A 130,000-nucleotide genomic window follows, 5' to 3' on the forward strand; every position below is an offset into this window, starting at 1 on the left:
CCTGGTCGCAGGGGTTGCTGTCGGGTGGACAGTCACTCAGCAAGCTGTCCTGGAGCCCCGTGTCCCCTGCACGTGCAACATGAAGAAAGGAGGGAAGAAATGGATGACATGGATACTTATATATAGCGCATATATCCTCCTCGGTCGGAGACCAAGCTCTAAGCGCTTTACAAACACGAAGTATTTCATACTTATATAGCGCCTATATGCTCATTCGGAGATCAGGCTGTAAGCGCTTTACAAACATGGAGTATTTCATACTTATATAGCGCCCATATCCTCGGTCGGAGACCAAGCTCTAAGCGCTTTACAAACACAGGAGCATTTCATACTTATATAGTGCCTATCCTCGGTCCTAGACCAAGCTCTAAGCGCTTTACAAACAAGTAGGATTTCCTACTTATATAGCGCCTATCCTTGGTCGGAGACCAAGCTCTAGGCGCTTTGTAAACACGGAGTATTTCACACTTATATAGCGCCTATTCTCGGTCGGAGACCAAGCTCTAGGCGCTTTGTAAACACGGAGTATTTCACACTTATATAGCGCCTATTCTCGGTCGGAGACCAAGCTCTAAGCGCTTTACAAACAAGTAGGATTTCCTACTTATATAGCGCCTATCCTTGGTCGGAGACCAAGCTCTAGGCGCTTTGTAAACACGGAGTATTTCACACTTATATAGCGCCTATTCTCGGTCGGAGACCAAGCTCTAAGCGCTTTATAAACATGGAGTATTTCATACTTACACAACGCCTATTCTCGGTCGGAGACCAAGCTCTAAGCGCTTTACAAACAGGGCGTCGTTTGCACAACAGGCTATTCCTACCTGGGTAGAGCCGACTGACGGCTGCCATTGGGCGCTCATCTTTCGTTTCCTGTGTCACTCAGTCAGGTTTAAGTCACGCACGCATACACACTCCTAACATTTTAGGGTTCGAATCTCGGTGACGGAGCCTGGTGGGTAAAGGGTGGAGATTTTTCCGATCTCCCAGGTCAACATATGTGCAGACCTGCTTAGTGCCTGAACCCCCTTCGTGTGTATACGCAAGCAGAAGATCAAATACGCACGTAAAATATGTCAGCGTTCGGTGGGTTATGGAAGCAAGAACATACCCAGCATGCACAACCCCGAAAACGGAGTATGGCTGCCAACATGGCGGGTAAAAAATAAAAAATAAAAAGAAAAAGAAACGGTCACACACCTAAAACTGAAGCCCACTCGTTTACAAGGAGTGAACGTGGGAGTTGCAGCCCACAAACGCAGAAGAAGAAGAAGTAAAGAGCCTGGAGCTTGGTCTCTGAACGAGAATAGGCGCTGTATAAATATCGATAATCAGTTGAGATCATAAATAGATGAAAAATTTCGCGGCCGGACGTTCAGTAGTACTGGCTGCAAAATCAGTTCCACCTCGTTCACTCACATCAAGGTCTATAGGAGCTCGTCACTTCGTTTCCCATGACATCTAGTCAGGGTTAAGTAACATCAAAAGAAAGAAAAGAAAAGGAAAAAAGGGGAGAGAGAAAAAACACACAAAAAAAAAACCGGTATTACCTGGGTCTTCTTCTGGCCCCTCCCATTCCTCGTCAGAGTCCGGCCAAAAGACGAAAGCTCCGGGAAAGTTAGGGATGTTGTCCAAGGAGTCCAGTTCGGTCAAATAGAAGGGCGACCCTTCAGTGTTCTGCGGTATACGTCCGTTCATCATGATAAACACAACTGTGCCAGCATTTATAAATGCGCGTGTCGTGTGGTGTCATGTCATGTGTGTGTGTGTGTGTGTGTGTGTGTGTGTGTGTGTCTGCCGTCTGTCTACTATCTGTCTCAGTGTCTGTGTGTCTGCCTATGTGTCTCAGTGTGTGTCTGTTCGTGTGTCTGTGTCTAGTGACAAACCGCGTTAGGTTATGCTGCTGGTCAGGCATCTGCCTAGAAGATGTATTGCAGCATGATACATGGCCGGATTTGTCCCGGGAACGCAGTGATGCCGCGTCCGTGAAAAACTGAAACTGAGACTGTGTGTGTGTGTGTGTGTGTGTGTGTGTGTGTGTGTGTGTGTGTGTGTGTGTGTGTGTGTGTGTGTGTGTGTGTTTCAGTCTCTGTCTCACGGTCTGTGTCTCTGTACAGTATGCGTATGTGCTTGTGTGCCAGTGTGCCAACTTCGGTTTGTGTGTGTGTGTGTGTGTATGTGTGTGTATGTGTACGTGTACGTGTACGTGTGTGTGTGATTGTGTGCACATGCATGCTTCCGTGGCATCTACGTGTGTATGTGGGAAAGTAACCTACGTGAGTTTTCACATGCATCATTTTTTGTTTGAATAATAATTACACAATACATTTTTTCCTCAGCTTTTCGTCGTCAACTCACGTTGATGTTCGGCCTAGCAAGCGGCGCCTCCCCAACGTTGAAGTTGCCATTGTCACGGTCGTTGTCATTGTTGGGCTGAGCTCTCCCGGTGACGACGAAAGCACAGATGACCACCACCACATGTACAAACATCTTCACTGGTCTTTAGTCTTGACCACTAATGACCCCCACCCACTCCCGACACACCTTCCCTCAAGTCCGGCAGTTGGTCCAGTCAACTGGACACTGGAGCAGGTTCCTAGATACTCAATTAAATCAAAACATTAAACCAAATTAAAGAAAGAACTAATGAATACCAAGAACCGATGAAGAAACTGCGTTGTTCTCGAACTCGGTAAGTAAACACTCCTCAGGGAAAAGGAGCCACAGGCTAAGTCTGAACCACGTTCCCTACAACTGATGAAAAACAGAAGCCCACTGAAAGTCAGGTATACCTACCGACGAATAACAAACTGCGTTCTGCTTTTCAAGCCTGGATACTTTACACCCATCAGTCAGAACTCCAGTCGGAAAAGGTGCCAGAGGCGAACTCTTATCTTCCTAACTGTTGCTGTTGTTGTAGTTTCTGTTTGCTGAAAGCGTGGATGCAAAAGGTCAGTGGAGATGGAGAGAACTGTTTGAAGCAAAACGAAACTGACCATTCACTTGTGGTCACTCAGTGCCTTTTCCTTTCACTGACAAGCCAACGTGGCCTGCAGTGCAGCTCAAGCTGGGGTGATATGAGCTTCCTTGACCTTTCGGCAGCCCCAGAACAACAACACGGCAGATTTCGGACTGAGGCTTTATACAACTGGTGTTTTCAGTGCTTCGCATCTCAGACTGACGGCGTTGAGTGCAACACTTTTCAGAGAGCGAGTAGTGGGGAAATTATACACAGAGGTACATCTCTGCACAAAGAACGAGTGGTATAGAACTATACACAGACAGACCGAATAGTGGCAGAATGGTTAAGACACTCATAGTCTGCTAATACCGTGTCCGTCGTGGGTCTGGGTTCGAATCCCGCTCTCGTTCTTTCTCCGCCCAAATTTGACTGGAAAATCAAACTGAACGTCTAGTCATTCGGGTGAGACTATAAACCGAGGCCCCGTGTGCAACACGCACTTCAGTGGCGTACTGGAAAACAACCCATGGCAACGAGAGTGTTGTCCTCTGGCCAAATTTATGTAGAAGAAATCCACTGACTCTGACAGGTACATAAACATATGTGCGTGTTCCCTAGTAGACCTGACTAAGTGCGTTGGGTAATTCTGCTGGTCAGGCATCTGCCTAGCAGATGTGATATGACGTATGTGATTTGTCCCGGAACGCAGTGACGCCTCATTCAGAAACTGAAACTGAACCCGAATAGAACGGTTCTCGGAAGCACTACGGACACAGACCGAGTGATATCCACAGACCAAATTGCACATAGAGCGAGTTAGACAAAACTGTACACCCAGTCGAATGACACACAGAAAGAGAGTGGTTCAGAGCTGTACACCAATCGAACTGCGCACTATTGCACACAGAGTGGTACTACAAGTACAGCACTCTACACAAACCGAAATGTACAATACCGTTCAAAGAGCGAGTGGCAGGCCTACAGACGTGGACGTACGCACACCCGCCGCACACACAACATACAAGACGAAATGGGAGAAAGATAGCTGATGAAAAGTTGGCGTTGCACGCGGTCAGTTTGCTTACATTGGATTAATTAACTGACCTCTCTCTCTCTCTCTCTCTCTCTCTCTCTCTCTCTCTCTCTCTCTCTCTCTCCCTCTCTCTCTCTCTTTCCGCTGGTCGCAAGGTTGGCTGGCACTGGCTCATCACCTGAGCCCCTGCACACTCACACTTATGTCTGGCATCGCCTCCCTGCCCACACTTCTGCGGATATCGGTGTTACGTTTCTGGTTCTTTTTTTTTTTCTGCCTGTTCCCTACATACAGGGTTATTTAGACACGGCACTCATTCAAAGTCCGTTTTAGCTCGTGCAGACACACACACACACACACACACACACACACACACACACACAAACAAGCATACAAACACACACACACACACACACACACACACACACACACACACACACACACACACACACTCACTCACTCACTCACTCTCACAGACAGTGTGGGAGCTGTAGTCGTCGAACGCAAGAAGGAGAAGAAGAAGGAGGAGGAGGAGGAACAAAAGGAGAAGAAGATGATGATGATGATGATGATGATGATGATGACAATGATGATTGAATGAAAGAAAGATGTCCACCAAAGTGCACCAACAACACGGCAAGGTCAGCCAAGCCAACCGAGCACAAAGTCTCAGACTTTATCTGCCTCCCTGAGCGATAGAGCAGTATCCTGTGTCTCCTCAACACCTTGCCCATTTCGCCTGGACCCCCTGTGTCAGGGCTGTAGTATTACTTGCTGGTCTAGCATGGAGCTTCGCTGCCCAGCATCAGTGGAGGGGGGGAGACGTTTTGTTATAATAGACTCTTCTTCTTCTTCTTCTTCATTGAAGAGAGAAACGTTTTCTTATAGACTCTTCCTCTTCTTCTTCTTCTTCTTCTTCTTCTTCTTCTTCTTCTTCTTCTTCTTCTTCTTCTTCTTCACTGAAGAGAGAAACGTTTTCTTATAGACTGCATGTCTTTCTTCATTGAAGAGAGAAACGTTTTCCTATAGACTATTCTTCTTCGTTGAAGAGAGAAACATTTTCTTTATAGACTATTCTTCTTCATTGAAGAGAGAAACGCTTTCTTGTAGACTATTCTTCTTCACTGAAGAGAGAAACGTTCTCTTGTAGACTCTTTTTCTTGTTTTTTGTTTGTTTGTTTTATAGACTCTTCTTCGTTGAAAAGAGAATCGTTTTCTTATAGACTCTTCTTGTATTTTGTTTGTTTGTTTGTTTTATGGACTCTGATTCTTCTTCGTTGAAAAGAAAAACTGTGACGTTTTCTTATAGACTATTCTTCTTCAATGAAGAGAGAAACGTTTTCTCATAGTCTATTTTTCTTCTTCTTCTTCAAGTTCTTCTTCTTCGTCGTCGTCGTTCTTGAACTGCGACTCGCACGTTCAGTTCACTCGTAGTCATATGACCGTTTTTACCCCCGCCTTGTAGGCAGTCATACTCCGTTTTCGGGAACTGATGAGGAGGGGGTGTGCACTGATGCCCGGGCCCGGGTATCACGGTTCTTGTTTCCCACCTCCGAACCATAACGTTGGTATGAATTACTACTGACGGGATCTTTAACGTGTGTATTTGATCTTCTGAAGCATACGCCGTATACACACGAAGGAAGTTCAGACTCTAGCAGGTCTGCACATCTGTTCAAGTTTGACATACTTTATTTCTAATGCAAGTAGTCATAATACTCGCTTGTAGGATTTTTAGTATTTCGCACCAGTCCGGTATTCAGTTTTATTTTGTGAATTTGTCGACGAAGGATTTTTGGTCACGAGGCCCAACCCACCCACCCCCCTCACCCCCCGTCCCCCACCCCACCCCACCCCACCCCCACCCACGCCCCCCGGCCCTCTCCCCCTAGCCCCCTCTCCGCCGCCCCCTAGGCGTGCCCTCCCTTCACCGCCCCTCCCTCCCCTCACGCCCACACCCGTCCCCACACCGTACGTCAGTGACACACCCCCTTTCCTGATAAAGGGTGGAATTCCAATTATAAATTGAATAATATATCATGGTGGTGGTGATGGTGATAGTGGTGGTCAGTGGTGATGGTGGTGGTGTCAACTGAGTGCGCATACGAGTGTGTGTGTGTGCTAGTGTGTGTGTGTGTCACAGTGTCGGCCGTGTGTGTGTCACAATGTCACGCAGTGTGTGTGTGTGTGTGTGCCCGCGGGTGCCGCGTGTGTGTGTGTATGTGTGTGTGTCAGTGTGTGTGTGTGTGTGTGTGTGTGCGCGCGCGTGTGTGAGTGAGTGTGTGTGTGTGTGTGTGTGTACCGGCTCAGTAACACTGGTGCGCGCGCCGGCCGAGTATATGTCAGCCGCCGTGTGCCGGTACAGTGTGTGCGTGTGCCTCAGTGTGTGTGTACCTGTGTGTGTGTGTGTGTGTGTGTGTGTGTGTGTGTGTGTGTGTGTGTGTGTGTGTGTGTGGTGTCAGTGTGTGTAGTGTGTCAGTGTGTGTGGTGTGTCAGTCACAGTGTGTCATGCCGCGCGGCCGCCGGGTGTCGCGGCATCAAGTTGACTCGGACGGAGCCCTACTGACCGGCTGAGGTGCCCCTGTAGTTTAAAGGAATCAATTCCACACCTGTGCTTCTGATTCAGTGTTTTCTTAGGGGGAAATCTGCTTCATTACGAACAAATTTAAAGGAAACAAATTCTGCTGTGCCCCCGTACAAAATCACTATCCTCAACAAACGCTGCTTTTTATCGTGTTTTGAGTAAAAAGACTATTTGTGACCAAGGGAAGACACTCTTAACTTTCATCTCGAAGCACCAAAAACAATGTGGCGACAGTTTCTGTCTAGCACTGTGCTTCCAGTTGCCAACTGCCACCTTGAACGTTTAGCTGCCAATGCTTTCCGTTCAAGAACTGAGCTGAGAAGATGGAACTCCAGCATCAAGATGACTAAGCAGCTGAAGAGAATGTTTGACAGAGGTTCAGGGTCAAAGTAAGAGAATAAGGTCACCCTCATAACATCTATAACTAAGAACTTCGTTTTACAGATGATACAGAGTAACAATAGTTACGGTGAATGGAAATGTAGAACCTAGTGTATATCGTATACTAACCTAGTAACGGGCCCCACTGTCATTAGCTAAGCGGATGCCCTCTCTGCTGTCAGTCTCAGTGTGTGTGTGTGTTGTTGGACTCGCTGTGGGTGGGTGGATGTATGTATACATGTGTATGTGTGTACATTATGTGTTCACATGTGTGATCCTCCTGAAATATTCAGACCCTTGAAAAAAAAAAAGTCAGTCAGTCCATGAACTGATGTAGATGTTTGAGGCCTTAGTGGACAGAACTTAACAGGAGAGAGAATGTTTATAATAATAATAATAATAATAATAATTCATAACTTTTCCATGGTGCAATATCCAGTACTAATGCTGCTCAGAGTGCCTTACATCATCAAGCCAGATATAAACGTAACATAAAACATTACAACAGCTCAATCCAATGCATTCACAGAATGAATAAAAAAGCATGATCCACCAAACCATAAAAATATCAAGTAAATAATGCTTAGATTAAAAAGAAATACATTCTTTGAAAACACACATTTTTTAGACACACACATACATGTGCGCACGCACACACACACACACACACACACATGCACGCGCACGCACCTGGACACAAAGTGTTACAATGTGATCTTTTGGTTGAGAGGCTGATGGAATGAGAACTAATTACTTCATTTTATCTTTATGGGTATGTTGCAGAATCCAGTTGACTGACGTAAGTTGCGGTTGGGGGGGGGGGGGGGGGAGAGTTCTGAAGGTCTATTGGCCGGAGGTGGCCAGTCTGCTGTTGTTTATTTCATGTCAGTAGTCCCAAATACAGACTAAGAACATTGAAAAGATGTCTCCGAATCTGTGGCTAACACCTGAACATTTCTGTTTGTTATTTTCAGGAGAAAGAAAATATTCCCTGGACCAGTGAACATAGGAATTGTGAGTTGAATTTTTGTTGTTATTTTTACCTATTATCCTCCTCCCTTCCCACCACGGCCAAGATTATGATCATCTATTATAATGTTTAATCTACTAAACTGTTCACTGTTTAAATCATAATTTTCATATACATATAGCAACCACTGAACCAGACTTTGGTAGACATTCTGCCAAATTGTTTTAGGAATCTGGAGTTCAAATCAGACATTAAGTGATTAACTACTATATTTATGAGTATGATTATTACACAGTGAAGCATCCAGCATGAATTTTGTTTTAAAGTGCAAACATTTGCTTGCAAGTGTGTGTGCATATTTTCCATGAATGAAGAGAACCATTGTTTAGAACATTACTAATACAGTTATAGTTGCCCATTTTTTGTATGAATGTATACAGAACACAGATACAAGCATGAATGCATGCAGTCACACACAGTCATGCACACACTGCTGGGAACAAGCAGGCACAAAGGCAACACAAATGTTCTCTTCCTCTCCAACTGAAGTCGATGATTGTAATGGAAAGACTGAATATATATATACTTTATTGCTGTGAATACATTATGTGGACTGATCTCTGATTGAACAGATTAGTGTACAGAGGTTTGACATTAGTGCAAATTCAAATGAAGGCTTCAGAGTCAGAATGGTAGAAACTGTACCACCTGATAAAAAAAGCAAATGACAGTGAAGACATTCTAATAGAGTAACAGAGTTGAGTTGATGAGCAGTCGGAATGACGGGCGCAATAGCCGAGTGGTTAAAGCGTTGGACTGTCAATCTGAGGGTCCCGGGTTCGAATCACGGTGACGGCGCCTGGTGGGTAAAGGGTGGAGATTTTTACGATCTCCCAGGTCAACATATGTGCAGACCTGCTAGTGCCTGAACCCCCTTCGTGTGTATATGCGAGCAGAAGATCAAATACGCACGTTAAAGATCCTGTAATCCATGTCAGCGTTCGGTGGGTTATGGAAGCAAGAACATACCCAGCATGCACACCCCGGAAAGCGGAGTATGGCTGCTTACATGGCGGGGTAAAAACGGTCATACACGTAAAAGCCCACTCGTGTGCATACGAGTGAACGCAGAAGAAGAAGCAGTCGAAAGCAACTCAGAATGCCATCCAGTTTTCAGTCATAACTTAGAAAAGAACATCCAGGGTCTGACTATAGAACTATTCTGCAACAGACAATATGGAGGACATTGACTTAATCTGGATGTTTGGCAGATGCAGCTTCTCAAATGTGTATGCCTTGTATGTGTACAAAATGGAGTGGAATGATGGCCTAGAGGTAACGCGTCCGCCTAGGACGTGAGAGAATCTGAGCGCGCTGGTTCGAATCAAGGCTCAGCCGCCGATATTTTCTCCCCCTCCACTAGACCTTGAGTGGTGGTCTGGATGCTAGTCATTCGGATGAGATGATAAACCGAGGTTCCATGTGCAGCATGCACTTAGCACATGTAAAAGAACCCACAGCAACAAAAGGGTTGTTCCTGGCAAAATTCTGTAGAAAAATCCACTTCGATAGGAAAAACAAATAAAACTGCATGCAGCCCAAATTTCACACAGAGAAATCTGTTGTGATAAAAAGAAATACAAATACAAAATAACTGGTTTCCATGTATTCCAAGGGTGCACTTTCTGCACTGTGTCGCCATATTGGCTGGAAATTACAGTACTATCAGTTGAAAAGGGTCAAAAGATCCATAGCATTTTACGGCCACCATGGGGTGAGGAAAATCTGAGTAAAGTACCTTTCCTAAGGACACAAATTATCCTCCAACATGGCCTAGAAGTTGTTGTTGTCTCGTCCGTCATTTATCAGATGGATTCCCCCATCTCCTCGACGAAGGCGGCAGTACGTCGCAGGTCCTCCAGTCCTCCGTAGAGCTTCCGGGTTTGGGTCGGGCGAGGGTTTCTCTCAGAGCGCTTGGTGGAGGGGGCAGGACTGCAGCAGATGTTCTGTTGTCTGGCTGCCTGTTCTGCAGGGGCACTGCTCTGTGTCACCAATACGGAGTTTCGTGTATAGGCCTAGAAGTAAAACCATGGTCACTGGTGAACACTGCATCAGAAGTCCAACACCAAACCGATTCATCACAATCACTACCTGCACAATTTTTCAGACATCATCAGAGGGGGGTGAGGTGAAGCTGCAGAGAAAGCCGGTGTACACACAGAGACAAAAGCGCCTTTCCTAAGGACGCAACTCTATGCTGTAATTGGGGCCTAGAACCCTGCTCACTGGTGAACGCTGGATCAGATAGATTAAAAGTATACTGCCCATTGTCATACAAGGAAATAAGCAATATACTAGAAAGCGACTTTTATAGGTGCTTGAATTCAAGTCTAAAACCTCGTCAGTTGACTCTCTCAGACTTAGGTCCGATTCGCAGACCAGTTCTGAGTTTAGCTCTCAGACTATTATCAAATTCATTACGGACCAAGTATTGTTCTAATGTCAAGTGCATATGTTATAGTAACCTGGCAATTAAGCATATAATTTTTGACTGTAGCTTGATGAAGCCTTATGTACACGAAAGTGTGTCTTCACAAGTGACTCAGAACATTGATGTTTTTGTCTTTTTGCATTCATTATCAGTTGTTTCGCTTGTCAGTTTAACGACTTCTCTTTTACGAAGTCCTTTAAGTAATTTCCTGTAATTGTATTTAGAAATCTTTTTCAGATTTCACCCTCACTTCACCCTCATTTGCCCAGTTTCCCCCAACCCTCCATTCATTCACATCTCCCACCCCTTCTGACCGATAATACTCAAATGTATTCATAAATACTTCAACAAAATGTCTTCAATCACCGATATGTGTGACGGGACATTAAACAAAATTCCTCCTCCTCCTCCTCCTCCTCCTCCTCCACTGGATCAGAAGTCCAATGCCTGACTGATTCATCACAGTCACTACCTGCACAATTTTTCAGACATCATCAGAGGGGGGTGAGGTCAAGCCGCAGAGAAAGCCGGTGTACACACAGAGACAAAAGCGCCTTTCCTAAGGACGCAAATCCATGCTGTAATGGGGGCCTAGAACCCTGCTCACTGGTGAACGCTGGATCAGATAGATTAAAAGTATATTTAATTACACATACTTAACCGTGACCCAACTAGTGCAGACTCCGGCAGGGGTCTGACATTCCTGTCCTGTGTAAACTACTAACTGCCTATGCGGAGAAAACAAAACTACGGCCGATAACCTCCCGGAAGTAGGTAACCTCCCCTTTGTCCCGCTGGCTAGCGCCCTCTTTTTCCGGCAGCCATCATGACTCCTGTACCTTTGCTCTTCATACAGCTAAGTTTTTTTCGTATTTTCTGCCTGCCTGTTGATTCTCTGGCGAAAGTATATTGCCCATTGTCATAAAGGAAATAAGCAATATACTAAAAAGAGACTTTTATAGGTGTACACAGAGAGACAAAAGCGCCTTTCCGAAAGGACGCAACTCTATGCTGTGATGGGGGCCTTGAACCCAGCTCACTGGTGAACGCTGGATCAGAAGTCCAACGCCTGACAGATTCATCTATCACATTGATGGGCGCAATAGCCGAATGGTTAAAGCGTTGGACTTTCAATCTGAGGGTCCCGGGTTCGAATCATGGTGACGGCACCTGGTGGGTAAAGGGTGAAGATTTTTACGATCTCCCAGGTCAACATATGTGCAGACCTGCTTAGTGCCTGAACCCCCTTCGTGTGTATACGCAAGCAGAAGATCAAATACGCGCATTAAAGATCCTGTAATCCATGTCAGCGTTCGGTGGGTTATGGAAACAAGAACATACCCAGCATGCACACCCCCAAAAGCAGAGTATAGCTGCCAGCATGGCGGGGTAAAAACAGTCATACACGTAAAAGCCCACTCACGTATATATACAAGTGAACGTGGGAGTTGCAGCCCACAAACGCAGAAGAAGAAGAAGAAGATCACTATCACAACCTGCACAATTTTTGCAGACATCATCAGAGGGAGTTGAGGTCAAGCCGCGGAGAAAGCCGGTGTACACAGAGGGGCAGAGGCGTCGAGCGCACCAGGTGGGCCGAGTGCTCTACGACAACATCGTGCACCTGGTCAACTCGGGACAGCTGTCAGAGCGGTTGGCTGCCCTGTCTGTGGACCTTGTCAGGGTATGTGCCATGTGCTTTATCTGTGGACAGTTTTGTGGGGTTTTTTTACACTTGTTTTTATTCAGTTCACATTTACAAGACGGTAAGCAATCACAATTCATTTGTTTTGTTTGGGGTTTTTTTTGTCTTTTTTCTTCTTTTTTTTTTTTTAAGAAAAACAAATAATTACAGGATCGACTTAGAGGCAGAAAAAATCGAACGAATCGAGGGTGCCGAGTCGAATCGAGTACACAGAATGTAAGAATACAATAAACACAAGCCGCATGCAACAAAATAAGGCCAAAAGGATACGCTGAACAGCCGAAAAAAGCGTAAGACGAGACAGAGCGTAAACCTGACAAGATGGCGTGGAGAGCCTTGGCCACGGAATGATTAAGCGCTTATAGTTTATAATACAAACTCCTCCTATTAAATATCTGTGGACATTTCTTTTCTTTTAGTGTGTGTGTGGGTGACATTGTATGTGCCATGTGCTTTATCTGTGGAAAGTTTTGTGGGGTTTTTTTTAGACTTGTTTTTATTCAGTTCACATTTACAAGACGGTAAGCAATCACAATTCATTTGTTTTGTTTGGGGGTTTTTGTTTTGTCTTTTTTCTTCTTCTTTTTTTTTTTAAGAAAAACAAATAATTAAATATCTGTGGACATTTCTTTTCTTTTAGTGTGTGTGTGTGGGTGACATTGTCAGGGTATGTGCCCTGTGCTTTATCTGTGGAAAGTTTTGTGGGTTTTTTTTTTAACTTGTTTTTATTCAGTTCACATTTACAAGACGGTAAGCAATCACAATTCATTTGTTTTGTTTGGGTGTTTTTTTGTCTTTTTTCTTCTTTTTTTTTTTTTTAAGAAAAACAAATAATTAAATATCTGTGGACATTTCTTTTCTTTTAGTGTGTGTGTGTGGGTGACATTGTATGTGCCATGTGCTTTATCTGTGGAAAGTTTTGTGGGGTTTTTTTAAAACTTGTTTTTATTCAGTTCACATTTACAAGGCGGTAAGCAATCACAATTCATTTGTTTTGTTTGGGGGGTTTTGTTTTGTCTTTTTTCTTCTTTTTTTTTTTTAAGAAAAACAAATAATTAAATATCTTTGGACATTTCTTTTCTTTTAGTGTGTGTGTGTGGGTGACATTGTATGTGCCATGTGCTTTATCTGTGGAAAGTTTTGTGGGGGTTTTTTAAACTTGTTTTTATTCAGTTCACATTTACAAGACGGTAAGCAATCACAATTCATTTGTTTTGTTTTGTTTTGGGTTTTTTTTGTCTTTTTTCTTCTTCTTTTTTTTTAAGAAAAACAAATAACTAAAGATCTGTGGACATTTCTTTTCTTTTAGTGTGTGTGTGGGTGACATTGTATGTGCCATGTGCTTTATCTGTGGAAAGTTTTGTGTTTTTTTTTAACTTGTTTTTATTCAGTTCACATTTACAAGGCGGTAAGCAATCACAATTCATTTGTTTTGTTTTGTTTTGGGGTTTTTTTGTCTTTTTTCTTCTTCTTTTTTTTTTTAAGAAAAACAAATAATTACAGGATCGACTTAGAGGCAGAAAAAATCGAACGAATCGAGGGTGCCGAGTCGAATCGAGTACACAGAATGTAAGAATACAATAAACACAAGCCGCATGCAACAAAATAAGGCCAAAAGGATACGCTGAACAGCCGAAAAAAGCGTAAGACGAGACAGAGCGTAAACCTGACAAGATGGCGTGGAGAGCCTTGGCCACGGAATGATTAAGCGCTTATAGTTTATAATACAAACTCCTCCTATTAAATATCTGTGGACATTTCTTTTCTTTTAGTGTGTGTGTGTGGGTGACATTGTATGTGCCATGTGCTTTATCTGTGGAAAGTTTTGTGGGTTTTTTTTTAAACTTGTTTTTATTCAGTTCACATTTACAAGACGGTAAGCAATCACAATTCATTTGTTTTGTTTGGGGGTTTTTTTGTCTTTTTTCTTCTTCTTTTTTTTTTTTAAGAAAAACAAATAATTAAATATCTGTGGACATTTCTTTTCTTTTAGTGTGTGTGTGTGGGTGACATTGTATGTGCCATGTGCTTTATCTGTGGAAAGTTTTGTTGTTGTTTTTAAAACTTGTTTTTATTCAGTTCACATTTACAAGGTGGTAAGTAATCACATTCATTTGTCTCTTTTTTTTCTTTTCTTTTTTTTCCTTTTTTTTTTAAGAAAAACAAATAACTAAAGATCTGTGGACATTTCTTTTCTTTTAGTGTGTGTGTGTGAGTGACATTGTATGTGCCATGTGCTTTATCTGTGGAAAGTTTTGTTGTTTTGTTTAACTTGTTTTTATTCAGTTCACATTTACAAGACGGTAAGCAATCACAATTCATTTGTTTTGTTTGGGGGTTTTTGTTTTGTCTTTTTTCTTCTTTTTTTTTAAGAAAAACCAATAACTAAAGATCTGTGGACATTTCTTTTCTTTTAGTGTGTGTGTGTGTGGGTGACATTGTCAGGGTATGTGCCATGTGCTTTATCTGTGGAAAGTTTTGTGGGTTTTTTTAAAAACTTGTTTTTATCAGTTCACATTTACAAGGTGGTAAGTAATCACATTCATTTGTCTCTTTTTTTTCTTTTCTTTTTTTTCCTTTTTTTTTTAAGAAAAACAAATAACTAAAGATCTCTGGACATTTCTTTTCTTTTAGTGTGTGTGTGTGGGTGACATTGTCAGGGTAGTGCCATGTGCTTTATTCTGTGGACAGTTTTGTGGGGTTTTTTTTTAGACTTGTTTTTTATTCAGTTCACATTTACAAGACGGTAAGCAATCGCAATTCATTTGTTTTGTTTGGGGGTTTTTTTGTCTTTTTTCTTCTTCTTTTTTTTTTTTTTAAGAAAAACAAATAATTAAATATCTGTGGACATTTCTTTTCTTTTAGTATGTGTGTGTGGGTGACATTGTATGTGCCATGTGCTTTATCTGTGGAAAGTTTTGTGGGGTTTTTTTTAAACTTTTTTTATTCAGTTCACATTTACAAACTGGTAAGCAATCACATTTATTTGTCTCTTTTTTTTGTCTTTTTTTTCTTTTCTTTTTTTTTAAGAAAAACCAAATAACTAATATCTGTGGACATTTCTTTTCTTTAGTGTGTGTGTGTGGGTGACATTGTCAGGGTATGTGCCATGTTGAATTTATCTGTGAAAGTTTGTTGTTGTTTTTTTAAACTTGTTTTTATTCAGTTCACATTTACAAGCGGTAAGCAATCACAATTCATTGTTTTGTTTGGGTTTTTTTTTGTCTTTTTTTCTTCTTTTTTTTTTTTAAGAAAAACAAATAATTAAATATCTGTGGGACATTTCTTTTCTTTTAGTGTGTGTGTGGGTGACATTGTATGTGCCATGTGCTTTTATCTGTGGGAAGTTTTGGTTGTTTTGTTTAACTTGTTTTTATTCAGTTCACATTTACAAGACGGTAAGCAATCACAATTCATTTGTTTTGTTTGGGGTTTTTTTTGTCTTTTTTCTTCTTCTTTTTTTTTTTAAGAAAAACAAATATTAAATATCTGTGGACATTTCTTTTCTTTTAGTGTGTGTGTGGGTGGACATTGTATGTGCCATGTGCTTTATCTGTGGAAAGTTTTGTGGGGGTTTTTTAAACTTGTTTTTATTCAGTTCACATTTACAAGACGGTAAGCAATCACAATTCATTTGTTTTGTTTGGGTTTTTTTTTTGTCTTTTTTCTTCTTCTTTTTTTTTTAAGAAAAACAATAATTAAATATCTGTGGACATTTCTTTTCTTTAGTGTGTGTGTGGGTGACATTGTATGTGCCATGTGCTTTATCTGTGGAAAGTTTTGTTGTTTTTTTAAAACTTGTTTTTATTCAGTTCACATTTACAAGGCGGTAAGCAATCACAATTCATTTGTTTTGCTTTGGTTTTGGGTTTTTTTTGTCTTTTTTCTTCTTTTTTTTTTTTTTTAAGAAAAACAAATAACTAAAGATCTGTGGACATTTCTTTTCTTTTAGTGTGTGTGGGGGGGGGGTGACATTGTCAGGGTATGTGCCATGTGATTTATCTGTGGAAAGTTTTGTTGTTGTTTTTTTAAACTTGTTTTTATTCAGTTCACATTTACAAGACGGTAAGCAATCACAATTCATTTGTTTTGTTTGGGGGTTTTTGTTTTGTCTTTTTTCTTCTTTTTTTTTTTTTAAGAAAAACAAATAATTAAATATCTTTGGACATTTCTTTTCTTTTAGTATGTGTGTGGGTGACATTGTATGTGCCATGTGCTTTATCTGTGGAAAGTTTTGTTGTTTTTTTAAAACTTGTTTTTATTCAGTTCACATTTACAAGGTGGTAAGTAATCACATTCATTTGTCTCTTTTTTTTCTTTTCTTTTTTTTCCTTTTTTTTTTAAGAAAAACAAATAACTAAAGATCTGTGGACATTTCTTTTCTTTTAGTGTGTGTGTGGGGGTGACATTGTCAGGGTATGTGCCATGTGCTTTATCTGTGGACAGTTTTGTGGGTTTTTTTTAGACTTGTTTTTATTCAGTTCACATTTACAAGACGGTAAGCAATCACAATTCATTTGTTTTGTTTGGGGGTTTTTGTTTTGTCTTTTTTCTTCTTTTTTTTTAAGAAAAACCAATAACTAAAGATCTGTGGACATTTCTTTTCTTTTAGTGTGTGTGTGGGTGACATTGTATGTGCCATGTGCTTTATCTGTGGAAAGTTTTGTGGGGTTTTTTTAAACTTGTTTTTATTCAGTTCACATTTACAAGACGGTAAGCAATCACAATTCATTTGTTTTGTTTGGGGGTTTTTGTTTTGTCTTTTTTCTTCTTTTTTTTTAAGAAAAACCAATAACTAAAGATTTGTGGACATTTCTTTTCTTTTAGTGTGTGTGTGTGGGTGACATTGTCAGGGTATGTGCCATGTGCTTTATCTGTGGAAAGTTTTGTGTGGGTTTTTTTTACACTTGTTTTTATTCAGTTCACATTTACAAGACGGTAAGCAATCACAATTCATTTGTTTTGTTTGGGGGTTTTTGTTTTGTCTTTTTTCTTCTTTTTTTTTTAAGAAAAACAAATAACTAAAGATCTGTGGACATTTCTTTTCTTTTAGTGTGTGTGTGGGTGACATTGTATGTGCCATGTGCTTTATCTGTGGAAAGTTTTGTGTTTTTTTTTAACTTGTTTTTATTCAGTTCACATTTACAAGGCGGTAAGCAATCACAATTCATTTGTTTTGTTTTGTTTTGGGGTTTTTTTTTGTCTTTCTTCTTCTTTTTTTTTTTTTTTAAGAAAAACAAATAACTAAAGATCTGTGGACATTTCTTTTCTTTTAGTGTGTGTGTGTGGGTGACATTGTATGTGCCATGTGCTTTATCTGTGGAAAGTTTTGTGGGGTTTTTTTTAGACTTGTTTTTATTCAGTTCACATTTACAAGACGGTAAGCAATCACAATTCATTTGTTTTGTTTGGGGTTTTTTTTGTCTTTTTTCTTCTTTTTTTTTTTTTTAAGAAAAACAAATAATTAAATATCTGTGGACATTTCTTTTCTTTTAGTATGTGTGTGTGGGTGACATTGTATGTGCCATGTGCTTTATCTGTGGAAAGTTTTGTGGGTTTTTTTTTAAACTTGTTTTTATTCAGTTCACATTTACAAGACGGTAAGCAATCACATTCATTTGTCCTTGTCTTTTTTCTTCTTTTTTTTTTTTAAGAAAAACCAATAACTAAAGATCTGTGGACATTTCTTTTCTTTTAGTGTGTGTGTGTGGGTGACATTGTCAGGGTATGTGCCATGTGCTTTATCTGTGGAAAGTTTTGTTGTTTTTTTTAACTTGTTTTTATTCAGTTCACATTTACAAGACGGTAAGCAATCACAATTCATTTGTTTTGTTTGGGGTTTTTTTTGTCTTTTTTCTTCTTCTTTTTTTTTAAGAAAAACAAATAATTAAATATCTGTGGACATTTCTTTTCTTTTAGTGTGTGTGTGGGTGACATTGTATGTGCCATGTGCTTTATCTGTGGAAAGTTTTGTTGTTTTGTTTAACTTGTTTTTATTCAGTTCACATTTACAAGACGGTAAGCAATCACAATTCATTTGTTTTGTTTGGGGGTTTTTTTGTCTTTTTTCTTCTTCTTTTTTTTTTTAAGAAAAACAAATAATTAAATATCTGTGGACATTTCTTTTCTTTTAGTGTGTGTGTGGGTGACATTGTATGTGCCATGTGCTTTATCTGTGGAAAGTTTTGTGGGGGTTTTTTAGACTTGTTTTTATTCAGTTCACATTTACAAGACGGTAAGCAATCACAATTCATTTGTTTTGTTTGGGGTTTTTTTTGTCTTTTTTCTTCTTCTTTTTTTTTTAAGAAAAACAAATAATTAAATATCTGTGGACATTTCTTTTCTTTTAGTGTGTGTGTGGGTGACATTGTATGTGCCATGTGCTTTATCTGTGGAAAGTTTTGTTGTTTTTTTAAAACTTGTTTTTATTCAGTTCACATTTACAAGGCGGTAAGCAATCACAATTCATTTGTTTTGTTTTGGTTTGGGGTTTTTTTTGTCTTTTTTCTTCTTCTTTTTTTTTTTTAAGAAAAACAAATAATTAAATATCTGTGGACATTTCTTTTCTTTTAGTGTGTGTCTGGGTGACATTGTCAGGGTATGTGCCATGTGCTTTATCTGTGGAAAGTTTTGTGGGGTTTTTTTTTTAAACTTGTTTTTATTCAGTTCACATTTACAAGGTGGTAAGTAATCACATTCATTTGTCTCTTTTTTTTCTTTTCTTTTTTTTCCTTTTTTTTTAAGAAAAACAAATAACTAAAGATCTGTGGACATTTCTTTTCTTTTAGTGTGTGTGTGTGGGTGACATTGTCAGGGTATGTGCCATGTGCTTTATCTGTGGAAAGTTTTGTGGGTTTTTTTTTTAAACTTGTTTTTATTCAGTTCACATTTACAAGACGGTAAGCAATCACAATTCATTTGTTTTGTTTGGGGTTTTTTTTGTCTTTTTTCTTCTTTTTTTTTTTTTAAGAAAAACAAATAATTAAATATCTGTGGACATTTCTTTTCTTTTAGTGTGTGTGTGTGGGTGACATTGTATGTGCCATGTGCTTTATCTGTGGAAAGTTTTGTGGGGTTTTTTTTAGACTTGTTTTTATTCAGTTCACATTTACAAGGCGGTAAGCAATCACAATTCATTTGTTTTGTTTTGTTTTGGGTTTTTTTTGTCTTTTTTCTTCTTTTTTTTTTTTTAAGAAAAACAAATAACTAAAGATCTGTGGACATTTCTTTTCTTTTAGTGTGTGTGTGTGGGTGACATTGTATGTGCCATGTGCTTTATCTGTGGAAAGTTTTGTTGTTGTTTTTAAAACTTGTTTTTATTCAGTTCACATTTACAAGGCGGTAAGCAATCACAATTCATTTGTTTTGTTTTGTTTTGGGGTTTTTTTTTGTCTTTTTTCTTCTTTTTTTTTTTAAGAAAAACAAATAACTAAAGATCTGTGGACATTTCTTTTCTTTTAGTGTGTGTGTGTGGGTGACATTGTCAGGGTATGTGCCATGTGATTTATCTGTGGAAAGTTTTGTTGTTGTTTTTTTAAACTTGTTTTTATTCAGTTCACATTTACGAGGTGGTAAGCAGTCACATTCATTTGTCTTTTTTTTTTCTCTTTGTCTTTTTTCTTCTTTTTTTTAAGAAAAACAAATAACTAAAGGTCTGTGGACATTTCTTTTCTTTTAGTGTGTGTGTGTGGGTGTGCACAGTATACATGTGTGTCAGTGTGTGTGTGCATGTTTGTGTTTGAGTATGTGTGTATTTTTTAGTGTGTATACATGTGTGAGTGTGTTTGTGTGATTATGTGTCTGCGTGTGTGTGAATGAGTGTTTGTATATATTATGGGTTGTCATTCTGTTAGTTAATATTTCACACAACGTATCAGCCATAATATCACCACCATTATTGATGCAGATGAATCAAAAGGTGCAGTGAAGAACAGTCACTCGACCTTTTGACTAAAGTACCGCACCACAACAGCTTCTTAACTCAGTCCGGACGAAGGGAACTGATCGGGGGCATAGATAGTTTTTCTTCTTCTCTTCTCATTCGGATGAGACGATAAACCGAGGTCCCGTGTGCAGTATGCACTTAGCGCACATAAAAGAACCCATGGCAACAAAAGAGTTGTTCCTGGCAAAATTCTGTAGAAAAATCCACTTCGCTAGGAAAAACAAATAAATCTCTGCACGCAGGAAAAATGAAAAACAGAAATGGGTGGCGCTGTAGTGTAGCGACGCGCTCTCCCTGGGGAGAGCAGCCCAAATTTCGCACAGAGAAATCTGTTGTGATAAAAAGAAATACAAATACAGTTACAAATACAAATTCTTCTAGTGGGCTTTTACATGTATGACCGTTTTTACCCCCACCATGTAGGCAGCCATACTCCGTTTTCAGGGGTGTGCATGCTGGGTATGTTCCTGTTTCCATAACACACGGAACGCTGTCATGGATTACAGGATCTTTAACATGCGTATTTGATCTTCTGCATGCGTTCACACACGAACAGGGTTCAGGCACAAGCAGGTCTGCACATATGTTAACCTCAGAGATCGTAAAAATCTCCACCCTTTACCCACCAGGCGCCGTTACCGAGATTCGAACCTGGGACCCTCAGACTGAAAGTCCAACTCTTTAACCACTCGGCTATTGCACCTTTCAGATAGTTTTTGATTTTTGGAGTGGCACCTAATTTACATTATGACGTTATTAGCTAGGAATATCTTCACTGACCTGTCCACTCTCCTTGTGACCAGTGAATGCAGTGTGTGTTGCTGTGCTCGTGAGCAGGACAGTTATTTTCATGGTGACTGGTTCACATGAATAGTGTGTGTCAGCAATGGCGTCTGACCCAGTTTCGTCTCAGTTGCAAAGCAGACCATAGAGTTAGATGAAGGGGCCCTGTCGTGGCTATATAATGTTCTGAATTTAATCTGCTTCAAACTCTTTGTCCTTTCCTGGGCCCGTTTACAAGTCATCAGTGTGTGCAAATTTCAAACAAAAATTATGGATACTTTCAGTTTCATCATCTCTCTGTATGATAGCATAAGAAGATTACTGTTTTGTCCCTGCTAACTGGTTATGTCACTGATCAATTTGGAAGTTTTCAGTTCATAAATTCTAACTCCTTCTTGACTCACTTGTGTAAACAAAGTGAGTCTATGTTTTAACCCAGTGTTCAGTTGTCTGTGTGTGTGTGTCTGTGTGTCCGTGGTAAACTTTAACATTGACATTTTCTCTGCAAATACTTTGTCAGTTGACACCAAATTAGGTATAAAAATAGGAAATATTCAGGTCTTTCCAGTCATCTTGTTTAAAACAATATTGCACCTCTGGGATGGGCACAAAAAAATAAAAAATGAAGCCTAATTATATGCAAACTGCATTTACTGTTATATTTATATTTTTTGTATTCTGTAAACTTGGCACTTTGATCTGATATTCTGACCCAACAACAAGAGCAGTCATTATTATCATTTTTTGTTCAAACAGGAACTTCTTTTGCTAAGCATGGAAGTTTTACTTATTTTGCAAACATTTTGGTGCAGATAGTAAAAAAGGGAAATGACTCTGTAATTAATGCTAGGGGACTTAATTTGCCAGAAGTGAGTCTTGAAGGCCTTGCCTCTCTTGTTTTAAATTTTTTTTGCAATTTTATTTGTATTTGTATTTCTTTTTATCACAACTGCTCTCCCCAGGGAGAACGTGTCGCTATAGTATACTGCAGTGCCACCCATTTTCTTTATTTTTTCCTGCGTGCAGTTTTATATGTTTTTCCTGTCGAAGTGGATTTTTCTACAGAATTTTGCCAGGAACAGCCCTTTTGTTGCCGTGGGTTCTTTTACGTGCGCGAAGTGCATGCTGCACACGGGACCTCGGTTTATCGTTTCATCTGAATTTTCTCACCCATACAGATCAGTCGTCTGTGAGGAAAGTCAGGAGAGCTAACTGGCAGTAGTGGGTGGATTAAATTTTCTTCTTTTACTAAAAAAAAAAAAAAAAAATTCAAGCACCCTTGGATGGAACATAACTAATCGTCACAATTCATATTATGATGTCCAGAGCAGGCAAAATGGTCGTCACAATTTCATAATATGCCCAGAGCAGCCTGTGACACTGTGCTTAATCCTGCAGGTGAAGGTGGTTCCAGACTTCAGTGTTGCCAACGTGTACTGGCTGAGCTCAGGAACCAAAGAGGATGCCACGGTGCAGACGCTGCTCAATGAGAATGCCGGGCAGCTCAGGTAGGTGTGCTGCGGTGCAGACGCTGCTCAATGAGAATGCCGGGCAGCTCAGGTAGGTGTACTGGCTGAGCTCAGGAACCGAAGAGGATGCCACGGACGGTGCAGACGCTGCTCAATGAGAATGCCGGGCAGCTCATGTAGGTGCTGTTTGATGGGCACAACAGGCGAACGGTTCAGGCATTGGACTTTCAGTGACGGGTGCAATAGCCGAGTGGTTAACCCCTAGGCTGCCTGCATGACGAGATAACTCGTCATGGCAAGCATGTATGCTTCGCTGCCTGCATGACAAGATAACTCGTCATCGAAATATTCTGACTTTTCCCTGGTTTGCATTCACTTCCTTGGCAAAAATAGTGGTAGCTTTAGCCTGGGGAATCTCTCTAGATTCTATTCATAGCTAGAAACCCCATCTACGTCATGAAGCAGTCCTTTATTTGAACGTTTTGGTTGGGTCACTGTCCAAGTGTTTGCCTGACTTCTCTCCTCGCTCGCTCAACAAAATTTCGGACTGACGCCGTGCTCAAGACATGCGATCGTGACGAACTAAATCAACCATGATTTCTTTCTTTAGCTGATGCTCAGAAATAATTGAAGCGTAAATTCGAAGGAGAAGATAGAGATGAACATTTATAGGACGATCTGATAGAAAATAAATGAATAATGAAGAGAGTGGCCACGATGCGACTGTCAGTGAGTGATGCCGGCTGTACAGATCTTAGCAGACGACAGATGACCGAATTAGCAGCAGAGCGATAGTCTTGGCACGCAGCCAACGCGGTCTGATGAAAACTGAATCAAGTGACCGTGTGAGAGGGGTGAGGAGGAGGGGGGTGGAGACTGAGGGGGCGTGGCCTCACATCCGTCTTATCACTTGGAGAAGTCACAATGTATTGTGAATCTATCTCTTAAAAAATATATATATATATTGTGGTTGTTCTAGTATGATTTTGGGTTTGCAGATATCCATTTGTCCAGAAAATATTATGTTTTTGTGCAAATTACCTGACTAATGTTTGTAATGAACAAGTTGAAAATGTGACAAAAAACAAAACACTGATTTCAAAACAACAGCATGTCACTAAAAATATATAAAATGGGAAAAAAGCATGTGTTTTGTATTCTTTATTCATTTACCTTTCAGAAAATATATACTTTTATGGGTCTTTCTCCAATAACAAAGAGCACAGAATTTTTTGAAAATTTATACCCGTTTTTTGTGAAAAAACCCTGGCAAATAGATTTCACTTAAATCTTATTTTCCTGGCAGCGAAAGGGTTAAAGCGTTGAACTGTCAATCTGAGGGTCCCAGGTTCGAATCACGGTGACAGCACCTGGTGGGTAAAGGGTGGAGATTTTTACGATCTCCCAGGTCAACATATGTGCATACCTGCTAGTGCCTGAACCCCCTTCGTGTGTATACGCAAGCAGAAGGTCAAATACGCACATTAAAGATCCTGTAATCCATGTCAGCGTTCGGTGGGTTATGGAAACAAGAACATACCCAGCATGCATATCCCCGAAAACAGAGTATGGCTGCCTACATAGTGAGGTAAAAACGGTCATACACGTAAAAGCCCACTCGTGTGCATACGAGTGAACGCAGAAGAAGAAGGACTTTCAGTCTGAGGGCCCCGGGGTTTGAATCCCAGTCACACCGCCTAGTGGGAAAAGGGTGGAGATTTTTCTCAATCTCCCAGGTCAACAGATGTGCAGACCTGCTCATGCCCTGAACCCCCTTTGTGTGTATTTGTATTTCTCTTTTTATCACAACAGATTTCTCTGCGTGAAATTCGGGCTGCTCTCCCCACGGAGAGCGCATCGCTACACTACAGTGCCATCCACATTTTTTGTATTTTTTCCTGCATGCAGTTTTGTTTGGGGTTTTTTTTCCCTACCGAAGTTGATTTTTCTACAGAATTTTACCAGGAACAACCTTTTTGTTGCCGTGGGTTCTTTTACATGCGCTAAGTGCATGCTGCACATGGGACCTCGGTTTATCGTCTCATCCGAATGACTAGCGTCCAGACCACCACTCAAGGTCTAGTGGAGGGGGAGAAAATATCGGCGGCTGAGACGTGATTTGAACCAGCGCGCTCAGATTCTCTCGCTTCCTAGGCGGACGCGTTACCTCTAGGCTATCACTCCACGCATGCAGAAGATCAAATACGCACGTTAAAGATCCCATAATCATGTCAACGTTCAGTGGGTTATGGAAACAGGAACATACCCTACATACACCCCCCACCTCCTGAAAACGGACTACGGCTGCCTACATGGCAGAAGTAAAAACATTTACACACGTAAAAGCCCACTCGCGTATACCAGTGAATGTGGGAGTCACAGCCCACTAACAAAAAAGAAGAAGAAGAGTGTAGGTGTTGTCTGATTTGGAATACCTGACTCGACAACCTGAAAAGAGAGACCCAAGTTCTTCAGGCTGTGTACAGATCATTCTGTGCAGACACGTTCCTATTTCTTTAGAGGTGAAGAAGAATAGCCGAGTGGTTAAAGCGTTGGACTGTCAATCTGAGGGTCCCGGGTTCGAATCACAGTGACAGCGCCTGGTGGGTAAAGGGTGAAGATTTTTACAACCTCCCAGGTCAACATATGTGCAGAACTGCTAGTGCCTGAACCCCCTTCGTGTGTATATGCAAGCAGAAGATCAAATACGCACGTTAAAGATCCTGTAATCCATGTCAGGGTTCGGTGGGTTATGGAAACAAGAACATACCCAGCATGCACACCCCCGAAAACGAAGTATGGCTGCCTACATGGCGGGGTAAAAACGGTCACACACGTAAAAGCCCACTCGTGTGCATACGAGTGAACGCAGAAGAAGAAGAATCTGCATGGTGTGTACTGTGCAGCCATCCTCCCAGTAACATCAGCTGATTGACTGCTGGGATCTACATGGTATCGGAAAGGTGCAGGAGGTCTGGAGTCGACCGGAGGGAGCGGAGGAAGTGGAGGAGGCGGCGGATTGGCACTGCTGAGAGGGCCAGAAGTAGAGGGCCCAGAGTGTCCGCGAATCGTTTGCGATCCCGCCTTAATTTTAGCACGATCTCCCATTCGAACCATATAATTATGTGACCTGGTTGAAGACATAATTTGACAAAAAACAAGAACACCAGAGAATTGACAGACAGACAGAAAATACAGAAAAAAAACTTAGCCGTATGAAGAGCACAGGAACAGGAGACATGATGGCTGCCGGAAAAAGAGGGCGCTAGTCAGGGGGGCAAAGGGGAGGTTACCTACTTCTGGGACGTTATCGGCCGTTGCTACTTTCGTTTTCTCCGCATAGTAGTTTGCACAGGACAGGAATCAGACCCCTGCCGGAGTCTGCACTAGTGGGTCACGGTAATTATGTTACTGAAACGTAATTTTAAGTAGAAAATTTCCTTTTACAGCTACTTCCAGGAAGATCTTGTTCCGAGATGTTCCTCCAGCCAAAAACTGTTTTTCCGTTCTTGAAAGAAATGATTTTTTTTTTTAACTTGATTTAAATGTTATGTGGACTTAAGACATGTGTGGAGTGGTCTTTTGGGTGCTATTTTGATTGACCTTTAAACAGTATTTTGGGTTGGTTTGTTTTTTTCAATTATTTAACGAAAGAAGGTATTCAGTTTGGAACTGGCCACTTTGCGATCTGCTGGGCAATGATCATATTATCTGAATTGATTCCCATGTGTTGCAAGTTGGGTTACAAGCAGGATGATTTGATTGCATTCTCATTTGTTGCAGACTTGATGATTTGAGTTGATTCCCGTGTGTGATAGGAAAACCAATAAAATTGCAGGTAGGAAAAAATACAAGAAAATGGGTGGCGCTCTCAGTCAGTGTAGCGACGTGCTTTCCCTTGGGAGAGCAGCCCGAATTTCACACGGAGAAATCTGTGGTGACAAAAATGAGTAATACAATGCAGGCAGGAAAATATACAAAAAAAATCGGTGGAGCTCTGAGTGTAGCGACGTGCTCTCCCTTGGGAGAGCAGCCCGAATTTCACACACAGAAATCGGTGGTGACAAAAAAGAGTAATACAATACAATACTACTATAGTGCAGTACAATGTAATACAGTGCAGTACAATACAACACAGTACAACACAATACAATACATTACAATACAGTGCAATAACATAAGTTTTACAACACAAGACAAAACAATACAACACAATACATTACAATACAGTGCAATAACATAAGTTTTACAACACAACACAATACAACACAATACATTACAATACAGTGCAATAACATAACAAGTTTTACAACACAACACAAAACAATACAACACAATACATTACAATACAGTGCAATAACATAACAAGTTTTACAACACAACACAAAACAATACAACACAATACATTACAATACAGTGCAATAACATAACAAGTTTTACAAAGCAACACAACACAACACAACACAACACAATCCAATACATTTGTTGCAGGCACCTGCTGACCTCACTGCACGTGCTGGGCACCATCCCACGCATCTGCTTCGTGCGGGACGACAGCCAGGCTCGCTACCTGGAGGTCGAGTCCCTCCTCCGCTTAGCGGACTTCGGCCCGGACTTTGTTCCCACGCGACTGGACTCCGCCATCCGGAGCGTGGTGACGGTGGGCGGGGCAGAGGTCGGCGACTCATCCCCTGAGGACAGACTGCAGGCGCAGTTCAACTTGCTGAACGTCGAAGCTGCCAGGGACAGTGTGGGTGCTGCGCAGAAGGGGGGAGAGTCTGTGGAGTCAGGTTTTCGGAGAGGGTCAGAGCTGAAGGATGAGGAGGAATTAGATGGTGGCGGTGTTGGGAAGTTACACACTTGGTATGAAAATTCAGATGGTGCTTCTGTCAGCGTCGAGTCAGAAACTTCATACAGAGAGGTTGGTCAGCATGGTTTGGCCTCGACTTCACCGAGACAGCCGTCATCGTTGGAAGTCGAACAGTTGGGTCACCAGTACCTGCCCACCACTGACCACCACAGCGCCACCAAGCCACACGAACCCAGCCCATCATCACCATTGCTGCTGGACGAAACGGCAGCATCGCTGGGTGCAGCGTTCCGCGACGATGTGTACAAGGTGCCTCATTCTGATTTGCTCAACAAAATCCTGATAAAGAAGCAGAAGGCGGGGCTTCGGCCTTCCGTGCCAGCCGACGCAGACACTCGGGAAACAGTGAAGACGACAGTAGAAGCAAGCAACCTGAAGTCACTGCTGAAGAGGAAAGCCAAGCCCAAAGGCCGGCTGAAGAGTCAGTCTGATTACTACGGTGGTGAAGATCTCGTGCAGTACAGAGAGGATGGTTATGCTGATGACTTTGATGCGTCTGATGAGGAAGTGGAACATGATGAGCATTCGGCTGATGATGACTGGTCCAGGACAAGGTGACATGTCACTGTAAAGAAGACAAGCCTCCCCACCCCAACCACCTCATTTTCCACACACACCAGGTAATAGAGACGAACTACAGTCAGCATTATAAGAGCACTTAAACAAGTGTTGATAATTAATATATGCTTTGAAATATTTGAAACGTGTACTACACGTTTCATCTGAGCGTTGGACATCGTAAGCTGGACCAGTAGCTATTGAAAATGACTGAAACGTTTTCAATCAGATCAGCACCTGGACTGATCTTTTTTTTCTTTTTTTTTTGCGAAATTAGACATGGTAATCAATGTTTATGACCAAGAGGCAGCCACTTACCTGCTTATTAAGGATTTCCAAGCACCACTGAAATGATTTCAAGCAGTTTATTGCCCATTCTGACAGTCTTTACTTTAGCACTGTGACAGCGATGATGGTGTTTCGTTTGGTTTTGGCTTTGCTTTTTGGTGCTGGTGGAAGTTGCTTTTCAGTTTGTTTGGTTTTGGGGGGGGGTTTGTTGTTGTTTTTTGTCCAAATGAAAGTGTATATGAAAAAAAAATCTAAGCGTTCACACACTTTGTCCTATCCTAGAATTTACAAAGTCCTACTGACTTTCCTTCAGCTAGGACATTTGTCCAAAACTTTTGAATTTTCAGGTAAGACCCTACAAATGTTTGAAACATGTCACCCCCACCCTAAAACAATATGATCTATCTATCTATTTAGATAGGTAGATAGATGATCTCACTGTAATTCCTGAACACAGTTTTGTTTTATCAAGATTTGAATTGGATAAGATGAATTGTTGAAAATTATCTGCATTTTCTGCAAGTTTCTAATCGGGGGATGATGTATTGAGCGGAAGGGCTGGCATCCTCAATACAGTCAAATCATAATAATAATAATAATGGTATTTATATAGCGCTGGATCTTGAGCAGAGACAAATCAAAGCGCTTTCGCACCAGTCATTCACACGCATGCATAACTCTAATACTGTAGAAACTAAAGACAAGGAAGGGCAGGCAAGGGAGGCTATTTTGGGAAGAGGTGGGTTTTAAGGCCAGACTTGAAAGAGCTGAGTGTGGAGACTTGACGAAGCGAAAAAGGAAGTTCATTCCAATCGCAAGGTCCAGAAACAGACAAAGAACGGCGGCCAACAGTCGAGTGTTTGAATCTGGGTATGCGTAAACAGAGTGGATCATATTTGCCTCAAGGAATTCAAGTGGTTAAGGCAATGTGTCATGAACTGTGTTGTCTTGTAGTGTTGTTTTTCTGTTGTTGTGTGTTTTTTTTTACTCAGATGTGACACAAATTTTGTTGTTTAATGCCGCTGTATTTTGTATTTAGTTGACCAGTCCTGATATGACCCTATTCCGTCGGCTGGAACATTACATTACTAGCAACGTCAAATTTTTAGCATGGTCTTTAGGTAATGCACATGAAGAGATGACACAACCTCAGCAGATGTGTGCTTTGATATTGTGATGGTGTTGAGACCACAGGGGGGGGGTGTGAGATGACTTTTTTTTTCCCCCTTTTTTTTTTCTTTTTGGGATGGAATTCGTCATTCTTCTGTAATCAGTGAACGAGTGATGTGATACTAATAGAAACTGGGCTGTCTCTGTGAATACATTCATAATTTGTGATCAGTCTTGCATGATGTTGTTTGTGTGCATGCCTTTACTGTCTTTATTTGTTACACATCTGTCACCTGTTATATCACACTTTACGACACTACACACATCTGAATTCGTTCAAACATGTTATTTTAATGTGTAGCATCTCAATTCGTTCAAACACGTTATTTTAATGTTTACGTAATCAATCAAAAAGGTCAGCAGAACATCAAAAATGAACCTGCGTCAGCAAGATGAAAACAACAATAAGCAAACAGACACATCACTTTTTTTTTCTTTTTTTTTTTTTTTACAAGCAGGAGAAACAGAAATTAATAAAATCAAAAACAAAAAAAAACAAAAAATCCTGATAATTCAACAGTGTTAATCATCAGTCAGCTTTACCTCCATTAGCACCATAACTGCTGTCATATCAGTTCTCTCCCGATTTATTCACATAATTAAGTTGCATTTTTTGTCTGTTTTTCACTATGTACAACAATCCTTTAAGTACATGACACATGTATCTAACAAGGTATTCATCATGCACAATCCTTTGGATACAGGTCTAACATCAACGAGTTGTGTACAATCCTTTATACATTACATTTATAGGTCTCACAATATCCGTTGGGCACAATTCTGATCCTTTCAATACATTACATGACGAATAGAGTATTCGTTCTTCACAATCTTTTAGATATATATATTACATTATACATCATACAGTAAATTATTAGTATTCATTGTGTACAAATCTGCAACGAGAAAAACTCACAAATTTCAAGAACAAACAGACATTGCTGACACCAGAAACCAGAGCTTCATGTGCTTTACTATCATCTCTGATTCTTCCATAAATGAGCAAACAAGAGAGGCAAGGCCTTCAAGACACACTTGTGATAAATTAAGTCCCCTAGCATTAATTACAGAGTAATTTCCCTTTTTTTACTATCTGCACCAAAACGTTTGCAAAATAAATAAAACTTCCATGCTGAGCAAAAGAAGTTCCTGTTTGAACAGAAAATGATAATAATGACTGCTCTTGTTGTCGGGTCAGAATATCAGATCAAAGTGCCAAGTTTAGAGAATACAAAAAATATAAATATAACAGTAAATGCAGTTTGCATATAATTAGGCTTCTTTTTTTTTTTTTTTTTTTTTTTTTTTGCCCTACCCAGAGGTGCTTCTTCTTCTGCGTTCGATGTTTTGGCTGCGTCAGACGGTCACCCCTGTCGCCACGATGTAACCCACGGTCTTCTCCAGGTCGTGGCGGTCTCCCCAAAGCTGCGCCTGTAGCTCTGTGCCCCCTGGCCAGGTTTGACGCCGTAGAGCTTCATGGGTTGGGCAGTGTTGGAGGATGTGTTCAGGGGTCTGGGGTCCAGTGCCACATGGACACTCATCAGTGTGGGCGATCTTCATACGGTGAAGGTGACTCAGTAGTCGGCAGTGGCCAGTTCTCAGTCTGAAGAGGACTGTCTGCTGGTGTCTCTGGAGCTGGTGGATTGGATCGACACCACTGTTTGCACCCAGCCTTCTCTTCCACTGGTTCTGGTAACGGTTGTGGATGATGGTCCTGGCCTCTCTGTAGGTCACGGGGTGGCTGAACTGCTTCATTTTGCTGCCTGCCTTGGAGACAGCATCGGCCTTTTCGTTCCCCGTGACCCCACAGTGAGAAGGAACCCACTGAACAGTGACAGTCGACCGTTTTGAAAGGTCATGAAGGGCTGCTTTGATGTTTGTCAGCTGCTGTTCGTTTCTGGTTGACTGGAGTCCCTGCAGGAGAGATCTGCAGTCAGTGAAGAAGGCTATCTTTGGTGGTGGGTTGACTGACGTCCTGAGGCCTTGTGCAGCATGGAGTAGTGCTGCTGTCTCCGCTCTGTAGTTCGAGGAGATTCTTCCTGTGGGGAAGGCTCCAGGGGTCAGTCTTCCATCTGTGTGCCTGATGAAGATGCCTGCTCCCAGATTCTTCACCGCTCCCTCCGAGGATCCGTCTGTGAAGACGTGCGTCCATTCGCTGGGGTTGTACCGAGTCTCAATCATCTCCAATGTCAGAGCTTTCAGCAGGGGAGGGGCTTGGCAGTCCTTTTGGTCGATGCCAGGGACTTTTGTGATGATTGAGACTCCTTCCAGTTGGTCGGCCGGTTCCTCGAAGTCGGGGAGTGTTTCCATCTCGGCAGGGGACGAGGGCAGCAGGTCTTCATGTTGGCGGTGCAGGGCCTTGGAGAGGTGGTTGAAGCTGGTCCTCTTCAGTCTGTTCTTTGTTGGGTGCTTCAGTTTTTCGTGCATTGGGTGAGTTGGCATGCGCAGGAGCTTCTCGCTGTGGATGAAGACTTTTTCCTCTCGTCTATCTTCGAGTGGGTGGAGGCCTGTGTGTTTCTCCATCGCCTGAACTGGAGTCGTCTTTATCCCGCCAGTGATCAGCCGTAGGCCTGCGTTCTGAACTTTGCTCAGGCGGCTTGTGTTGGTTGCTGATGCCGTGGCCCAGGCAGTGCTGCCATACTCCAGGGTTGGCCTGACAGTTCCAGTGTACACCCTCTGCAGTATGCTGCTGTTGGCACCCCAAGAGGTCCCGGCGAGTTTTTTCAGGATGGCCAGTTTTCTGGTTGCTCGTCTCTCGATGTCCTTGAGATGGGGGTTCCATGTCAATCGCTTGTCGAGCTTCACACCCAGGTACATTGGCGTGTCATCCTGTTTCAACTGCTTTCCGTTCAGTGCCCATCCCAGAGGTGCAATATTGTTTTAAACAAGATGACTGGAAAGAACTGAATTTTTCCTATTTTTATGCCTAATTTGGTGTCAACTGACAAAGTATTTGCAGAAAAAATGTCAATGTTAAAGTTTACCACGGACACACACACACACACACAGACAACCAAACACCGGGTTAAAACATAGACTCACTTTGTTTACACAAGTGAGTCAAAAAACAGGTAGACTCATGCACACACACACACACACACACACACACAATGTATATATATATACATGTGAACTTGAGAGTCCCAGCCCACAAACAAGGAAGAAGAACCCTGTGAGAGGCACAGCACACTCTGGGTTTGCTCCCCTGCCCTTCTGGCTCTGCTCAGTGCAAAGCAGGCCACTGCAGGCTTCATACAGCCATGGAAGGCCTGAACTTCCAAAAAGTCTTGGGAAAATGAGACAACAATTACCAGGCCTGGAAAAGTCTTGGAAAAATATGTTTCACACTTCAGAATTGGAAACATCTTGGAATTTTCTGTAAAAGCCCTTGATCAAAAACTTTCATCAAAAAGCTTTAAAACATGTAGAAAAAGAAAAAAAAAGCACAAACTGACAAGGAAGAGATTGATAATCATTTTAATAAAAGGTATTAAAACCATGACAAAGCTTACCCACAAGTGCGGAATTACTTATATTTAATAATGTGTACCTGACATCTGTGAGAGTATCCATAAGCAGTCAGGAGTTGAGTTTTGAAGGAGCAAACAGCAAAGACTGAAACTCAACAGCTTTACCATCAACAATCAGCATAAACACTCAATCACCAATGTGAAAACTCTTACAACTTTAAAGCATGTTACATCAATCACTGGTGATTTACACTGAATGTACATGAACGCCTTTAACGAAACCCATTAATTTCACGAGTAAATAACAGTCACACAGCAGTGAGTTTTTACAACTGTTGAAGCCCTAAGTCTTTGGTTCCAACTTGTTCCCTGAGCGAGCAATGGGAATCAGCTCTTGCCGCAGTTCTAAGGGCAGGTACTTGGCAATCAGAGTGTTCAGTGAGCAGGTGTCCGTGATGAAACCTTGCCTGCAAAATAAAATAAAAAACAACCCATGTCACCTTTCACTGCCAAAAAAAAACTAAATCACTAATCAGTTTACGGTTTCTGTTTTCTTTCTGGTGTCAAAATTCTACAGACTTTCTGCTTGCCTATTCGTCAAAATTCTAGACTTTCTGCTAACCTATATGTCAAAATTCTACAGACTCTCTACTAACCTATGTGTCAAAATTCTACAGACTTTCTGCTAAACTATGTGTCAAAATTCTACAGACTTTGCTAACTATGTGCCAAAATTCTACAGACTTTCTGCAAACCTATGCTTCGAAATTCTAGACTTTCTGCTTACCTATGTGTCAAAATTCTAGACTTTCTGCTTACCTATGTGTCAAAATTCTAGACTTTCTGCTTACCTACCTCAAAATTCTACAGACTTTCTGCTAACCTATGCATCCAAATTCTACAGACTTTCTTCTTACCTGTCTCAAAATTCTACAGACTTTCTGCTAACCTATGCATCAAAATTCTACAGACTTTCTTCTTACCTACCTCAAAATTCTACAGACTTTCTGCTAACCTATGCATCCAAATTCTACAGACTTTCTTCTTACCTGTCTCAAAATTCTACAGACTTTCTGCTTACCTATGTGTCAAAATTCTACAAATTGTCCTATAAATGTTCATCACTGTCTTCTCCTTCGAATTTACAGTTCAATTCTTTCTGAGCATCAGCTAAAGAAAGCAATCTTGGTTGATTTAGTTTGCCACGATCGCATGTCTTGAGCAAGGTGTCAGTCCGACATTTTGTTGCGCAAGCGAGGAGAGGAGTCAGGCAAACACTGCGGCCAGTAACCCAACCAAAACGTTCAAATAAAGGACTGCCTGATGACATTGATGGTGTTTCTAGTTGTGAATAGAATCTAGAGAGATTCCCCAAGCTAAAGCTACCAGCATTTTTGTCAACGAACTGAACACAAAGCAGGGAAAAGGCAGAATATTTCGATGACGAGTTATCTCATCATTGTGGCAGCGAAGCGTATATGCTTGCGATGACGAGTTATCTCGTTGTATAGGCAGCCTTGGGGTTAAGAGTTGTTGTTTCTTTAACTCTCTGGAGATGCGCCGGTGCTCTACCCGCTCAGAATGATGTGCCATAGTGTAGGATTCGGCAAATCGCGGAATTTTTTTTCATACACTCAGCAGTGTTCAATTAAAGGGAAACTAATCAGGCTGTCTTGAGGGTCAGTCTAGGGAAAAAAACTGCGTGAAAGGCTTTTTTTCTAGACTGGGTGTGAGGTCGATCTTTACATAACCAACCAGTGTTGTGATCTGCTATTTTTTTTTTTTTTTAACAGTTTGTTGTGCAACATTTGACTTCAAACTGATTCATGAGAATCAGGAAACCTTACTGTGTGAGAAAATCATCTTTAGCTGCCTTGTGGATTAGCTGATGGATATTTAAAATATTTTTTTTTAAATATTTAGCAGCATTTAATGAGAAAACTGTTTTAAAATGTTAAAGGAAGAGATGGTAAACTTTCTAGTGATATATAATTTGTATGACTTTGTGTGAAAGTGTGTTGAATTTTTCAAATATGTCCATATTTGCCCGTCACAGTAAAACTACATGCACTATTTAACTACGTCTCCATAGAGTTAAATGTCTAATTAAAACGCAAATGTGGTGTAATGTAATTATGTATATGTATATACATGTATCAGTCCACATGCTTCAACCGAGCCACATCAGCAAACGGGCACAGACTCTGTTTGTCCGAGACTCAACTTCATTTTGCCATGATCTGTCTTGTTTGGGCAAACGATTAACTCACTCAGTACGACCAGTCCTCTCTTCTCCTCTACACAGACCCCTCGGATGTCCAGTGGGTGTCTCAATGACCCAACCTTTAGCTTCCGTCGTCAGAATTGTGGTATTCTTTGTCAACATTCACCTCTTCAGTATAAGAGCCTTCCGCTTGCAATATTTTGATGATGGTAACTGGGGTGAAACGCTGTTAACGTCGTCTCTTTCACCGTTCGTATGGAGAGAGTTAAGGTGATTGGTCCACTCAGTGCAGTTTCAATGTAAACACGCACTCAATTAGCTGGGCATCATCACGTGAGACCGAAGTTAGCAGTGACTGCCCTGGCCTCGTGAGCGATAAGTAAAGAGTGTCTGGGTTATGTTACGAAAGGAAAGCATGTGACCATGCTATGTATTCGAAAACGAACTTGTCGAAACAATTTTGACGTTGGCATAACGTCGGAACAAACTGCGATCGAGCGTAACAAAATACGGTGAAATTGTTGGCATCTCCACACCTCCTTGAAACTGAAACAGATACAGAAGCTGACAAAAAAACAAAAAAAAAAAAAAAAACAAGTGCAGTACCTTTTCATCAGCAGTTCCACATCGGCCTCAGTGATGGTCTGTCTGTGGGCGTGTCTGGCGTTGGCCTCCAGGTCTTCCGCCAAGTTCTGCCAGTACTGCTCCGACCTGCAGGTCACAGGTCACAGGTCACCGCAAAACCAGACTCTGAGAACTGTGTCGTTGTTGTATGGAAGTCATTTACAGCTTAGTCTTTTGTCATGGACTGTGACTTTCAAACTAGGACTAAGGAGGCAAGATTGCACTGGCTCTTAGTGCTGCAGCCTTGTAGGCTAGCTGGCCTTTGGGAATCATCCCAACTCCCAACTGTCCTAAAACCCTCTTGGCCGAGAGAGTGGGGATGTAACTTGGGCAAGACACTCTCCACCATAATCAAATTCTAGCCCAAATAGTCGGGACAGCAGCTGCCTCCTCTGCTGTTCTGATGGTCATAGCTGGACACGAATGACTATCAGACATACAAACAAACATACATACATACATACATACATACAAGGTTCGTTCATGACATCCAAAGAGAACATATAATAAAATAATACAAAAGAACAATGCAAGAAAATTACATAACACTAACAGACTTTCTGAAAGGTGAGTCGTTAAGAGAAACAGCTGATTGTGAATGTAAAAAGTAAAAAGCATCAACATTTCCAGAAACAATAGATGACACACTTTTATAAAAGGCAGACGACAAGAGATGACAGAAGCCATAAAAGAACTGGCAGCAGTGGACATATATATATATATATATAATCACAGCAACAACCACCACCACCACCACCATCACAGCTCACAGCTACAGTGAAAAGATCTACTCACCACAAGCTGAAACACTTACAATTTTTCTACTTCCTATATACAATCACAGCAACAACCACCACCACCACCACCACCATCACAGCTCCAGCTACAGTCAAAGATTAACCCTGAAACACTTACAGTTTCTCCACTTCCTCAATCGCTTCCTTGGTCACCCGCATGCGGCAGAAGTGGCTGAACGTCGCCTTGACAACGCTGGAGGGCAGGCCTGTCCGAGGTTTCTTTCTGGAACGGGAAGAAGCGCCAGCCTTTCTCCTGACACCCGACGTCGATGCCTGCTGTGTGTCCCCCTCACTCTGGGTCCTGCAACACACCATGACATCGTAATAATAAGAATACTGCACCCCCAAAAACGGAGTATGGCTGCCTACATGGTGGGGAAAAAAACAGTCGTACACGTAAAAGCCCACTCGTGTACATGAGTGAAAGTGGGAGTTGCAGCCCACAAATGAAGAAGAAGAATATAGTACCTCAACCTCACCCTCACCTCAGGCCCATAACTACAAAGTGGTCGTTGGGGGAAGCCTGAGGACCGCAGACGCAACCTCCCTTCTCCATCTGTCTCTGTCGGCAGCCGCTGGCAGCAGCTCACGTGTGTGGAGTCCGGTCCATTGTTTGATGTTCTCATGCCAGTTCTTCCACTGTCTTCCTCTTCTTCTCCTGCCCTCAATGGTGCCTTGCATGATTGTTTTGGACAAGCTGGTGTGTCGAGTGTTGTGTCCAAACCATATCAGCTTGCATCTCTTCACAGTTGAAAGGAGAGGTTCCTGAGGTCCAGCAAGGTTCTCAATTCTGCTCCATACATGTTCATTGGTCCTGTGTTCGATCCAGGGAATTTGAAGGAGCTTCCTCAGGCATTTGTTCTCGAAGGCCTGGATCTTCCTTTCAGTTTCGGCCGTCAGTGTCCATATATTGTGAAAAGTTTCCATTCTTACTTCTTCAACACACCATTACATAATAATTAGGATAATAATAATAACCATGATGATGATGATAAGAGGGAGAAGAAGAAGAAGAATGATAATAATGGAAATAACTTATACAGTATTTATATGGCACAAATTCACCATATTAGGGTTCTAAGTGCATCAAGAAATAACACATATACAATAGTGCATAATGACATACAACAGATCAATTTCAGAAAAATAAATAAAAATTAAACAAGAAAGCCAAGGCCTTCAAGACTCACTTGTGATGCACACTTAAAGAAAAAAGACCAACAAAATTATAAAAATCAAAAATTAGTTGGCTGAAGTGTGTTCTCTATTCTTTATCATAATTATATACAGTTTCGCGCGTGGGGGGGAGAGGCTTCAATGCAGATTCTTCTTCTTCTTCTGCATTCATGGGCTGCAACTCCCACGTTCACTCGTATGGACATGAGTGGGATTTTACGTGTATGGCCGTTTTTACCCCGCCATGTAGGCAGCCATATTCCGCTTTCGGGGGTGTGCATGCTGGGTATGTTCTTGTTTCCATAACCCACCGAACGCTGACATGGATTACAGGATCTTTAACGTGCGTATTTGATCTTCTGCTTGCATATGCACACGAAGGGGGTTCAGGCACTAGCAGGTCTGCACATATGTTGACCTGGGAGATCGTAAAAATCTCCACCCTTAACCCACCAGGCGCCGTCACCGTGATTCGAACCTGGGACCCTCAGATTGAAAGTCCAACGCTTTAACCACTCGGCTATTGCGCCCGTCAATGCAGATTCAAACCCAGGATATTCAGATTAAGAATGAGTGGTTTTGTGCACTGCGCTAACATGGCATTCAACGATGACGTTCAAAATTATCATTTAAGCATATACATTCAGCGAAATAAATCGAGAATGGTAATCAGAGTGAAAACGCCGTTTAAATTATGTTCCTTTGGTATATCTCAGACATTTAAGAATTTCTTTCAAGTCTGAGGTAAAGGAAACGTTCCCATCGCCTGAAACACACTGCAATATGTGTCTGACATTTATAGATCTGCAGAAATCTGTGTTCAACAAGCATCAAAAGTACAAGACCGTCCATTCAATTTCTCTTTTCTATTCATTCTAGTTAATTCACTATCCACTTTAAAACATTTATATCCAGTAAACACGTCAATGATTATTCAAGAAATTCTTTTAATTTGGCGGTAAAAGAAACATTGCCATCGTGTCAGGCTTTTCTACATGTTTTGTCAAGATCTGCACTGACCAGTGTCCTGCAGACGAGGCAGTGAAACAGTAAACTCAGATTTTCTTTTCTGTTCATTCTAGTTAATTCAGTGTCCACTTTAGAATATTCATATGCAGTGAACACATCAATATTGTGATTAGTTTCACTGTATGCATTCTGTCCAGAATTTATATTTCTTTGCTATTAATTGCAAACAAGAAAAACGTGGTCATGGCGTCTCATTACAAGACGTTCAGGCAGCTGCAAAGGGATAACAGCATTTTCGGAATTCAGAACCAGCATCAACGAAATAAACTGTTAATGATTCGGATAATACTGTTAAAATCGGGAGACGACGGGCACAATAGCTGAGTGGTTAAAGCATTGGACTTTCAATCTGAGGGTCCTGGGTTCGAATCACGGTGACGGCGCCTGGTGGGTAAAGGGTGGAGATTTTTACGATCTCCCAGGTCAACATATGTGCAGACCTGCTAGTGCCTGAACCCCCTTCATGCGTACACACAAGCAGAAGATAAAATACGCATATTAAAGATCCTGTAATCCATGTCAGCGTTCAGTGGGTTATGGAAACAAGAACATACCCAGCATACACATCCCTGAAAGCAGAGTATGGCTGCCTACATGGCGGGGTAAAAATGGTCATCCACATAAAAGCCCACTTGCATATATATGAGTGAATGTGGGAGTTGCAACCCACGAATGCAGAAGAAGAAGAAGAAGATCGGAAGACGTACAACCTATTAGTATGACGGTGAAGATTTTTTCCAACTATGTTTAAGCCAAATTTGGTATTGGCAGACAAAGTATTTTCAGAGAAAATGGCAATGTTAAGTTTAACACACACACACACACACAACCAAACACCAGGTTATAACACAGACTCACTTTGTTTAGACAAGTGAGTCAAAAATTAGTAAATGAATAAATAAATGAATCATAAACAGTAAGTAAATAAATAGTTGGAAAATAGATTATTTTAAATATAACAAATTCAAAAAGAGAAACGTCCATTTACACCAAGATATTACTACAAACTGCATATATGAACAATCACACACACACACACACACACACACACACACACACACACACACACACACACACACACATATATATTTCACATGACCTAACACACCACAACACGACACATCGCAATGATATCAAACTAAAAAAAAATAACACCAACAGGTCACCCCTCAATTTCCTTTCCCCCATGCAGTGTCTACAAAGAACTGTGCCCAGAGGTGCGAGAGCGGTGGTCACAGCGTTCCACTTGCCTGCCTCCTGGTCTGGAGAACGGCGTGTTGGGCGTACCCTGCTTCTCGGGCAGGTGGGGAGTCTTCAGGGGAGAGTACCCTTCCTCTTCACTGCGCCCACACAAAAGTCACAACACCCCGCATCAGTATCAGTATCAGTATCAGTACCTCAAGGAGGCGTCACTGCGTTCGGACCAAATCCATATACGCTACACCACATCTGCTAAGCAGATGCCTGACCAGCAGCGTAACCCAACGCGCTTAGTCAGGCCTTGAGAAGAAAAAAATTAAAATAAAATAAAATAGATAGATAAATAAATAAATTAAAAAAATAAATGTATAAAAAATAAAATAAACATAAAATAAAATAACAAAACAAACAAAAATATATAAAATAATTTTTTTTTTTTAAATGAAACAAAATAAATAAATAAATGAATAAAATAAGAAGAAATAAGTAAATAAATAAATAAATAATAGATAAATACATTAAAAAAAAAAACTACTACTAATAAGTATAACTATATAATACTAACAGTATTACGTCATCAGGTGAATAGCAGTAACTGAAGTGTTTCGACTGCACTGGGAACTGACTGTATACCATGCTTACCAATTCGAGAAAAATTCAATAACTCATCATCAATGAAAACGTAAAATAGCAAGGAGCTTCGCAAACGACCCTGTTTTATAAATTATGGGTGTCAAAAGATGAGAGAGACAAGAGACAGAGAGAGACAGAAAGAGAGAGAGACACGGACAGAGCAAGATTTTTTTTTTTTTTTTTTTTAACCCTATGTAGTGATTTTAAAGTGAACCTCTTTTTCCATATCGTATATACTCTTTTCTGCTTTGTTCTGTGTTTCTGTTTCTGTTTAATTTAACTTAACAATTTTAGCACCCACACCCACACCCCCACCATACGCACACACACACAGACCAAAAAACAAAAAACAGATTAAACACTGGACCTGATTACCTTACTGGATTAATACTTTGTAAACAAATCCTGAAATAATAAAGATAAACTTAACATAAATGCAATCCTAATCGACCTGAAATACTGATATATACCTGAAATAATGATTATAATAAAAGAAATGACTGACTCATTGAGTCCTGTGCCTGAGCAATGCTCTGGCATCAGAACTCGTCAAAACATATTTTGCGTTCCTACATACGCATAAAACCTAAGCAAATGGAACTAACTTCTACAGTATTTCCACATGTGTCCACAAGCAATTTGGAGGAAAAAATAGTATATATATATAGATATAATATATATATATATATATAATATGGCATGAAAGCCTGCCATGGCTGCAAGACCCCAGGGTTGAATAGGTTAACAGTACCTGTCCTCCTCTTCCTGGTCTGACGGCCCATGGATTAAATCAGGCATCTGTTGAACACAGCAATATTATTATTATTATTATTATTGCTATCATCATTATCATCATTATTATCATTATCACTATTATCATCATTATTATTATGAGCGTTTACGCCTAATCTTGAAAATAAGCCCTAGACGTTTACAAAAAGAAAAAAAAACGGAACACAAGATACGAGACATTACTAAATTATTCATCCCCCTCCCACACACACACACACACCCAAACACACACACACACACACACACACACAAGTCAAAGTACACAATCAAAAATACAATCTATAAATACTGAAACCCTCAAACTCACTCACTCCCTGACAGTCCCTTTAGTTCATACTGGAAAGGGGTAAGCTGTTGAGAATTATTCAGGAGGGGAAAAGGTGGGTCATTGGACTGAGTGGATCTGAAAGAGCGTGTACAGTGTAAAACTGTAAGCCGAAAGGTGATGTGGGCACAAAGTGAACACAAATGCAAATCCATTGAAACATTTCCTTTTTAACACTTCAACCATACACAGATAAACATTAAAAAAATCAAATCATTCAGTCTTCAGCTTTTCTAGACATCCACGTGTACCCTTTCCATTAGGCCTACTGTTCTCCTACACGCACACACACACACACACACACACACACACACACACACTGCACACACACACCACTCGCACCCTCCATTGTACCATTGTTCTCAAACTCCCTTTTTTCCTTTTTTTTCTTCCAAGTCCAATATTACCAGTTTCATCAGTTGTGGAAACAAGAACATACCTAGCATGCACACAACCAAACACCGAGTAAGGCTGCCAACTGCCAACATGGCGGGATAAAAATGGTCATATAAGCGTAAAAGCCCATGAAATACCCTTTCATTCCTCTACCTATCTTTGATGTTGCCGCTTGCTTTTCATGCTTCTCTTCCAGTGATAATCAAACTCATTTTAGAGAAGTATAAAACTCAAGGACTGTAGTGCCAAACAAGATGGTGAACTGAAGTGCATGTCTTAACTCTTTCCATACGAACGGCGAAAGAGACGACGTTAACAGCGTTTCACCCCAATTACCATCATCAAAATACTGCAAGCGGAAGGCTCTTATACTGAAGACGTGAATGTTGACAAATACCACAGTTCTGATGACAGAAGCTAAAGGTTGGGTCATACAGACACCCACTGGACATCCGAGGGGCCTATGTAGAGGAGAAGAGAGGACTGGCCGTACTGAGTGAGTTAACACCAAAACAAAGATAATGAAAAGAAAAGAAAAAAACCTAAACTACCATTACCAATAGGGAACACTTTCTTGTGTTTTAAAATGCTTATTGTTTTACTGGATATTCTCCTTTTACATTATGACTGATGTGTGAGAGTGGTGATCTGGTAAACATGTGCCAGTTACTCATCTGTTTCTTTTCATTTTGCTTTCTTGCTTCTTGACATGCATTTTCATTAACCAAGACTCTGCAAGAGAAAAAAATCTGTTTTAATTTATTGAACTAAAATTGAAAGCAGACAAGAAAGTCTTCTGAACTGAAATGAATTGAACTGAATTGAACTGAGACAGAAAATACGAAGAAAAAAAAAACACAGAGCACAGGAGCTGCAGTTAAGATGGCTGCCGGAAAAAGAGGGCACTAGTCAGGGATGCACAGGGGAGGTAACCTACTTCGGGAGGTTATCGGCCGTAGGTACTTTCGTTTTCTCCGCATAGGCGGGCAGTAGTTTGCACAGGACAGGAATCAGACCCCTGCCGGAGTCTGCACTAGTGGGTCACGGTTAACTCACTCAGTACGGCCAGTCCTCTCTTCTCCTCTACACAGACCCCTCGGATGTCCAGTGGGTGTCTGAATGACCCAACCTTTAGCTTCCGTCGTCAGAATTGAGGTATTCTTTGTCAGCATTCACCTCTTCAGTATAAGAGCCTTCCGCTTGCAATATTTTGATGATGGTAATTGGGGTGAAACGCTGTTAACGTCGTCTCTTTCGCCGTTCGTATGGAGAGAGTTAAGTATGTGTAATTAAAATATATTTTCCTGCATATGCTACCTTGTCTTCAAAACCTACCAGTGCTGTTTCTGCAGAAACACTGGCTCCTGCGTTGTTGTCTTCCTCTGTGTGGGCGTCTTCCGCTCCCTCATCTTCTGCTTCTTCTTCTCCTCTCACAGGGGACTGGGTCGATTCTGAACACGTACGCATGAATGCATGCACGCACACACACACAGTGCACACATGTGTACAAAAGACACACACACACACACACAACAAAACACACACACACAGTACACTAGATTACTTACATGGCATAATGCATCCTAAAGACAGAAATTAAAGTGACAAACTGGAAGAAACAATACAAAAAAAGAAAGTAATATATCCAAACAGAACTGAACTGAAACAATGACTCGGCTTATATTACAGATAAACATTATGGCAAGACACTGCATCAAAAGCACACGAAACAAAATATCCATAGTGAACCCCCCATTCCCCACCCTCCTCACAAAAAACAAACAAACAATTCAAACAACTTAAACCAATCCCGTATATAACAACGCCCAAATAACACCAAACCCAACCACCACAACACCCCACTAAAATCAGTCCCTCTCTTCCTGAGTTCCTCCCCACACTCCCCTCCACACAACACCACCTCAACAACACCCACTGAAAACAGAAAAAAAAGGACACACCCACACTGTCACCGTACTCATCCAAACAAAGCAAAACCCAAACACAACACCCCACTAAAATCAGTCCCACCCTTCCTCCCTCCGTCCCTCCCCTCCACACAACAACACCTCAACAAGATTCAAGACTCAAATGGTTTAATGACTTAAGCTCATATCACTAAGTAGAAAACATGCTTCCTCCCCCCCCCCCCCACCCCACCCCCCCCCCCCCCCAACCCCCTCTCACCCTCACCCTCGTTCCTTCCCTCCCTCCTACACATTTACGCTTTTCACGACATTGTTCTACTCTTCAAAAGAAATACAAAACAATATCTAATGGTATGTATACGCACAATCTTCATGGTCTACTGATGTGGTTCATATTTAAATAACACGTGGCCATCGACCCGATTTCATAGTGAGAGAGAGAGAGAGAATAACAACACCTCAACAACACCCACTGAAAACAAAACGAAAAAAAAGCACAAACCCGCACTGTTGCCAAACTTAAAGATAAACAAACAAAGCAAAACCCAAACACAGCACCCCACTAAAATCTCTCCTCCTCCCCCCACTCCCCTCCGCACAACACCACCTCAACAACACCCACTGAAAACAAAACAAAAAAAAGGACACACCCACACTGTTGCCAAACTTACCCAAACAAAGCAAAACCCAAACACAGCACCCCACAAAAATCATAGTCCCACCCTTCCTCTGTTCATCCCTCACCTCCGCACAACACCACCTCAACAACACCCACTGAAAACAAAACAAAAAAAAGCACACACCCACACTGTTGCCAAACTTACCCAAACAAAGCAAAACCCAAACACAGCACCCCACAAAAATCATAGTCCCACCCTTCCTCTGTCCATCCCTCACCTCCACACAACACCACCTCAACAACACCCACTTAAAACAGAAAAGAAAGCACACACCCACCAAACCCTGCCGTACTCACCAGGTCTCTCCAGACGACTGGACAGCCTTTCAACCGCTGATGAAAGAGACGGCATCTGAGAGGAGGCACCATCGTCCCCTCCATCCCCAAGCACCTGTTCCCCAATCCGGCTCCCATCCGCCAGCCCGCTCTCTTTTCCCGACAGTGACCCAGACGCGTCAACCACCGCCTCCCCAGGGGCCGACAAACTCAGTGCAGTTCTGCGCCGACTGGAGGAGTGCAGAGTGGAGCGGCTGTTGGAAACGGGAGTGCTGGCCCTTGGCGTTTTCTTTCGGGAGCCGGGGTTTGCCGTGGGGTCCCCGGCAACGCCAGAGGGCGTTGCCACTCGGGACAGAGACTGCGTGAACTGGGTCAGTGTGGTCTGAGACAGGGCTTGCCTCCCTTCACCGCTGCCGTCCTGATGTGGTTTTTCAGTGGGGGACTGAGCGCTGCTGCTGTCGCTTCTTCTGCTTCTTCTTCTTCTTCCTGCGCTTGAAGGTGGTGCCGTTGACGGTGTCTGTGCTTTGCTGTTTCTTGTTCTGCTCGACGGTGTCTGTGTTTTGTCATTTCTTCTTCCGCTTGGTGGTGTTTCTGTTTCTGCTTCGCCATTTCTTCTTCCGCTTGGCAGTGTTTCTGCTCTGTCACTTCTTCTTCTGCTTGACCGTGTTTCTGCTCTGTCACTTTTTCTTCCACTTGACGGTGTCTCTGCTGTCTCTGCTATGTCACTTCTTCTTCTGCTTGACCGTGTTTCTGCTTTCTCACTTTTTCTTCCACTTGAAGGTGTCTCTGCTGTCTCTGCTTGGTCATTTCCTCTTCCACTTGACGGTGTCTCATCTGTTTCTGCTTCGTCACTTCTTCTTCTGCTTGACCGTGTTTCTGCTTTGTCACTTTTTCTTCCACTTGAAGGGGTGTCTTCTGTTTCTGCTTCGTCATTTCTTCTTCCACTTGACGGTGTCTCTGCTATTTCAGCTTCTTCATTTCTTCTTCCACTTAATAGTGTTTCTGCTTCATCATTTCTTCTTCCACTTAACAATGTTTCTGCTTCGTCATCGCACGAAGATAACACTACAGACAGTGTTTGTGCTTTATACCCACCCTGCACCCGCTCTGTTTCCAGCCGAGAGCTTTGCGTGTGCATTTCCACCTCCTCTTCCACCTCCACGGCGTTCTCGTTGTCAGCGGTTGCATCCCTGACATCAATTTCCCCAAAGACGTCATAGAAGACGTTCCTTTCGCTGCCTTTGCTTCGGTCTCTTTCTGACGTCCCGGATCTATCCAGACCATGCTCTGAGGAATCGGCACCATCAGTTTCACCAGCGACGCCCACATCCTGCTCATCCTTGTCCGCACCCGACAGGGGGGAGGCGGGCGGCACAGGGTCAGGGGTTGCTGTGTTGTTAGCGTTGTCATCGGTCGTTGCTGTGACGTCTTTGATGGGAGTGCTGGTTCTTGAGTCCCTTGAGTACTCTGGGGTCTGCTGCACCTGGGTGACAGCGGTAATGTCAGCCTTAGAAATGTTTTCAGCGTCCTAAACGATATGGATATTAATGCAAAGCCTATCTCTGGTCAGAGACCAGACTCTTAAGCGCTTCACAAACACGGAGTCATTTTGCACAACAGGCTGCCAGCCTGGGTCGAGGCAACTGACGGCTGCCACTGAGCAATCATCATTCGCTTCCTGTGTCATTCAATCTGGTTTCAGTCATGCACACACACACTCACACAGACATGTAACATTTTACGTGTATGATTGTTTTGTTTATGTACCCCGCCATGTATGCAGCCATACTCCGTTTTCTGGGGTGTGCATGATGGACATTTTCTTGTTTCAGTAACCCACCAAACGCTGACAAGGATTAAAGGATATCTAACATGTGTATTTGATCTAAATACCATTGCAAAGGCTTGTCAAAACTGTAAAACTAAAAATGTATTCCTAGTGCAAATGCTTTGACAACAGTTTATCAAACTGTGCAAGTGTATTCATTCATTGTCCTAACACCACCACAAAGGTTTATCAAAACTGTTGAAATGTATTCATTGTCCTAATACAATTACAAAGCTTTATCAAAACTGTTGAAATGCATTCACTGTCCTAATACAATTACAAAGCTTTATCAAAACTGTTGAAATGCATTCACTGTCCCAGTAACACTACAAAAGTTTATCAAAACTGTGCAAAATATCCATTGCCACCCCATGCCTCCCAGTTCACCCTGCATGTGAGAGGAATGAGATATGGACAGAGGAAGGGGGTCGAGGTGAAAGAGAGAGAGTGGTCAAGAAAGTCTAAGGGTGCTATACAAATGTACAATATGAATAATTATTATTATTATCATTATAAAATATTAATTGCCCAAATACTGTTACAATAGTTTATCAAAACTGTGCAAATGTATTCATCACCGAAATACCAGCAAAAAGGCTTGTCAAAAAAGTAGGAAAGTATTCACTGTCTAAATACTGTTACAACATTTTATCCAAGCTGTGCTAATGTATTCATTGTCTTAACACCTTTACAAAGGTTTATAAAAACTGCAGAAATGTATTCATTCCCTAAATACTATTAGAAACAGCATGTAGAATTCAACAGAGACAAGCACACAAAATATAAACCCCAGAAATTATTTGCAACCCAAACCTCCATATAAATGGGTGAATATTAATGATTTCTCATCGAACTCTGCCTAACCTTTTCTATTTTATCCTTTCCAATCCTAACTTTCAGAGAAACAAGAACATTCCTATTCTGATTCCGTCATCTCTCTTTCAACCACTGTTGTGTCCCTTCCAGACCTAACAAAATCACAAATAGTAGGAGTTTTAAATATACTCCTATTTTGGTGATAAATACTTACCATGTCAAACTGATGCAAAACTTGGCCTATTGGTTTGCTCTGGTTAGCCAAATTTTGTGCAACTAACAGTGAAAAGACGCCTGGCCCTGCCTGGTCCGCTCTTAGCCAAACACCTCTCAAATCTACAAGCCCTGAATCATTCCTTTGGCCAAGGCTGTGGACACAAATCTTGTCAGGTTTATGCTCTGTCTCGTCTTTGGCTTTTTTTTTGCAACGAAGTGTGTTCAGTTGGCCTTTTTTGCAGTATGCCGCTTGATATTATTATCTTTGGAGGCAAAATTGCACTGGCTCTTAGTGCTACAGCCTTGTGGGCTAGTTGGCCTTTGGGAACCACCCCAACACTGGCTGTCTTGAAACCCTCTTGGCCGAGAGAGTGGGGATGTAACTTGGGCGAGACACTCTCCACTATAATCAAATTCTAGCCCAAATAGTTGGAACAGCAGTTGCCTCCTCTGCTGTTCTGATGGTCATAGTCAGACACGACAGTTTCAGTTTCAGTTTCAGTAGCTCAAGGAGGCGTCACTGTGTTCGGACAAATCCACACACGCTACACCACATCTGCCAAGCAGATGCCTGACCAGCAAAAGTTGCATCGACCGGGAATCGAACCCGGGTCACCCGCGTGGCAGGCGAGTATTCTACCACTAGACCACTACAGACTATCATATATGTACCTTCTGGTTTCAGTTTCCTCAGTCTCTAGACTAGGACGTCCCAGCACAATTCCATTGTAAGTCACTTATTGAATCAATGCAGTCAAATGACAGCCAGGTACACTCCCAAACCACCACCCCCACCTCGACAAACCCCCATCTCCCTGCTTTTCCGTACCTGTGAAGGAGAGGCAGCAGGAGAAATCTGTGGCAGCGTAATGTTGAACTTTCTCTTCTTCCCTCGGAAGCGACCTCCACTTGCAGGCTCCTTCACCGCTGTGTTGTTGCCAGAAGCAGACCTGAAACAGAGAGAGAAAATCTGAAGATAGGGGGGGGGAGTGAGGGGGTGGAGCGAGCAGAAAATAACTTACTTTCTCACTTTAATGAACCTTCTGCAGGCTTGGGACAACAAGAAATCTGAACAAGAAGCAATGGTACCCTAAAGACATACAAGTGGAGAAAAAAAGAAGAAAAAAAAAACGGAATAAAAAGATCAGAAACATCAGAGTTATTGTTTCCACACTGACACATTTTATTCCCAGTCTAACACACCGTGTCTCAGTGAAAAGAGGGAAGAGGAAATTGCGACTGCTCTGCACAGACACTGACTGCCCAATGACCACTCCACTGACACTGTCACAAACAGGTTGCCCAAAGGACACGTGGAGAGAGCACTTCCACTAGTCCGGCAGAAGGTTTAGCTGTCCCGGACAATCAGACTGATGGATATCTAGAGCCCTCGTTCTGATAAACTATCATTCTGAGGTGCTCCATGTACATATATACATCTACTGCACATACATTGTAAGAGAACACACACTACAAAGGAATAGTCCCCAGAAAAAGTCTTTCGGAAAATCCATTTCAAGATATCAAACACAAGTTGCATCTTTGGAAAAGTCAATTAGATTTCAGGAACAGAAAACTGCCATGACAAGAAAACTATCAACAGTAACGATGCACACTGCAATGTGACACAATAACAATACAACACAATATCATGTAAACTCAAACACAACAATATCGAATTTGAATTAGAATTTTATTCAGTAAGGCCGAAGCCCCATTTGAAGGGGTTGTGAACTATAATAAGTACACCATATTTTGCAACAAAAAGAAATCGCAAAATATAAATATATGCAAATCTTATCTCCCATATGCACACACACTCATGTTATGAGGAAATGGCAAAAAAACAAAAACAAAAACAAACACAAACACACACACACACACTGTATATAATGCACACATACATATAAGCATACACCTAAACTCACGTACTTGTATACAGGAACCAATATACAAATACTCACAACCATATACACATGCATACAAATGCACACATAAACATGCATATATGTATACAAGATACAGCAATTTCTCTTATTTTAGATGCTTTCTGTATGTAAACAGCAAATTGTGTGTTCATTTCTCGAAGCTGTGAGAAGATAAAGTCAAAAATCAGAAGGATTTCTATAATATTTAGGATGTATGAACTGGTGTCTTAAGTCCTCAAAAGCAGGGCAATCAAGTATGAAATGGACTTCATCATCAGTTGCATTCATGCACACTGGACATTTCATTGTATTTACAGTACATTTCTTATAACGAAGACGATGCACACCTAATGCAGAAGTACGAAAACGAAATTTTGTGAGAGCATATCTTATAAATCTATTTAAATCCATCATCAAGTAAGCTTCTAACTCATGAGATACACAACAATATAGCACCTGAGAAAGACAAATTCTCTGACTTGGTAGAAACAATAGTAATATAAAAAAAATATACACAAAAATAATGGGTACCGCACACAACATATGACAATCAATGAAACTCATCAGACCTGTCATTTGTGGGCCCTTGTGCACTGTCAACACACACGACAGCCTACCTGTTCTCCAGCAAAGACACGCCCACTTCGTTGATCATGAGGCTGCTGACGTTGTGCGTTGTGGAGAGAGCGTCAGTGGCTGTGCTGCTCTTCCGAACAGCAGGCGTCTCTTCAGGGGCTAGGATAACGAATGATTGACAAATGTCATTTCACACAATTCTGTGAAGCACAGAAATGTGTTACACACTCAGTCACACAAGTATATTTTGATATTACATCATAAATCATGTTTGTGTGTGTGTGTGTGTGTGTGTCTGTGTGCACGTGTGCCTGCGTGTGCGTGTGCATGTGTGTGCTCTTTTGGTTGTGGAAAATCAGAATCAACAGAAACTGATCATTCATGTATGGAAATATTTAGCATACTGTTTGTGTAGGGGAGGGATGGGGGTGGGGAAGTGCATATGGACAGGACTGGTTAAAAGCTAGTTAAGCATGTGTAAGCATGCCCATGTACCAGAATCTGTGCATGTGTGTGCGCATGTTTTACAACACAACTGTAAGCATTTATGTGAATTTATGCAAGTTTGTGCAATCGCAATTCTTCATCACAGATTTTAAGACACACACAAAGACAGACTATATCTTAGCGCAAATCTGTGAACACATGCACAAGCGTCTGTTTGTAATTACACATATCGCTATGTCAGTGCTTCAAAATATGAACAAAGTTCACAAAAACAAAAAAAAACAAGCACATAAAAGCATGACCTTAGTACTGACCCCGAGAACATTTCTGACAAAACCCTTGGCACCAAAAAGATTACAACTCAGTACAGTAAGAATACCCATATATCAATTCTGGAAAAAGAAAAAAAAATCAAGGCCTTCTACGGGGGAAAAATCCAATGAATGGACAAGCAAGGTAGAAAATAAGAAGAAAAAAAAAGGACCACAGAAAGAAAAAAGGAAAGCGATAGAAAAGAGGAAATTTCTGGCACAAAATTTCAAGACAGTGGGACTACAATCCACACTGAAAGACCCCCCTGACATCCGCAAAGGGATTCACAGTCACACTGATGCTTCCGGCACCAGACAATCCCTGCAGCACTTCCCCCACTGCTTACCTCACTGACAGGCGCAACAGCCCCCAGTGGTTAAAGCCTTGGACTTTCCATCTGAGGGTCCCGAGTTCGAATCGCGCTAACGGCGCCTGGTGGGTAAAGGGTGGAGATTTTTCCCATCTCCCAGGTCAGCATATATGCAGACCTGCTTAGTGCCAGAACCCCCTCCGTGTGTATATATATGCAAGCAGAAGATCAAATACGCACGTTAAAGATCCTGTAATCCATGCCAGAGTTCGGTGGGTTATGGAAACAAGAACATACCCAGCATGCATACCCCTAAAAACAGAGTACAGTGGGTTATGGAAACAAGAACATACCCAGCATGCACACCCCTAAAAACAGAGTACAGTGGGTTATGGAAACAAGAACATACCCAGCATGCACACCCCCCAAAAAGGAATATGGCTGCCTACATGGCGGGGTAAAAATGGTCAAACACATAAAAGCCCATTCATGTACATGTATACAAGTGAAAGTGGGAGCTGCAGCCCACGAACGAAGAAGCAGCAGCAGCAGCAGCTTGCTCCACCCACCTTGCTCCAGGAAACCAACGATGTTTGTGCGAGGCGTGAAGCGCCGTGTGACATCATCAAGGTCGACGGCCGAGACAGAGGAGCGACGTCTGGCAGTCTTGCGGCCTCTGGACGATGATGGGGGCGGCATGCCAACATCCGACATTCGCTTCCTCTTGCGGGTGACCGGCTGGGCTGTACCTTGCATGGTCAGCATGTTCTGAATCTGCACACACATCATGTTTATTATTATCATCATTATTGTTGCTGCTTATAGTCCAGCTGACCAAACAGGGCCTTATCACCTCTGCCCTACTACACCAATGTTCAACAGTGTAAAACACAAAACAATTACATATATATTCATCATGAAGATAAACCTACACATTTCAACAAGATATAAATTATAATATCTTAACCATTTAGCCCCTTGGGGCAAACAAAAAGATTTGGCCTTGCTGAGGACATCAGCCATTCTAAAACATTTGTCATCCCCAGATGACGGGCGCAATAGCCAAGTGGTTAAAGCGCTGGACTGTCAATCTGAGGGTCCCGGGTTCGAATCACGGTGACGGCGCCTGGTGGGTAAAGGGTGGAGATTTTTACGATCTCCCAGGTCAACATATGTGCAGACCTGCTAGTGCCTGAACCCCCTTCGTGTGTATATGCAAGCAGAAGATCAAATACGCACGTTAAAGATCCTGTAATCCATGTCAGCGTTTGGTGGGTTATGGAAACAAGAACATACCCAGCATGCACACCCCCGAAAACGGAGTATGGCTGCCTACATGGCAGGGTAAAAACGGTCATACACGTAAAAGCCCACTCGTGTGCATACAAGTGAACGCAGAAGAAGAAGTCATCCCCAGATTACAAAAAATCATTTAAAAAAAGTTTATGAAAACACAATACTTCAAAGCCAAACAAAACAAACGAAAAAAAACACATAAAAAGGCCATACTGGTAAATAATACTGCAGAATGGACAGTTAGTGTCTTTGTGGTGTTCACAATTTTACTACCTAATCGCCAGAACAAAACAGCAAAGATAGAACATCATAGACTGTGGAAAAGAGAAAAAGTATCAAGGCTTGCTCAAATTAAGAAAGGGGAATGGACTGGGAAGGCAGAAAATGAAGACAACAGTAAGGAAAGAAAAAAGGCAGAAATAAAGAGAGCATTAGGAAAGGGCAAAATTCTAGCACTGAATTTCCAGAAGGCGGGGATCCTATTTATACCGAAAGACCCCCAACATCCGCATGGGGAAACACATCTTGTTCAGCTATCATCAGAAATATCACACACTCGTAAACGTAAACATGTGTGATGAATAATTCATGTGAAACCTCAACAAGCTACAGTTTGTTAAAGATACTCTTTGTCCAAGCATCACTTTGTCCAAGCTACACTTAGTCTAAGCTACACTTGGTTTAAACAGCATTTTATTTTGAACATGTCATGACTCATAGTACAACACACTTATAGATGAACAGGACAAAACAAGAATACCTTAAATACAAAGTCCTGGCCTGATACATATACATGTACTAATTTAAATATATATATGACGGATGTCTTCACAGCTATAAGTTTAGTAACTAACCCTACATGGATTTTAACAAAGCTACACTTTGTCCAAGCGGCATGCTGTCCAAGCTACACTTTGTCCAAGCTAAACTTTGTCCATGCTGCATTTTGTCCAAGCAAAACTTTATCTAAGCTACATTTTGTCAAGTACACTTTATCTAAGCTACATTTTGTCCAAGCTAAACTTTGTCCATGCTACACTTTATCCAAGCTACATTTTGTCCAAGCTACACTTTTTCCAATCTACACTTTGTCCAAAGAAAGTCGGTTGATTGCTTGGTGTGTGGGTCGTCACGCTAAATGTCAGCAAGGCATGAAAAATACAGCTCAATACTAGTATGATGCACACATCAGATGTATACAGAAGCCAATACTTACAATAAAACTCTATATAAAATAAATACATAAACATTTTCAAAATATATAAGAATAGTAAAACATTTTTTTTTAATACAATAATAATAATTATAACAAATTAAGCTATAAACAGCCACGCAAAAAAATCCTTAAAAGAAAGAAATAAATCAGTCATTACAATGTGTCTTGGGGTAACTTCCTCCTCGCTCCTGCCAGCAGCTCTCACACTGTTCCTCGTACGTGGTGACTGGGCTTCCATACGTTTCCTCTGCTGCTTGCTGGCAGACTCTGGCACCGAGTCACCCCCTTCTGAATCTCCAGCCACTGAACGACGACGCTTAGCTCTGTGAACTTCATTCTCAGTGTTCACACTCTGCAAATAGTCCTTCACAGTGGTCTGAGGTGTTCTGGTAGCCATCTCTTTCAGTTCACCGGCTGTACAAAATTGTAAAAGCAACTTCAGAACTTGTTCAGGTTAAGTGTAAGCTAGAAGAAAATATGATTATCATTGCACTTGTGGCAAATACTCCCCCAACAAATCTTATAACCAGACTGTTTCCCTCTTCAAACTTGATATCAAAATTCTTTTTTTCTCTCTTCAATCAATGTAAGTTTGTAACTCTCACTACTCACTAGTCTCAGTCTCAAGCAATAAAGCTGCAATCAAATATCACCTCTCCCTCACTCTGTACTTAAGTAAAATTTACAAATTACTATTCGGTATCAAGGAAAACAATATATAGTCAGCAGTAACTCTCTCTCTCTCTCTCTCTCTGTTTCTCTCTCTGTACTTTTCTTCCTCTTTAGCGACCACAATCATTATTGTAATTAATCTGTCGCTCAAAAATGGGGCAGTCTGGAGAAAAAAGTTCACACACACACAGTGACATAATATCTCTGCAAACACAGAGTTTCACACACACACACACACTGACAAGCAAAACCACACAAATATTTGTTGAAGACCCACCGCAAGCAGTCTCTTCAATGAAGCACGTCTACACTGAGCTGTAGTACTTACTTGTCTGTTGAACTTGTCGAAACTGAAACGTATTTTCAACTCGATCTATGCTGTTGGTTACAAATTCCCCGCCATCTTTGATTTACGATCCAGTATTTTTAATAACTGTAAAAAAAAAAAAAATCGAAAATGTAAAATGACAGATAACTTATTACACGATACTAACATGTTTTCAATCTTTGAATTGACGAGCTCAGTAAGCTCTGAACAAACAAAACCGTATTGTCGTTTTGTAAGCAAACAGACTTTGTATGGAAAGCTTGTTATGCCAACTCATACAAACAAACACATTTATTCCCAAACAAAGAAATCTGGGCCTTTCTGAACGCTCCGGCGAATGATTCGAGGGGTACAGGGTTTCAATACAACACGCATAGGGCTTGAGCAGCACAGGAGGCGGTGTTTACGAGACATTAGTCAAGTTAAACTGACATAGATCTCCACATACCGACGGTGGAACTGTCATCAAAGATCGGTCCTGAGTCAGCCGACACGGTCTTCTTCTTCGTTCGTGGGCTGCAACTCCCACATTAACTCGTGTGTATTTTTGCTTTTCAAAAAAGTATTAACTGGTATGTACACGAGTGGGCTTTTATATGTATGACCTTTTGTATCCCGCCATATATGCAGCCATGACTCCGTTTTCGGGAGTGTGCATGCACGGCTGGCCAACTTGAGTTTGGCGGCTGTGTTCTCAGTTGTTTCCCGGCCGAACCCACTGAACGCTGACATGGATTACAGGATCTTAACGTGCGTATTTGGTCTTCTGCTTGGGTATACACACGAAAGGGGTTCAGGCAGTAGAAGGTCTGCACATATGTAGACCTGGGAGATCGGAACCCTTTACCCACCAGGCGCCGTTACCAAGATTCCGGAACCTGGGACCCTCAGGTTGAAAGTCCAACGCTTTAACCGGCACACGGCCATTGCCCCCGTCATCCTGCATATGTGTATAGGGTCTCTGGTCTCATCACATTTTACCGTAAGGGGCCTTAGGGGTGCCAGCAAAGTCGTTAAACACCAAGCCCTTTCGGCACCACCACAGTCACTATGTAATTAGCTAGTAAAAGTCTAACGACATACTAGCTGATGTCCTTAAGGTCAAGTTGTTCGAGGCTGTGATCTTGCTCCATGGAAAGTAGTACGGTTCGAGGCGTAGGGTCCTGGCTGGCTGTCTTTCCGGGTTCAGTTGGGAGGTTCATCTGCACTGAGAGTCCTGTAGGGGAGTCCAGGCTCTTCGCGGCTGGGACGGGTGGGTGAAGCCGCCGGTCCTGTGGCTGGTTGTCTGACTGAGGATGGGTCCTCGCTGGTTCGTGGCTGTCGGCCGCCTGGGGTTGAAGTCAGTCAGTCTTAGCCCGGGTACCGACGGGCGCAATAGCCGAGTGGTTAAAGCGTTGGACTGTCAATCTGAGGGTCCCGGGTTCGAATCACGGTGACGGCGCCTGGTGGGTGAAGGGTGGAGATTTTTACGATCTCCCAGGTCAACATATGTGCAGACCTGTTAGTGCCTGAACCCCCTTCGTGTGTATATGCAAGCAGAAGATCAACTGAATACGCACGTTAAAGATCCTGTAATCCATGTCAGCGTTCGATGGGTTATGGAAACAAGAACATACCCAGCATGCACACCCCCGAAAACGGAGTATGGCTGCCTACATGGCGGGGTAAAAACGGTCATACACGTAAAAGCCCACTCGTGTGCATACGAGTGAACACAGAAGAAGAAGAAGAAGCCCGAGTGCCATTATATAAATGTCCCACTGGTCAGTCATATCGTCCGTGTCAGTCCAGCTAGGCAGCCCCCAGTCAGTTATATAAATCCCTTCCACCGCCAAACTCACATTAATTAATGCACCAGCTAGTTAGAACCGGGACCCATCAGTGTCACTGACTGAAAGGTGACCAGATCACTGATGGGTCTGTTATCCGGCCATGAATTTACTGCTCTTTACTGTGTTCGGTGGTGGTAGGATAAGCCAAAACGAAATCTGATCATGTTACACCTCTGCTGAATCGATTACACAGGCTTCCAACTGAGTCCCACATTCACTATAAGTTAGCAACACTCGCCTTCAAACATTTTGACAAGTCTCTTCCATTGTATCTCTCCTCTGTATTGGAAACATATGAACCGCACAGAACCGTGACATTAAGATCCAGTTCTGAAAAGCTGCTTAAAGTTCCAAGGACTAATCTGAAATGCGCTGGAAATAGGTCTTTCAGTGCCCAGGTTTCCCAAGTGTGGAACTCTCTACCTTCATCTCCAAGAAATTCCTCTAATCTACATTCCTTTAAGTCAGATCTGAAAACTTACCTTTTCCGTAAGCATTTTTGTTCTGGGCGGAATGGTTAAACCAAGGTATGCTTGTTGGCAAGTATCTTCGTGCTAGTATTTTTGCAGTCATATTTTAATGGATTGTGTAGTTTATGTAGTTTCGGTCTTAGATGTAATGTTATTTTTTCTGCCGTCTGGTTATTTTTAATGGGCGTGTGTGTGTGTGTGTGTGTGTGTGTGTGTGTGTGTGTGTGTGTGTGTGTGTGTGTGTGTGTGTGTGTGTGTGTGTGTGTGTGTGTGTGTGTGTGTGCGTGTGTGCGTGTGTGCGCCGTGCGTCCGTCACTAAGTGCGTGCGTGCGTGCGTGTCAGTGTGCGTGCATGCATGTGTTTGTCACAGTGTCACAGAGGTTACAGTGCTCTGGTACGCGTGTGTGAGTGTGTAGGCATGTTAGTGTGTCCAAACAGAATTCTATGTTAGAAAAAAGAACCATTTTAATGCTTATGCAATTAGTTGTTTTTAGTGCAGTTGATATTTAATGTCAGTGTGTGTGTGTGTGTGTGTGTGTGTGTGTGTGTGTGTGTGTGTGTGTGTGTGTGTGTGTGTGTGTGTGTGTACGTGTACATGTACGTCTACGTTCGCGGTTGATCAGTATGTTTTTTTAAGGCATGTTTATAGTCAACTATGATGTAAGGCGCTTTGAGCAGCATTGGTGCTGGATATCGCGCCATTAGAAAACTATGTATTATTGTTATTATTATTATTATCATTATTATTATAGGCCATATACTTCTGCACACCACAGGGGAAATCACCAGCTGTACTAAGACACCATCTTTTCTGTGTTTACAGCACAAAGGAATCTCAGTTTTGTTCAGTCTCTAAACTGACTGGCGGTGAAAGGGATTTATATAGGTGCTGAGCACACACACACACACACACACACACACACACACACACACACACACACTGACACAGTCACACACACACCGCGACGGTGACACACACACACACACACACACACACACACACACACACACACACTGACACAGTCACACACACACCGTGACACAGTCACACACACACACACACACACTGACACAGTCACACACACACCGTGACACACACACACACCGTGACACACACACACCGTGACACACACACACACACACACACACACACACACACACACACACACACACACACACACACACACACACACACACACACACACACACACACACACACACCGCACGCTATCTGTCTGTCTGTCTGTCTCTGTGTGTGTGTGTCTCTCTGTCTCTGTCTCTCATTTCAAACACATCACCGAAGTTACAAGATGGTTTTTTGTTTGTTTGTTTTTGTTGTTGTTGTTTTTTCAGTGACGGTTTTGCTTTTTTGTCTTGACTGTCTATTCTGTACCATGTAGGTATAATTATCAAGTTCTGAAATCAAGACCGCGTCTCATCAAGTCTTTGAATAATTGTTTTTGTTGCTGTCCATTTGATGTAGGGTCTAGCCGTTAACTTGAGACTTAAAGTTGAAATCGATATGTTTCAGTTTCAAGGAGGTGCCAGTTTCAGTTTCAGTAGCTCAAGGAGGCGTCACTGCGTTCGGACAAAACCATATACGCTACACCACATCTGCCAAGCAGATGCCTGACCAGCAGCGTAACCCAACGCGCTTAGTCAGGCCTTGAAAGAGGTGCCAACTCACGCGGACTGATCCATATTCGCCGCTACACTGACGACATCTGCTGAAAGAAGAAGAAGAATGCCAAGGACATTAAAGCAGAACAAGGAGAAGAGGCTGACAAATAAACAAAGACACTTTGCATTGAACGAAGAAACTAACGACTGAAAGAAAGACAGAAGGTGTGAAAAATGAATTCATCCTTTTCTTCAAGGTTCGGTGCCAACCAAAAGTTAATTCAGATTGTTATGGTTTTACATTGTTTTGATATTGTTTAACTTTCTATTTTTTTTTAGGTATGAATAAGGAACAGTTCTATTTCATGACTTGTTTGCATTATGAGAAAAGAAAACTACCCCAAACTTCGGAATTGCAATTGTGATTTGTATAAAATCACAGTAAAGAGATAAATCGTTTTCTTCTCGTTGAATCGCGCGGCGAATCGCATGCCGTTGATGGACTTCCTGTGACTGCCAAGTGCAAACTTTGTGGAACAGAAAACGAAAAGGACATTCATCAAAAACCAAAAATGAATCCTGATTTTCAGAAAATCGGAGAATCCTTCGTCAGTTATTATTACAATATATTTGATCAACGAGAAACAAGGGAAAATATCCTCGCATGTTACCACGTGAGCACTCCTTTTCACCTCCGTGAGATCGAGATGATCATGTTATTGTGAATCATACTTTTGTTCCACAAGATTTTAAAGTATATATACTGGGTTTTTCTTCGCAGTCATATGTATAAAATGTAAACAAAGTTAGACCATGTAATGGTTCACTGTCTTCTGCTGTTTGTCTGGATTTCATGTTTTCTTCCCCGGTCCCTTCCCCTCCCCCCAACTCGCAGTTTCAAAAAACAAGAATTTTGGCACCCTACTTTTGGTTTACAAGTTCCAAATGAAAAGTTGCTTACAAAGTCACCTAGAGTGAAACTTGTAAGAAACAATAATGGATTCAGTCTATAAGTAATGTGGATAAGATGATATCAAGCATATCAAATCTTGATGAAATATAATGGCTATTACTTGCTAAACACATTTTTTGTGATCATGAATAATGTATATTTTTTCACATGGAAGTTATAGCCATTTTCCGCACATTTCTATTTAACAAAGTTATGCACCAAAACATTTCAATGTAAAGAGGATAATAAATCACAGCTGCATTTTTTTTCCACCACAAGCAGTTAAGTATTTACCAACACTTTAACATTATGTAATCAGACAGTAAGACAGACAACAAAGGTTTCTGTCAGTTTTAATCTATATATATATATTAGAGAGAAAAAAATCAGAAATCCCCCTGCTGTAGATGATTTTGCTGCGTGAGTTTTCGTACATGATGGCCATAATGAAAATATAAAATGGCTGAATAATGATTGACCGTTGATTAACATGCATGTCACAACCAAAATACATAAATTGATTTGACAAATGGCACATGCCTTGTTATGAACACTGTTCATTCTGACTTGAAGGGGAAAATTGTGGATGTTACTGACAAATATCTTGGATATTTAGCATTTGTAAAACGAACATTTCAACCATCAATTGTTTTATCGTCGTCTGTCACAAGATGACCTTTATCGACAAGGTGTGTGTGATGCTGTGGGCACAAACTAAATGAAACAAGTGAAAATAAGGAGAGAAGGGGATTGGGAATTTAAGAAAAAAAGCAAGTTAAATAAGTTTTCACGGCTCCATCCAGGCCTATCCGGCTAACATAGCGGTGCCCAGGGCAAGGCCCCAACCGGCACAGCCCAAGACTTCATCAGCCCTACTTTGGTTAAATCTGGGACATCAGTTTACTCCAAAAGATAAATTCTTCAGCTCCCCCTTGAAGAATGCCATGGTGGGGGCCAGTCAGGGCCTCTGCTGTGTTACTGATAGCAGGGAATTCTGGTAAGAAAGTTATAGTTTTGGACAGATGCTATTAGTTCTAGCTGAGAATTGCCTAAACTTTTGTGAATGACTGGAACATGTTCTAGATTTGGCAAGGGGTTAGGTAAGAGTCAGGTGGTATGTATCACATGTATTGTAGATAAATTTGTATCAGAGTAGAAGCTGAAGCTTGATGCGCCTCGACTCCATTGACTCCCAGTTCAGGTCCTGGATTAATGCTGTAATGGTTTGAGTTTTCTTGTACTAGTTGGCAACCTGTCTTGCAGCTGTTTTTGGTACTGCTTCTAATTCTTTTGCTTGGTCATCTGTGTGGGGGTTTTGAAAAGTGCCTCAAATTTCAATACTCCAGATGGGGCCGCACAAAAGTGTTGTAAGCATTGGTCTTAGTGCTTTACATATCCTGTTCCTCACTTTCAGACTTCTCCAAAGAAAGCTCAGCATGACATTGGCTTTCTTTGTGACTGTCAGTGTGCTAGTTTCATCCTAAATTTAATGTTATGTTTACACCAAGGTATTTTGAGCTGGTTGAATGCTCAAGAGTGCGTCCTTTCAGGATGTGGTTAAAGTGATGGACTTTTTAGATTTTGTGCAAGTTAGAACATTACATTTTTGGGGATTAAACTCCATGCCCTAGTTTTTGCTTCCAGGCTGTGGTGTGATGTCTTCCTGGAGTAGTTTGCAGTCGTACTTTCTCTTGATAGTTTGATAGACAATACAGTCGTAAGTGAGCAGGAGAGTTTTTGCATGAAGTTGGTCTGGTAGGTCATTAGTGAAAAGCAAGAAGAGGAGAGGACTCAGAACTGTCCTTTGCAGAACTCCGCTAATGACAGACACTGAGTCTAACAGTGATCCATCCATCACTACTTGCTATGCGTTCAGTTTGATAAAACAGTGTGAATCCAGTAAAGGGTTGCTCCTCATGTACCATAATGTCATACTCACACTTACAGAGGACGTGTTATGCGGGACCTTATTGAAGACCTTTGCAAAACTGAGTATGATTAGGTCACTCTCAGTTTCATGGTATAAGTCAGCAACTATTTAGTATTTCATGCATTCAAGAAACCAGTTGGGTCTTACAAATTGTCCTTGGAATGTTCTGTCTTGAGATAGAGTGTTTCTTTGGGTTATTTTAACGCTTATATTCTATCACTCCCAGTACTTTTTGTCAGTCTTGATGATTAACTAATGACTTCTTATTCCTTAAGATGATTTTATTGTTTGCATGTGTGCCCAGGAAATGTGAAAATTTGCCAACTACTTTAAAAAAATTTTTTTAGGTCTGTACTAGATATGTGTTTTCTTTACCTTACTAGTTACTGATATACTGTGTATACATGTATAGATGTAGTTCTTTTTAGGTTGCATTTTCTTTGTGACACACAGTTCTGATGCCTTTGTGGTCATCTGGGCTCTTCAGCTGTATTGAATTTTTAATTGAAATTTTATTGACCCACAATGTCTCTGAGTTTCTCTCAGTTTGTATTAAAGAGACAGAGTGTGTTTGCGTGCTGAACTGGGCGTATAATGATGAATAAATTGTGAATGATTGGCATATTATACAATATGATATAAAGATATATTCTGTTTCAGGCTGAGGCGCTTCTGACGTTTGAAGAGGAACAATGCCAGGGAATTCAAACTATTCGACAGAAGCTATGTGAAGTAAGGTTTTCATGTGCAGCTCATTTGATAATATTTTGCTGGTAATTCTAGTGTACTCGGGATGAGCATCATCCACATGCATGCATGCTTGCGTACACCCGCCTACGCATGCACACACTTGATTATAAATCTCACTCTCACACACACGCACAATTATGATTATGACATAAACATGCATGTGCGCACACACACACACGCTCTTTAATATTCATGACTTCCATGAGCTCAGCAATGATAGATTTCAGACTCGGTAAACGCCTTTTTGACTCACTTGTGTAAACAAAGTGAGTATGTTTTAACCCGGTGTTCGGTTGTCTGTGTGTGTGTGTGTGTGTGTGTCCGTGTGTCTGTGTGTCCGTGGTAAACTTTAACATTGACATTTTCTCTGCAAATACTTTGTCAGTTGACACTAAATTTGGCATAAAAATAGGAAAAATTCAGTTCTTTCCAGTCATCTTGTTTAAAACAATATTGCACCTCTGGGATGGGCACAAAAAAATAAAAAAAGAAGCCTAATTATATGCAAACGGCATTTACTGTTATATTTATATTTTTTGTATTCTCTAATTCTAAACTTGGCACTTTGATCTGATATTCTGACCCAACAACAAGAGCAGTCATTATTGTCATTTTTTGTTCAAACAGGAACTTCTTTTGCTAAGCATGGAATTTTTATTTATTTTGCAAACGTTTTGGTGCAGATAGTAAAAAAAGGGAAATTACTCTGTAATTAATGCTAGGGGACTTAATTTATCTCAAGTGAGTCTTGAAGGCCTTACCTCTCTTGTTCAATGTTGATATCAGAGCAAAAAGTTCCACAGCTGGTGGCACAAGATCACAAGTGTCTTTGTTGTTGACGTCAGATGCACAGCGTTGTGCTTGGCCTTGCCTTTAGTAGCATTCCCCCTACCCTTTCCCTGCGCAGTCCTGATTCCAGGCACTCAGCATACATTCTTCTTGATCAGTTGATGAAAGTTTTTGAAATCACTTGACTTATTGTTATTTGTTATGTGGTGTGTGTGTGTGTGTGTGTGTGTGTGCGCGTGCTTGCTCTGCGTGTGTGTATGTGTGTGTATGCATGTGTGTGAAATAGAAATGCAGTTGTGGATTTTATTGTCACACTATTCTTGTGTATGTATGTATATATATATATTTATGCATTTTGTTTTTTCTTCTTTTTTTTTTCATTGATGGTTTGATGTAGAAATGAAGCTGTTGTTGCTTATTATAAATTCCCATCATGAAATAGATAATTAAGGTAAAACAAAAATGTTGGCGTAGGGTCTAAAGAGTACTGCTGAGACCGGCAGCAACAGGTATGGTTCAGAACTGGAAAGTGAAGATGCCTTTAAATGAGCCATCTTATCTTCAAATATTTGTGTGATAGTTGTGTCTGACAATGACCATTGGAACAGCAGAAGAGGCAACAGCTGTCCTGACAGTCTGGTCTAGAATTTGATTATAGTGGATCAAGAAATGCTGGAACATTGTTCGTACAACATTGACATTTAGAAGTTGTGTGATTGCTCAGTTACATCTTGAATGCCAATAATATTTTCAAACAGTGTAAGATATCACAAAAATAAAAGACACTTTCAGAGACAGAAAGCAAATATGCCAGTGCTTTGTGTTGTGCATTGCATTGCTGTGATTCATGGATGCTGCACACTAAGGGGGAGGGAGTTATGTATAGCACATATCACTGTAATATCTCTACATTTATGTATTGTATATGTTTTGCAGAAGTTTAAAATGGGTAGTATTCATCGAGTAATCACCAAAATTGACTGCCAGCCAATGTATGATGGAGGTGTATTAGTCTACGTTTTCGGTCAACTGGTGAGTAGTTGTCTGGAATAAGCATGTGTGTGTTTACAATCCAGCATGTACCTCTATGCCATTATAATTCTGTGTGCTTTTTTTTAACTTGCAAGGTGCCTTTTGAAGTGTAAAACCATAATTCCATATTTTGTTATTTAATTTGCTGTGAACTGCCCTTTGAAGTGTAACATTACAATTCAGTGTATTGTGATATAACTTGTAAACTGCCGATGGATGCTATACATTTGTTTCCTTTCAGTTTGAATTATATAAACGTGTAGTTGCAGCTTTTCTCTGTTCTGTGTACTGCAGTTAATTTGTTTTGCCAATTCTTAGGATATATTTGTAACTTTATGCAAATGATATTCTCCTTGCATTTTACAGCCTCTCACTGTTTAAGTAATTGAACTCAAATTGCCTCTTATACTTGTAATGGTCTAAATTAGTAAACAGGAGCAAATTTAAAAAAATTTTTTTATTTTATTTTTTGCTGCCCCATTCATCTGCACCGTTTCAGTGGCATTACTCCCACGCTGCTCATTTAGATTCCCCCATTCACGGCCACACCCGGGTTCGTCCATCGCAGTTCCAGCGTCAGCAATCCACAGGGAACCATCGATGTTAGGTCGCCAGGAGGCCACACACCAGAGGAGACCCTGCACTGCTGCTGAGTCACTTCGGTGGTGTTCAGTGGTGCCTGATCTGTTTTAACGTACTTAGGGCACCACCTACCAAGCCCCCTACTAACGACAATAATGGCTTAGTCACGGAGCCAGACTGAGTGAGCGTCCCTCCCAGAGTGAAGACCGCCACCACGTCCCTCAAACAACAGCCCCCCATGAATCTGCTGACACTGACGGCATTGACAGGACTCGCCCCAAGCACAGAAGTGGAGGGGTATCGAAACTGAGGTCACCATGAGAGCAGGGCTATGAAAGGCCACAGACTTTGAGATTATTTTGTTTATATTGATGACGATGAAGGAGGAGGAGGATGACGATGATGATGACGATGTTGCTATGGAGGTCCATTTTGGTTTGGGACTGCATGACAAGGCTGTACTCAACGCTTCCTGTCATAATGATATCCCGGCGTTAACCAGGCCCGAGAGATACAGACACTTGCAGTGTTGGTCAGGTAATTAGAGCAACACACCCAAAGACGCATCCTTGAAGTGGATGACACTCGACTGTGTGGTCCCAGTCTCCCCATTTAAGCCCACAGCACACTCAACTCTGGGTAGGAGCCTGCCACGGGCCGAAAAACCCACCTCCGCTAGGATTCGAACCCGCGTCCTCCCAGCCGTCAGTCCGCGACGCTAACCACTTCGCCATCGCGGCTGGTAAACAGGAGCAAATTTGAGTGAGATTATGAATTTGAAATTTATAATGATAATGATTCTGACCATAAAGTGATTTTATTATATTTGTTCTGTGATGAATGTATGATTTTATCATGCAATGTTTTGGTTAGACCATCACCAGTGCAATACTTTTGTTTCATATTCTTCAGGTACGTGTATTTAACTTCAGTCAGTTCATGCAGCTGTTTTACTTGTGAAGTTATCAGTGAACATATTTCAACAAAATTTAATTTTCATGTAATGTCAGTCTAAGTAGATCTGCCAACTGCTATGATTTGAGCACAGTTTTGTTCAGTAAAGTGCATTTTGCAAATGCTATGGTGTTGCGCTTATGTAGATAAATAAAGTTACCTTCACTTTTTTTTTTTTTCCCTTGTTTTGATTTGCCCCCAAGCCATGTGATGAGGTCAAAGAGACTCAGAGTCAGAGAGAGAGAGTAAATAAATGATTGTTTGGGGTGGAAAAAAAAACTCGAACAAACACTTACTGTGTCTTGTATATTCACTGTTTGTATGTGATGTGCACGCTTATTTGTTTGTGGAAAACCTTTAGGTGTGCTACTGGGAGCTGGCAGGTCTGGGCAAAGGCAATTTGTAAATATTCAATTCTTCTTCTTTAAAATTTTTTTTTTATATTATTATTATAGTTTTGCTCTCTTTCAGCGAAAGTGCTCATATTAATTTTGCTGCTTGTGTATGTTACTTGTAATCGACAAAGAAGATGTTCATCAATGATAGAAATTAGATTAGAATATCAGCCGAAGTCAAAGTATCTAGTGTTTCTTAAACTCATTGAGCCCTGCACCCAGGCGTTGGTCTGGCGTCAAAATCAGTTTCAAAAAGCAGTTTTCATGTTCCTACATATGCAGCAATAGGAAAGGAAGGGAACTCTTCTTCTTCTTCTTCTTCGTTTGTGGGCTGCAACTCCCACATTCACTCGTATGCACACGAATGGGCTTTTACGTGTATGACCGTTTTTACCCTGCCATATAGGCAGCCATGCTCCTCTTTAGGGGGTGTGCATGCTGGGTATGTACTTGTTTCCATAGCCCACTAAACGCTGACATGGGTTAAAGGATCTTTAACGCGCATATTTGATGTTCTGCTTGCAAAGGGGGTTCAGGCACTAGCAGGTCTGCACATATGTTGACCTGGGAGATCGTAAAAATCTCCACCCTTTACCCACCAGGCGCCGTCACCATGATTCGAACCTGGGACCCTCAGATTGAAAGTCCAACGCTTTAACCACTTGGCTATTGCACCCGTCGGAAGGGAACAAACCCTTGATATTTCTGGGTGTATCCATGTGTGATTTTGAGGGAAAATAGTGTGTTTTTTTTCTGTGTTTCTCAGCATTGACATGGCATGGGTGCCTTCTGAGGCTGTAAATTCCCCAGGGTGGGTTTAATGGGTTCAGAAAGACTCCTCTCCTCTGCCTGTTCTGAAACCAGGCCCCACAACCACAGGGCCCCCACCCCATTCCAGCTTTTAGGGAGTAATGAGTAAAATAGTTGAATTTGAAGGTTTGTGACTTTGAAGGTTTGTGATTTTGAAGCATGAAATTGATGAACCTTCACTGGCTTCAGAAAGTGAAGTTATGTCTTGACAGGGGTTGTATTTCAGTTTTTGTGTCAAAACATTTTGGAGTCTCTGACTAGTATGAGTACTAAATTGATTTGATTAGTCAGTTGTGTGCTCTTACTCTCACTTTTGAATGTTGTTTGAATTTGGAATGGTTGTATAAACCCTATAGATATAATAATGTGTGTGTGTGTGTGTGTGTGTGTGTGTGTGTGTGTGTGTGTGTGTGAATAAGACATCAAGTGTGCTCTGGCATTATTCCAAACTAATGTTCCTTCCTGTTTTGTTGTGCGACAGGCTGAAAAGGAGGCGCAGAGTATGGACAAACCAATGGGCTTCTCACACACGTTTGTTCTCAGGAGCACTGGGGACGGGTCGTTCTGCATTGCAAACGAGATCTTTCGGCTGACAATTTACAATTTTGCCGCATAATGATGGTGACAGAGCAGACTGTTGAACCATGCCCGCGCCCCCATCCCCCCTCCTCTGCTGTCCCCCTCACACCTCATGCCCAAGTGATTTGTTCTTCCTGTGTGTGATGTTCACTGACATGCGCTCTATTATTGGTAGTGCCTAGGCTGTCTTTTAGTACAATCATAGGGTTATAATTAACATAACATACGCCGAAACTGCCAGTGCATGAAGAAATGGATCCGTTGTGTTGCCCCTTTCTCCCAGAGTTTTTTTTTTTTCAAGAGTGACGAACAAGACCTTTGCAAGACAGATGAACAGTTGCGGGTGGTATCACCTGTTGTCGTCGTTCCCAGTACTGTCCACTCGGCTCGGGCGTTACTAGCCGCACCTTTCTTCACCTTGTTTGTCAGTGTCATGCCTTATTGCTAGAACGTTTTACGCTTTTGGTACAAAACTGTTTGCCAACTTCAACTGTCGTGGTATTCCACTTGAAAAACAAAGTCCTTTTACTTTTATTCTTTGAGGATAGCTGGTCAGGAAATATGGAAGTTGCAAACCTGTTGTGATTTGCGATGGATTTTTGCTGTGTTTGTAATTGATTATTTAAGACTCAGGTTTCCTAGATTATCTTACTTTTTAAAAAAAAAATATCTTTAATAAATTGAATTGTATTCTTTAGGTTAGGGATGCGCAAACTTTAAAATTATTAGTGAGATCACGTTATCAATGAAAAATACGAAGAAGAAAAGAGGAGTATAAAGAATTGCCAAGTTGTCATGGAGATAGTCTGGAGTTAGAAGTAACTAGACAGATAAAAAAAAAAGAAAAGAAAAAAGAAGAGCATTTTTATTCATAAAGATTAAACAGGATGTATGAAGGTGAAAATGGATGTCTATATGTTGGAGAGAGATTGGTGTGATGGGGACGGAAAGGCCAGAAGCTAGTGATTTTCCTCTGATGCAGAACCAATGCCAGGACTGACCGTCAACCTTGTCTGGCAAGATTCTTCACCACAGAAACCGTGCTACTACCCTGCTGTTTCCAACACTGTTACAATGCTTTTGTTATAGTGATTGTGCATATGTTCTTTCTGGTTTTTTTAATTGTTTTTTTTTTAATGACTCTAGTGTGCTTTGTATATTTTGTGAAGGCAATGAGTTATGGGTCAGAATGGATACACAAGTTGCTGTGGATACCTTCTTACATGTCAAACCATCGTCTCCCTTGACATATTGCCATATGCTTTTTTTTTTATATATTTTTTTTTAACACAGCTTTTAAGTTCATTTCTATCAAACTATCATGAAGCTTATGGTTGTGCTGTTTGACAATGCCTCAAGCTGGAACTCTCCGATCATATGTCTGCTGTAAAGTGAAACTTGAAATGTGATAAATTGCAGTTTTGCTCACTTGGCATACATATGGATGTGCATGATACATCTGTATGCTCATTTCTGGAAGGCTATCAGAGATCTGGTCTGACAGTACAAATACGATAGTTAAAAAAAGAAAAAGAAAGAAAGAAAGAAAAAATAAGGGAGAGATAATTTTACTCAGGTGAAAAAACTATGGGTATTACCTGTCTATGGTGGGTAGTTTTTTTTAACTTGGTACTTTTCTTTCAGGTGATAGTGTTTTTCACAAAATGTAACTGTCTCTCACCTGTGTCTGAAGCAGATTGGAAGAAACAGAACAGTTGGAAATTGAAATTAAAAAAAACAACAACGAAAAAACAAGAAATAAGAATTGTCAGAATTAACATGGAATTTTAGTCTTCTTCCTTCAGGTGAACACCTTCATCTTGTTGAGATCACTTCACACTAGTCTCAAAGTATAAAAAAAAACCCATTCATTATTAATAGGAAAATAGAAAGAAAGAAAGGAAAGGTAATCAATTAGACAAAATGAACTTGTCATTTTCATTGATATCATGAAAACCATGTCTGAGACTGTATTTTGCATGTTAATGTCAAATTTCTTGCATGTTTGTGGCTTTCATTATTCTCCATACATCTGTTATGTTCAGCTTTGTAAGTCTTAGTTGGTGTTCACGTCTAATAGTTGGTACATGTTTATTCTTTCAACAAGATGTAGGGAATGTGTTAGATTATGAAGCAACACAAAAAAATCATTTCTTCTTTGAAGGCGTCAGTGAGATGATCGAATCAAAGGGCTCTGACATGACAAGACATGCTGCAGTCTGGTTGGTTTGCACCAGTTCAATAATGAAGAAGAGAAGAGAAAAACAATCTAAATATACCAGAAAGGGTGTCAAAGAACCACAAATTGATCAGTTTTCAAATTAGTGTTGTGAAACAAAATTTTGATTTTTGAAATTTTGTGTATGTGTTGGAAATGGAGATTTGATGTGCAACTTTCTTTTTGTAATTTTTATTTTTTAAATTAGAAAATATACATTAATTCACTGCTTCTTATGAAGTCCTGTTTGAGAAATTGTGTGTGTTGCTTTGTTATTGTCAGTCTGGTCTATTTTTCCTCTTCAGTTACATTCTACAATATCTTTGTCAGTCTGATATACATGTTTGTTTTAATCATTTTGTTGTTGTTGATTTGTTTCCAATTTGAGCTGAATATTTTATCAGAGTTATGCAGGAATGTGTGGAGCTCTTCAGTGTTGGTGTAACGTACTTGTCACTTCTTTAATTTGGACATGAAATTTTGCATCGTTACTATTAGTCTAGAGTGTGGATATTTATGGGGCATTTGTTCGTTTTGCACAGGGGTGGGTGGGCTCTCAGCTTTGAACTTGAGAGATTGTCAGTGAAGGAATCGGTTACTACTGCAAATGCAGCCCAGAGCCTTTCATAATTGTATCGCATCCGATTTTAAAATCTGAGAAGCATTCACACCTAGTCTTTGCTCGGATTTGCATTTGGTACACACATCACATACATGATTTACACATTGGGATTTTGGAGTATTTGTGAGATTTAGTTCTTGCTGCAGTATTTGTATGGATGAAAATAAAAAGGTTTGCCATGATTTCAGCTGTGTCTTGACAAATTATGGTGGTGTGTGTGTGTATTTAAATGAGAATTGTGTGATGCTTGGATCCTACCTTTGGCATTGATATTGTGGGAATTTTTTCATCCCCAGCTGGGAGGGGTGCAGAAGCGGGCTGGTTAAGGCGGTGAGTCGTAGGGTCCTTGGACTGAATCCTGGTCATGGTGGAAGGTGGGCTAAGGGTGGGGATTTTTCTGATCTTTCAGGTAAACATGTGCTAAACTGCCAGTGTCTGAACCCCCTTTGTGTGTACATGCATGCAAAAGATCAAAATGCGCTTGTTAAAGATCCCATAGTGCTATTCAGCATTGGGTTGGTTATGGAAACAAAAACAATACCCTGCATGCACACCTCGAAAATGGAGTATGGTTGCCTACATGGTGGGATAAAAACGGTCATGCACATAAAAGCTCACTGTGCGAGTGAATGTGGAAGTAGAAGCCAACATTTGCAGAAAAAAAATCGGCCCCTGCTGGCTTTCCAATCCTATGAAGTGCTGTGTGTTCGGGTGGGATGGCCACACTGGCCCAGTTGAATGTGATGCACTTTACGGTACACTGCTGCCAGTGGCTGGGCAAAAATAGGAATCCACTACTTTAACTCTTTCCATACGAACGGCAAAAGAGACAACGTTAACAGTGTTTCACCCCAGTTACCATCATCCAAATACTGCAAGTGGAAGGCTCTTATACTGAAGATGTGAATGTTGACAAAGAATACCACAATTCTGACGACGGAAGCTAAAGGTTGGGTCATTGAGACACCCACTGGACATCCGAGGGGTCTGTGTAGAGGAGAAGAGAGGACTGGCCGTACTGAGTGAGTTAAATCAAGGGCTGCCTGCAAGGCCAGACTTTCACTACATAACAGGTTCTGCAAAGCATGAACTCACACTCATTCACTGACCCACAGTACTGAACCTGTTACTATTAGTAATTCCGATGAGACGATAAACTGAAGTCCCATGTGCAACATGCACTTAGCGCATGTAAAAGAACCCACAGCAAAACAGGGTTGTTCCTGGCAAAATTCTGTAGAAAAAATAACCACTTCAATAGGAAAAACACAGTGCACGCAGGACAAAATACAAAAAAGAAAAAAGGGGGTGGTGCTGTAGTGTAGCGACACGCTCTCCCTGGGGAGAGCAGCCCAAATTTCACACAGAGAAATCTGTTGTGATAAGAAAAACAAAATTCTTGTTTTCTGGTTATTATTTATAAGATTTTTGGTGCCCATCTTCAGTCGGAGACCAAACACTAAGTGCTTTACAGTCATTGGCACAACAAGCTGCCTAACTGGGCAGAGGGTGCTCATAGTTCATTTCCTGTGTCATTCAGTCAGACTTCAGTTCACGCCAATGCACACATGTGACTGTGAGAGTGGATTTTTCCACAGAATGTTGCAAGGGACAAACGACGCCTTTGTTGCTATGGGCTCTTCCATGTGCTGTGGGTGCTATGGGACCTCTGATCATCCAAACGACTAGTGCCCTGATCATTACTTGAGGTCAAGAAAATTCAGGTGAGCATGGGATTTAGTCGCGTACACTCAGATCCTCGTTTCCTAGACAGAAGCTTTACCTCCAGGCCACCACTTCACTCCTTGTCCTGGTAAAACTGCCTTCTGGGGAACAAGCTGGTCTCACATTCACAGCTTTGTTGCCGTCTTTCTTTAAATAGTGCCATGTTTAGGACAATGTAGGACGTGGAGTAATGGCCTAGAGGTAACGCGTCCGCCTAGGAAGCGAGAGAATCTGAGCGCGCTGGTTCGAATCATGACTCAGCCGCCAATATTTTCTCCCCCTCCACTAGACCTTGAGTGGTGGTCTGGACGCTAGTCATTCAGATGAGACGATAAACTGAGGTCCCGTGTGCAGCATGCACTTAGTGCACATAAAAGAACCCACGGCAACAAAAGGGTTTGTTCCTGGCAAAATTCTGTAGAAAAATCCACTTTGATAGGAAAAACGAATAAAACTGCACGCAGGAAAAAAAAAAAGAAAAAAGGGTGGCACTGCAGTGTAGCGACACTCTCTCCCTGGGGAGAGCAGCCTGAATTTCACACACAAAAATCTGTTGTGATAAAAAGAAATACAAATACAAATGTTAGGATGGTCAGGTCTGGCACTCCCATCACTTCTGGCACTTTTAGGGAAATCCAAATCTTAGATGCCCAGCTGACACTCATGATATGTCAAGTGCAATTTGCTAAGCAGCTTTCACAATATTGAGCTTAACAGGTTCTAAAAGACAAAGTTATTTTATTATACAAAATTCAAATGCGTTTTCTCAAAACTTTTTTTATGTTCCCAAACCGGATAGCCAGTCTTGGCAGTCACCTCTTGAGAAACTCATGATCAAATGTACATTACTTGCAGAATTATTTCTTACTCCGTTTCATTATTATTTGTGAAGTGCTTTGTATATATGCCATGTGTAGGTGTACAAGAGTTGTATCTTTTTTATTTAATGAAAGAAAAATCTTCAATACTGCAGTATCTTGAAAATTCCAAGACTTCCAAACTTTGCATGGAAGGACATGTGTTTCTATGACTTTTCCAGTCCTGGAAATGGCCTTCGTAGTTTTCCAGACTTCTCCATCTGTGTGAATCCTGAAAAAAGGGACCAGACCGTGGCTGTACCTTTTTAAAAGTTCACAGCACCCTGGGTTCACTGAGTTATTGGGAGATGGATTTTGGGGATGTCACAACTTCAGTAACATTATGTCAGTCACTTTTGGACAGGTCCCCTGGGAAATTCACACGCTTCTGTCCAATAATTTGGACATAATTTAAACACATATTCACCAAATGGTTAATATTTCATCATATTTCTGTGTTTTCAAGATTTCTGTGTACCTTCTGAACAATATTAGTGATGATACAATCACAGATCTCAACAGAAATAGGAGTGTACATGAAGCCAAACTCATGTGAACTCTGCATTGTAATATTGCTTTTAATGAAGATCACTCATGAAAAACGTACACCCACACCTGCAGACTTATCAATGTTTGTGTATGTTTAAAAAAAAGAAAAAAAAAAAAAAGAAAGAAAGAAAAGATCTGACAAAGAATATGAGTGTGACATTTTTCTTTGCCCCAAACACAACTTTCCATAGTCCCCAGTACTTCCCATTGTTCAATCACAAGTCACAGCAAAGGTGTCATTTCTCAATGTATAAATATCATTTATAACTATTCTTTTTTTTTTCTTTTTTTTTAATCAATACATATACCAATTATAATGAAACAGCGATATCAATTTCAGCGGGTTTTTTTTTCTTGTTTCAAACTCAAGCAAAGTGACTCAGCACACATACACATGAACCACTCACATTCACTTTCATGCTGAACGCTATCGCTACATGTAACATCAACACTTGAGTCAAAAGATGGCAGAGGGTATGGGCAGAGAGAAAATCATTTCACCTGTTCAACATTTTACATTACATTTCTGCTCGCTCCTTCAGTTTCTCAGCCTTAAAATGAATATCAAGAGCAGTGGCAGAGGAAATCAGACCATGGAATACTGACGGAAGATTGAATAAAAAGTCTTACATATCAGGGGAAGAAAAACAAAATCAAAATAACAACTAAGAGTCAAAGCAAAAATGTGTCCCAGAAGAGATGTCAAACCATTGAACCACCTCCCACTAACCCACAGTGTGATCCCAGTTTCTGGTCTTGTTTGATGACATTTGTCAGCAACAAAGAAAACACTACTTGAAATGTGCTTACGTCAGGACAGGGCCTTGAATAAGATTTTCTTGTCCTGTTTATCAACAATTGTGCTGTATACATGTGTGTTGTTTTTTTCTTGTGCTGAGGTATGTTATCATATATGTAAAGTATTGTTTCATGTGAGGCGTTTAGAGCCCATTATATGGGGAATTTGTGCCAGATAAGTACTATGTATTATTACTATTATTATTATGACATGTTCCAAAGGAAAATCCCACACAGAAAACGCCACAGGCAGATTGAAATCAAAACAATGTCTCCTTTAATCAGCGACAATCATGTTTTCTAAGACAAATCAGAGAATGTTCATCATGTGACACACACTGTGACGTAAACAGTAAACAAGGAAACAGCACAATTGATGTAGAAAAAAAAAAAAAAAAAAATCTGCTAAACACAAATCAAAGCTATTTCTTTTGTTTCTTCTTCTCTGCTTCCTCCTCTCTCTCTTTCTCGATCTCTGTGATGTACTTCTCTATTTCATCAGACTCCAGCATCTGAAAAACAACAGAAATAAAACTGTTTTAAAAGAGTTAGAATCCTCAAAAGCTCGGGGCTGGCTTGCGAAAGCGAACTTAGCAGCAGGAGGTTAGGGTTAGCATTCAGAATACTTCTATGGCCTTGCTAATACCACAGACTTGGAAAAATCCTTAACACTGAGTAAACCGGAAAAAATCCAGCCAAGGTGTCACAAAAAATCATATACATACATGACATGTATAAAAAAAAAAAAAAAAAAAAAAAAATGAAAGGAAAAAAAGATGAACCAAGTGCAGGAGTCTGTTGTATGTTTGCACGTATACATGCATGTACAAAATTAAATGCTGATATGAATAGCTTGTTCAAAACCGATGCCTGGTTTCACGGCTTATAAATAGGAACAGGGAGGAGGAGGAAAAGAAGAAACAAAAGAACAGAAAAAGAAGAAAAGAAAAAGAAAGAATACTTGTTACACTGTTCACGTTTTGATTGGAACAACAAAAACAAAACAAAGAAAAAGAAGTAAGAAGGAAAAAAGAACAAACAGAAAGAAACAGACAGGAAGAAACCAAAGACGAAGACAAGAGAACCACCACCTGAAGGGGCTGCACCCATAGTTAATGATGGGTGCAACAGCCGAATGGTTAAAGCGCTGGACTTTCAATCTGAGGGTCCTGGGTTCAAATCTCGGTGCTCCTGGTGGGTAAAGGGTGGAGATTTTCCCGATCTCCCAGGTCAACATATGTGCAGACCTGCTAGTGCCTAAACCCCCTTCGTGTGTATGCGCACACAGAAGATCAAATACGCACGTTAAAGATCCTGTAATCCATGTCAGCGTTCAGTGGGTTATGGAAACAAGAATATACCCAGCATGCACACCCCTGAAAACGGAGTATGGCTGCCTACATGGCGGGGTAAATAAATAAAAACGGTCATACACGTAAAATGTTACATGTCTGTCTGAGTGTGTATGCGTGTGTGTCTGAAATATGATTGAATGACACAGGAAACGAATGATGAGCGCCCAGTGGCAGCCGTCAGTCGGCTCTACCCAGGTAGGCAGCCTGTGGTGCAAATGTCCCCGTGTATGTAAAGCGCTTAGAGCATGGTCTCTGACCGAGGATAGGCGCTATATAAGTATCCACATCAACCAATCAATCAATCACCTCTATGTAAGGTGCGGGAACAACCTGATCTTTTTTTCTTTTTTTAAAAAATTCATTTTTCTATTATAATCATACCACTGCTAATAATAGTTATTATCATAATTAATCCCTATTCGTAGCATTTACCTTTTTTATTATAATCATACCACTACTAATAATAGTAATTAGTATTATCATTAATCCTATTCTCAGCACCTGTAGGGGCTGTCCCCGCCTCATGACGGCCACCTCCATGTTCTTGGCGCCAGACTGCACCACCTCCAGCAGAGCCTTCAGGGCCAGTTTGATGGTCTCCTTGTCGTTGGCCGCCACCTCCTCTGTGTAGTGCTTTTCCAGGAACTCGCGCACCGTTTTCGCACTCCGACCTATCGTGTTCGCCTGCCAACATAACGGGGTGAACACTCTGTCATTGAACTTTTCACTGAAAGGCTTTGGGAGACTGTGTTCGTACTCCCGAGATATTGTGTTTTGTGTGTAAACCAGTGCTGCTCCTTTTCATTATCATAACAGTACATACATATAGCACACTAAGACTTGCTGCGATCGTCAGCCAACACAACGCTGCTCCCTTCAAATGTTTTATCATAATAAAGTACATTTATATAGCGCGCTCTGACCTATCGTGTTCACCTGCTGGTTAACACAACGCTGCTCCCTTTTATAATAGTAGTACATACATGTGTGTGTGTGTGTGTGTGTGTGTGTGTGTGTGTGTGTGTGTGTGTGGTCACATTTTGGTGTGTATGTAATATTGATGTAATATTTTATGTTAACAAAAGGAAATTTTCGATCTAAAATTACGTTTAAATAACATACTTACCGTGACCCAACTAGTGCAGACTCTGGCAGGGGTCTGACATTCCTGTCCTGTGCAAACTACTATCTGCCTATGCGGAGAAAACGAAAGTACTACAGCCGATAACCTCCCGAAAGTAGGTAACCTCCCCTTTATACCCCTGGCTAGTGCCCTCTTTTGACGGCAATATGCTCTTACCTATTGTCTTCACTTCTGGATCAATACAATGCTTATCCCTTTCATCATAATAAGTATTACATTTATATAGCCCATGACAAGTAACCATCATGTTCGTGTCTCAACACAATGCTGTTCCCCTTTATCATAGTAATCATTATTGTACATTCATAAAACACACTATGACCTATTGTGTTTGCATGTTAACCAACGCTGCTCCCTTTTATTTTAGTATTACATTTCTAATGTACACTCTGACCTATCATGTTCGCCTGTCAACACAATGCTGCTCTGTTTTATAAGAATAAGTCTTATTATCAAGTGTACATGGAATATTGGTGGGTGAGGGGGGTACGTCAAGAGTAAAAACATGAATAAAAAATCATACACAAACACAAAAACAGTAGGGTTTGTGACACATATGCATATACATATAAGTGCAAGTACATATGCACGCTCTTTTTCTGTACAACTGATCACCTAGTACACAATGACATCTTATAAAACTAAGGCAATCAAAACAGCAAGGAAGAAAAAAAAAAAAGAAGACAATTTTCCCTCAAACTGGGAACAACTTACTTCAGACTTCATAACGTGTGTGTGTGTGCTTGTGCACATGTGTGTGTGTTGCGTGAACACACACACAAAAAAAACCAAAGTGTACTGGGAAGCAGACCAGACACACACCTTCCACTCATGGTAAGTTCCGGAGGGGTCTGTCTGATACAGGTGAGGGGTGCCGTCAAAGTCGAAGCCGATGATGAGTGACGACAACCCAAAGGGGCGACGCCCGTTGCTCTGTGTGTATTTCTGGGAAGGGAACACACAAAAACATGACATGTAAACCAGCCATAACTTCACATCCGTTTCAGCATGAACCGACTGTTAAATGTACAGAAACAAATCCAATACTTGCAACACTGTACAACCAAAAAGACCCAAATCTGTTGGTATTCATATAATAAAAAAAAAAAAAGAAAAAGAAAAAGAAAAAAAAAAAAAAAGAAGAAAGTTACAATACATGAACTTGGCATTATCTAATTAATTTCTTTATCCTTAAAAACTTTTAAAAAAAATCCAAAAAAAAAATCTGGAGACAGTGGAAGTGCTAGTTTCATTAAAGGAAATTGTGAAAACACACACTGCTGTTGTCAACTGGTTGACACCAGAAAACAAGTAAAATGTTTTCAAAATTAGACCTAACACGATAACAGGACACCAGTATAAACTTTTAAATATGAAACTTCACAAGTTGTAAATTCTTGTTGGGTAGAGGAGCTGAAAGGAGGTAAAACACACACACAACTGTTAAAAAGTGTTATGATTCATTTTTTTTTCCTTTTTGTGTTTCATAAAGCCTTATTTCAAGCCAACACAGTAGGAAAACGAGCTGTCTATAGTTTCCACAATACTAAGAGTAAGACAGATAGTGGATGATGCTAAAAAAGCAGGCCCATCCACCTGTTTGAGCTGTGCAATGTAGCGGGTGATGTATTCTACAGTGACAGGGTCCTCCACTGTCAGTTTGTGACTCTGACATTCAATCCTGGCTCTGTTGATCAGAATGCGGGCATCAGCAGTCAGACCTGAACAAATGACATAACAAAACAAAAGTGTAATAAATAGGTGAACAAATAACAACCTCCGGTTACGTTTCAGGAACCTTTGGGAAAATCAGACCACCACATTATTTTAATTTAAGTGATGATGCTTATTTGCAATTTATCAGTGTGATCTTTGTTGCAACAGATTAGGTAGATAAGGTACAAGTTTATTTGCTGGCATCTGGCATGTGTGTGTGTGTGTTTCTGTGTGTGTGTGTGTTTCTCTGTATGTGCGCATGCATGCACAAATGCTTGCAGAAAGGAGAGAAATATTGTATCATTCTATTTTACCAATTTGCTGTCAACTTTCATTACACTGATCAGACTCTTGTATAACAAACACAGTAAACCACTAGTTATATTGATAATTAATATAGATATAATACATTACTTTAGAAAAAAAACTTAATAAAATAAATATGAAATGAAGACAAAAATCACTCTTATTATTCATCATCAATGAATGATAAAAGTTTATAATTATAAAATTAATCTAAAATAAATTGGAAGAAATTCACAACCTGGCTCAAAGTTTAGAAATGAAGCCAATTTCAAAGGCTGTTTGGCAGTTTGGTGTTGCTGACAAAACACAGTCATGCTTTAACTTTTAAGCATTTTCACTGATAATTTCCACAAATTGTTACAACTGGACAGTGCTATGTCTCCTTGTCACTATTTCTGGGGCATTTTTATCCTTAATTATATGAACCGAAGAGCCTTACATCAAAAACAAACATGTAATGATGTATTCTCACCAGCAAAAGCAAGTGCCACATGGTCATCCAGCAGAGCAATCTTGCGGACGGTTCGTTCCTCCTGAAGTTTTGCAACTGCTTTCTTCTCCACACCCAGGACCACAAGGTTGTCGCCACGCACACCAACCTGTTCATGCAAGAAACATTTTTTTAAATTATTTTTTTTAATATTAACAATGTAACAGAGTCACACTCACAGTCAGCAACATTGTCCTCTATCAGTATTACTGAACAATGAGCATCCCCGACTCATGGATCTGGATCTGGATGTCGCCAAACCAATTTTGATTATATTGCGACGGAAAAACAGGGAGAGCGCAGCATTAAAAAAAAAAAAGAAAAAAAAAAAAGGATTTCCAAAATTATATTAATGAAGTATTCAAAGAAAGAAGAAGAAGAAGGGGGTGGGGGTGGGGGGCAATCATAGGTACAATGTAAACGAACTTGGAATTAAGATGAAAACCAGTAAAGTGAAAGAATGAATTCAGAAGAAAGAGACCAAGTTCAACAAAACAAAATTTTATTTTGACCAGGGTGCCGAGATTTACAAGCAATTGATATTCCATATGCTTTTTTCCACCCAGCCCATATCTGAATCTGAATTAATAACACTGTGCCATTAGTTCTGATGATTATGCAATGTTCCGTCATTTATGCATGGTGACTGGACAAGGCTTCCGCTACATGGTACATCTACTGATCTGGTCAGCTACAGGCTAGTGGGAATCCTGTCCACTCATCACTGTTGTTTTAATTAATGAATAAATTATATTATAATTTTATTATTCTAAAATCTATTTTACTTTTAGTCATAAAAAGTAATTTGCTCAGCACGTTACTAAACAGAAATACACACTTTACATACAAATAAAAGTGCTATATCATAATTTTTTTTTTTTACACGTGTGACTGTATTTGGCATTACACACACACACACACACACAGAGACAGACAGACAGAGAGACAGAGACAGAAAGAGCAAGCAGTTTCATTAAAACAATGGTCAAAGCCCTTTACTGAAGGGGTGTGACACAATTACAATGTAATACTGGAAATATAACTTGATAAGTTGATACCACTGGAATATATCATTAGACTTTACATCAACAGCAAAAAAAGACTATGATGTCATGATATTCAGCCTCTCCAAAGATAAATTTGTAAATTTATGTAGATAACCCTAGACAACAACAACAAATTCAGTCAAAATCTGTAACGATTGTTATAATACTTGGGATCAATTAGCTAAGAGAAAGAGAGAGAGAGAGAGAGAGAGAGAGAGAGAGAGAGAGAGACTGAGCAAGAGGGGGTACGGGGGGGGGGGAGATTTGGGCAAGTCAATGAGTTGATTAATTTGATTGCCACAGTTATCACTTTAAATTCAATTACCAGTATTCTCTTGTCTGTTCTCTATTTTATTTGTACTTGGTTCTACTGTTCTGACATCTTAAAATCTGACCTGTGCAGCAGTCAGTTCAGTTGATAATCCAGAGACCTGATATATTTGATAATAACAAATGAAAACAAACAAAAAGCAACCCTCTTCTCTGGAACTATGGGGCAGCTATAGAACTATATGGTGAACTTGAAGTTCCATGGCAACCTTGCTACAAAATGCTTTATCAGTGTATGCAGTATCGACATTTTTCATGCCAGTCTGGCTGTCTTGAAGAACACACATCTTCGCTGAGAGGCCAGCATACTGACTTGAACTTGTTAAGAGTAAGACTTAAGTTGTTATGGTAACAACTGAGTACAAGCATCTCGTTTCCTGTGGTGTGATGATGACTTGGCGCGACTGAAAATGACAATGTGACTGAATTGCAGTCGGCACACAGCAATAATAATAATTCCATTGTTTGTCCTCCATAAAGGAGAAAAGTAGAGTGTACCCTCACACATGTTGCTCACCTAAACTGCACTATTTCTTCCAAACTATGCCTCTCACTTCCAGAAAAAAACATTTTGCTAAATTCAACTAAAAAGTTGAATGAATCGTCTGCTCTTGCACGGTTTCCAAACCGCTGAATCATTTTGAAATGACAGTGGTGTATTTTGAGATTTACAACAAATTTGCCTCCAATTTTTAATTTAAAGGCAACTTACCGCAGTTGATCCCTTTTTCACCGCTTCCTGTGCATATTCTACCTGGAATAGATGTCCATCAGGCGAAAAAACGGTGATAGCCCGATCGTACCTGTCACTCATTGTGGCGTCTTAAAAACGGAAATGAGAGTGCGGGCAGTCTTGCAGTAAATATAAATTTTGCAACCCACACATTCTTGTTTCTGTGGCTTCGTTCTATTTTTGTTATTTGTATTTCACTAAATAATTAGTTACATATACCATACATGTAATAGCTGCTATATTTCGTTACTTAAAAAAGAAAAAACTTGTAATTATTCACTGCAGAAATAGTATTCTGGACGAGAAAGCGCGTTGGAAGAACAACATTGTTCGATACTTCAGCTACTTACTACAATCACTTTCACTCTCACCATCATGTCTCTTGCGTTCGTTCAACAGCAAGGAAAAGCTAAAAACCCACCACCGAACCCGGCAGCTATTCAGAAGGTATGACTTTGCTTTTGCTCGTTAAGTATATTTTATTGATCAGTATCTTTTTCAGACATGATTAAATTAACTTTTTTGTTGTTGTTCACGGAACACGTGATTTTGTAATTTGTAAACGAATATTAGCAGGATTATTAAAATTTTGTGGTGTTATCTCTTTACTTTTATCTGTAAAAATGATCTGACGTTTGACCGAAATCATCTGCCATTTTCATTTTCACTGAATTTCGGTGTTTTCACCCAGTTTTCACAGACCATTATTTGACGTTGTTTTGATTTAAGCAGCGGTGCAGAATATGTTCTGTTGTGTGGCCTCATGGTGATCTAACACTGTTAGAATCAGTCCCTCAGGAATCAGATGCCACACTGGGACAATGGCAAAAAAGAATATTTCAGCTGTCAGTTTGATGTTCAAACCGGGTTTTGAATTTGACTGCATGTTGGAGCACAATAATCATGATGCCACATATATTTTTAGAAACTGTTTAAAATAGTATAATTCAGTTTATCAACACACAGACAGCAGTCACGGATTCAGTGGTGGGGAAGGGATGTGCGGTCTGAATAACAGTTTGGTTGGCACGCATTGTCACTAACTGACAAAGGCATAACGCTACCACTAGTATCAGTACATTGCATTGGTTGATGCTTAACCATTGGTTAGGCATCTTCCCTATGCCAACCCACATAATTTTTTTCAGCAGATGTGGTGAAGCGTTTGTTCATATGCTTTGACATCTTGAAACTGTTACAGAAATAGTGAAAATACTGGCATAGAAGTTACACACAGAGACTGACAGACAGACAGACACACACACACACACACACTCAAGAGAAGTTTCTGTCGCTCTACTGTTGATAGTTCTTTTTTCTTTTTTTCTTTTTTTTTCAGATCTAGTGTTTCATCAGTTTTTTGTGGTTTGGTTGGTCATTGATTTAATGTCTGTTCACAAAAGTGATTTGGGACGAATTTTTATGGTTTGGTAAGGTGCCAGATAGCACAATTTCTACTTTGTTTTACTGTTAGTCTATGTGTTTGTGGGGAAATATTGTGTAACTAAGTGTGTGTGTGTCTCTCTCTCTGTGTGTGTGTGTGTGAGAGAGAGTGAGAGTGAGTCATAGAACACTGAAGACCGTATCACCATTATCCATTTAGTGGGTTATGTAGAAACATGAAAGATGCTAATGAAAAACTTCACTGATGAATCATGAAAACCATTCTTAGATTCTATCACAATCCCCATTATCGTGAACTGAAACTGAAGCTGGTAATTTTTTTTATCATTTGAAAAGAAAATCCAAGAAACGAGTCATGTTACTCAGTGATTCTCATTCAGTGAAACAACAGTAATTTTATCAAACTGTGTCAGCCTGTCCATGTCAACCACTTATTAGTAAATTATGTCTATAGCATACTGGCACCACCCACAAACCATCTGGCCCCACTCTCAATTCCCTCCAACATTTATAGACCTATTCATTTACAACCACCCACTTACTGTTCTTCTTTTTGAAACAAAAGCAACATGGGTTGGTAGACCCATCTAACTTACTGAACTGTTTGAGGAAAAAGTCGGCTGCTAATAGTTTTTATTCACTGCCTATCTCTTAGATTATGTGTGTATAAAATGTACTGTGTGTATTACAATGATTTACATGCTGTATGTGTGTGAGTGATTATTCACATACTGTATATAATATATATATCTATATATCTATATATCTATATGTGTGTTGTGTGTGTGTGTGTGTGTGTGTGTGTGTGTGTGTGTGTGATTCTTTTGTTTGTTTTTACATTCTTTCATTTTTGTTTGTTTCATTGTACATGTGTTGTTAATTTGTTTATTGTTGATTTTCCTTTCAGATGCTGGATGAGAACTTTCAACTGATTCAAACTATCTCTGACTACCAGAGCAAGGGGTTGGCTAATGAGGGCATGCAGTAAGTGAAATAGTTCAGAAGTCAAGTATAATAAGAATGCAAGTTTTCACATGGGTATTTTTGTGCTTTGCGGAGCCACATAAAAGGAGGTGTTGGGGTGGGGGGTGGATAAGCTGAATGACTGTAAATTAAGAATGTAAAGTAGATAATTTGAACATTCCGAGACAAGCCAAGGTTCGGAATTGTACTTTTGATTCACGAGCTTTCCTGCAGCTGTTTGAAGTGATAAATATCAAAGAGTTTTTGTTTTTAATTTGTTGTTTTGTCATCACTCATGGTTGATGGGGTGAGGGGTGTGGGGGAGCGGAGGTGGGGGGGTGGGGGGGCAGAGGGGGGAATACAAACAAATTAATTTTTATTTTCATAGTTGATGGAAAACAAGACGCAGCAATTCTGAGGTCTTGCCAGGTGAATTGGAGCTCTTTCATTAATTAATGTTGTTTGTGAAGGGTTTGTTGTAACAGGTAAATTATTGTTGAATAATAGATTTTGAAGGGTTTATTGTAACACTAACAGGTGCATTAATGTTGATGTGAAGGGTTTATTGTAACAGGTACATTAGATTATTAATGCTGAAATGATTCAAATCAGGGACCCTCAGATTGAAAGTGAACTGGAGCTCTTTCATTAATTAATGTTGGTTGTGAAGGGTTTGTTGTAACAGGTAAATTAATGTTGATTATGAAGGGTTTATTGCAACACTAACAGGTTCATTAATGTACATGTGTAGGGTTTATTGTAACAGGACATTAGATTATAAATGCTGAAATGATTCAAATCAGGGACCCTCAGATTGAAGATCTGATGCTAGTTTAACCACTTAGTTGTTGCACTTGTCATACATTAATGTTGATTGTGAAGAGTTTATTGTAATGGATGCATTGATTTTGATTGTGAAGGGCTTTGATTTGATACAACAGAAGAATTAATGTTGATTTTCAAGTGTTTATTGTGACAGATACCAGCAGATCTTGCACCGTAATCTGGTTTACCTGGCCACCATTGCTGATGCCAACACCAATATCCAAGCTCTGCTTCCTGTAAGTACCTTTGCAGTTTTCTTTCTACATTCATGGGCTTCAGCTCCTTTGTTCACTTGTACTGGTACAAGTGACAGATCTTTGAGTAGACAACCACATTCTGTTTTTGGGAATGTGCATTCTGGGTTTGTTATTGTTGAAAATGAACAAAAACAAAGCCACTTCCACAACCCAAGGAACACTCACATGGGTAACAGGATCTTTGATTTACATTATTGATCCTTTGCATGTGCATAGACATTATGTGATTAATGGAATTAAGGCGCTGGCAGGTCTGCTGTTGTGTTGACCTGGGAGATAAATTATCTGGAATTTTTGCCAGTTAATAATCATCAACCTCACAAGAAAAATACGTTATCCTTAAAAGAAATCAGAATAATACTTAAGACATGTTTAATTTTATTTTTAAAGAGCATATGTTATAACTTTTATGGAAGGAAAATAGATGGAGACTATTAATGTATTATTATCAAATGTTCAGTGTTGACAGGATGAAATAACTGGCAGTCGTGGGAGGATAAGCAAGATGATGTCCGTTTGTTGTGTTTTAGTTGTGTCCAGGGTATTTGTATTTTTGTATATATATATAAAGATAAGGCACTGTCAATCAATAACTGAATAAGAATTCAGTAAAACAGTTGTGCCTTGTAAGTTTGGAAGTAATGTTAATATTTTGGGAAGGGGAGTGGGGAGGGGGGGGGGGTGAAGAAAATTAAAGTCTCTGTAATTTGTTACAGAAATGGAGAGATACATTGCTTATTATTGGACGTGTGTGTGTGTGATGTGCTGTGGTATGATATTATGCACTGTTGTATATAATATGTATTGTTTCATGTGGGGCTGTTAGAGCCCATTATATGGGGAGTTTGTGCCATATGAATACCTTATTGTTATTATTATTATTGTTGATTACATCTTATTATATACCCAAATGCAGTTACGATTCCCCCCCCCCCCCCCCAACCCCCCCCCTGTTAACATGCTGTTCTATTCACAAACGCATGACCCCACCGTCACCCACACTCGATACGTACATTTCTTTAGCATACACACACACACCTCTGTATACACTGCTTCGGCTTGAAACTTTCAGCTTGGGGTTTCATAAACTATTTGTAAACAAGGTCATTTAAGAACTGATCAGGTGTGAAGGACTTCAACAGATGAATACCCCCGAAAACGGAGTATGGCTGCCTACATGGCGGGGTAAAAACGGTCATACATGTAAAAGCCGGCTCGTGTGCATACGAGTGAACGTGGGAGTTGCAGCCCACGAACGCAGAAGAAGAAGAAGAAGAAGAAAAAGAGATGAAAGAGCGAACTGGACGTGCACCGCAGTTGCTGGTCTCTAGCGAAGCACCACACAAATGAAACAAATACAACACAATGAAACAGAAGAAATGGAGAAATCAAATAAAGTGAAGTGATGGTGATTTCTGTTGTATTTTCCGACCCCCAGGCGCCAGGTCAGACTGTGCAGCAGAGTGGAATGTCGCAGTCTGGCAGTCAGATGATGAGGCCACCATCGCAGCAGGGCAGTGTTGCTGGTCAGATGCCGGGTGAGTGAGTAGCAGTGATATAGTTGTCATAACTCAAATAGTGCTGTTGTCCCAGGCCCATGGCAATGTGAGTGTGTGTGATGGGAGAGTAGAGAGAATGGGGGTGGGTAGATGGATGATGGTGGTGTGGTTCGAAAGGGAGAATGACCTGATTTTTACCCCTTTTACCTTTTCTGCCCAAAATTTTATTTTATAATTTTTACAAAATCTGTGGCATGCAGATTACAATTATATTCCTTTTTTACATGTATGTATTTTAAGTGAAAATTGCTGTCAGCCGTTTAATCATGTGTGTCTGTGCGTGTGTGTTCGTGTGAGTGTTGGAGTGTAACAGTTGTAGTATTGATAGTATGTTACTTTGTGAGTTTTATGCATTGTGTTTTTATAATATTAATGATTCTGTTTTATGTTTCTGCTACTTTTTATATGCTTTCTTGTTTCACTTTAGGTATTGGATTGTAAAGCGCTTAGAGCTTATGCCTGTATTATAGCGCTATAAAAAAAAAAATAAAAAAAATTATATTATAAAGATATAGTGCTGAAGCTTGTGCACCAATACAAAATAATCGGATTGCTTACATTGTCAGTCACACGCATGCATAACTCTCATCATGAAGGTGAAAAACATAACTTATATGTGAATACATGTGAATAGAAAACTTGAGAAACCAGACCAGGAAGCTGGGTATGAATTTCATCATATTTATTTTTTTATTATACTATCAGCCCAGCCAACCTTCTGTTTTTGGCACTGTTTATTCAGTCTAGTTGCACTTGATTCTGCCAGTCCACTTCCCTATAAAAAATCCATTCTTGAAAAAAAAAGAAAAAAGAGTTCTTTTATCATTGGAGGAGGAGGAATTTTGTTTAATGTCCTGTCACACATATCGGTGATTGAAGACATTTTGTTAAAGTATTTATGAATACATTTGAGTATTATCGGTTAGAAGGGGTGGGAGATGTGAATGAATGGAGGGTTGGGGGAAACTGGGCAAATGAGGGTGAAATGTGGGTGAAATTTGAAAAAAAAAGAAAAAAAAGAAACAAATTTCTAAATACAATTACAGGAAATTACTTAAAGGGCTTTGTAAAAGAGAAGTCGTTAAACTGACAAGCGAAACAACTGATAATGAATGCAAAAAGTCAAGAACATCAACGTTCTCAGTCACTTGTGAAGACACACTTTCGTGTACATAAGGCTTCATCAAGCTACAGTTAAAAATTATATGCTCAATTGTCAGGTTACTAAAGTATATGCACTTGACATTAGAACAATACTTGGTCCGTAATGAATTTGATAATAGTCTTGAGAACTAAACTCAGAATTGGTCTGCGAATCGGACCAAAGTCTGAGAGAGTCAACTGACGAGGTTTTTGACTTGAACTCAAGCACCTATAAAAGTTTTATCATTGCTTAGAGTAGAGAGCTGCATAAGTGTCGTGTGTGTAGCGAACGGAGAGTTAAACTGAAGTTCTGGTCAGTAGCCTTCAAGATGTACCACTGGACAGTGTTTTTCACTTTCTGAAGGAAATAAATATTATAAAGTTGATTTAGATTTTACATGGACTGAACGAGGCGTGGGTGATTTAGTCTTTTTAGTGTTATTTGAACTACCTATGTTTGGTTTCTGTTTGACTGGTTCAAAAGAACTTAGGGGTTGTCAGCTATGGAATGACTCCTTTGCAGTTGGTTTGGCTGTAAGAAACATGATTTGCTTTGAATTTAAGCAAGAAGGGAACATCAGAAGGTTTTGATGATATAATAGTGATGAACACTTATTCTGCTCTTTTTCTCAAAAGAGTGCTCAAAGCGCTTGTACAAGAACACGTTAACTATAATTGATGAAACAATGAAAATAAATCAGTTTTCACAACCTTCAAAAAACATCATAAGACAGCCTGTCCAGCTCAGTTACTCGCTCTCTCTCTCTCTCTCTCACACACACACACACACACACACACACACACAGAGGCATGGACGTACTCTCACTCACGCACACGCATGTACGCTTACGCCTACCTCCCGTTTCATTTGTTCATCCTCTCTCTCTCTTTCTCTCTCTATTTCACACACACACACACACACACACACAGACACAGCACTGATGCAGCTTTCCAATGTTCCCCCTGTCTAGGTGGCCCGATGACCAGCAGTGGGAGTCAGGGCGGGTATCCTCAGGGAGGGTCCATGCCACAGTCTGCTGCCACACCTTCGGCTAATTACCCACGACCACAGATGGGTCAGCAAGGACAGAGCGGTCAGTGCTCATGCCTGCCTGCCTTTCCTCGTGTCTGTTCTGTTCTGTTTGGTCGTCAGGCCAGGGTTGTGTGTGTTGCAGTACCGGTTGTGTGACTTGCAAAGGGCGTGCTCCTTGTTTTTGATGTTTGTTGTTTTCAGTTTTGATTTCTGATACACAGAGGCAGTGTTTAGGTTTAACAGATAGTAAAGTGTGGTAACTCTCTCCATAAACAAGGTACACAACTTCAAGTTAATGCTGCTTATGCTACCGATTCAGCTAGCACACAGGTAAATAAAAGGTACATTGGAACAGACCCAGACGCTTCCTCAAAAGAAAAGTTGACTAGACAGTGTATTGCCGTAGTTGACTTCTGTCGACATGGAGGAGCCATTTTCACATTGTAACAAAGTTTGACAGCTGCAGCCAGGTTCCCGCCAAAAGAACAATGACTAACATTTGCCCCCTGACCAAGTTTGAAGAGAACAAGTGCGTTGTGTTGTTTTTGACATGAACTGAACCATGTGACTGAGAGCATCGTTTCTAAAATATTTAGCGCTGGGGAGTGTGTTTTTTTTTGTTTTTGTTTTTTTTTCACACAGAAACTTGGTGGCGAAAGAGTTAAAAGAAGTGACTGCTGGTTGCAGGTATGGGCAGTGGACAGCAGTACGGCATGGCCAGCCAACAGCAGGGCAACTACAACCCTCAGCAGCAAGGCATGATGGGACAGCCTCCTCAAAGCATGATGGGACAGCAGCAGGGCATGATGGGCCAGGGCATGATGGGACAGGGCCAGCAGAGCATGATGGGACAAAGCCAGCAGAGCATGATGGGCCAGCAAAGCCAGCAAGGGATGATAGGACAGAGTCAGCAAGGCATGATGGGCCAGCAAAGCCAGCAAGGCATGATGGGACAGAACCAGCAGAGCATGATGGGGCAGAACCAGGCGAGCATGATGGGGCAGAACCAGCAAGGCATGATGGGGCAGAACCAACAAGGCATGATGGGACAGAACCAGGCGAGCATGATGGGGCAGACCCAGCAAGGCATGATGGGCCAGCAAAGCCAGCAAGGGATGATGGGACAGCAGAGCCAGCAAAGCATGATGGGACAGAACCAGCAGAGCATGATGGGACAGAACCAGCCGAGCATGATGGGACAGAGCCAGCAAGGCATGATTGGACAGAGCCAGCAAGGCATGATGGGACAACAGCAGCAGCAGCAGCCGCAGCAGCCGCCACCACAGGCGCAGCAAAGCATGATGGGACAGCAGCAGGCGCAGCAGTCTATGATGGGGCAGAACTCTCAGCAGCAAACCCAACAGAATCAGCCACCACAGGTACTCCCTTTTTTTTTTTTTTCGTGGTGTTTGGTTTTCTCTCCTTTTCTTTCTGTCCATTTTTAATTACTATGAGTTGAACACAACTTTTTGACTCACTTGTGTAAACAAAGTGAGTCTATGTTTTAACCCGGTGTTCGGTTGTCTGTGTGTGTGTGTGTGTCTGTCTGTGTGTGTGTCCGTGGTAAACTTAACATTGACATTTTCTCTGGAAATACTTTGTCAGTTGACACCAAATTTGGCATAAAAATAGGAAAAATTCAGTTCTTTCCAGTCATCTTGTTTAAAACAATATTGCACCTCTGGGATGGGCAAAAAAAAAAAGAAAAAAAGAAGCCTAATTATATGCAAACTGCATTTACTGTTATATTTAAATTTTTTGTATTCTCTAAACGTGGTACTTTGACCTCTTATTCTGACACAACAACAAGAGGAGTCATTATTATCATTTTTTGTTCAAACAGGAACTTCTTTTGCTAAGCATGGAATTTTTATTTATTTTGCAAACGTTTTTGTGCAGATGGTAAAAAAAAAGGGAAATTACTCTGTAATTAATGCTAGGGGACTTAATTTATCAGAAGTGAGTCTTGAAGGCCTTGCCTCTCTTGTTTTTTTTTTCGTGGTGTTTGGTTTTCTCTCCTTTTCTTTCTGTCCATCTTTAATTATTATGAGTTGAAAACATCTTTATTTTAGTTGCTTGAGCTGTTTTGTTAATTTCCACGTTGGCTATTTAAAAAAAAAAATAAAAAAAAGATAAAAAGAGCACATTTTGATTGGGTGCTTATAAAATTTCACCATGTTCATACTTTTATGCGCTTTGTTTACTGATTCCATTTAAAAAATTTTTTTTATTGCTTTGAAGATGCTTATTTTGACAAAGAAATACAGAGTGGGCCACAATGATTATGCCACTTTGGATTTTATTTCTTACAGATCACTAGGTGGCTTAAAAGGTTCATGGATTCATGATGGAGAATAAAAGTTCATCATGATTTATCTTTATAAAAGAATAGTAATTTGCTGAAATCTTGTACATATTTGATAACTGTTTTTTGCTTTATTTTCATTTGTTAAAGTGTTTTTTGTTTGTTTTAAATTTTAGACTTCAGATTTATTCACAAAAAGTAATAACCTTGTTTTTCTTTTTGTCTTTATTTATATATGCAAATGCGTATATTTATTTCATTTTTACATATTGTTTGGGCTTCTTGTTTTTTTTTTTTTCAGTGTTGCTTTTAACAAAAGCACTTAAATTAATCAGTCAGGTTCATGTCATTGTCAGCTTTCATGATGTTTGCATGAAGGGACAGACTTCTGCAAAGAAGTGGCGTGTGAGGATGTTTTTTTTTCCCCTACCCAGCAGTCGTACTGGTATGCAAGGATGGTAACAGTCAACATTAACAGAGTTGGTTTTTTTTTTTTTTTTTTTTTTCTTCTATAAAGGTGATGTCCCCTATCCAGCAGTCGTGATGGTATGCAAGGATGGTAACAGTCATCATTAACAGAGTTGGGTTTTTGTTTGTTTTTTTGTTTTTTTTCTATAAAGGTGATGTCCCCTACCCAGCAGTCGTCTCCCCCTTCCATGACCAGCCAGCCCCAGGCATCGTCGTCCCAGCAGGGGACCATGATCACCTCGCAGTCACAGGGCATGATGACCTCGCAGCAGCAGCCGATGCTGCCCTCCCAGCAGGCCATGATGTCCTCACAGCAGCAGCCAGTAGTGTCCCAGCAGCAGCAGCAGCAACAGCAGCAGCAGCAGCCGCAGCCGCCCATGATGTCGTCCCAGCAGTCCATGATGCCTTCCCCTCAGCAGCAAGGGATGATGAGCTCCCAGCAGCAGCCCATGATGACTTCACAGCAACAACAACAGCAGGGCCTGATGACTTCACAGCAACAACAACAACAACAACAACAGAGCATGATGACGTCACAGCAACAGGGCATGATGACATCACAGCAACAACAACAACCAGGCTTGATGACATCACAGCAGCAAGGCATGATGACCTCACAGCAACAACAACCGGGCATGATGACATCACAGCAGCAGGGCATGATGACATCACAGCAGCAGGCCCAAGCCCCCATGATGTCACAGAGCGGGGGGCAGATGATGGCGGGGCAGGGGGGCCAGATGATGGGCCGGGGGATGCCCATGAGCGCCTACCGTCGGCCGTACCCGCAAGGTGAGTGATGAAATAACAAGAAGACATTTTGACCTGTTGGAAGTCTCGTCAAATACAAAGCAAGTGCCAAAGAATCGACAGAAGAAGAAGAAAATGTGAGAAAAAAACTTACAATTCAGAGCTCATTTCATTCAAGGATTAAGATTTTCAGCATGGGCCATTCTTCCAATCTGTCCTTGCTAATCTGCAGTACTTAGCCGTATTGAAGAGCACAGGAGCAGGAGTCAAGATGGTTGCCATCAAAGGATAGCGCTAGTCAGGAATGCAGACGGGAGGTAACCTACTTCCAGGAGGTTATCGGCCATAGGTACTTCAGTTTTTTCTGCATAGGTGGAGTCTGCACTTGTGGGTCACGGTAAGTATGTTAGATAAATGTAATTTCAGGGAAAAAAAATCCTTTTAATGACATAGGCCTGCAGCCCCAGTCAGATTAAATGAATGGCACTTAAGGAAAACATTACAATACAGCACACGGTGAAGCTTTGAAAGTCAGTTCAACAGATGAGAGCAGATGCTATTCAAGACAAAAATCCCACCATTTTTGAGTTGATAGCAAAGGTGATATATTTAGCAGTGCAAGTGTTATGTTCATCTTTTGAACTGTTTTGCTTGCAAGGTGAGTGAAAGAGGATGAAAGGAAAATAGATCTTTCCACTCTTAACTCTCTCCGGACGAAGGAATGCTCACGCATTCCTACACAAAACGTATTCGGATTCAGACGAAGGAATGGAATAGCACTCTCCGAAAGTAAAATTCCATCATGCGCTGTACACGTGATTTTGTGATTAGCCAAGCAGAATGCGCTATTCTGGGTCACTCCACAATCGAACAGTATGATTAGTTAGCCTGAGATGTGTGGCCTGTCTCGCACACACGCTGACAAAGTCACTGACCGGTCGTCTGCTCGCGTGCCAGCCTGTTAGCAAAGCGGGCTCTTCTCAGAATGTTGTGAAGAGAACAAGGCAGTGACGGCAGCGTTTTAGGGTTGCCGAAGTACTTGAAATGCTACAAACTGAAGGGTCGGACATTAAAGAGGTGGATGATGACGAAGAAGAAAGCGAATTTAATGCAGAAAATGAGCATGGGTATGGTGATTCGGGGTGAAAAATTGGCAGTATTTTCTACATATGGCAAAACTGTAAAAATAAGATGAGAAATTTGATTTTTTTTTTTATGTAATAGCTCAACACGTAATAAACCAGTTCTGAAAGTTTCATTTTCTTACACAGTATTTTGTATTTTTTTCCAAACCCTTACAAATGGGCCGTCTGTGGGGAAAAGCAAGGGAGAAAACTTGTCGTCCCGAGTGAGTTGAGCTCTGGCTCTCAACCTGGCAAGTGAAGTGAAAATGATGTCTGGGTCCAGTTTATCATGGGTTCGGCCATGCACTTTTATCCACAGTCTTCTAGCCTTGATTTTGGCTTTGGGAACAGAGCAAAACAGAACGACACCTTCGTTTCTTTCGGGATAATGGTGGTCACACTTAAACTGACCACAGCAACAATGTTGGTCGCCTGGTGTTTTTCCTGCTGGCACGGACCATGTGTTCAGCTATATTATATAGGGGGCATATGATTGGCTGAACTGAAGTCATGTGGCAAGGATGGTTGACAGGAGTGGAGGGGGTCTGTTTTTGTCAGGTACTTGGGGAGAGGGCAGGGGGACTTTCATTACTTGTTCTTGATGTTTTGCATTGTTGGTTTATTTTTGACTCGCTTGTGTAAACAAAGTGAGTCTATGTTTTAACCCGGTGTTCGGTTGTCTGTGTGTGTGTGTGTGTGTCTGTGTGTCCGTGGTAAACTTTAACATTACCATTTTCTCTGCAAATACTTTGTCAGTTGACACCAAATTAGGCATAAAAATAGGAAAAATTCACTTCTTTCCAGCCATCTTGTTTGAAACAATATTGCACCTCTGGGATGGGCACAAAAAAAAAAAAAAAAACCCCAAAAAAAACACCTAATAATATGCAAACTGCATTTACTGTTATATTTATATTTTTTGTATTCTCTAAACTTGGCACTTTGATCTGATATTCTGACCCAACAACAAGAGCAGTCATTATTATCATTTTTTGTTCAAACAGGAACTTCTTTTGCCAAGCATGGAAGTTTTCTTTATTTGGAAACGTTTTGGTGCAGATAGTAAAAAAGGGAAATTTCTCTGTAATTAATGCTAGGGGACTTAATTCGCTTTAAACTGATCTTTCTCATCTTAAACATTACATTTTGAAATTATACTCAATACATAAAAAGCTTGGATTTTTTTTTAAAGTGTATTACAAGTGAGTCTTGAAGACCTTGCCTCTCTTGTTCAGTTTTGGTATTGAATTTGTTAGACTTTATACTTTAGTCGGGCAGTCATATTTTGGCTCTGTTTGGTCGGCTGTACTGTTAGCAGTAATGACCAGTGTCAACCAAAGCTGAATGTTTTCTTGTAGTCTTCATTTTAACGTCTTTCCACCTTAAGGTGTATAAGACTGAAACAAAAAGGGGGGGTACAGTGGGGGGGAGAAGGGGGATGGTGTGTGTGTGTGTTGTGTGTGCGTGTGTGTGTGTGTGTGTGTGTACATAAGATGAAAGGAAATAAGCAAAATAGTATTAAAAAAAAAGCAAAAAAGCTAACATCAGATAATTAAAACAAACGTCCTATTGCACTGCGCATCAAACCCGCAGTAGCAGATAACATCATATGTGTGTGTATGTGTGTGTTGTTTGAACGTTAAAAAAGGAACATAAGCAAATGAGTATTAAAAAAAAAAAAAGCAAAAAAAAGCTGACATCAAAAAAGTATAACAAGTACAGCAAATGTCCTATCAGACTGCACATGAAACCTTCAGCAACAGCAGATAAACATCAGGTTTTTTGTGTGTGTGTGCGCTGGGCAGGTGGTCAGTTCAGCCAGCAGCCCTCGCAAGGTCAGTACGGTCAGCAGCAGTACAGCAGCCAGCAGGCCTTCTCCCCGTCCAGCGGACCCCAGGGGCAGGGAGGACCCTCACCGGGTGCCCCCCCACAGGTGCCCCCCTCCTCCTTTCCCGGCGGCCAGCCGTCCTATGGGCAGGGGGCGCAGAGTCCTTACAGCTCCTACAACAGTCAGGCAGCGTCGCAGCAACAACAGCAGCAGCAGCAGCAGCAGCAGCAACAACAGCAACAGCAACAACAACAACAGTCGTCCCAGCAGCAACAGCAACAGCCGGTCAGTTGATAATGATGATTAAAAGTATTCAGAAACGATCAGCAAGGAGATAGATGGGAAATGTGGAATTATAAAAGTATTGAGGAATGGTTAATGAGGAGAAAGGAAATGTGCAGAAAAAACCGCACTGCATGGACGAGAAAGAGGGAGGGGGGGGGGGGGATTCAGGGGTTTCCATTTTGGGCAGAGGTAGGTTTTAAGGCCCGACTTGAAGGTGAGCTGATTTGAGTTGTGGTTTTAACTGTGGGCGTCTCATGCTATGAGTTTTTTTGTTTGGCAGGGTGTGCCACATATGTTCTTGTTTTGATAACCCACTAAACTCTGACATGGATTTCGGGATCTTCTCCATGCATATACACACGAAGGGGGTTCAGGCACTAGCAGGTCTGCACATCTGTTGACCTGGGAGATTGGAAGAATCTCCACCCTTTACCCACCGGTCGCCGTGACCGTGATTCAAACTCAGGACGCTCAGATTGAAAGTCCAACACTGTTGGTTACTCAGCTGTTGCACCTGTCACTATATGTATCTTTTGCCAGTTGAAAAAATAAATGTGTGTGTGGACAGCAGGATATCAGTATCAGTATCAGTAGCTCAAGGAGGCGTCACTAGGTTCGGTCAAATCCATATACGCTACACCACCTCTGCCAAACAGATGCCTGACCAGCAGTGTAACCCAAAGCGCTTAGAGTCAGTCCTCGAGAAAAAAAGAAAAAAAAAAAAAAAAAAAAAAAAAAAAAAAAAAAAAAAAAAAGAAAAAGAAAAAAAGATAAATATATAAAAAATACTACTACTACTAATAATAATATTACCCCCCCAAAAAAAGAAAGATGATAAATGAGCAAATAAAGGTGAAACATGCAGACACACATTCATACACACACGCACGCACACACACACACACACACACACACACACACACACACACACCAGATATGCAGCAGACATGCAGTTTCACAGATATGAAAGCACAAGCAGGATATGTGTGTGTAATATAAAACTGAAGATCACATTTCTTCGTGTTGGCGTTTCAGGGCTCTCAGCCGCCCCAGCAGCGCTACAGCCCCTACCCACGGCCCCAGGGGGGGCCCCCCATGGGGGGTCAGATGTCCCAGCCCATGGCGGGGCCTGGCGGCATGGGCCCCGGGGGTCCCCAGATGTCGGCCATGGGTCCCCAGGGTCAGATGGGGGGTCAAGGTCAGGGAGGCCCCATGCCCGGTCAGCCTGCTCAGGGCTATGCGGGATACGGCCAGGGACAGTACTGAGTTGGAACAGGGGAGGGTGAAGGGGGGGTGGGGGGGGGAGGGGGAGTCACAACATTATGTCTGGAGGTGAGGGGGTGGGGTGGGGGGTGGGAGAAGCTTGTGTGTGTTTGAAAACAGTTAAAGATTTAACTGTGGGTGAGTCTGAGTGTGCTTATGTTGGGGGGTGGTAGAATGTGAGTGTGTGTGCGTGCGCGTGTACGCCTGTGTATGGATGGCTAGGATGTGTGTCGGGATGTAAGGGTGTGTGTGGATGGATGGTAGGATGCGTGTGTGTGTGTGTGTGTGTGTGTGTGTGTGTGTGTGTGTGGATGGATGGATGGATGGTAGGATGTGTGTGTGTGTGTGTGTGTGTGTGTGTTTGGATGGAAGAATGTATGTGTGTGAGTGGATGGATGGAAGGATATGTTTTTGAATGTTTGGATTGCCATAGTATATGTGTGGATGGTAGGAAATTTATGTAAGCACGCACGTTGAGAAACGATAGGAGAGACAGACGAGAGTGGTTATAATTTTGTGTTGGAATCACCTTGGTAGTCTGTATCTCACTGTCTTCTACTTACATACCACAAGAAGTTTTGTTGCTGTTTTTCACCACTTTTCTTCAGGAATAATGTTCTTTCTGAAATACCTCATGTTTCTTAGTAAAGATTCCTTTGAATTTTCAAAATTGGTGTATTAAATCCAGTTATGTTTTAGGGGTGGGGGGCTCGGTGATTATTAGTTTTCCAGCTATAGGGCTACTGGGACGCAGTGACACCTTCCAGAATGGAAGAAATAATTTCATTTGAGAAAAAAAAAAAGATTCATCTTGTTACATTACGCAAAGAAATTTACTTGCGCATTATAATTTTATAGTGACCATAGAAAGAGTATACATACATGTGTCTGTATTTAGAGTGAGTGTATGTACACATATGGGACTGAGAGAAAGTAAGTCTTCTTTTTTTCTTTTCTTTTATATTGTGTGATTGGAACAAAGTGAGTCTTGCATGACCTTTTGTTTATTTGTTTGTTGTAAAAGCTGTTTTTTTTTGTTGATGTTGTTGTTGTTGTTGCTAGAATCTGTGCTGATTCAAATTCAGATTCAAATTCAAAACCACTTTATTAATCCACATAGAAATTAACGTGTGCAATCACAGGCTGATTGTAGACACCAACATAAAAATGAACATGTGTACAGAATACACTAAAAAAAAGTCGGATATAAACTCTCAGTAGCTGACTAAAACAACCCCACACCCGCACACCCCCACACATGCGCACACATTAAGACAAAGTATCGCACAACAATGTATACCGATAGAAAACGCCCAGCAAATAAAATATAAATATGTAATTCCCACTTCCCCCCAAACCCCCCCACCATACATGTAAAGACAAGGCAGTGTACAACAGTGTTAAAAAAACAAAACAAAAAATCCAACAAATAGATCGTATATAAATGTAAAACGCACACACACACACACATGCACACGTTAAGACAATAACGTATTGCACAACGATGCAAACACACACAAACATCCAGCTGTCTCACTCTGTGCAACACTGAAGCTGCCAGTGACTGTGTTCATGTGGTGGTCTGTACATCATACATCATGGAATGATTTTTTTTGTGTGTGTGTGTCGCTCAGGCTGCTGCTTCCGTTTTGTTGGAAAAACTTGCTCTGTTCATAGTGAAGTGTCTGCGAGAAATGCAAAATATCATGTGCCTGTGTGTGACCAGCAGTGTGTGAAGTGGCCAGAGATTGGATGTTGTTGTTCTCCGTGATTCTGCGATTGCTGTTCCTTTCCTGTTGAGTTGTGAATGTTTTGTTTTTTTAATTTTAAATTTTTTTTTAATATTTATTTCTTTCTTTCCTTTCTTTTTAAAATTTTTTTAATTTATTTATTTTTTATGAGAATACATCCTGAAATAACAGTTTTTGTTGGTTTGGGACTTCCACTGCACTTGTTGTATTGCTCTGATGAATGATATGTGAGGGTATATGAGTACAAAGGAGGAAGCTTGGTTTTGCACCATGTAGACATCTTTTTTTGATGTTGTTGTTGTAATGTCTTTGTTCACCTTTGTCATGGGAATCGATGTCTGGAAAGATCTTAGCGAAGGAATTACACCATTTCTTGGTAATGATCTGATGTTGTTTTCTGTGTTGTATATCTTTTGTAACGTGCAGTCTGCATAATCATATGGACTTTAAAGATGACAGTTGATACTGAGATCTGGGTTGTTGTTTTTTTTTTCCACCCATTATCCACATAGGTGGATGCTCAGATCATGTATGTACACATGTGATTTTGCTTCCACCTCTTCAAAATATAGCACTAGCAGTGATTATCATTACACATTGTCCAAGTACACAGTGTCAGATACAAATGTGCTTCAATGATAATGTTTACCACCAACGGATATGGAACATGGAATTTTCTCAGTCTCTGCGAATGTCACCGTTTGGAATGTGTTTAGGGCAAGTAACAATTGAGAAGTGAGTGCAATACAGTTGAGCTGAGGTGCTTAAATTTAGTACAGACGTGTTCAAAATTTGTGTATTTCCTTTCACGTCTGTGTACACGAAAACTGTTCATAATCTTCTAACTGTCCACCCCCATTTAGGGTTTCGATCTGTGCAAATGATAAAATGCCTTGTAAACACACCTGCCCCCTTGACACACACACACACACACACACACACACAAATCATCAACTAATGATAGTTCTGTTTGCAGTTTGTGATTGTGTTACCTTACAAAGCAGTGTAGATTTGAATAAATATCACCTGGCCATCCTTGTTTTGACTCTAGAGTGTCAGAAAAATGATTGGTGCAGAAAGTATAATTAACTCACTCAGTACGGCCAGTCCTCTCTTCTCCTCTACACAGACCCCTCGGATGTCCAGTGGGTGTCTGAATGACCCAACCTTTAGCTTCCGTCGTCAGAATTGTGGTATTCTTTGTCAACATTCACCTCTTCAGTATAACAGCCTTCCACTTGCAATATTTTGATGATGGTAATTGGGGTGAAACGCTGTTAACGTCGTCTCTTTCGCCGTTCGTATGGAGAGAGTTAATATTCATGATGTGCAGTCACCCACACACACACACACACACACACATTAGAGACATTGAAATGGGAAGTGCTTCACATTTTTCACTCTTCACGAGATTGTGTTTTGGAGAGAGTGGGTGGCTGTGTGTTTTTGATGGATATGTGTGCATGCGCGCACGTGTGTGTGTGTGTGTGAATGCGTGTGGTCAGTAAGTGCCCCAGGCATCTTGTTACGTCAGTACCTGTGTTTAAACTGAAGACAGATGTTCAGCTTTCTTCTGTCTCAGTACCGATTAGGTAATGATAGTGGTTTGGGAGTGGCAGCCAGGGTGTTTCTTTCTGTTCAGTTGAGTCACTATTGGAATGGGATGAGTGAAGGAATCTAATAGCGAAGACGATTTGCTGCGTCTGTTTTTCTCTCACTCACTCACTCATTTGATATACATTGGTACAAAGAGCAGTGGTTTCTTTTCCTCCTTGTTTCTGATGAGGTTTAGTTGTTGGGTTTTTTGGAGGGGGGGGGGGGGGGGGGGGTTGATAATAAGGTTTAGCATTTTTTATGAAAAAGTAACTTTTTGGGATGACATAAATACTTGCTTTCTTTAAGTATTGGCTTCTTTTTTTTTTTCTTTTTTTAAATTTATTTATTTATTTTTTTTTGGTCAAGTAAGTGCCGATAGTTTGTCACTGATTTAGAAAAAGAAAAAAAAAGAGGCGTTTCAGTGTCTTTTTTCTTCTTCAGATGTTTGAACACTAAAAAAGGCAGTATGTATTTCTGTATTAACTCTTCTTCTATTTTTCTCCTCTTCCTTTTTTGAAAATTTTAAAAAAAGATAGATAACTTCTTGGATGTTTTTAATCAACAAAGCCGCATAATTGGGTTAAAAAAAAATTGTGAAGGCCTGGAAGCTTAAGATATATATTTCTCTTTCTCTCTCTCTCTCTCTTAACTCTGTATAATGTATTGCACACAGCATTATCTGATGCCTATTTATAGATTTGCCAACAATGTGGTGTGAGAGAGGTGTGAAGGAGGAAAGTGCACGCACTGAAGAAAGGCGGAGGAAAGGGTGTGAAATGGTGGTCTTGTTCTCACAGAGATTGATTGATTGGTTGATGATTTATTGTCCAAAGCATTTACAGCCATTTTGACAAGGAGGGGGTTGCAAAAAACTAATTAAACAAATACAACGAAACACACACCGCAACAACTGTACGCAAGAAAAGGGTAGGGAAAAAGAACAACAAAAGAGCAAACAACATGTGGACCATCCACGGTCATAATTCATTTGCTTATATAACAATTAGTGAATCCGTTTATTCATTAGCATTAGGGGTCATCTGTATATAATTACGTACCTTTTACTTTTACGTACCATTTTCTAGTGCTTTCTGCCTACAGTTAAGTGCTACGGTAAGAAATTTTGACATAGCTGTTACCATCACTTCGTTCTCGTTTTTTAGCACGTGTTGCATGCGGGTCAAGTCATCAAAGGGACTTGATTCTATGTTGAATGGATATCTGTTTCGGATGTGTGCATAAGCAGGACAGTGGAATAAAACGTGAATTTCGTCTTCTTTTTCGGAGCCGCACATTGGGCAAGGTTCTCACAGAGAGAGAGAAAACTCTGGGTGAGAAAAAAAAAAAAAGCAAAATGAAGGAGACAGTGCTGTATGAGAGGGATGAGGATGGGGATATCACTACATGGCAGTTTTCGGTTTTTCATCATTCTGAAGTGCAGATTCTTTTTGTGTGTTTTTAAAACAGAAACGCCAAAGAATGGATAGACAGATAGAAAATGCGAAAAAAAAAACTTAGCCGTATGAAGTGCACAGCAACAGGTGTCGAGATGGCTGCCGGATAAAGAGGGTGCTAGCCAGGGGGACAAAGGGGAGGTTACCTGCTTCCGGGAGGTTATCGGCCGTAGTACTTTCGTTTTCTCCACATAGGCGGATAGTAGTTTGCACAGGACAGGAATGTCAGACCCCTGCCGGAGTCTGCACTAGTTGGGTCACAGTAAGTATGTTATTTAAACGTAATTTTAGATATAAAATTTCCTTTTTGTGTCAAATACTTGTTTCATTTGTATACTTACACAGTATCATTGTAACAGTCCGTTGTTGTATGTGTCTCTCATGGATGTGGAATTTTGGTATTTTTGTGTGTGGACATGAGTGTCGCACAACCTTTCTCCTGCCCTTGGTATTCTCAAAAGCGACCACGGCTGGCAAGTTTAAATATTTCCCAGTGGAATTGATATTGTTCTGTTCCACCCCCACGCCCCTTTTCTGCCCAACCCCACACCTCCATTCTTGTTTGTAGGAAACAGGATGTGTTGTGTTTTGTTGATCTTATGATGGGTAACAAAACTGCCATGTGAGTAATTTGTAAATGTTTTTTTGTGTTGTGTTTTATTGATGTTACAACGAGTGTGACTTTTTCTTTTTCGATCTGGTTAACAAAACTGCCATGTGTATAATATTTTTTTCTCTGTCCTTGATGACATAATTTGTTGATGATGAGGGTGGGGGCATGGACTTGCATCAAGTCAGAATACCACACAGGGTCCCTATGGTGACGTAATCTTATCTTTTCTCTGTGTTGTTGTGACTTGGTGTTTTCTGTTTAACATAGTGGGAAGAATGATTCCGATTGGAATCGAGACTGCATGTCTCTGCGAACAAGCGCATGCGTGTACATTGTGTCTGTGTGTGTGGGGGTAAGTGTGTGGACCAGAATTGATTCTGCATGATTACGAACAAATGTGTGTGTGTGTGTGTGTTTGTGTGTGCATGCATGTGTGTGCATGCATGTGTGTGTGTGTATGTGTGTGTGTGTGTCCAGAGAATCCTCTGGTCACTGGTGGTTGTGGGCATGTCATGACAGATGATAAAGGTAAGAAATTTCACTGATGAAACTTTGCCTTTGCTCATTTTGAACTGGCTTGGTTTGTCCTCACACTGAGATCAGAGGTGTTTGATCTGGAGACAGAGGTGTGTCAGTCTCTCATCTTTCTCAGACAACAGTTAAAAAGCACAAGGTGAACTCAAAACAGCTGTTATTATCATCGCTAAGTGTCAGTGGTATATGGATGAGAAAGAGATTGAACTGGCTTGTTTTCTCGTTCGTTTTCATTTGTGTCATGTAGCTGTTATTTGTCATAACAAATGGCAGGGATATGTGTAGGATGAAAGTTAACAGAAAACAACGGCCTGGACTGAGGTTTACGTGGATTGTTTACTAAACATGCACGGTTTTCAACGTTAGAAGACAGCTTTGTTAGTTTGATGATGAATGGTGCCTTCTTGACTGATCCCATCGGACTGAGTAGACAGAATTATTGTTGTAAATGAATAGCCTGACTCATTCTTGTTTTATTGACGTTTAATCCCTCTTCTTTAGTGTACCATTTGTATTAAGTTTTGTGCTCTCTGCCATTTCTGGTTTACAACGTTCACGCATAGAATGAAACAGCTGTATTGGTTTGGACTGTTTGAACTATCTATATGTTATGTTTAAATCCATTATTCTTGAAGAATTGAGGAGTAAAACCAGAAACCATGTGGAATAATTCTGCTTCAGCACAACATTCGCATACTGAGAAATGCTCTCCATGTTGTGCTAAGAGGGAGTTGATGAATTGTTAGGCTCATTTATTCTTGTGACCTTTTATCAGTGCAATAGATCATGGTTTTTGATGGCACTAAAGTTTGCAAAGACTAGAGTCTGAAGCTGTCTTGTGCCATATAATATAAGAATGTGTCCATTTTGAACGGAGCTACGGAAGAGCAGTACCATTTGTATATAGTGTTATTTGCAAGCATGGGGGTGCAGAAGAGCAACATCAGATTCCACAAAAAAATTCCTGCTCTACAAGTCACTGGTGGTCTCCATCCTCTTATGTGGATGTGAGACATGGACACTGATGGCAGAAACAGAAAGAAGAATCCAAGCATTTGAAACCAAGTGCTTGAGGAGACTACTACACATCTCCTACAAGGAGCACAAGACCAATGACTATGTGCGGAACCTGGTCAGCAACCTTGTTGGGCCCCAAGAACCACTGCTGGCGACTGTCAAACGACGGAAGATGGCATGGTTTGGTCACGTCATACGACATAACACCCTCTCCAAAACCATCCTGCAAGGGACTGTAGAGGGAGGGCGCAGACGGGGGCAGCAGAGAAAGAGCTGGTCCGACAACGTCAAGGAATGGACCAAAATGACGATGCCAGATCTCCTCACGACAGCTGCCAACAGAATGGCGTGACGAGCTATGACATCTTCCTCATGTCCCCCCAATGACCTCAGCGGTCGAGGGAATGAATGAGTGAGTGATGGGGGTGCAGATTGATGCAACAAGTACAAGATGCTTGTGTTGGCCATGGTTTACCAGACACAGTTGAGCTGTCACAGTGTCAGGTGGTGGCACATTGTGGAAAGAAAACTGCAGAGCTCAGTTAGCACCCAGCCAGTAGTGGTTTGTGGTACTGATGTATAACAGCATAAGCAGTTGCAGTCCTGGAATTAAACCCTCCGGCCTTAGTATTGCATGCATGAAAGTAGCATAGGTTTTAAGTGTCAGCATAATTTTGTGTACGTTTTAGTTGTAAGCAACTGATTTTTACTGGACGAAGTTACACACCCCAAATGAAAGAAGTTACGACAGTGGCGCTTAACGAACTAACTTGAACACTGCAACACATCCTAGTAAGATTGTTAGGCGTTTTTGTCTGATGTCAGCCGTTGTTTACCTAAGTTACGTTCAGGTTTGACATAATACATATCTCAGGTGATAAGGCCAATGGGCAATATTTTGTTTGTTTTTTGGGGGAAGGGGGGTGTTGTTGTTGCCCATCATATGCACCGTTTCAGTGGCATTTCTCCCACACCACTTGCAAATAGGCTAATTTAATCCCAGGATATTGAGATGCTGGGACATGCCTGACACTATAGTGACACCATGTTAAGATGGGCAGTGAGAATGCAGGTTTTATGTTGTATGTCTGTGATTCCAACTCGGCATTTTAGTTAACTGCGAGTCCTTGGCTCGATCAATTTAGCTAAACTGGCACCCACGTTTTAAAGAGATTTGTTGAATACTTTTATTCTGTCCATTGGGGAAAAAGTTAGCACTATGATTCACCATCATGGAGGAGAAATAAAAGAGAAACATTTGCTTCATGTCATTCTACAGATAATTCCTTTTTGTGTCCATTAGTCAGCACGCAATTTTCTGACCAGAACTCACCGAGACTTTTGGCAAAGGGAAAAAGAAATTGTAGTTATCAAGTGTAAGGTGCCAAAGAAACATGACCATTTTCTGCGTTTAGTTCATTGTAGGCAATGCTGCTGTGAACATCCGTTTAGTTTTGGATTCCATCACACAGCTGTAGTATATGTTTTTTGGTGACCCCCCACCCACCCCACCCCCACGCCCCTGTTCGAATCGATCATACAAGTAGCTCAGACGAGAAATACACCTGCAGTGGTAGTCATGAACTCTAGAGCGTCCATAGATAGGATGGCATTTGACTGTGTGGTCCTGGTCTTTCTCCACTGGAGAACCCTGAAACAGCCAAGTACTGCTGAAGAGGTCCAAAGTCAAGGGCACCGATCAGATTGAAATCCATAGATAACCCAGTCTGCTGAGCCAGTCACCGCATCGTGTTGGCTGAGCGGTTTCATGTGTTTATGTGGCATTCATAACAGTGTAAGGACAATCAAAATGTTGAACTGATTGTCAGCTCGAAAGGCATTTAAGAACTGTCAAAAATTTAATTGTGTGATAAAAGCTGAACATGAAATTACATACATAAAGCTAATCCCAGCACTAGATCTTTTGTAACTGTCCCCACCAATCCATGATGTGAGGATTTGCTGAAAATGTCAAGTAGAATATGTCTTTATTACCAAGTGTACCAGGGTCACAAGGAATATTGGTGTCCAGTTGTGGAATTAAGTAATCTAGGAATCAAAACGAGAGCTGCAGTCACAGAACGACGTGCCTTTTTCATTAGCATTCATGTCAGTTCTTTCTGTTGATCATGCAGTGTGTGTGTGTGTGTGTGTGTGTGTGTGTGTGTATCCTGATAAAGTCAAACGTATGTCTTCATGCAAAGGGAGGAGAACAAGAGGCATCACACACACTCAGATGCTAAATCCTTTATTTGTGTGTCTGTGTTTTGGTGCTGGACAAAGAAATAAGTGCCTACAAGCCATTGGAGTTGGTCAACAACACTGTAAGATTCAATCTACAGACGGGAGAGCAAGAAATCTGGTGGACCTTTTAGTGGATGGTCTTTCAGTTGTGTTTGTTTTGCACAGGGTATGCTCAAAACTGGTCCGCCTATTTTTTTTTTTTTTTTTTTTTTGTGAAGCAACATCAGTCGTAAGTTAAACAGTATCACTCCTCTTGTCTACTGAATGACATGATTGTGTTCAAGAGCTGCTTATTTTGTTGTATTAAATGTGTTTAAAAACATCAACAAAAAACCGGATGTGTCTGATTTCAGTATTGGTCCGCTTGTGCAGTGTGAGTGTAATTTTTAGTTGTTTTTTTTTTAAATTTTTTTTTTTTTTCTTGGCATTACATGTATGTGCATGGACTGAATTATTAAACAGTCATTCTAGTGCAGTAGTTAACTCTCTCAGTACGGCCAGTCCTCTCTTCTCTACACAGACCCCTCGGATGTCCAGTGGGTGTCTGAATGACCCAAACTTTAGCTTCCGTCGTCAGAACTGTGGTATTCTTTGTCAACATTCACCTCTTCAGTATAAGAGCCTTCCGCTTGCAGTATTTTGATAATGGTAATTGGGGTGAAACGCTGTTAACGTCGTCTCTTTCGCCGTTCATATGGAGAGAGTTAAGGTAGGATTACTGGGCAAATCGCTCAAGTTGTGTTCGGATGGTTGGTTGGGTTGTGGAAACCTGGTAACAATGGGGTGATTAAAGTTGGGAAGCTTGTGTTAGAAACAGTGGGATCAAAGTTTTTCACCCTGTGGCAGCTGTCAGCTGGGTCATAGTGTACATGTGTATGCGTGTGAAAATAATCACTAAAAAGAAAAGAAAAATAAAGAAGAAAAATCCACGCGGAAAATCATTATTCTGCCCCTTAAAGACTCGCAGTTAACTGACAAACACAAATCACTAAATTTATTTATTACAAAATGTATTAGACATGTTCCATGTTTCATATAACATCAGCAAAACTGTAAATGTGTTTGTGTGTGACAATGCATGAACGTGAGTGCGTGCCATCTTATAAGTTATGTGCATCGTTCTTTAGTTTAGCGTCTTTTCACTATCAGTGATATTAGACGTTAAAAAAAAAAAAGAAAAAAAAGGGGGGTGGGGGAGGGTTGGGAAGAGGAAAACTAGAAAACTACCGTAAAATGTATAACTAACATGCAGTTACATTTAACAGTAACAATTCAATAATAATAATAATCAGAAACCATTAACATAATTCTGAAGTGCATTAAAGGAATGTAGAAATAGGGCTATGAACTATTACCTGTGAAAGTTCGACCATAAGAACCTCGTCAGAAATAACTTTACAAAAATCATCTGCAGAATTTTTATTCTCTTTGAAATACTTGGGCAAGAAGGTACGTAACTGCTGGCAGTGAAACAAACAATGATGCAAACTCAACTGCTTACCACATATGCATGTAACATTTTTACTATGAGTGCATGTGTGTACATGTGCATGTGTGTCAAAACGGTGGGGCCTTTGTGCAGGGGAGGTGGGGGGAACCAAGTGCATAAACATACTAATGTATTTGTGGTATTTAAGAAGCGAGAGAGTGTGTGTAGATAAGGGCCAGTGTGAAGTGATTTAGCAGATGTAATTAAACGTCAATTTATTCAGGGCTTCGACCTTGTTTTTGTGAATGTTTTATTTTAATGGGGTGAGTCCGTGCATGCAGACACTTAATAAGGCGGGTGAAACCCTGCTGTTAACCACAGGTGTTGTTTATGACTGCCCCTTAATTCTCACTTCAGAAGACAGTGGATACGACGGCAAGCCTCTGCTTGTAGACAGTCCAACTTTTTACACTGAGATTACTCACACAGCTCTGGACACAAAGAGCAGCTCATTACTTTTCCAGCCCTATTACTGCGCATTCGCATTACACACCCACATACCCCTTCTCTCGCCATTCCCCCCCCCCCCCCCCCCCCCCACACACACACAATGTTGATAAGTCACATGTGTACATTTCACCCTGTACAACCTCTTGTGACAGTGAATATTTTCCTTTTTCTTTCATCAGCATTAGAATACATTGAAATAGTTAAGTATGTCTTTTTACATTTGCTAACAGTTTGAGTTACTTCTATTGGCTTCTGGAAGATCATTCCACAGTTTAGTAATATATTGGGGCAACAGAATTATGAATTAGCTGTTACAAAATATTTTGTTCACATTAAAATATCCACTGGAGTGAATAAGAAACAAAACCATAATTTGTTACACACACACACACACATTAATAGGGGTGCAAGTCCGGCATCTGCATGAAATCCTGCACAGAACATCTTGACTTTGGGTAGTTTCCAGTATGGAAAAAAAAATTGTTTTGGTAGTTTCCGGCATGGAGAAATTTTGTTTGGGAACTTTTCGGTATGTATAAATTTGTGTGGCTTGGTAGCTCTCTCATTTCTCTGTCATGGTTTTGTTCAGTGACGTCATTTTGTACGTGACGAAAGTCGAATCAAACAGAAATGTAAGAGAAGTACTTAGATTCAGATTTGTCAAAACCAGTGTGTCGTTAACTTGCGCGTGCATCGATGTCTTGAAAATTACGGGGGATAAACGCAGTGCCTCCCTCTCTGGCGATATAGCGATAAAAAGTGCGTTCACCAAAATGATATATTTTTGTGATAGCATAATATTGATAACGTTTTGTTTTGTTTTTTTGACAAAAAATTAAAAGAATACTGAGACCCAGACCTGACAACGCATTTATCACTCACGGTTGCACTTCTGTGCCTGCTCGTGCATGGTGGGAAGGGTGGGGGGAGTTACGAGCGAGCGTGCGCGCGCACACACACACACACACACACGCGTGCGCGCGCACGCACAAAATCACACAGTTACATGCTTGCAGGCATGGGCGCTCAAACACGCACAATCGCGCGCGCGCGATCACCATTACCATCTCTGCCTCAGCCCTGGGCTGCAAACTTCGCAACACTCACTTTGTTGCAATTGTGACAAAAAAATTGTAGCAATTGACTGAGCCTGTTTCTGAAATTACCTCAGCAAGGATTGATTCCCTTCATGGCTGCAGTTCAAGTGTACGTTATTTAGATCTGGGAATTGTAGCCGCAGTAACAAACTGAGATTCATTTGCATCACATGGCGTGAAATAATCAATGACTGCATGTTCAAAGCACCGATTGTCTCTCTCATTTAGACATCTGTTCAGAGGCCTGCCTAGTACTACGATTTGTCCATAGTTTCTACGATTCAAGCCCTCAGATTATGGCACTACAGCCGAGTAAAGAAAAACTACGATTTTGCTGACCACGAAACCTTGCACACACACACACACACACACAGAGCAAATGCCAAGAAGCCTGCACATATTCGCTACTGAAGAATTTGTCATGGAAGATAAACATTCCTACCACTGCCTGTGAATAATGGACACTGGGGAGGTCTCTGTGACAAAGGAGACTCGATCAGTGAGGTCAGTGTGAATAACGGAGACGAGTAAATTCTCTGTGAATAATGGACACTGGGGAGGTCTCTGTGACAAAGGAGACTCGATCAGTGAGGTGTGTGTGAATAACGGAGACCCGAGTAAAGTCTCTGTGAATAATGGACACTGGGGAGGTCTCTGTGACAAAGGAGACCCGATCAGTGAGGTGTGTGTGAATAACGGAGACCCGAGTAAAGTCTCTGTGAATGATGGATACTTGGGAGGTCGCTGTGAATCAATTTAAGGGCACCCGGAAAGGTCTCTGTGGATAATGGCGGCTGGGTAAGGGCTGTGGTCCACCCGCTTTCCTACAGCTGCACGCGAACACTGATACGAAATACAGGGAAACAACAAGAACAAAGAAATTTTATTTGGAAGAAAAACGAAAGAAAGAAAAAAGAACAGCAACAGGTAAATCGTTGAAAAAGACCCAACAAAACGCGGGTTGATGAAAACACCATCACAATGAAGGAAAAAAGAACCAAACGCTAGTAACCAGTTCTTCCATTATTATAAAACTTACATTCACAGAGGCAAACACACACACAAACACACACACAAAACAACAAAAACCCAAAAAACAAACAAACCAAAACGAGTGTTCACTTTTTCAAATTGGAGCAGTCTTTCAAGCCGTGGTCCACAAAACAGCAGTTGACAAGTGTGCCATTCTTCACCAGGGCTTCACTGCATCCTCCTGCGCTCCCCGGCCTCGTCGTTCTAAGCACAAAGGGGAAGAGGTGTTTGAGTTTCTCACACTTCACCGTGGCAACGTCTGCTCTGGTTAGGGCCTTCTCAAAGCGGTGACTGAACCAGTGCAGTCCACATTCGTCAATGTGGTGGGTCTTGTTGAGAACTGCAAAACTGTTTCTAGGAGTTGATAAAAGTCGACCCTGGAATGGTCTCTGAGTGAGGGGGAACACATCGTTCTTGTTGTACCAGAACCCGGGGTAGTAGCGTTCGTCCAAGTCCCAAATATGAGATGAGTTCTCCAGGTAAAAACAGATGTCCAGATAAGGCCAACGCCACTGAATGTCTGAGTGGGGTTTTGGAGAACTTTCAGCGTACATCTTCCATCGGACACCGAATGTTCTCAGTCCATACTGTGGCTCCAGCTTGCGGAGGGCTTTCTGCACAACGGGTCTGAGGACAGCGGGCAGGATCACGTCCACGTCGTCATCCCAAGGAACCAGACCGTGGTGACGCCACGAGCCCAGCAGGGACCCAGAGTAGAGGAAGAAAGTAACGTTAGCTTGCGTCATAGCTGCACTGAAGGCGTCCACAATCGACATCATGGTCTCCATTTCTGTGTCGTTCATGCTCACTTTGAACTTTCGCAAATCGTTGTCAGAAAACGAGGTCAAAGTATTGATAACACCACTGTGACCAGCCTGATTCCACAGCATCAACATATACAGTAGTCCATAGGTAACCACCCCCATTCCCAGACAGCAGATGAAACATCGCAGTGGGAACAACCTAGCAGAAAAACACCGCGTGCGAAAACGACGGCCAGCCATGGTCAACTTCCAACTTTCACACCTGAATCAGAATCAGAATTTTATTCAGTAAGGCGAAAGCCCCATTTGATGGGGTTGTGAACTATTATAAGTACACCATATTTTGAAACAAAAAGAAATCGCAAAATATAGATTATGCAAATCTTATCTCCCATATGTACACACGCTCATGTTACGAGGAAATTGCTAAAAACAAAAAAACCAACCCCCCCAAAAAACAAACAAACAAAGAAACAAACAAAAAAAACAAACAAAACAAACCCAAAACAACAACAAAAACAACAAAACAAAACAAAAACAAACAAGCAAAAAACAACAACACAAAAACAAACAAAAAACAAAACAACAACAACAACAAACAAACAAAAACAAACAAACAAACAACAAAAAAACACGACACATGTACACATACATATAGGTATACACCTACACTCACGTACCTGTATACAGGAACCAATATACAAATACTCACAACCATAGGTATACACATGCATACACATGTATACATAAACATACATGTATGCATTCAAGATACAGCAATTTCTAGATTTCTAGATTTTTTAGATGCTTTGTATATGTAATTAGCAAGATTTCGAATTGCGTGTTCATTTCTATAAGCTAAGAGAAGATGAAGTCGAAAATCAGAAGGATTTCTATGATATTTAGGATGTATGAACTGGTGTCTTTAGGCCCCAAAAGTAGGACAACCAAATAGGCACAGCACGTTTCAACCGATAATCATTTATCTGACGGTCGCGATTCACGACTGCGTGCGTCGTGCGAACGGTATGCGTTAATCTCGCATTGAAATAGCATTGGTACTGTCAGCTGTTGACATCTCTCTCTCTCTGTTCGTTCTTTAGTTTAACGTCTTTTCACTGTAAGTGATATTAGACGTGTGTGTGTGTGTGTGTGTGTGTGTGTGTGTGTGTGTGTTGACTGATAAAATGACACTCAACAAATACAATTTCGTCTCGTTTTCAAAAGCAAGTGTTTCTGCTCTCTTATCTCGCTTCAAAATGGTAGACCCTCATGTGAGATCTTCTCTTTTATTATTCCAGTTCCAAAAGAGCCAAATTGTGTCAGGTTTAAGTCTGCAAATAATTTCCACAAACCTGTCAAGTAATATTAAAGTACAAAAGAAAAAAAAAGTAACACAATATAAAAGAAAAGGTAACTCGCATAATGTGCGCAACGGCGTGCGCAGAAGAGTGACAACGGTCGTCTGATTTGTTTGCAAGCATATGCAGTTCAAGCCGGCGTACAGTAAAGTTCTTTGAAATGTTTAACACGTGCATCTAGTGCGTGTTTGTTGGAAGACAACGTTGACTACACGTAGACACGCTAAAACCTACATGGAAAGTATTATCATCAACCCCAGTCTAAAGCTTTAAAGCTCCAGAAACCACGCTTTCGCCTTGATGTCAGGGGGAACTATTTCTCTAATAGAGTGGTGACACAGTGGAACAGTCTCCCAGACTCCGTGGTCCTGGCGCCGTCAGTCAACGCCTTCAAGAGCCGCCTGGATAAACACTGGAGGGGCCTACCTGGTCTGTACAACCCATCTTGTCAGAGCAACTGATTTGGTTCAGCCGCGCTCGCCACGCATGCAACCAATTCAGTGACATTTTTTTTTTTTTTAAATTTTTTTTTAAAACACGAACAGGCCTCGGGAGAGGCTAAACCGTCGACAGTCAAAGTCATGGTATGGACAGTGTCAAAATGGGAAATACCAATAGCTGAATAGGACATTACTGCAGAAACATGCAGGCTTACCCACCACTAGTTCTGAAAGCTAGGTAGCTGACAACAGCTCCGGTGAAATCAGCAATCCATCACCTCAGCAATCCATCACGGTTCACCAAATAATGTTTCTCTTGCACAGAAAGCGATCCGCTTAAAAAAAAGAGAAAAAAAAGAGGCAAAAATACTGTTCCCAAAAATGACGTCAAACTACAACGAGATGACACATCAAAACCAGTGACGTCAGTATTAGCCTTCCTTCCTTCAGACTTTTATCATAATTATGTCCTCATGATTTTTTTTTTTTTTGGGGGGGGGGGGGGGGGGGGGGGGGGGGGATATCCTTGCATGCACGTAAGAACACAAAATATAAAAGCACTAAGACATACTCGCACGTACCATCCCCCAATTCTCCCCTCCTTATGCACATACAGTACACTTGCTCGAGCACATGCCCGCACTCACATGTAGGCCTATAGTACTTGCCATTCGCACCAAGTTACAGCTTGGATAAAACACTATGAGCACTTTACATTCTGCAAAACAGTGCACGCGTATGGACATTCACAGACACAAACGTGTTTACTCATTCGGAGAGAGAGAGAGATTGGACACTGGAACTGGACACTGGAATTATTTATTATCATTGCCAAGAAAGGTCTTTTGACAAGGGGGCAACAACATAAATGCATATATTTTAGCTTCAAAACAACAACAACAAAAAGCTATATTTTTTTCTCTGAACCCTTCAGTCAGTTTAAACCAAGAGAATATGCAATACTTGGAAACACTTAAGTCACATCCTGACAAAAAATCAACGAAACGGAACTAAAGAAAAACAAAAATGTAATGATAATAAAATATCAAAATGAATGGGGACTGACTCGACCATCCATTCAAAAATCCATCAAACCAATACATACTGCCTCAACAATACACTCAAGTATGCAATGTTATGTTTTCTGTTTTGTCCAAATAAAATAGCAACTTCTGTACTAACTATAATTTAGTGTCTTCTATGCTGTTGATACTATTCTGACTTATGTACCTTTGTCTCATTGTTTGAGCTTCTGCAATGAATTTAGCAACCGATCTAATTATGATTTCATTATCACATGACAAAACGGTAACAACATCATGGCTTTTAGCCATCTCTGTTTTAAAGAATATGCATTTTTCTCGCACAGTATTATAAATTTCACACTGAAAAAGAAAATGTTTTTCATCATCCACTTGGTATCCACAGAGAGGACATGGTGATTGTATAGAAGTCCCAGGTTCAAACCATCTTCTGTTTTCATTAAACCCCAGAGTTCTTAACCTAAATCTCGCATAATTTATTCTGTGCCATTTGTCTGTAATGATTCTGAGATATGTTTCTGGTTGAAATATACTTTTCAAAGAAAAGAACCAACTATATTTTTCTTTACTTTCCATGACAGAATGCCAGTTTTGTTTGAAGGAACAAATGAGTCTGAGAGAGAGAGAGAGGGAGAGAGAGAGAGAGAGAGAGAGAGAGACGCTCTGACGCTTTGATGTTTTACTGTCATTGACTGCACAGTCCTCGTGACAGGGGGGATTCAAATACAATTTCAAGAGATCTTAGATCAAACAAACAAGCAAGCAAACAAACAAAATATAAACTGATATTCTGATCACATGCACAATTAGCGTGATTACATAAAAATCAGACCAACATGAAACAGCTGATAACATCTGTCAGCTCGACCATCCATAATGAGCTTTCGTACATACACATACACACATTCATGCGTATGTATCAAATCATCAACAAATGACATATCCTACAATAGTTTTTTCGTCTTCTGAGAGTGATTATTATAACAGTCACAATGTAATTTTGTATTTTTCCAAAAGACCAGTCGGATCACTCGGTAAACCTAGCTATCTCTTAAAACTAAGTTTTGGCAAAACCTCAAAGCATAATATATGCTGGGATTTTTATTTTAATTTTTAATTTTTACTGCATATTGTGGAGAGTAAACAGTATATACTGACGAAATCAATGGAGTAATGGATGATGTTATATTTGGATATTCTACTGAGCATTGTGATGCAACCATATAGATCTAATGGGAACTGACCAATGGGTTTCCGGTAAATCGATTATTTGTAGACTTAATTTCTTTCATTGAAAACGCGGTCTGATACGTACCATAGCTTATGCCACAACGAGGAAAAGAATAGCATCAGAAAAAGAAAATCAGACTGCGACAATAGAACAGTTGGGGAAGAGAGAGAGAGAGAGAGAGAGAGAGAGAGAGAGAGCAACAGAATGGAGAACAACACAGAAGAAAAAAATACAGATTTTTGATAAAACAAAGCCAGACCTATTCTGAATCAGAGAAAGAAAAATGCAAGGAGTTATATTAAGGTCCGGGTCGGGTGAAATGGATAGCTGATAAGGAAAAGCAAATAAACGATTTTCGTAATACAGTTTTAGCGCTGGTATACTTATTTTAAACTGAAGTAATAACAACAGAAATAAAAATTCACCAAAGTTTGGGAGAGCTCTGATATACTGTTTTACCAGGTCTGTAAACTCGAACTCCCCCCGCCCCCCCCCCCTCCACACCGCCATCCCAACCACCCTCCCAAATCCCCTGGGGGCAGAAGAGAGAGAGAGAGAGAGGGCTAAGACATGCGGATCTATTTTTTGAAACCAAACAAGAGGGAAAAAAGAGTTCAGTCAATATCAAAATAGAATAAAACAAAATGAAATGAAATGAAAACAACAACAACAACAAAAAACAAAACAAAACCAACAACAAAAAAACACACAACAAAACACAACAACAACAACAACAAAGCACCTGGGACAGTTAACAGCTGCTGGTACGAGTGCGCGTGATGTGGTGATAGGGCGCGCCATTTTGTGGAAATGAATATCTCAGTGCACAGCGCTGCGCCGCCAGTCATCGCAAGCATGCGCGCTCTCTGTTTAGTTGGTTGAGCTTACTGGCTGTTTGTGTAAGTTCATGTTACGTGCTCTACGTTGTTTTTTCGAAGTTGGCAATGGCTGCCCAACAGCGTGAGGATTCTTGTGTCAAGCCGCGTTATTTTATCCTGTGTCTGGGATGTGCGATGGTCATCTATGTTTTGCTGTATTTGTTGACGCAATCTAGACATTGGGAAAAAATTCATGACCAACAATTCTGGAGCTGGGGGCAGGAAGAGAATCAGACTGGTATCATCAGGAACCTTATTTCACCAAACAATGCAAGGTACGCTTCCCAGAATTCTGCTTCCCCTTCACCAAACATTTCCAGATCTAATTCCCAGATCTGGATCCATGCCACCATAAAATTTCAGATCTCCTTCCCAGAAATGTGTATGCTTCATCTAACAATACCACTTCAGTTCAGTTCTTGGGACGTTTCATAAGCCTCGCGGCTTTTTAGTGTCCGAGTCCACGAAGACATCAGTTGGACTCATTTGGAGTTTCCAGTGCATTTGCTCAGGAGTAATCCTGTAATGATAACAATTTTTATCATTCATCATATGTGAATTTCAGCTTGCTGATACTTTTTACCGGTTCAGGTTTTCCGAATATTAGTCTTTTAATACTTAATAAATAGTTTGTTGGTGGCAGTCCTGTTATGTCATTGAAATTTCTTATTTGTTTATTTGTTTGTTTGAAAAAAGGTCTCTCAGTCTGATTTATTAGTACTATTAACTATTTTATATGTTTCTATTAGATCACCTCTAATTCTACGAAATTTTAAAGATGGCAAATTAAGTAATTTCAGTCTTTCTTCACACGTGTTATCCTGCAATCCAACAGCAAACCTTGTTGCCTCTCTGTGAACTTTCTCAACTGCAACATTGCTTTTTATGTAGCGGGTATCAAATAACATTTCCGTATTCGAGATGTGGTCCTACGAGTGTCTTAAAATAATCTAATAAAAGCGTCACTGTCCATATATGAGACTGTACTCTTCTTCTTCTTTTAAATCCGGAGTACTCTGTTTGCCTTCCAGATCTAATGACCAGAATTCAGACAAGGATGTGCAAAAGTTCAAAGCGTCCATGAACTTCAGAGAATTGATGAGAATGCTGTCGGTTGTGGATGCTTTCAATGCAGCTCTGAAGCAAGCTAACGTTACTTTCTTCCTCTGCTCTGGGTCTCTGATGGGCTCGTGGCGTCACCATGGGCATATTCCTTGGGATGACGACGTGGATTTTTTCCTTCCGGATGCCCTCAGACCTGTGGTTGAGCAAACCCTCAGCAAGCTGGCGCCACAGTTCACACTGAGCACAACCCAGGGCATCCGATGGAAAGTGTACGCTAAAGGTTCAAAATCTATCCGAGGAGGGATCGATTGGCGCTGGCCTTTCTTGGACCTCATTTTTTATAAGGAGAACTCAACTCATATTTGGGACTCAGACCATAGGTACCACGAATACCTGTACAACAAGAAGGATGTGTTCCCACTCACTCAAAGACCATTCAACGGTCGACTCTTGCCAGCTCCCAGAAACAGTTTCGCAGTTCTCAACAGGACCTACAACATGGACATGTGTCATACGGCCTGGTACAATCACCGCCGGGAGGTATCAGTTCGACGGGTTACCAAGGTGAAGTGTGAGAGACTCAAACACCTCTTCCCCTTTGTGGTCAGAACGACGAGCCCGGGAAACGCTGGAGGGTGCATTGAAACCCTGGTGAAGAACTCCACAATCATCAGCTGCTGTTTTTTGGACCACAACTCAGAAGACTGCTCCCGTGACTTGGTTTAGCACATTGCGTCGCTTGCATTCTCACATCGGATTTATCTGTGAGTTTTGGGCTGCTGTCCCTGCGCTAGAGCGCGTCGCCGCCATACAGCGCCACCCTAATTTGTTTCCTTGCTGTTTTTTTTTCTGTCTGTAGGCCTCTTTCACTTACACTACTTTAAAATTTTCGCCCGCAGGTCTTCAATCGGAGAGTATGACGTATTTTCTTCTCTGTGACTCGTTTAGAATTTACGTCATTCTCCGCCATCAGTGTTACCGCAAGTGAGAATACCATTTGACATTTTTGCTCATTATTATCAAGAAGTGTGTGTGTGTGTGTGTGTGTGTGTGTGTGTGTAACGGGACATAAACGAGAGCAGGAAACCATTCCATAAATTTACTAACATTACTGCTTAGAATTCTGCCGAACACACAAGATCACAAGATCCTTAAATTGAGATGCTTGGTGTGGTGGCACACAGTTAAATTCTTATAGTACAAACATAGACATACATAAGCCATTCAGCTGATTTGCACACGCCCAGAAGCACACAATCTCAGCTGCATCAAATATCCATGCGTCCGCCATCAGTCTCCATTTCACACTCGTTAAAAAAAAAAAAAATCACTAAAAACATGTAAAACGACCTTCAAATATAAACAAGTAGGTTACAATATTAAATCAGCCCCTAAATCAAGGAGAGTTTATCACATAGATGAAAAATCAAATAATCAAATACATAAATAATGGCAACAACGATAACAGTATCAATAATAGTAGTAAAGATAATGATGATGATAATAATAATAATGATAACCACAACAGTAATAACAATGATAACAATGATACAACCACTGCCACTACTACAACTACCACCACAATCACCACCACCACTACAACTACCAATAATAATAATAATAATAAATAAATGAATAAATGAAGACTCCTTGCCCTATACTAAAAACTAGACACATCCTGGGATTAAAATACAACACTCAATACCTAAAAAACTAACAACAGCAATAACACTACAGTATTAAAGAACACACACACACACACACACACACACACACACACACACACACAACATTACCTAAACTTAAGATGAAGAAGAATAAATCAATAATACACAATGAAAAATAAAATATGCACAGTCCTAGACACATACATATATATGCAGTATTTCCTAAACAAAGTAAGAATACATTAGTAATGCATGATGAAAAATAAGAAAAATAAGCACAGTCAGTATAATGTCAGACTTACAGTTTGAAAAATATTTGTATTTGTATTTCTTTTTATCACAACAGATTTCTCTGTGTGAAATTCGGGCTGCTCTCCCCAGGGAGAGCGTGTCGCTACACTACAGTGCCACCCATTTTTTGGTATTTTTTCCTGCATGCAGTTTTATTTGTTTTTCCTATCGATGTGGATTTTTCTACAGAATTTTGCCAGGAACAACCCTTTTGTTGCCGTTGGTTCTTTTACGTGCGCTAAGTGCATGCTGCACACGGGACCTCGGTTTATCGTCTCATCCGAATGACTAGCGTCCAGACCACCACTCAAGGTCTAGTGGAGGGGGAGAAAATATCGGCGGCTGAACCGTGATTCGAACCAGCGCTCTCAGATTCTCTCGCTTTCTAGGCGGACGCGTTACCTCTAGGCCATCACTCCACTAATATAGAAATAAGCACAGGACCATACGAGGACTGTCCAATTATTACACAAATTTAACATAGTTTTGTGGCCAGTTTCTCTCTCTCTCTCTCTCTCTCTCTCTCTCTCTCTCTCGCTCGCTCGCTCGCTCTCGCTCTCACCCTCTCTCCCCCCCCTCTCTCCTCTCTCTCTCTCTCTCTCTCTCTCTCTCTCATGCATATACTTCTTTTCTAATGCGTTTTGTTTTCTTTCTTTTTTTATGCATGCACGAACACAATTTGATACTACTACTACTGCTACTACTACTACTACTACTACTACTGCTACTCCTGCTGCTGCTGCTGCCACTACAACAACTACAACTACTACTGCCACTGTTGAATCAGTTGTATACAGTGCATAATCTTGTGTAATGCTACCCAAAGTACTGTGAACATTCCACTCACACAATTCATACAGTACCACGCACACTTACAAAGTAGGAATGTGGAAAGTGCGTTAGGTTTTCCTTCAAAGTGAACTGAATCTCCTTGGCACTGTAAATGATAATGAAAATAATCGATCTCATATGTATGATCATTTGACGTGGGAAATCCTTTCTGTGACAAAAACTTTGTGTGCAAGCATTCCTGATAGAATTTGTTATTGTTGTTATTGCCATTATTGTTGTTATCGTTATCATTATCTTTATTGTGATCCTTTCCATGATGTTCGAACATTCCCGACAGAATTTAATTTGATTATTGTTGTTATTGCCATTGTCGTTGTTGTTTTCGTTATGATAATCGATGTCATTTTCGTTATGATAATCGATGTTGTTCATACCATAATAGTCAGTGATGAAACGCATATCAGTACTATAACGAGTAGATGCAGATGGAACGTATGTGTGTGTGTGTGTGTGTGTGTGTGTGTGTGTGTGCGCGCGCGCGCGCGCGTGCGTGCTATCTAATCAGTTGCTTGTTTCTGACAACCTCAGTATTGGTACCTTGTTGAATAACCAGTTTCATAAGTACAGTTGCTTTGCTTATAATACCGGTTTGGGTGTTACGAATAAAATTGTTATCGGAGTCACTAGTGTACATGTTTTCTTTTTGGTTCTTCTTCTTCTTCTTTGTTCGTAGGCTGCAACTCCCACGTTCACTCGTATGTACACGAATGGGCGTTTACGTGTATGACCGTTTTTACCCCGCCATGTAAGCAGCCATACTCCGTTTTCGGGGGTGTGCATGCTGGGTATGTTCTTGTTTCCATTACCCACCGAACGCTGACATGAATTACAGGATCTTTAGCGTGCGTATTTGATCTTCTGCTTGCGTATACACACGAAGGGGGTTCAGGCACTAACAGTTCTGCACGTATGTTGACCTGGGAGATCGGAAAAAATCTCCACCCTTTACCCACCAGACGACGTTACCGAGATTCGAAGGAATTTTGCCATACATACAAATATGAAGCAGTACGCTTTGTGTTCCGAATCTGTGGTTTCATTCTGATTAGTTCAGTAAAAAAAAAAAAAAAAAAAAAAAAAAATCACTGGCAGAATGAGATAAACACTGACGTACTCCGGATTTAAAAAAAATTTTTTTTTTTATATTAATAAAATGAAAGGACAAACAATTGTCTTCTGTCCATAAAAATATTAGTCCTTTTCTGCATAATCAACAAAGCGAACAGAATAATCAGAAAATAATAGCAGACATTATTTTTCTGTTCATAAAAATAGCAGTCCTTTTCTGCATAATCAACAAAGCGAACATAATAATCAGAAAATATTAGCAGACATTATTTTTCTGTTCATAAATATATCAGTCCTTTTCTGCATAAATAACAAAGCGAACAGAACAATCAGAAAATAAAAACAGACATTATTTGTCTGTTCATAAATATCAGTCCTTTTCTGCATAATCAAACTGAACAGAATAATCAGAAAATAATAGCGTGTTTTTTGGGTTTTTTTCTCTCTCGTTTCTGTGTCAGAGTTAGTTGCGTACATCTATATCAGTATATAACAATAATGATAGTATTTATATAGCGGTGAATTTTGTGCAGAGACAAATCTAAGCGCTTTCACACCAGTCATTCACACGCATGCATAACTCTAAAACTGAAGAAACAAGACAAGGAAGAGGTAGGGGAGGGAGGCTATCTCGTGAAGAGGTAGGTTTTACGACCAGACTTGAAAGAGCCGAGTGTGGAGACTTGACGAGGCGAAAGTGGAAGTTCATTCCAAATGCAAGGTCCAGAGACAGAGAAAGAACAACGGCCAACAGGGTAGTGTTTGAAGCTGGGTATGCGTAAACAGAGTGGATCCGAAGCCGAGAGCGAGATGGAGTGTAGAGGTGAAGGCAGCCACAAAGATAGGAAGGGGCAGATTTGTGGATACATTTATAAAATAGAGTGCTGATCTTGTACTTTATTCTGTGTGAGACAGGGAGCCAGCTATCGAGGGAAGGTGGAAGAATTGTCAAAACGCTTATCGGCCAGTACAGTGTGTATGTGAGGGGCTGGGTTCTAAATCCCGGTCTCGCCCTTTCCCCTAACGTTGACTGGAAAATCAAACTGAGCGTCCAGTCCATTCTGATGAGACGATAAACCGAGGTCGTTTGTGCAGCACGCACTTGGCGCACACCGGAATTGCAACATAAGTTTTGTTCTCTGGCAAAATTCTGAAGGAGAAATTCCCTGATAGGTACACAAAGACATACATAATACATGAACCCAAGGCCTGACCATGCGCTTTTGGTGATGTTGATGGTCAGGTATCTGCTTAGTAGTTGTGTTGTAAAGTGCATCGATTTGTCCGAACGCCGTAACACTTTGAGAAACTGAAACTTCTGCCCAGCTCCCACTTGAGGATATGGTGGGGGGGGGGGGGGGGGGGGGAATCATGCAATCAGTCACTGGGTTTGGAAAAGTCTGTGAAAAAAGACCCCCACCAAACAAACAAGAGGCAATTAAAGCCTTCAAGACTCAGTTGTGCTTCGCGCTTTATCCAGTGAAGGAATCGTGCATAACATTTATGAAAATAAATTCACAGGTCTTCTGTTTATAGATTTTGAAAAAGCCTTTGATGTAATCAGTCATCCGTTGTTAATTCGTAAATTAGAAGTGTATAATTTAACACCAGATTTTACTCATCTTATAGAATCTTTTCTTTCGGACAGGAAACAGTTAGTAGCAGTAAATAATCAAACCTCAAAATTCAAATCAATCAAACATGGAGTACCACAGAGATCCATCTTAGGGCCAATATTATTTTCTGTTTATGTTAATGACTTGCCTTGTTCTATGACATGTAAATGTGAAATGTTCCCAGGTGACACTTCCCTGCATTCAAGCAATTCAGATGCCTGTAAACTCACAGATGATCTTCAAGACAACATTCAGAGACTTAGTGATTGGACACAATTAAATCATATGCCCTTAGACACACAGAAAACTAAATGCGTGTATGTAGCAGCACGACAAAAAAAGACAAAGGATGAAGCACATATTCAAACCACTTTTACTAGGAGTAAACAGAATTGAAGAGGTAGAATCACATAAAATTTTGGGTGTCTTTATTGACAAAGATCTCTCTTGGACTGACCATATGACTTACTTAGGAAAACGTCTCTCTAGCAAAATACGTCAGTTAGCAAAAATTAAAAAAAAGATCCTTATGTTCATTCACGAAAGCTTTTTTTCTGTGCTCATGTTCTGCCAATCATCGATTATGCATCAACTTCATGGGACAACTGCAGCAATACAAACTTAAAATTTATTCATTGTATGTATAAAAGAGCATTAAAATTAGTATTGTTGAAGTCAAGTTCCTTGACCCATATGGATTATAAACTACTTAATGTATTATATTTCCACAACAGGCTGTTCTTCAACAAGGCTGTTTGCATGCATAATGTGATATATGGAAATGCTCCACAAAAGATTACAGAAACTTTTAAAACTAATGACCACAGACACAACCATATGTTATGTATACCTCGACCTAGAAACAACCTTAATAAATCCAGCTTCCTATACTCTGGTGGAAATTTATGGAATAACCTTCCACTCGTTTTAAAAGATATAACGAATAAAAATGTGAAAAATCACCTTATTAACTGTTCAAAAGATGAACAATAATACAAATCTATATCTATTGGTTACCAAATTCATGATTTGTGAAATGTTTTGTATATGCCTTTGGTGTTGTAAGAGGGTGTATGTGTATGCGAAACGGGATGTGTTGTAAATGTGTTGTAAATGTTAATGTATATTTCATTTTCGCACGATTCGTGTATGCACGTAACTATATTTCTAGTACTTTTGTGGTTTTGTTCTATGTATCTCCACACTTCTCCTTTTTTCCCACTTTTTTTTCAGATGGCTTGATGTAAAAAAAAAAAAGCAGTCGTTGCTTATTCAATTACCATGTTGAAATAAAAATTTTGACTTTGACTTTGACACACACACACACACACACACACACACCCGAACACCGGGTTAAGACATAGACTCACTTTGTGTACACAAGTGAGTAAAAAAAAACACACAAAAAAAACACAACAAAACAAAACAAACAAACAAACAAACAAAACAAAAACAAACAACAACAAAACAAAGACAAGACAAAACAAAACATAACATAACAAAACAAACAAACAAAACAAAAACAAAAAAAACAACAACAAAAACAACAACAAAAAACAAAAAAACCTCTCACGAATTACGGTGTCACGTTTCAAACATCAATTTGTGTCTTGTTTTCAAGCCATAAAGGGTACAGCATGGTCACAGTAGCATGTCCGATATGAAGGCAAACGGACAAGCACATCATCCACCCTGTGGAAACACACCGCACATGTTTCACGCGACCCGCACCGAGACAGAGAGAAATAGAACAGAATCAGACACTGAGGAGGTATATATTGGCCACTGAGCTTTAAAAAAATAATTAAAAAAACCCCCCCCCCCCCCGCCATGTAGGCAGCCATACTCCGTTTTCGGGTGTGTGCATGCTTGGTTTGTTCCAGTTCCTGTAACCCACCGAACACTAACATAGATAGCAGGACCATCAACATGCGTATTTATCTTCTGCGTGCGTATTATACACATTAACTCTCTCCATACGAACAGCGAAAGAGACGACGTTACCAGCGTTTCATCCCAATTACCATCATCAAAATATTGCCAGCGGAACGCTCTTATACTGAAGAGGTGAACGTTGACAAAGAATACCACAGTTCTGACGACGGACGCTAAAGGTTGGGTCATTCAGACACCCACTGGACATCCGAGGGGTCTGTGTAGAGGAGAAGAGAGGACTGAGTGAGTTAAGGAGGGTCAGGTGCTAGAATCTAGATCTGCACTTGGGCGATTGAGGGGGGTGGGGGGGTGGGGTGGGGGAAATCTTCATCCTATAATTTTCCACCAGGTGCTCCGCCGAAACCTTTGGATCGAACTCAGGATACTAGGGAGAGACCGCAGTGCTCGCACTCCTAACCAACCATTTTGACCACCGCCGACGGGCGCAATAGCCGAATGGTTAAAGCGTTGGACTTTCAATCTGAGGGTCCCGGGTTCGAATCTCGGTGACGGCGCCTGGTGGGTAAAGGGTGGAGATTTTTCCGATCTCCCAGGTCAACCTATGTGCAGACCTGCTAGCGCCTGAACCCCCTTCGTGTGTATACGCAAGCAAAAGATCAAATACGCACGTTAAAGATCGTGTAATCCATGTCAGCGTTCGGTGGGTTATGGAAACAAGTACATACCCAGCATGCACACCCCCGAAAGCGGAGTATGGCGGGGTAAAAACGGTCATACACGTAAAAGCCCACTCGTGTACATACGAGTGAACGTGGGAGTTGCAGCCCACGAACACAGAAGAAGAAGAAGAAGAAGACCTCCACCGGCACCTGATTTACGTCCCCCTTTTTTCATTACCATTCTTTTCTTTCTTTCCTTTTCAAAAATTTATTTTTCATTTTGTTATTATTATTATTATTATTATTATTATTTTAACCATTATCTTACCTTGCCCTTTTGTCTCCAAAACCAGAGTTGTTTTTTTTTGTTCCTCTCACTACTGCAAAGCACAGGGAACGTCAAAGGAAACGACAAAAGCAACGTTTGTGTCTTTGAGAGAGAGAGAGAGAGAGAGAGAGGGAAGGAGGGGCGGGAGTAAGGCATGAGATAAATTGACATTAATCTTATTATGACATGTGATTTTTTTTTTTTTTTTTTTTTTTTAAAGCGAGGGCAATCAATTACTGGTTCAGGAAGCCGAGCTACTTCCTTTTTTGACTCACTTGTGTAAACAAAGTGAGTCTATGTTTTAACCCGGTGTTCGGTTGTCTGTGTGTCCGTGGTAAACTTTAACATTGACATTTTCTCTGCAAATACTTTGTCAGTTGACACCAAATTAGGCATAAAAATAGGAAAAATTCAGTTCTTTCCAGTCATCTTGTTTAAAACAATATTGCACCTCTGGGATGGGCACAAAAAAATAAAAAAGAAGCCTAATTATATGCAAACTGCATATACTGTTATATTTATATTTTTTGTATTATCTAAACTTGGCACTTTGGCCTCTTATTCTGATACAACAACAAGAGCAGTCATTATTATCATTTTTTGTTCAAACAGGAACTTCTTTTGCTAAGCATGGAATTTTTATTTATTTTTGCAAACGTTTTGGTGCAGATAGTAAAAAAAAAGGGAAATTACTCTGTAATTAATGCTAGGGGACTTAATTTATCACAAGTGAGTCTTGAAGGCCTTGCCTCTCTTGTTTTTTTTTTTATATCGCCCCTTGCGCACTGCATGCAGACCATTATTCCTAGTTCTTCCATTCTGCCCCGTTTAGTCGCTGATTCGCTTTGGAAAACAAGAGAGAGAGAGAGAGAGAGAGGACCAAAGACAAGCCAAGCCAAAATTCTTTATTTCGAGGATAATAGATAAGCACTGCGTGTGTGTGTGTGTGTGTGTGTGTGTGTGTGTGTTGTTTATGTGGTGTCGGTGGTGGTCTGTGTGTGTGCGTACGTGCGTGCGCGAGTGCGTGGGTGTCACACACAACACAGATTTATTGGTTCAATGTTTTGACCAGCCGTCGCAAAGGGGGCTTACTGTTTAAGGGAAACCACTCAATAACGACCTCGTCCTATTACTCTGAGAGAAGTTATGTCCCTTAGAAAGATAGCGTGAAGTTGCTGTGTCAACGTCTTTTTATTAGATTATTTATTTACTCATTTGCTTATTTATTTATTCGTTTATTTATCAGTATTTTTATGTCTATTCATTTATTACATTGTCTATTCATTTAATTATTTGTTTGTTTATTTTCTTTCTTGGTTTGTGCAAGTCCAGGTTTTTATATCGTAGCATGTGCCGGCTAACAGTTTTGCAGACGTTCAGGTAGGAGATATGCGACAGACGAGGATCAGCTTAGAGAACTGGGTCAACTGATGTAAAGAATCTTTTGATAAATAAATTATGATATCCTGCTGTGTTGACTGACCGAGAAATGAAGACAGCGGTGAGATGTTGCTGGCTCGCGTAATGAGTGTGTGGAGGAGGGGGGTAGAGGAGGTGCAGGGTAATGTGTGGTGTGTGTGTGTGTGTGTGTGTGTGTGTGAGCTCATGTAGGTTTATATGTATTTGACTGTGCTTTCATATCTGTGAAACTGCATGTTTGGTGCATATCTGTTATGCACGTGTGGGTGTATGTGTGAATATGTGTCTTCATGTTTTACATTTATTTGCTTATTTATCATCATTGTTGTCTTATTTATTTATTTATTTTTTATTATTATTATTTTATTATTATTATCACTACTACTACTACTACTACTACTACTACTACTACCTTTTTCTATATTATAATTATTATTTATTTATCTATTTATGTAAACTTATCTATTATTTATTCACCTTTCAAGGCCTGACTAAGCGCGTTGGGTTACGCTGCTGGTCAGGCATCTGCTTGGCAGATGTGGTGTAGCGTATATGGTTTTGTCCGAACGCAGTGACGCCTCCTTGAGCTACTGAAACTGAAACTGAAACTGGCTCGCGGCCAGTTATCCCCCTTGTTCTTCCTCGGAACTCTCATTATTGTGTATTTTATTTTGTTCCACCGTGTCATTGTTACTGCTATGCTCCAAATGACCCCTCAGTTCCCAGCTCAGGCTCAACTATGAGTCAGATACAGAGCCGAACATGTCACTTCACTCACAATTATTGTAAATCTAAGTTGTGATCTGTGCATTTGTCTATGGAATATTGCTTTCGCTATTGCATTGTATCAGAATGATGATTACATTTAGCCTTTTATTTTATTTTATTTTATTTATTTTTTCTCCATTTGTATTATCCCCCCTTTTGTTTCTTCTGTTTAAAAGAATTATCTTCGCTCTTCCTCTGTGGCCGCCATCCTGTTATTGTCAAGTTTCCTTGTTTCTCTATGACTCAAAAGAGTTAACTCTCTCCATACGAACGGCGAAAGAGACGACGTTAACAGCGTTTCAGCCCAATTACCATCATTAAAATATTGCAAGCGGAAGGCTCTTATACTGAAGAGGTGAATGTTGACAAAGAATACCACAATTCTGACGACGGAAGCTAAAGGTTGGGTCATTGAGACACCCACTGGACATCCGAGGGGTCTGTGTAGAGGAGAAGAGAGGACTGGCCGTACTGAGTTAACTTGATTGGGGATAAATAAACTCAAACTCATATTATTTTCTTTGTTCTTTGTCTGTGTGTATCTGTTTCTTTCTGACATTGTTGTTATTGTTATTGTAGTTTTTGTTGTTGTTTTTGATGATCTTGTTGTTGTTGTTATTATTATTATTATTATTATTATTATTGTTGTTGTTGTCAGTTGTTGTTATGATGATGTTTTTGTTGCATTTGCTATTCGTATTTGCATTGTTACTTTTTTTTTCTTCTCTCTTCTTCTTCTATTATCTATCAAAATTATTATGATAGTAACCATCATCATGATCATGATCATCATTATCATTATTTTGCCAGCTTGAAGTTGGACGTCAGCTTATTCTGTGACTGAATACTACACACACACACACACACACACACACACACACACACACACACACACAGAGTTATATTGGGAAATAGATCGATAGACAGAATTTTTAAACACGTCACTATCAGTGTGTGTGTGTGTGTGTGTGTGTGTGTGTGTGTGTGTGTGTGTGTGTACTTTTTAAATACGTTACTATCAGTGTGTGTGTATGCGCGCGCGCGCCAGCGCGCGTGTGTGTGTGTATGTGTGTGTGTATGTGTGTGCGCGCGCGCGCGCACGTGTGCGTGCGTGCGCACTCGACTGAGCGCGCGCGTTCATTCATTTTTTTCCCCCCAATACCCTGGTACTGTCGAGCACTTTAACAGAAGAAAAGTGAAGGAAAGTGAAGATCGACGAAGGGAAAAAGGATACATATATACCGACTGACCTCCCTTGTGCACGAGGAAATCGAGCCAATCCCATCATCCCTGCCTCTTCTTGCTAACGTCATTACTGAGAAGAAGGAACAGAAGCCGGAACTAGCTAGCTTTGTAATCGCCCAGAGAGAGAGAGAGAGAGAGAGCGTGAGAGGGAGAGAGAGAGAGTATAAACAAAAACCAGATGAAACAGAGATTAACATCTTTTCTTCTTTTTTTCTTCTTTTTTTCTTTTTTCTTAACGCCAGTGATAGCCGCTGGGTGTAGCCGTACATCTAGTTCCTTGGAGATTCCTTTACTTTTTTCTTTTTCTAATGACGTCAGAGGCACATCCTGGATAGTCGGGTCGATTGATTGATTGATTGATTGACTGATTGGGTTTATTGGATTGTGCTGCTGGTCAGGAATCTGCCTAGCAGATGTATTTGTATTTGTATTTCTTTTTATCACAACAGATTTCTCTGTGTGAAATTCGGGCTGCTCTCCCCAGGGACAGCGTGTCGCTACACTACAGCGCCACCCCTTTTTTGTAATTTTTTTTTCCTGCGTGCAGTTTTATTTGTTTTTCCTATCGAAGTGGATTTTTCAATAGAATTTTGCCAGGAACAACCTTTTTGTTGCCGTGGTTTCTTTTAAGTGCGCTACTAAGTGCATGCTGCACACGGGACTTCGGTTTATCGTCTCATCCGAATGACTAGCGTCCAGACCACCACTCAAGTTCTACTGGAGGGGGAGAAAATATCGGCGGCTGAGCCGTGATTCGAACCAGCACGCTCAGATTCTCTCCCTTTCATAGGCGGACGCGTTACCTCTAGGCCATCACTCCACTTGTAATGGAGGGTGTATCGATTTTGTCCGGACGTAGTGACGCCTCCTTGAGAAACTGAAACTGAAAACTGAAAACAGCAGACGCGGTGCATAACAGCGCATCATGTGGAATACACCCGACTAGTAAGCGACAGTCCAGGAGTTCGAATCCCGAACAAAAAAAAACCCCAAAAAACCCGGGATTCCCTACCCTCCACCCCCCTCCCCACCCGTCCACTAGACCTTGAGTGTTGGCCTGAGTGCTAGTCTTTCGGATGAGACGAAGAACCGAGGCCCCGTGCACAGCATGTACATTAGCACACGTAAAAGAACCCACGTCAGTGAAGGGGTTGTCCCTGGCAAAATCCTGTAGAAAAATTCACTTTGAAAAAAGAACAAATACAGACTGCTGACAGAAAAGAAAGGTGGTGATGCACAGTAGAAACACCATCTTCATGGTGGGGGGGGGGGGGGGGGGGGGGGGGGGGAGCATTCCTAATTCCTAAACACTGAATTCTCTTGTGACAAAAAAGTAAAACAAAAACATTGCAATACAGCACATTACAATTCAGGTAATGCAATGCGATGCAATGAATACAGTTCAATACAATGCATTATCATCAGTCGTGTTATACGACGACCATCAGAACTACAGAGGAGGCAGCTGCTATCCCGACTATCTGAGCCTAGAGTTTGATTATAATTATGACGGGCGCAATAGCCGAGTGGTTAAAGCGTTGGACTTTCAATCTGAGGGTCCCAGGTTCGAATCTCGGTCACGGCGCCTGGTGTGTAAAGGGTGGAGATTTTTTTCCGATCTCCCAGATCAACATATGT

At 40.9% G+C, this 130,000-nt stretch overlaps 8 protein-coding genes across 15 annotated transcripts in view; 4 read left to right on the forward strand and 4 right to left on the reverse strand.

The window, feature by feature from the left end:
- The window catches only part of LOC143286019 (uncharacterized), a 32,945-nt gene extending 28,856 nt beyond the window's left edge, over window positions 1-4,089 (reverse strand). Inside the window, exons 1-4 of one of the 7 annotated variants that reach the window (XM_076593529.1) lie at window positions 3,918-4,089; window positions 2,359-2,596; window positions 1,551-1,677; window positions 1-66 (exon numbers count right to left, since the gene is read on the reverse strand). The exon at window positions 1-66 is cut by the window's left edge and continues 84 nt beyond it. In XM_076593529.1, coding sequence (XP_076449644.1) covers window positions 1-66; window positions 1,551-1,677; window positions 2,359-2,490 — 325 coding nt within the window. In that variant the 5' untranslated portion in view covers window positions 2,491-2,596; window positions 3,918-4,089. Of the gene's footprint in view, window positions 67-1,550; window positions 1,678-2,358; window positions 3,246-3,585; window positions 3,867-3,917 lie in introns of those variants that run through there. The other 6 variants (XM_076593528.1, XM_076593524.1, XM_076593526.1 and 3 more) reach the window with 6 other exon arrangements.
- A 2,636-nt stretch (window positions 4,090-6,725) lies between these two features.
- Window positions 6,726-29,375, forward strand: LOC143285692 (uncharacterized). Its single transcript, XM_076593091.1, has 5 exons — window positions 6,726-6,968; window positions 7,935-7,974; window positions 11,935-12,105; window positions 22,253-22,362; window positions 26,815-29,375. The coding sequence occupies exons 1-5, from the start codon at window positions 6,802-6,804 to the stop codon at window positions 27,749-27,751; spliced, it is 1,425 nt and encodes a 474-aa protein (XP_076449206.1). The 5' UTR covers window positions 6,726-6,801; the 3' UTR covers window positions 27,752-29,375.
- A 2,686-nt stretch (window positions 29,376-32,061) lies between these two features.
- On the reverse strand, window positions 32,062-54,909 carry LOC143286021 (uncharacterized). The gene is made up of 12 exons (XM_076593530.1): window positions 54,704-54,909; window positions 53,861-54,117; window positions 51,761-51,965; window positions 50,164-50,281; window positions 48,448-48,568; window positions 44,780-46,241; window positions 43,211-43,326; window positions 41,114-41,160; window positions 39,780-39,869; window positions 36,443-36,625; window positions 35,510-35,614; window positions 32,062-33,146 (listed from the first exon to the last, which is right to left on the reverse strand). The coding sequence occupies exons 2-12, from the start codon at window positions 54,098-54,100 to the stop codon at window positions 33,023-33,025; spliced, it is 2,811 nt and encodes a 936-aa protein (XP_076449645.1). The 5' UTR covers window positions 54,101-54,117; window positions 54,704-54,909; the 3' UTR covers window positions 32,062-33,022.
- A 4,188-nt stretch (window positions 54,910-59,097) lies between these two features.
- Window positions 59,098-70,420, forward strand: LOC143286022 (putative nuclear transport factor 2). 2 transcript variants are annotated; one of them, XM_076593532.1, is made up of 5 exons: window positions 59,098-59,299; window positions 62,168-62,239; window positions 63,983-64,078; window positions 65,976-66,016; window positions 67,301-70,420. In XM_076593532.1, exons 1-5 carry the CDS (start codon window positions 59,198-59,200, stop codon window positions 67,410-67,412), a joined length of 423 nt encoding a protein of 140 aa, XP_076449647.1. In that variant the 5' UTR covers window positions 59,098-59,197; the 3' UTR covers window positions 67,413-70,420. The 2 variants fall into 2 exon arrangements, with proteins under 2 accessions (XP_076449647.1, XP_076449648.1); XM_076593533.1 differs by lacking the exon at window positions 65,976-66,016.
- A 4,001-nt stretch (window positions 70,421-74,421) lies between these two features.
- On the reverse strand, window positions 74,422-81,396 carry LOC143285693 (proteasome subunit alpha type-7-like). Its single transcript, XM_076593092.1, has 6 exons — window positions 81,267-81,396; window positions 79,161-79,287; window positions 78,263-78,387; window positions 77,489-77,611; window positions 76,024-76,206; window positions 74,422-74,679 (listed from the first exon to the last, which is right to left on the reverse strand). Exons 1-6 carry the CDS (start codon window positions 81,366-81,368, stop codon window positions 74,590-74,592), a joined length of 750 nt encoding a protein of 249 aa, XP_076449207.1. The 5' UTR covers window positions 81,369-81,396; the 3' UTR covers window positions 74,422-74,589.
- Window positions 81,397-81,601: 205 nt separating this feature from the next.
- On the forward strand, window positions 81,602-96,523 carry LOC143286023 (uncharacterized). The gene is made up of 9 exons (XM_076593534.1): window positions 81,602-81,734; window positions 83,599-83,675; window positions 84,634-84,715; window positions 86,175-86,274; window positions 88,410-88,532; window positions 89,159-89,850; window positions 91,397-92,036; window positions 94,924-95,231; window positions 96,267-96,523. Exons 1-9 carry the CDS (start codon window positions 81,663-81,665, stop codon window positions 96,495-96,497), a joined length of 2,325 nt encoding a protein of 774 aa, XP_076449649.1. The 5' UTR covers window positions 81,602-81,662; the 3' UTR covers window positions 96,498-96,523.
- Window positions 96,524-109,857: 13,334 nt separating this feature from the next.
- On the reverse strand, window positions 109,858-110,574 carry LOC143285931 (uncharacterized protein RP688-like). Its single transcript, XM_076593383.1, has one exon. The coding sequence runs from the start codon at window positions 110,572-110,574 to the stop codon at window positions 109,858-109,860; it is 717 nt and encodes a 238-aa protein (XP_076449498.1).
- A 4,968-nt stretch (window positions 110,575-115,542) lies between these two features.
- LOC143285694 (uncharacterized) lies at window positions 115,543-117,395 on the forward strand. The gene is made up of 2 exons (XM_076593095.1): window positions 115,543-115,763; window positions 116,520-117,395. Exons 1-2 carry the CDS (start codon window positions 115,555-115,557, stop codon window positions 117,277-117,279), a joined length of 969 nt encoding a protein of 322 aa, XP_076449210.1. The 5' UTR covers window positions 115,543-115,554; the 3' UTR covers window positions 117,280-117,395.
- The last annotated feature ends 12,605 nt before the right edge of the window (window positions 117,396-130,000 follow it).

Source organism: Babylonia areolata, chromosome 9, assembly GCF_041734735.1.
Source record: "Babylonia areolata isolate BAREFJ2019XMU chromosome 9, ASM4173473v1, whole genome shotgun sequence".
NCBI lineage: Eukaryota > Metazoa > Mollusca > Gastropoda > Neogastropoda > Buccinidae > Babylonia > Babylonia areolata.

What these genes read in the sequence shown, in the direction of transcription:
- LOC143285692 (XM_076593091.1), top strand. Translation starts at nt 6,802, where the DNA reads ATGTGGCGACAGTTTCTGTCTAGCACTGTGCTTCCAGTTGCCAACTGC. An exon ending in GACCAGTGAACATAGGAATT is followed by an intron (nt 7,975 to 11,934) that starts GTGAGTTGAATT and finishes CAATTTTTGCAG; the next exon opens with ACATCATCAGAGGGAGTTGA. An exon ending in TGTCTGTGGACCTTGTCAGG is followed by an intron (nt 12,106 to 22,252) that starts GTATGTGCCATG and finishes TTAATCCTGCAG; the next exon opens with GTGAAGGTGGTTCCAGACTT.
- LOC143286021 (XM_076593530.1), bottom strand. Translation starts at nt 54,100, where the DNA reads ATGGCTACCAGAACACCTCAGACCACTGTGAAGGACTATTTGCAGAGT. An exon ending in CTGCTGCCTCTCCTTCACAG is followed by an intron (nt 46,242 to 48,447) that starts GTACGGAAAAGC and finishes GCTGTCACCCAG; the next exon opens with GTGCAGCAGACCCCAGAGTA. An exon ending in GTGGAACTGCTGATGAAAAG is followed by an intron (nt 33,147 to 35,509) that starts GTACTGCACTTG and finishes TTTATTTTGCAG; the next exon opens with GCAAGGTTTCATCACGGACA.
- LOC143286022 (XM_076593532.1), top strand. Translation starts at nt 59,198, where the DNA reads ATGAATCCTGATTTTCAGAAAATCGGAGAATCCTTCGTCAGTTATTAT. An exon ending in TTCGACAGAAGCTATGTGAA is followed by an intron (nt 62,240 to 63,982) that starts GTAAGGTTTTCA and finishes TATGTTTTGCAG; the next exon opens with AAGTTTAAAATGGGTAGTAT. An exon ending in GGTCTGGGCAAAGGCAATTT is followed by an intron (nt 66,017 to 67,300) that starts GTAAATATTCAA and finishes GTTGTGCGACAG; the next exon opens with GCTGAAAAGGAGGCGCAGAG.
- LOC143285693 (XM_076593092.1), bottom strand. Translation starts at nt 81,368, where the DNA reads ATGAGTGACAGGTACGATCGGGCTATCACCGTTTTTTCGCCTGATGGA. An exon ending in TGAAAAAGGGATCAACTGCG is followed by an intron (nt 79,288 to 81,266) that starts GTAAGTTGCCTT and finishes TTGCATGAACAG; the next exon opens with GTTGGTGTGCGTGGCGACAA. An exon ending in GAACTTACCATGAGTGGAAG is followed by an intron (nt 76,207 to 77,488) that starts GTGTGTGTCTGG and finishes TTATGTTGGCAG; the next exon opens with GCGAACACGATAGGTCGGAG.
- LOC143286023 (XM_076593534.1), top strand. Translation starts at nt 81,663, where the DNA reads ATGTCTCTTGCGTTCGTTCAACAGCAAGGAAAAGCTAAAAACCCACCA. An exon ending in AACAGAATCAGCCACCACAG is followed by an intron (nt 89,851 to 91,396) that starts GTACTCCCTTTT and finishes TTTTCTATAAAG; the next exon opens with GTGATGTCCCCTACCCAGCA. An exon ending in AGCAGCAACAGCAACAGCCG is followed by an intron (nt 95,232 to 96,266) that starts GTCAGTTGATAA and finishes TTGGCGTTTCAG; the next exon opens with GGCTCTCAGCCGCCCCAGCA.
- LOC143285931 (XM_076593383.1), bottom strand. Translation starts at nt 110,574, where the DNA reads ATGAACGACACAGAAATGGAGACCATGATGTCGATTGTGGACGCCTTC.
- LOC143285694 (XM_076593095.1), top strand. Translation starts at nt 115,555, where the DNA reads ATGGCTGCCCAACAGCGTGAGGATTCTTGTGTCAAGCCGCGTTATTTT. An exon ending in ATTTCACCAAACAATGCAAG is followed by an intron (nt 115,764 to 116,519) that starts GTACGCTTCCCA and finishes TTTGCCTTCCAG; the next exon opens with ATCTAATGACCAGAATTCAG.